This window comes from Netta rufina (genome assembly GCF_964035555.1).
Source record: "Netta rufina genome assembly, chromosome: 9".
Taxonomy (NCBI): Eukaryota; Metazoa; Chordata; class Aves; order Anseriformes; family Anatidae; genus Netta; species Netta rufina.
In genome coordinates this window covers 7,403,885-7,548,063 of record NC_140132.1, presented here as the reverse complement: position 1 = coordinate 7,548,063, position 144,179 = coordinate 7,403,885, and the positions used below count along the sequence as shown (strand labels likewise).

The 144,179-nt window shown below is 37.1% G+C and overlaps 1 protein-coding gene across 1 annotated transcript; it reads left to right on the top strand.

Moving 5' to 3' along the window:
* Positions 1-39,388: 39,388 nt before the first annotated feature.
* On the top strand, positions 39,389-118,556 carry CLSTN2 (calsyntenin 2; the record flags this gene model as incomplete). Its single annotated transcript, XM_084292331.1, has 15 exons — positions 39,389-39,564; positions 41,388-41,596; positions 47,745-47,894; positions 58,021-58,206; positions 62,230-62,478; positions 62,755-62,876; positions 93,394-93,556; positions 105,042-105,208; positions 108,694-108,842; positions 110,260-110,483; positions 113,266-113,436; positions 114,054-114,199; positions 115,664-115,787; positions 117,400-117,584; positions 118,347-118,556. The coding sequence occupies exons 1-15, from the start codon at positions 39,404-39,406 to the stop codon at positions 118,554-118,556; spliced, it is 2,616 nt and encodes an 871-aa protein (XP_084148457.1). The 5' UTR covers positions 39,389-39,403.
* Positions 118,557-144,179: the final 25,623 nt, after the last annotated feature.

The window sequence follows — 144,179 nt, the reverse complement described above, 5'->3', positions numbered from 1 at the left end:
CTCCTCAAGTCGCAGTGAAGAAAACACCAAAAGCTGCTCAAGAAAGCACTCCTCAGAGGCTGCAGTGGAGAACCACCAAAAGCTGAACGATGCAGAACTGCTCAGAGCTGCCGTGATAAGAACACCAAAAGCTGCACGACGACACCCTCCTGCAGGGTCACACAGTGAAGACAACACCGAGAGCTGCACACAGGAGCACTCCTCAGGGGCCACAAGCAGCCCAAAGGCTGCGCCTCGCCTGTGCGCCACCATCGCCGGAGTGCCGCAGCCCCAGCACACCCAGCACCATGTCACCCACCCTGCCCTGTGACACCTCTGCTCCATCATAGCCAGGCGCCGCCCCATTGGCCGCCTGCCTTAGCGCCTCTGGGCGCAGCCAATAGCGAGGCCGCTGGCGCTTGTTGCTAGGCAGCATGGAGCTGTGGCAGCCGATGGGCGCCAGGAGGCCGCAAGGCAGGGCTGGCCTCCCAGGGCTGAGGCCTGGCGCAGTGCCTGGCAGGAGCCATGAGGCTTTCCTGACACCACTTCCAGCTCTGCCTCGCCTTGCCTCCAGCCCTCCAAGAGGCTCGTTTTGGCGCTAGGAGCACGCAAACTGCTCCAGCAAGGTGCAGGCACTCAAACTGCTCCAGCATTGTGCAGGGCACACTGACATTGCCCATCAGTCAATCCCTCCTCTGTCCCCAGTGACACCGAGTACACTGCCCGCTTAGCCGTGCTGCCCACAGACATGAAATTGGGTCCTCGGTGTCCTGAAAGGGTACAAACCAAAGCCAGTTTTGTTGACACAGCCCACAGGACTAAACTCGGTTAAACCATGCACCGTGAGAATGCCAGTCTCTTTCTTCCTCACCCAAACTGCTCATTGCCATGTAGCTTTTGCATCAGCTTCTTGCAGAACTGGATCTTCAGTGTTCGTACAGCTCTGCAAAGCTTCCGCTCTGCAAATGTTTGAGTCTGTGGACTGTGGAAGGACCAAGGCCCCACTATGCAACTTGCCGTTCGATGTCGTCTTCAAAACCAGGGGTTCTTATTGATGCAAGCCAGGTCTAGAAAGACTGCATCTTCCTCTTTTCAATTGTTAGGGGTAATCCAAGTGTTAGAAGACTGTGGAAACATTGTATTAATGGAGCTGTTACTCCAATAGGTTAAACAGAAGATAGAGAAACGTAGGCGTTGCGGGGCTCGTTTCACAGAATTGTAGGGGTTGGAAGGGACCTCCAGAGATCATCGGGTCCAACTCCCCCGCCAAAGCAGGTTTCCTAGAGCAGGTTGCACAAGTAGGCGTCCAGACGGGGCTTGAATATCTGCAGAGAGTCCTCAGCCTCCCTGGGCAGCCTGTTCCAGTGCTCCGTCACCCTCACCGTGAAGAAGTTCTTTCGCGTAGTGGTGCGGAACTTCCTGTGCTCCATTTTGCAGCCATTGCCCCTTGTCCTGTCCCCACAGACCACAGAAAAGCGGTTGGCCATATCCCTGTGTCTCCCACACCTCAGGTATTTATAGACACTGATAAGATCCCCTCTCAGTCTTCTTTTCTCCAGGCTGAACAAAGCCAGGTCTCTCAGCCTTTCCTCCTAGGGGAGATGCTCCCGTATCCTGTCTGTGAGCCTCCGCTGGACTCTTTCCAGGAGATCCCTGTCTTTTTTGTACAGGGGAGCCCAGAACTGGACACAGTACTCCAGGTGAGGCCTGACCAGGGCAGAGTAGAGGGGCAGCATCACCTTCCTTGTCCTGCTGTCCACGCTCCTTTTAATGCACCCCAGGATCCCGTTGGCCTTCCTGGCCACCAGGGCACACTGCTGGCTCATGGCCAACCTGTCGTCCACCAGGATCCCCAGGTCCTCCTCTGCAGAGCTCCTCTCCAGCAGGTCGTCCCCCAGCCTGTACTGATACGTGCTGTTGTTCCTTCTGTTATAAATGGAGTCTCACCTCAAACTGAATTTAGTAATATTTATAAAAGGAATATTTATAAAAGGTATAAAAGGCAAGTAAACAGCGCTGGGTGTGCGGGGAGTCTACGCTCCACCAACACGCACACGCGAACATCAAGCATTCTAAATATATAGAACATTGCTTTTACAAACTAAACCCGAGTCTGCCTATACATACGTACAATCAGGAAAGGTAAAAAACAATCCTTTAAGTTCCACGACTTACTAAACTTGAGTACGCCTATACATAGGTACAATCAGAAAAGGTAACAAACAATCCTTTAAGTTCCATGACTTAACAGTCTCCGTTTTCCATTACTTTTCTTGATTACAAACACCGGAGAATTCCAGGGCTAGTCGTGGGAGCAATATGTCTCACTTTAAGTTGTTAAGCAACTCGGTCTTCGGGCCTTATGTATCCCGTTCTTCCTGCATCAAAGAAAAGCATATTCATCTCCTTTTCAAGTCCAATAGGGCCTGGGTCAAAAGGCACGTCCAGGTCACCAGGGGGCGGAACAGCAAAGGCCTTCGATGGCTGTAGCAGCAGAGGGGCCGATGGCGTAGCAGTCGGATCAGTAAAGGAGCCCGCAGCTCCCTCACTGTCTGGCAAACCACACGTGTTGGACTGTGGTCCCACACGGCTCTTTAAGGCCTCAGAGACTGCTCGCCAGGTGCCGAGCAATCCCACTGCAACGTTGTCATTTTTGGTTGCAGAGTCCCACACCTTGACCTCAATTTGGTCCCATATTTCAGGATCGTAAACTGTCCAACTGTTAAGAAGGAGAATAAGCCGTAAGGTTACCAGGACAGTCTTTGTTTCTAAGGACGTATGATTCCCCATAATGTGCAACTGCTTACCAGCGAGGGGCAGCTGTGTGTGAGGCTCTGCTTGTCTCAGCTTGAGCTTCTCTCCAGCTCCGGTGCACCTGTTTCCAGCGACTTTCAGTACGAGCTTCTCTGAGCCGTTTGCTGAGTTTGGCCGAACCGATCTTCATGAGGCAATCAATGTGCCTGTTCCTGTCCTGGTCTCCGTTCTGCCAGCCTGTTCCTCTTCACTCCTTTTTCCTGCTTCTTTATTGATGACATAACTTCATCACATCGTGTTGCTTTCCTTTTTTTTATCTTGAGGGCAGGCTCCCCTCTTATACCCTTCTCTCCACAGCAGTCCTTTTCAAAAACAACTTTTCATTGGTAACAACAACAGCAAACACCCAGAAACTTCCATGCCTTCACGGCTGTAGAAGAAGAGACCAGCTGGAGAACAAGAAACCGGAGACTGCATGGAGTCTCCTGAATCACCCTTCTTTGTTCCCTCTAAACTCTTTTATGCTCCTGATGGCCTCATCCTTAAGAGTCTAATGTTATCTCAACCACGGGGCTTTCCAACCCCAATGGCCACATTCCCGAATCTCCCCCTTCTTTATTAATATCAACCATTTTCTTGACAGGAATTACCACTCCATATATAACACTTGGTTTATTCAGCCCAGAGCAGAGCAGGCTGAGGGGAGGCCTCATGGCGGCCTGCAGCTCCCTCACAGGGAGCGGAGGGGCAGGCGCTGAGCTCTGCTCTCTGGGGACAGCGACAGGACCCAAGGGGACGACATGGAGCTGGGACAGGGGAGGGTCAGGCTGAGGGTTAGGGACAGGTTCTGCACCCAGAGGGTGGTTGGGCCCTGGGACAGACTCCCAGGGCAGTGTGCATGGCTCTGAGCTGCTAGAGTTCAAGGAGCATTTGGACAACAGTGCCAGACATAAGGTTTGGGTTTTGGGTGGTCCTGTATGGAGCCAGGAGTTAGACTGTTAGAGGGTCTTTATGGGTCCTGCCAACCTGAGATGTTCTGTGGTTCCCTGAACACTCAGGTACATTTCCATCTTCTTAAATATATTTTATAGGTTTTGCTGAGAATGTATTACTCTTGTAGGAGTACTTTGCCTATGTTTTTCTTAGATATTGAGGGGGAGGGATTCAGGAGTGATTGTAGGATGACTCCTATAGAAAAGGACTTTCATTCTGTATATGTATGAATAATGAAACTTCACTTTAAAATTTTGCTCAAAGGTTTAATGATCAGTACACAGTAATTATGCTATTAGAAATTTACAGAATGCAAGTTAGCATTTTAGTATTGACTAGGGAATGCAAATAAGAAAAAGCTTTATTCACTAGCAAAGTACCTTAATCAGTGTACTTTCCTGCTCTTTCTAGTCTTCTGCTTGTTTGAGGGGAAACAAACCACTGATTTTATGTATCTGATGGATTTCTCTGTAAGTCTATTTGATTCTTTTATTTAGTTTGGAAATTTGATTGTATAAGATCTAAGATTTCACACCTTAACGTTTCAATGGGGTTATCTGTTGTACCAAAAGGGTTTAATGTTTTGATTTGAAATACCACATGTAAAATAGCTGGAAATCATATTTATATATGCTGGGAAATTGTGTCAGGGTTTTAAGCAGAGTTGCAGAATGAGATTTTGCTTCATTTAAGAGTTGAAAATAATGTGTTTTCAAAGAAAGACAAATATATTACTATTTGTGTTCTCTTTGCAAAGTAGTATCAACTATGGGATAGCTCTCATATATGAGCTAAAGCTTGTATAAAATGCTTTGCCTGATAAGGGCCAAAAAATGTCGCTTTCAGGTAAGAAACTATGCCCTTGCAGGAAAAAATTTACAACATCGTAGCTGTTGAAGAATGTAAGTATGTTTCCTCAGCAATTGGTGTTTGCAATGTAACTGCTTTTTGGGTAATGTATTCATTTAAGTCTTTCTGTCCTTAAATACAGCTGGTACTGCCACGCTGGCATGCAAAAAATACTTTTATTATATTTTTAGCTGTAATTTATTGCCAGTGGAGTAACACTGAATACAATTCACATCTTCAGATTTAGAAATAAACACTGTGCAGAAATTGCTGTACAATTGTCTTTGAAATTCTTGGAATACAAAAAGATTTATTTATTATCCTAACAGTTTTTGATGTACTTTTTGTCTGTATAATTTTTCTTGTTCAGTCAGTACTTTATATATGATGTCTGTCTTTTGAGTTTTATCATTTGAAGTACTAATCTAAAAGCTTTCCACTCTGTTTTTAAACCAAAAACCTCAAATGCTTTCTCCTCTGCTCAACTGATCATGTCAATTACTGTAAAGGTGTGTTTGTCAGTCTGTCTGTTGCATTCATCTACAGGAATCTAAGCTATGGTGCTTAAAAATGCACACCATTGTGGTAAAGCTTGAGCTTGTCGTCACTCCTCTCTTGTATCTATTCTTACCTTTCTCTGCTGGCCTGATGCCGCTCCCTTTTGCTGCACTGGCAAGAGGCCTTTGTTCTAGCAGAACTGCCCACTTAAGGCTGTCAGCTAAAGACACCTGGAACAAAGCAAGCATGGAAAGATAGTGTGTCTTGATGAGTGTATCATTACCTCAGGGAGTACCCTTTGCTCTGGTTATACCTGTACCATCATTAGCAAATAAGGAGATGAAGGGTTTATGCCCAGTGAGGGCAAACTGCTGTGTATGTAGGAAAAACCTACACAAAGGGGAAATACATCTGAAATTGTGAATTATTCAGAGAGATGAAAATAATCTGTGTTTACAAACAGATTCTAATTTACATACCCCTGCTGTCACCAAAAAACAAAAACAAACAAAAAACACCTCTTTTTAATTCTGAGACCATGAAAAGCATTTATTTTTATTTTTATTTTCAGACAATAACCACAGCGATTTGGTGGCACCACAGCTGGATTCATTTTGGTTTATCCCTTCAATCCTCACTCTTTTGATAACAAAGTTTTTACTCAGTACCCTATTAAGATTATGTCATCCGAGCTCAGATATTAGTAGCTGCTCCTTTCAGAAAGGTACTTTATATGTTGCTTTTTGGATATGCTTTTAATTCCTATGTAAGATTCCTGCCGCCAACCCCCCCCCCCCCAAAAAAAAAAAAAAGTTAGCTCAAAAAAACAAATAAAAATTTAGTTAATAAAAAGAATTTAGTTAATAAAAAGATACAAAGGTGTTTTTGGAGAATGAATATTTGTAAGATAGATCAAAAAATGTGAAGGTGGTATTTTTCTAAATGTATAGATCAGTTCCTAGACTTGGGAGATGCAAAATATAGGTCTTGGGCAATGACAGGAGAAAGTTACTACTCCCTCTTTAATACTGCATAGGGCCTGTAAAGCTCACAACATTTTTCCTCCACACCATTATGGAGGAAGTGAAATGTCACCACATTAAATGTTATGGAGAAGAGACTTAACTTGAAACTCTATACTGCTGATAGGAATCCCAGGAGCAGGAGATTGCATCCTGCCTCAGCTCAGTGTTTCATATATAGAATTTATAGTTCCCTATGTTTTTTAGTAAATTAAATCAGGGAGCTGTTTGCTTTATTTACTCAATGGTAAACTGGCTTACTCCCTTCTCAGGTTTTTATTGCTGTCATTTATTGTGGATGGCTCTCCTGTGCTAAATGAAGTGAAAGCATAATAAGTCTTCACAAAATCTATTCTCCTGCATCTACCAAGCAAGCCTGTCTACAGCTGCTTTTGTCATTGCTGTTTTTTTTTTTTCTTTTTTTCTTTTTTCATTAAATAATTATTTATGTTCAAGCAGGCTTTTTTTTCTACTTCTTTTGATATAGTGTAATTTACTCCTTCTGCATAGAGAGGCTATTAAACAGGGAATTCAAATTAAATGATGGGTGCATGAACAGAATACAGTGCATTGACTGCAGGTGATAGCAAGCAGAGATGTACTCTTAAGATATTTATGTGGTAGAGCAAGATCCAAAACGTCATGTCCTTATGGAAGAACGCATTGGAACAGGGAAGAGGGGGAGAGATCCTGAGTTACAGCCTGTAATGAGCATTTACTTGTAAGTTTAGTCCTGTTGACTAGAGAACATTTTTCCTCTGTATGATTGTCCTGATCGTCTTCCTTGCAGTATTTGCTCAAGTTGACTCTTGTTGAATCAGCCTTGCTTCGTTGAAAACTGTCATATCTTATTAAGTGTCACTTGAATAACAGGATGGTGGCATATACAACACAACATGTTTTGCTGGCAGCAGATATTAGAAGACAAATCTTTCTGACTTAGTCTGAATAGCACTTGTCCCATGTTCCTGACAGGTCACCTGACTGGTGTTTGCAATACTGCTTAAAGCAAGCTAGAGAATTCTTTGTGCATGAGAGAGACAGATATACCTTCTATTCACACTGTTCTGAAAAGGAGACAAGATTTGGTAGGGCATAGTTTGGCCTACCACACTGCAAGGTTTCAAATCTGGAAAGCAAAGCAGAAGTGTTTTGTACCATGTATATATGCCGGTTGTCCATTAGCAAATAGCTAATCCAGTAGCAAAGCATTCAAACTCATGGCCTAATAAACATATTCATGTCTAAGTATAGACAGAAACAAGGAGCATTAACTAAATATCTGTGTGGAAACAAATATTTGCATTGCTCTGTAATTCAGAGATGGAGCTATTTATGCTAGGAAAAGTAACTTTATCGCAATTCTGACACTTTCTAAGGTCCATAACCTTACAATTCTTTGGCCTTTCCTTTCTGTATTAAGTAGAGATAAACTTATAGGAGAGATAGTGAAGGAATGTTTAAAATCACTAAAGAGAAGCTGACAAAGGAAAATCAGTTATACATATTCATCTCGTTGGTTGCCGAATTAACTTCTGAAAACACTGAGATAAGTACTCCACGTCTGATGATAGTACATAGGATAAAAGCAAGCCCATGTGTATACATTGGACAAAAATATTTTCAAGAAACAAGTATATTACAGTGACAATACATATAGGGAAGCAATGATATAGCTGGAGTAGAACTACATTTCAGCCTGTTTATTTCAAATTTAACATTAAGCATTTTTTAACAATCCTGTAACGTTAACATCATAGGCTGTACTGTTTAAATGCTACCCAGCAATCCCTTCAAAATACATTCTTGTAAAAAGTATTCTAAGAATATATTTGATAGAATAAAGGCAGGTCCGGTATGTTCTTTTTCCCAACACATGTTTGAAAAAATCTCTTTTTAGTCTTTCTGTAGAGATCCAGGACAGGCAATTGCAAAATTGATACAGACAATATCTTGTTCCATATACCTGATTGTTCACTGGTACCGAACCAAGCACTTTGAAATACATTGTTATACTGCTGCTTTTATTGTTTCTCAGCCTGATAGCTTGCCTGTTTTACACATGCTTTTTCAGTGTCATTCTGAATGACCTCTGACTCCCAAAAGGAGGATCTGTAATACCCCTCCTTCTAGTAAATGAATGTTCTTCTTCCTCAGAGAGCAGTAACAAAAAGACAATATATGCTTTCATCTGGATTTTTGATAACTCAATTCTGTAGTGCCTGGCTTCATTTTCTTTCATTATGGCATTCATCAGAGCTGTGTGAAACTGCTCAGAATGTTTCCTTGAAGTTTTTCCCCCCACTAAACTGTTTGCTATTTCATGCAATTTTGCCTCCCCTCGGATCCACTTTTCCATAAGATGTGACAAAATTGCCTTCTTATTTTTACATTGAAAATACAAAAATGTCAAAATGAAATTCTTTATCTTGATTTGGAATGAACAGATGGTGGTCTAATTGTACTGGAAAGGGATCATTCTGCTCATAATGGACCAATTTAAATATTAAAAATAATATTTGTTAATATGCTATGCTATCCGTTTTTCTTCTCAGACTTCCTTTAAAATAGCCATTTTTTCCTCTGTAAAATAGCCCCTTTTTTGCCTCTTTCAGGAAATGTCTTCATATTTTAAGGTATGTGGAATCATTAGTTTCCAAATATCTAGTACCATATTTTATATAAGATACTGAATTGTATTACAGTGTTTCAAGTCCAAGAAGGTATGTGGTTCATTTCCTACTTAAATGCCTTTCAGAGAAATCATGCTATTAAGTAATGAGCATGCACCCATCGCACATTGCTGAGGAGCTCTGCAATATTTATTTTTTGTCTTCTTTGCTTGACTTTGTTTGACTCTCTGGTTTGTGTTAATTGCTTTCTTTCTGTCCCAAAACTGAAACAAGTCTTCTCAACATACCTGAAAATTTGGTTCTTTTCTGCCTATTCTTAATGTCTTAATACTAGTTGATATTCCTGTTCTAGGGAATTCCTTAATTCCTTAATATTCCTCTTCTGAGGTATATATTTCCTCTGTGATGTAAAATGTTAGCCAGACAGTAGGATGAATCCCAGGCCTAGAGTGATCATTTCAAGTATTTTATTTCTCACATACTGAAACTAAATTTGAACAGGAAGAGATGGGAGATGGAATTAGGTACAAGGGTATTGATTTGTCAATTAAGCTAAGTAACTTGATTATAATGCTGAACAAACTCAGAGTTCAAACATTAAATAAAAAGTTGTCAACTTTCAGTGTTGAAGAAGTGCAGAGGAATCTAGAAGCTCGGGGCAGTCTTTAATCTGGCAGTCTAAATCAGAACTGCATATTACCAGTATTTCTTAGCAGGAGTCTGTCCTGTGGTGATCATTTTTGACACCGTGGTTTTGATGTTTTCTACTATGTATTGTTTTTTCAGGAATTTTCTTCTCTGTTAACTGTTTAATTAACATATCAACTCACCAAATATCAGAATATGTTTGTTTCCTTTCAAACTCTGTGTGTGTATGTAAATATATATTCTCTCTGCAGTAGTAAATAGCATCTGAGATCAAAGGTTTTGATTGAAATGTTGTAAATTCATGTGGTTTCGAAAACCACCACAGATGAGTAGGATGTGTTTTGAGTTTATTTATAGTAGTAGTCAAAGCAGTAGAAGCTTCTGAAGAGACAATGTTTACTGCAGATATTTGGTTAATTAACCAAATATTCTAAGCCTGGTTTCTTACTGAGATGGTTACAATTTTTTTTTTTTTTTTAAATCGACAGATCCTTTCATCAGAAGCTGAAAGATGATAAGGCTCATGGTGCCTTTTGTGTATACAAGGTTTCTGAAATTGTCTGCTTTTTAAGGGGAACCATTTAATAGGAATTTCATGAACCCACATTCTAAAACATATATATATATATGTTTTAGAACATATATATACGTTTAACCATATTAGAGTTTTCCAGCATCACCATATAGCTCCTGATTCACTTCACTTTCCAGTTCTGCAGAGGGATCATGAGCTGCTGGTAAGTCAGAGGAAGCAGCTTTAACAGCCAGCCTGCTTGTTACAGTTTGAGTAACAGTTGAAGAGATGTTCAATCCCTACTGCATGCTAACCAAAGTTATGCTCTTTCAAGAAAGGGTTTTGGAAGTGAACAGAGAGTTGTCTTGCAGTAGGTTGAGTAGATTTTTCTGGTGTAGTCACTGAATATCTGGTGCTGGAGGAGATTTAGAGAGCATGGTAGGGCATGCAGTAAAAATGGAGACTTTGAAATACTACTTTGATAAGAACAAGTATTAGACACAAAGTAACGAGGATAAGAAAAGATGAAGATTTATTTCACAATGCAGAAAACCAGTGGAAAGTTGCTAAATGAAGTGCAAGGCTGAAAGACAAGATCTACCCTGTGGTGACACTGAAAGAGAGGAGAGTTTTCTGTGCATGCCCTTTTCACATTCTTTTTTCTTTTAAAATATAAGCCTGAATACTGCAATCTGTAATGTTTGAGACCAACTCTTGCTTTATTACTGCTATTCTGACTCTGTGTCAAAGGTTTCATAGAATTGCAGACTGGCTAAGGTTGGAAATCTGGAAATCATCTAGTCCAAACCCTTGCTCAGAGAAGTGTCAGTTAGGTCAGGTTGCTTTGGGCCTTGTCCAGTTTGGTTTTGAGTATCTCCAAGAATGGAAACTCCACAACACTTCTGGTTAAGCTGTTCAAGGGCTTACCACCCTCACAGTGAAATGCATTTTTTTATTTTTCCCCTTCTCTCCTGGTGTTTAACTGCAATTCCCTGTATTTCAGTCTGTCTGCTCCTATTTTCTCTCATGCTTCCACTGGGTACCACTGATACAGGCTCCGTCTTCTCCTCCCCCTGTGCTGAACATTCTCTTCTCCCGGGTGAACAATCCCATTTCTCTCAAATTCCTTTGTATGTCAGGTGCTCCAATCCCATAATCATCTTCTTAGCTCATTGCTGGTCTTGCTTCATGTTTCTCTTGAACTATGGAGCCAAGAACAGAAACAGAGCTCCAGATTTGTTTCACTGGGGCTGAGTAGAGGGTAAGCATTACCTCCCTTAGTCTGTTGATAGTGCTTTGGCAGCCCAAGATGCCATCAGCCTTCTTTGTTGCAAAGGCACATTTCTGGCATACACTCAGCTTAGTGTTCACCAAGACCCAGAGGTCCTCTGCAAAACATCTTTCCAGACAGGCCAGCCCTCTGTCTGCTCTAGTGCCTTGGGTTATTCCTCCCCAAGGGCAAAACTTGGCTGAACCTCAGGAGATTTTTTGGCACATTTCTTCAGCCTGTCAAGGGACCTCTGAATGGCTGCACAACCCTCATATATCAGCCACTAATCAGTGTCGTATTATCTCCAAATTTGCGGAAGGTGCACTCTGTCCCATCATTCAGGTCATTAATGAAGATGTTGAACATCACTAGACCCAGTGTCTACCTCCAGGGTGCCCCAGTAGTGGCTAGCCTCCAGCTGGACTTCAAGCCATGTATCACAAGCCTTCGAGCTCAGCAGTTCAGCCAAATTTCAATACACCTCACTACTTATCTAGCCTATACGTCCTCAGTTTGTCAATGAGGATGTTATGGGAGACAGTGTTAAAAACCTTCCTGAAGTCAAAGATTAATAATGTCTACTGCTCTCCTCTTGTCTACACTTAGGAAATAGGCTGGGTGATAATGGTTGCCTTGCAGAGAAATCTCAAGTGCCTTCTGCGACCTAGGAAAATAGCTATCTCATATCTTGAGTATCTGATTGAAACTATTCATCAGCTGTAGTTTTCTTCCATGATCATCTTTCAACTGGCTAAAGATTAGCAATGTTTGTTTTTTTTTTTTTTTTTTTTTGTCTGTTTATTGAAGTTGGTTCATCATCCCCACACAAAGCTGCAGTGACTGACACTTTGAGGAGCCAGCCTTCAGTGTTTTAACAGTGTGATCAGAGTATGCACTGCAGTATCATACTGCAGTACCCAGAATTGCAGTGTAATCTGTGTGCAAATTTAAGGTATTTTCAATAAACAGTTAAAAGAGGGTTAAGAGAACTCCTTGCAGTTCATAACATTTTAACAGGAATTCTGTGTACTCAATGAAGATGAAACGCCAGATGAAACTTAAATAGCTGATTTCTATACTGTAAAAGCACACTTATTTGCCATAATTGTGTCTGCACTTCTCTTGGCTCTTGATTTTTTTCCACATCTGTATTTTTTTTTGTTGCACATGTTGGACAGTGAGATGTTAGCACTGGTTTTGTTTTCTTTTAACCCTGAACGCTTCCATGCTACATGATCAGTGAACAAGGTTTCTGCTCTGTAGTTACAGTTTATCCTAGTCTTAAATTTTATGTCTTGCTGGGGTTACCATTACTGTGTTTTCAGCTGTACAAATTGCAAATTAGTCAATTGGAAAAGGATGCCTAAAACTAAGACTGCGTTTTAAATACTGAACATACACACCAGCAGCAGCTTTCCTGCTGACACTGCTGTGCCACTGGCAGTGTCAGAAGCAGCAGTCGTGAAATCAGCAGGCACAGTGACAGCAGCAGGTGTGTGATTAACACAGTGCTGCATCTTTAAACAAGAGCAAGTGGTAAATTTACAGACTTAAAAAGTCATATTTGTTCACAGGCTGGCTCCAAAGTAGCCTTAACATTGAATTGTCTTTCTTTCACAAAAATGCTAGTTAAATTTGGAAGTTCAATGTTAGCAATGTATGTGGAAGAAACACAATGTATAGGCAGAAAAAAATTGCAGAAGGCGCTGGAATTCAGTTTGTGTCATAGAGCTGAAGAGCTGTCTTCAACTGTGTGGGATACATGACAAGCCCTTTTAATAAACAGCCAATTCAGTTGTATGACTAATGAGTGTCTCCATAACTTTCTGGGTAGTTGCTACAAAAGAGTTTCATTTTCAACTAGACCAAAATTTCTCTCTGCCTGTCAGTCTCCTAACAATGGCTTTTAAAAATATTGTCCTGTTGTAAACAGTTAGTAGGGGCTCAAAGTCTGTATCACAGGGAATTTCTTAAGTTTATGAAACCTGAATGTGTGTTGTAGTGTAGGTTCTGGAGAGGTCGTTACTGTCACAAGCTTGAAGAACCTCAAATGTTCACTGCGTGAGGACTCGCCGGCCAAATCCTTGCATGTTTGTAATGAGCACTGGTGCAGTGTCTTCTGCAGACCTCAGTGAATGCTGATAGTGGCTGGGCTGGAATGTTTAAAAGACCTTCAACATTAAGAAAGAGCACATTGAATCACCAGGGCCACCAAGTAGCTTGGGAAAGATACAGATAGGCCACAGTTGGGAAGGATGTGGATTTTATTTTACTTTGTTTTGGATGAGGTGAGGAAATGTAAGGTGCCCTTACATTGTAAGGAGTAGGGCTGATACGGGGAGCTGACAGGGAGAATGTCTTGGCTTTGTGATCTCTGAGGGAAGAGGTGAAAGACAGGAGGGTGAAGGGTCTGTGGGATTATGACAGCATGTGAGATGGAAGGAAAAACAATGTGAGGATTTGTGAGGATGTCGAAGGTAGTGGAATTGGGCCAGTTGGCACAGAATTAAGACAGTGTGAAAAATTAGAATGCTAGAATAGAATTTTTAAAATAGAGCAGTACATGCTTATTTTGCTTATTGAAATGAGAAGATTTACTGTTGATTCTCTCTATCATGTTAGACAACAAATATGTTAATGTTAAATTGTAAGAATTTAGGATTAGAAAGATAATAAAAAAACTAATAATTCTTTCATTAGAAAAGCATGGTAGGTAGAAGAATTTTATAAAGAATGTATCTTTTCTTCAAATTATAACAAATATGATGTCTCTGCTTCAAAATACTGTTGAAATGGTTTTTCTGTGGTTGTTGCTTTTTTTCATATATAAAATATCTGATGGTTTAACATTTAAAATTGAAGCTATGTTAACCTTTCAGACTACTTATGCTTGCCTTTAAGACCCTTGTTACTTATTTAATCTCAAAATTACCTGTGATTGACACCAATTTAACATCCCTCATTCTGTGGTTTAAAATTACAGATGCTTGAAATAGGGCTATTTACACAGAGGAAGTGAATTGCCCATAATTTTGTAATGTCCTGCTTGGATATTATGAGTTTTATCACAGATTGTGTCCCATATCTGGGCCTTGGCAGGTAGGAGTGTGAGGTTGGAATAACTCTGGTTGCTAGGAGCTGCTGTTATAAAAATGGATTAAAGGAACTTTTATGCCATCATCACAGCCCAATTAGGTTTCTTAATATTTCCAAGAAATCATCCTTGGTTTCCTTTTAAATCAAACTAGTGTATGGTCCTTAGGTAAGTGCTACTTTTGATTGCAGAATTGCTATGATTAAATGCTGCTTTTACCTATGAGAGACAGGTACACACGCACACATATATATTTTTTGCATTTACTTGCTATAGTTTTCCTGTGAGTCCACTAGTCCTTTATATACTATGCATTTCCATAACCTTTAAAAATAATTAAAAATAAAAAGGAAAATAACGGAGACTGGTTTGGGTTCATTTGAAGTTTACAGAGCTGGAGGGAATACTGGAGCACTGCACTGCTGACACAGGTAATGCTAAATTACACAGAACTTCACAAACCATGTAGCTGAGGATGAGCATGGACTTTATAACACTCACCTCTACCAGTGTGCACAGATTGCCCTGTAACATTATCATCCTTTTGCAGTTTACACATTCGTGTTTACTCTCATTCAGCTGAGGTAGTTCTTAAATTAGAATTTGTGGATGTTTTAAGTCCATGGAAGGTTAGAAATCTATAAAACAACAACAAGCAACTCAGAATGCAAAACATTTGTCTGGGCTGTTACTTTTTTTTTTTTTTTTTTTTTTTTTCTTCCCCATTTTTACTGAATTTGTATTTCTTAGTGTGTTTTTAATGTCCTGCACGTGAGTGACAGAACAGATTCTGGCCTAGCAGAACTTCTGTATTTTGAGGAGAAAGGGCATTAATGAGTATTCATTCTTAAGTGCTTTTTGGAAGCATTTTATTAGCATTCTGTTTTGCTCTCAAAACCAAACCAAGACTCCTAAGATCTGTGACTGTTGTGTATGTGCTCTTAAAATGCCTGTGCTGCCTTCTTGTGTACTTGACAACATTTTGCATAATACTTGAGTGCTTGGCTTTCTGCTTAGTTCATCTGCAAACAACCTTGTTAAAAGCTTTTAGAGGGTTCAGTTGAACGTACTTCTGCTTTGTTTCCACAATGATTATTTATTTAGTGCCACTGGAACTGATTTATAGGTATTTTCCTTCATAGATAGAGCTTTGGTTATTCCATGTCACACTCAGAGCTTTATGAGCAATTTCAGGAAAAAAAAATAAATATGTTAATAAAAATGAGCAAGGTTTATGACAATAGCAGTATTTCCTGAGTTAGATTTCACCTACTTTTGTGTAGGTGAACTATCCTACTATGATCATGATTAGTACTTTTTGTGGATTATATTTCAATATAGCCTTTTCCCACTTGACTCTACAGACTCTTGCTCTCCCCCTCACCTGTCTTCATTCCCTAAAGAATGTCTGTCTGATATTCCCACTTTGCTTTTTGACCACGATTGTAGAAGTGGGAAAAAATCTCATCACCCTTATAATGTGAGAGAGGGACAAGTTACATATCCTCACTTATAAAATGATGCAACCCTTCAGCTGAAGTTTTTGTCTTATGGGAAACAGTACTTAAGCATAATTTCTGCTCTAAAAGGGGCCATGTTTCATTTGCATCACCAGCAAATGTCCTCAGTTCATACAAAAAAAAAAAAAAAGAGCAAACTACGCCCTCCGAATAATATGTGTGTGTGTGTATCTATCTATCTATCTATCTATCTATAGGTATATGCCAACCAAACAAAACTTTTCTTTCTAAGCCTGGGAACTGAAAGTCAAGCTAAGTTAGTTCCTGAAACTTACCACTAATGATTTTCTGCCTTTACTTAGATGTAATCTGTCTTTAGTGAAAAACCTGAGCTACAGTTCTTCGTGAAACTGAAGTTAAGTTGAGCATAAGAATTAAAGTCAAATCCTATCTAGTATTTGCTTTTGCATGGGTGGGTTGGTTATGGATGTGAAAACAGCATTAGAAAGACTCTTCTAAGCCCCAGAGGGTTACATCAAAATGTGAAGACTTAGGGTTGTTTTTTGAGTTATTTTTAACCTGGTTCAGTTCACAATCTGTTTCACAACACATTCCCTTTAGTATTTTTCTCTGAAGAACTGCGGGAGAGGCATATTGTAGCACGGGGTGAGAATGGGTAGTGAGAAGAGGGGCCATGGCTGTGTGTTGGAGTTATTTGGAAAGCTCTGTAAGTGGGTGTCATCTAAGAAGGGCCTTTCTACATCACTAGGTCATTTAGGAGATAAATTCTTGGTGTTAAAAATTTATTTGTGGCAAATAAGATGGTAAAATGAGAGAGCTTCCTTCACTGACTTGATTGTGCTGTCAAATGTGGTCCCACATGCTGGAGCTGGAAATACGATCACATTAAAGAAATACCAAAAATACCAATATGTTTGCATATTGTTTTAAATGCAGGAGGAAGAAAGAAAATCTAAACAAGAGGGGGGGGAAAAAAAAAAGTAATCCGTCCTGAATACAGGGGACACATCTTATGAATAAATCATTTTAATGATTTTTTTTTCTGGTTTTTATTCATATAGTAAATTACTGGTTTGTTGGATCATTTTACAGGGTTTTTGTATTGGTTCAAAAGATTTCTCTCCTCAGTTAAGTAAAAGAAAGTCTGTTTTGGTTCTCTGTTGTAATAAAATCATAGAAAACCTTAGGGTCAAGTGAAGATTGCTATTAATGCCAGTTTTTGCTTAGAGATTTTAGTGTCTCCATAAAATGAAAGAAGAGAATGCTTATTCCTTACTTTGGAAAAGGTCTTAGCTGTCTTTTTTGGTCAATCGGGGAACGTGAACCAAAATACAAACTCCATCTCAGAATAAACTTTATGGTTTTCTAGTTTCTAAGCAAAAGCAAAAGATCATTATGCTTGCAATTTTCAGTCTGCATAGTGCTGTACGTTATTGAGTAATGAACAAATACTTCAGGAGATTATTGTGAAATCCATAAATCACAAGTTTTAAAGAATTATTTAAAGTTTTATTTCTGCTTTTTAAAAGAATTTGCAGACTTACAATGCCATGCCAAAATGATCAATTTACTGGCATTAAATAATTTTTCCCATGTACTTTTCATCTTCAGTTGCAGCTGGCAACCCAAAAGCCAATAAAAGTATTCCTGGTTTATTTCTGTGGATTTTCCTTTAAATACCTGAAGAGGCATGAATATTTTTACATCACTTGTTTTTCAGGAGCTAATGAATTTCAGATGAAATATTTTTCCCTGCTTTCTGGGGTTGTGTCTTGACATTTATTTTACAACAATTATACATTTTTTTAAATTTCTGGGCATTAGATACTCTGTTTTCATCTACTGATTTTAAGAGATCCTAGTGGTATTAAGATAAAAATTTCCCACCCAGTTTTATTCAAGACATATGACCTCTTAATGCTATATTTAATTATGGAACAGATATATCAGAATATATGGTTTAAAAAGAAATTATATCCAAATATGATTCACGGTGTAGATCTGCTGAAAATATGACAGGTTTTCCACTACTACCAGACAGATGCTTTGTATGCATTCAATTAGGTAGGGGACTCATTCTCCCGTTAAGGTTAATATACACATTGATACTTTTGTAGTATAAAAATATAGGGTTGAATTGTAAGCTCAGCTCCCATTGCCATCAATGACTAACTCGTTTTTTATGGCAGTTTTTTTTTTTTTTTTAAATGCACCTGTGTATTTCCAGTATTTCCACATTGAGGAGTTTTGGTGAAATATTTGTGGTTTTATCCATGTCTTAGTCAAGTCAAACATTTAACTGTGATCCTCTATCTGCTCATCTTCCAAATAAATATTTTAAAAATATTTAACATTTTTAATATTTTAAATATTTTAAAAATAAATATTCCTTTCATATTTTTTTTCAATATATTAAACTTGATGGGTGAGCAATTGGCTAACGGGCAGGGCCCAAAGGGTTATGGTAAATGGGGCTGCGTCAGGCTGGTGGGTGGTCACCAGTGGGGTCCCTCAAGGCTCCATTTTAGGGCCGGTACTTTTCAATATTTTTATAAATGATCTGGATGTAGGAATAGAAGGTATTTTGAGCAAGTTTGCTGATGACACCAAACTTGGAGGAGTTGTGGATTCGAATGAGGGTGTAAAGGCCTTGCAGAGGGATCTGGACAGGTTGGAGAGCTGGGCGATCACCAACCACATGAAGTTCAATAAGAGCAAGTGCCGGGTCCTGCACCTGGGACGGGGAAACCCTGGCTGCACGTACAGACTGGGCGATGAGACGCTGGAGAGCAGCCTAGAAGAGAGGGATCTGGGGGTCGTGGTAGACAGCAAGTTGAATATGAGCCAGCAGTGTGCCCTGGCAGCCAGGAGGGCCAACCGTGTCCTGGGGTGCATCAAGCACGGCATCACTAGTAGGTCAAGGGAGGTGATTGTCCCGCTCTACTCTGCGCTGGTGCGGCCTCACCTCGAGTACTGTGTGCAGTTCTGGGCACCACAGTATAAAAAGGACATGAAACTGTTGGAGAGTGTCCAGAGGAGGGCTACGAAGATGGTGAAAGGCCTGGAGGGGAAGACGTACGAAGAACGGCTGAGGTCACTGGGCCTGTTCAGCCTGGAGAAGAGGAGGCTGAGGGGAGACCTCATCACAGTCTACAACTTCCTCGTAAGGGGGTGTCGAGAGGCAGGAGACCTTTTCTCCATTAACACCAGTGACAGGACCCGCGGGAACGGGGTTAAGCTGAGGCAGGGGAAATTTAGGCTGGACGTCAGGAGGGGGTTCTTCACAGAGAGGGTGGTTGCACACTGGAACAGGCTCCCCAGGGAAGTGGTCACTGCACCGAGCCTGTCTGAATTTAAGAAGAGATTGGACTGTGCACTTAGGCACATGGTCTGAACTTTTGGGTAGACCTGTGCGGTGTCAAGGGTTGGACTTGATCCTTAAGGGTCCCTTCCAACTCAGGATATTCTATGATTCTATGATTCTATGAATCAAGCTGTCAAAACATCAAGAAATTTCCATTCTGCCAGCTGTAAAATGTAGGGAATAATTCCCAGGCACAGTCCACCAAGAAAGAATTGCAGTGAAACTGTGTAGTAGAGTTCTTAACAAAATCAGTAGCTGGCAAATCCTATTTGCAACATAATTTGGTTTCATATATCTGTATACAACTGCTGCTTAGCCTTTCCCTGGCAAATGGAAAACCACATATCAGAATCAGTCTCCATATACTAAAAAACAATTTGTCATGTAAATGAACAAATTAATGGCAACTGAAGCAGAGCCTGTCAATTACTAGGAACATTAATTATTCCATTAATCATTACTTAGTTTAAATCTAGTTTTAAAGGCATATTGGACATTGCAATTCATTAATTTCATTTGAGGTTTCGGCCATGTGTGCTAATTGAATCATATATATTTTGGCATAGCAGAATTTCCATTATATTTCCATTCCATCTACTCTCATCTGTTTTTCCAGAAAATCCTCAGACCTTGCCATTAAGGATACTCCTCTGAAGCTGAATATTGCAGCATATTAAAATATGTATTATTGTGCAGACTGAACTGCGAAGAGTTGGAAAAAATCTAATTTTTTCCAAACTGTAACTTTAAAACTGAGGACAGTTTTCCCCTAATGCACTGCATATTTCATCTCTCCTTTTTTTTTTTTTTTTTCCCCTCCATTTTCGAGGAGGTAATTAAGTAATAAATTAAAATCAAACCATGGTCATTTCAAAATGCACTTTTTTTTTACTTTCTCTCTTGCCTTTTCTCTGCATACTTTTATTTCTCACAACTTCTTTGGAAGTTTTTCTTCCTTATTTTTTTTTCTTTTGAACAGAACCCATAAGTGTGTAACACATAGTATATATAAAAATGTGCAACTAGCATATTATAGAATTTTTGTGTTAAGTACTAATCTTGTAAACTACCTTTTTTCCCTAACTTAATGAACTGGACAATTGAGAACAGAGTTTTACAATGCATTTTAAATTTCAGTAAGTAAAAATTACTCCTCATCTGAAAAAAATACTTCTTTTTGAACTCTTCTACTTTGATGGAGAGCTCTATCAATCTTTACTTCCCATTTTACGTAAATGTCTTAAACAACTAGAAATGTTTAAAAATTAAACCACTATGCAATTGTATGTCCCAGAAAATGCAGCCATCATTGGGAGAACAATAGATGTGCTAAGTTCAACTGAGTATATTTACTAGCATGGACTCAAATATTTCCTTATATTGACCAAATTGCATTCAAGCGTACTTTATCAAATCAAGGAGGTGCCATGCTCTAAAGTGCAAACTGGTAAGTGTCTCTAAGACATGAACTTCTTCTAGTTTAGAATTGCTTTAGGCTGGGAGTGAAAAATACTCAGTTCTCCTGAAGCCTAACTCTGAAGGCTGCACCTAACCTTCATTGCCATGTGCTTTTTTGAAGATGCAGTCTGTACCCTTGTCCTGGCAAGCCCATTTGCTTCAGACTTTGAGCCATGCTCTGAAGCTCACAATTCTTACAATTAGGCTACAGTTTCTTCATTTCTTTTAATCTTCAGTGATCTTTGATTTTTTTCCTGTCCTCACCAGTATGTTAGCATGGGAAGACCACATGTCAGTGTCTTTTATATGTCGTTCTTATCTATTCAGCCGTTCCTGTGATACTATGGCTGTTACCATGGTATTGATTTCATCTGTGCAGTCAGCACCCAGCATACACAGAAATTTCGTAGTTTGTACAACCATAACCACACAAGATTTCTCTGAGGTATAGAAACAATCAACATCGTTTCCATTTTTTCAAGGATCCCTATCTGTGAAACTGTTTGTGGTATGCTTGTTCCAGTTTTAATTGCTCCTAATCTGTATATGCAAACCGACCCCATGCTGTGAAATGGTTTCTGATATAACTTAACGCCCACTTTACGATTTTTATATTTTAGTTTTTCCTCTAGGTTCTTTGTTTGCTGTGTGATTTTGCTACTCATTCTGAATTGGGTTTGGGATTATTATTTTTTGTTTCATTTCATTTTTTTCAAACTTCCTTTCTGGGCTTCTTTTCTTTTTTAACTGTCTACTGTACAAAGTCTCAGAACTACGTGATCCATATTAATGGCTGCAGACTTCTTGGGTCAAGCATCTCTTTGTTATAATTGTACTGTTTCCTTCTTTCCAGTCAGCATCCCATAAGTATTCTAAGGAAGCTTTAGGTGTTTAGAAAGGACTTTATCTTCCTAGGCAGCTTTCTTTGACTTCACAGATTTCCATAGCACAGCAGGCGAGACCAAGATCTTGGGAGAAGCACAAGAAAAGATAAGCATCTGTTCTGAAATAGCAAATAACCAGCAGTTTAAAAAGGCAGTTGTTATGGAAGTGATTCAGATGAAATTCACTGTTTGACCAGTGGCTGCATTTAATTTTAAGTCATTGTTGCTATATTTCACTTCATTATCTGCAAAATATTGTTTACATTCTTTTATGGGGAATTGGTACGGAGAAATGGATCCAAATCTGAAAACTGTTCACTGGCAAAGTTAGTGGGGAATGAGGATATAAATATTATAAACAGAAATCTATTCTGAAGAATGAGTCCAGAGTAGCTGGAGTGACAAGATGTGTTAATGCTAGTTTGGTTATGTTTATAGCAATGTATTGAAACATTTTTTGGGAGAATATACATGTAATTGTATTCTACCTTAAGAAAAGCTCTCAATATATTTTGTTCTTCCTTAGGTAATATTGAAGAACACATTAAGTCCACACTAGTTTGCTAAAAGGTGGTTAAAAAAAAAAAAAAGAAAAAGAAAAGAAATCCTAAGAGGAATAATCTTTCCTAGGGACATAGATTTTTCCCTTGGAAGGTCTTCTTCATATCTATATAGACAAGTCTAAGCTTTCTATGTGTAATAAACATAATACTAATTTTTCAGTGATGTTCCAAATCTAGGACCTATTTTTAGGCTAAAAAGCTAGGCTGATAGAAGCTCCTATGAAGCAATTTTCTTAGTCCATAGAATGCATCATAGTAATAACTGTCTGAAAATCTAAGAGGGAATATTTCTGTATTCAACAGCTCTCTAGCCTCATAGTGCCCAGAGAGTGGAAGGTAGCTCAAAGAAGATGTATCAAGATCAAGTTCTTCCATCATATGAAGTTTAGCAGTGGGCAGTTGTATGTGAACAATTTTCATTCTTTTTCAAAATAAATTCAAAGCAAGTGTTTAAGAAAAAAAAAAAAAAGTGGAGAAAAAGAAACAGAAATGCGCTCTAAAAGAAAGCATGCCATTTTATTATGATTGGCAACTTCATATCCTGATAATATTTTTTGGCTATGAATGTTGTGCATGCTTTAATTTCCTTTTTCCTACTACATTCATATTTCCTTCCCCCCCCCCCCCCCCCCCCCCCCCTTTTTTAGGAGTTAAAAAACAGCTAGCTTTTTCATTTTCAACCATAAAGCACTTGACTTCATATTCTAAGCAGGAGAGACTTGTTGAAGAAGAAAATGAGTAGTCTGAGTCTCTCAGCTGTGACTGATTTATATCCCATGTGTTTTTCACCCACTTTTGCTTCTTTATTAACACCTTTAACTTTTGTTAGCTAGAGCAGATTGAAACCTAATGGTGAGGTCCAGCTACTAAGTTAATGCTGTCAGAGAATAATACCATTTTGGAGTAAGCAAGTGAATACCACTGTAATTTGATTCAGTAATTTTGGTAGGGGAGACTTTGTTTCTATTCAATTCAGCTAGAACACTGGATGGAATATGAAATACTGTGCGAAGTCATGCTCTCCGAAAGAGGCAACTAAATCCCCAGTTGAACTACATCACCCCATTATTTGTTTTTACTCTTTTCGAATTAGGTATCATAAAAACCGTTGTGGGAAGAAAGCAAGGTTGCAAATTGAAGAAGAACTTGACAATTTTATGCAAACTGCATGAAATAATTAGATGTAATGCACTGCGTATGATCAGCCACTCCAGTTCTTTTACTTGTTGTCAGTCTTTTGATCATTTGCCTAACATCAGACAAAGGAATGGAAGATGCAGAAAACTGAGTAGCTGGAGCAGAGAGGAATGAACTGGCAAATCAAAAAACATATCAAAAGAACTACAAAAAATAATAAAATTGAGGTGAGATTCAGTAATCTATCATACAAAAAATCTGAGACTGAATAGGTGTAGTGGGAATGTTTAGTTTCTCACTACCCTGTGTTTTTAACATATTTTTCTAATCCCATTTTATTTTAAGAGCACTTTCTTTTTTTTTTCTTTTTTAGATGGGTGGTGGTGGTGATTGTCCTTTTGTGAAACCTTTTATGAAATAATGGGAATACCTTATTAACATTTCACTTGCTAATGGGGAATGAAGTTGACAGGCCACTGAGATTGTCCTATTACCCAAATGAGAGAATAATATGCCTGTATGATTGGTATCTTTCTTCTCCACTGGAAGAAAGAATGGTCTTTCACGTGCTCCCAGACTACCCATTTGACAACATATGCTTCTATGAGAGTCCTAAAAAAGGTAACGATGTGTACAGACTTGGTGATTAGTTCAGGCTTCCTGCTTTTACATGTTAGAGAATGCTCTTTCTGCAGACGTTTTACAATAAAATGCTGTAACATAGCATGTTCTGTAATAACCGTGGGAGTGGGGACAGGGAGTGCAGGTCTGCTGTTAACAGAGTTTGTGTGCCAGTGTGACTTCGATCCAATTGTGATGATGTTTTTGGAAAAGAGATCACAGTAGAGGTCACAATGGAAACTCAGGGACCAAACAATAAAGTTGTGAACGAAGCAAAAGAGTGTCTAGAAAATCTCTTTTACAGAGATTTCAAATAATGGGAACTTGTCTGAATTGACATGGGCAACAAAATCTGTTTCATTTTTAATCATCCTGTTGACATCGCAAGTTTAAACATTAAAGGGAATTACTGTTTAAGAAATACTGTGGCTGTAACACGTAGATTTTTATGACCAGCCTAGGTGCCTCTTTAAAAGTATTTTAAAAGAAAGCCATTGCATGAATAATCACATTGTAAAACTGGAGATGTGGCTCTGGTGTTTATTGCAGCTCAGCAATTTCCGTTTTAAATATGCTTAATTAAGCATGTAAAAAGTAAAGTTTTGTGTTCTGAAGTTTAAAATGTGGATTACTAATCTGTGAGCAGAGTTGCTCTCCTTAAATATTTTTTCAGGCTACTTGCTGATGTCTGTAATTTTTGCACAATACTTTGCCTTCAATATTTTTGAATGGTGTTCTGAGCATCTCATAGCAAGAGGTTCTTTGTGATGCCCATGAGGTAGGAGAGTGCATATCCACAGAGTTTGAGGGAGTGCAGATTCCCCAGCCTGAATAGGCCCCACAGCATACCTGGATCTCATTTCTCTTGCAATGCCTCAGGTAATCCTTTCATGGGATTGGTCATACATGGCCGTATTGTATTCAAAATGAATAAATCTTCTCCCCACACCTTTGGGGTTTTATAACGCTATTAAAATGTGTGTAAGTATAGATATAAAATTATGGAACTTTTAGTTCCAAAAACATCTCTCTGAATTGAAAAAATCATGACATGTACAGAATTATTTTCTTGTTATATATATATATTTTTTTTATTAAGAATGGTATGATGCTCAGGGGTAAGTTGCGTGTGTATTTGTTCCCTAATTTCTTCACTAAAGATGCTTCCCAAGTCTCTTTACCAGCACTACATTCTGGTATTTACCCTATGTGAGGTAGGATCAATACGATAAACTATTGGTTTCTTTATTTCCAGAAGGGTTTTGCAAACGGAATCAATCACTGTTTGCTGCCAGCCCCTCACAGTCGTTTGCCTGAGTTGAACCTGACTGTGCCTAACTGTTGAACCTGTCTTGGGGAATAATAATCCTTCTGATCACTATTCATAGTAGGTCTGTCTTTTGACACTATGCTGCATTTTCTGGTGCTTCCTGTCCTTTCCTCTGTTCTTAGGGCAGGGATTTTTTAACAATTCACTGTCATCTTGGTTTTAGATCTCAGCCTGGGAGTTACAATTTCACTAACCCTGGCTGGAAGCAGGAATCTCACTGATAACCTATTCAGTGTTCATTCAAAGACCCCTCAGGTATTTCTTTGGAAGGTTTTCTTTCATCATTATTTTGTTTCTTGTTCTGTCTTGTGCAGAACTATTCTTTCTGATGCAATTCCACGTAGACAGAATGCTTTTAAAACAGATTGAGGAAGGAACTCATTCTAATAATTTAAAATGTCTGTTTCTTCAGCACTAGTAGCATTTTTAGTAGAGAACCCAGAAAACCACTCTGAATTTTTGATTTTTTTTTAAGTCACCATGAAACCAGGCTGAGTTGAAATTACATGGAGTATCTTCAGAATAGTTGTTGCCAGCACTGATGTCTCTGCTGTAAGCCTTGTTTGTTTTTCTACCAACAGTGCCACTCAGTAGCAGAAACCAACCATGAGGATGATTGCAAATAAATGTTTGCAGTCTTGTAGTAAAACGTAGGCTGACTTTCATTGACTTCATGGAGCTCACAAACTTTACCATCATCTCTGGAAAATTAAGAATTTATGTAATAATGAATGGTGGTTTTCTTCACTTCTCCTGGGCGTGGGGGCAGTCAGGGGAGCTGTATTTTACGTCATCAACCAAAAGTAAAAAGCAAATGTGATGTCTTGTTCCTTCACAAATAGCCCCGTCTGTCAAAGATCTTTTCCAAGCCCATATCAATGTAATGCTGTGGTTCTATATTAATATTGTATTTTCTATGAAGGCATTTTACTTTTATTTTCAAGCTAAGAGGATAGCCTCTCCTCCTCTTCAGGAAGAGAAAGCGTGATTACTGTGTAAAAATATCTGTATATGCCTCTGTTATGGCCAACAGGATGGTTTTATTCATGTGAGTTTGTCTTTGACTTACAGGTCAACATACTACTGATTGATTAGTGGTAAAAAGTAACTTTAATCATCTTTGATTTTAGGTCTCCAGTGAATTTACACAGCAAGATTCTTGCAGAGTTTTGTTATCTTACTATGAATATGTACTATTAAGGTATTAATACTCTGAGATTTTCACTCAAAATGCATCACTTGCACCTGTTACTGGGGTTTATTGTGCTTATTTCTTCCTTTTACAGCTATAAAAATAGAGAACAGCTTTCTGAGGTTGGGGGGCAAAATATGAATAAACCAATTTAAGTGAGATATTTATCATCAAAACCAAAAAAGCAATTTTTAGTTCTGTTACCAGATTGCCCTGTACCTGGATGTGAAGCTGAGAGTTGTACAAGCAACAACATATTTTGATTTAAATAAAATTCTGAAGTTGAGTTTTCAAGGAAAAAACTCTTATCCCTTCACCATGTGCCCCCATAAAAAAAGGAGGGTGGTATAGGGGGTAACTACATGTTTATTCCACTATGAGAAGTACACCATAAGAAATTCTTTCAAAAGACCTACTAAACCTGGAACGTATTTAATTACTATTTTAGTTATTCCTCTGTGTCAGTGACCTACCTGATGTTGATGAGCAGCTACTACTGGTTCATCTGGTTTTGAGCTAGGATTTTTTTTAATGGTAGTGGGTTTTTTTAATTACTGGTAGTTTCCCCATCCTCTCTGCCATGCACACACACACACACTCTTTTGAGACTTCCCCACAATTCTAGTGAAGAGGAGATGGAGCTGCTGCATTACCTGAGATGTGTCAAAAATGGATTGCTTTGAGATACTGTCATACAACCTTGTACCAGTGCCACAGCTGGGAAGCTTTTTGCACAATTTACAGAATATGGTTTATGGATGGAAAAGTTGACATACTTGATAATTTGAAAATCACAGCTTGTCAAAAATGATGAGTGCTTCAATAACTTTCCTTTAATTATCATCTCATTTATCAGTCCTACAATATTCCAACTTCTGCAAGGTTACTTGACTACATATCTCCTTACAAATGACTGCTTAAGTCGTCATGATCTGCTAAGTGAGCTATCATAGTATCTGGGTAATAAGTAATTTGGACAGTCAATGTTCTATTTATGTAAGGACACTGAGAGGATGATGAAGGTTGTAGTTGGTTCTTTTGCCAGTTGAGGCTGGTTACTTTTCCTTTACCACAACATTACTGTTACTGCATTTTGGAATACGTAAAGAGCTTCACTGAGATGAAATTTACCTGCTTGAGAGAGAGAGACACCCTTCTCTGGGCTCCTTGTCCGCAGGACAGGGCCATGCCCAGAACCCCATAAAACAGCGTGGGTGTGCAAGTGGGCAATTTTTGGTCCTGAATCCAAGTTGTTCCCAGGTGTTTGCTAGGCTTTGTGCAGGTGGCCCCTGTGTATGCATCTCTGTCCTCTAGACAGAAGCCTTGGCACTAGTATGGCTGTTTCCTTGTATTACTTAATTTCTAGGTTTCTTTCTTTGCTGTAAGGTATCTGACCATGTTGTAATTTTTTATCTTGATTTCTTGGTCTCTTCATGTTGGTAGAAGGACTTTGGAGAGGCTCTTGAGGGACAGAGGTCACTGGGGGAGTGAGACCAGGTACAGATGTCTTACAGGAATAGCAGTTTAACCTGTGAGAGAACTGCCTTAGTCCCTATTTTGCTAAAAATGCTTAATTGCAAACAGAACTTTGTCCTAAGGGAACAACAACTTTAAGAAGTCCTTTAAGAAGTGCATGGTTTGTCTTTTTCTGTTCTGTTACTTTCTTAAGTACTCAGTTTGCAAACAAATTGTATTCTTTTATATCTATTAACTCAGCCCAGTGTTACAGAGGCAAAATGCTTTATAACACTTGCATTCCTAGATTTACTGGGAGTAAATGTTCCTAAGGCTCTTGCTGACAATTGTTTGATCCCACTACTTTCAGACTGTGCCCTTATACTTTTAAGGGCAGTCATATTATTTTGCACAAGTACAGCTATGACAAATGGTTTGGTCTTTAGGCTCTGCAGCCAGCTGCAGTTCCCATGAAGTCCGGAGTATCAGCATTTACTCAGTGTATCCAGAAAATCAGGCTTCTGGTAAGCGAGTCAGTTAATTATGTGCAAGGACTATGATCCAGTTCACTCAATTTTGGTTATGTGCTGTGGGGTTGATAGGAGAAGGAACTGTAAACATCTATTTGTGTTGGGAGAGCAAGCAGATAGGACTTTTGAGTAAACAAAACAGTCCAGTACAGATACCACTGCCATCATTAATCCTTTCTAGAAGACAACTTTGCACATATTCATAAAGTGAAAATACCATTTTTTAAGTGACATCAGAAATTTCAAATACAGAGGTATTTTCGTGGCTCAGAAAAAGAACCCAACTGTCAGATCAGACTAGTTACATGTTAGAGAATTACTGGGTATACATATGAGGGAGGGTTCACTTAATCTAACATTTAACTAAATTCAAAATTTCCATAAAAAATGGTATTTGAAGAGTATTTCAAGTTATTGTACAGGGCACTTTTTGCAATATACTATAACTAAGACTGTAGCCTGTGTAATTCAAGATATATAGCTTTATTTAAAACATGATTTTAATAGGTATAGTTATTGCTGAGTGATACTTCCTGATCTTGTATACTGTTTTTGTGGGGTGGCAGGGCAGGGAAGAGTAATACTTAGTATACAATATTGAGGTCCTCATTTAGCTGTCTGATCTATTCAGTTTCTTAATGTTTCTTTTACCTTGATTCAGAAGTATCTGTTCATGAACATTAAATATACTAAGTAATCTCATAAGCCATTGCCCTGTAGTCTGTGTTTTCCCACACAGAAAGACAAGGAAAAATCTTCTCTCCAGCTTCATCTTACTTAAAAGCCGATTGTGATGGCTGTCCCTTTTTTTGAACTCTGAGAAGCTGAAAACACAGTGATGCTTGCTGATCCTTAAGGACAAAGGACTGAGGTGGCCTAGGGAGCATTGGCTTGCCTTCAGCTGATGAAATACAAGTACAGCCACTCTTGTCCTCCTCAGGGAGCCCGCTTCAGCAGCACATAGAAACGGTGCTCTACTCCAGAAAGCTTTGGTGTGCAACTTCCTCTGCAGCTGTTTGGTAAATAACAGAGGTAACAGAGCAGCTGCTTTCAGCAGATGCCTGACAAACAGTTAGTCAACCCCCTCCTTCCAGAAAACCTTCTGTCACCCCAAAATCCAAGTCTCTAAATGCTATTCCAAAAGCTGTGTCAACACAGCATATGCTACCCAGGGCTAGAGCAAGCAGTTGGCTAAGCTTTCACAATGTAGTACTGCATCAGCCATGCAGATTCTGTTTGTCCAATTGTGGTGGTTTAAGTGCAAATACCACTAGTGTCATCTGAACCATAAAAATGGCTTTGAATCAACTTCACATCTTGATAAAATATTTTGTTTGAATTTCCTGTCAGAAGTACTCAAATTTAAATTATAATTTACTTCAAAAACTGCAAATACAATTTGTTTCTTTACTTATTGAGCAGCAGTTAGATAGAGACTATCTAACTATTTAAATTGCTGAAATGATTTATTCTTGTGCAATGTTCATGGCATTACATCTTTATTGCTTTATATTGCACATGTTGGGTTTTAATAGTTGCATCCTTCATTCCATTAATTTGAAATTAAACATTAAATTGCAATGAAAGTTCAGTCGTAGATCCTAAAGCATAAAAAATAAGCTTTGGTCTTTACTTTCCAAAATGAAACTGGGGATGGAATACAGATTTAGTAGAAAGATGATCTATTCTCTCAGCAAGACTTTTCTTTTTTTTTATGTTAAAGATTTTTCAAAAAATCACCTGTAACTGTGAGAACTGTGTTAATTTCTAGTGCCACAAAATGTATTCTACCTTGTATCAAAAAACAGGTACAGAAACATTGGGGCTTCCCATTGTAAAATATTTAAAGAGTTGTCTCTCCAAAGTTACTTCTATACTTGAATTTGTACTTCTCAAAACTTCCAGAAAAGTCTTAACTCTTAGAGATGCAAATTATGCCAAAGAAACAAAGATTGTAAGTGATTTGAAGAAACCAATAATAAATCAAAGAATGTTTTGATGTAGAGATGAAACTGATGTGTATCTGCAGCATGAATTGTTCCATTAGGATCCTTCAGTTGAATTCAATCCGTTTTCAGTCATTCCTGAGTGTGTGCATGGGAGCTTCAGTTCGCTGTGAACAGCTTATTTGGACACTGATTTGAGGCAGAGGGTGAAGAAATGACTCCTATTTTGTTCCCAGATAATGAGGTGTTTACAAGGTCATGTATACTTTGAGTGCAAGAAATCTAGTGATAGTCATTACTGTTTTTGTCTGCATATTTGGAATTATGGTGTTGAATTTTTTGCAGGAGTGCCCTGGCTCCTCATACCTGCCTCTCCACTGACTGGCATGGTTGAGTCCACTGCTTATGTTATGTCCCAGTCTGTTCAATGCTCCTGGTACAAAATCTCAGATTAAAGCTGAGTGATGTCTCTGAGTACAAATAAGCAGAAAAATGAACTGGTCACCCACTATGTGCTTTGAATTAGCCAACTGTACCCCCAAATAATACATTTTAAATTATATGTAATAATAATTTTAATTGATACAACATTTCCCAAGCTTCTTTATCTCAGAAATTGTCTGCCTTGATATAGGGCCCCAGGGAAAATGCTTTAATTAAAAAATAAGCTTTTCTATCAGTCCACTGAGTCCTCAATAGACTAAACAGCTGATTTTCTAATCCAAGTATAACATGTTGCTGTTAGTTTTCGTATTTGTCTCTGTATATCTCACAAGGGAGCTGAAGCTAGCAGGTCATGTTGGTGCATATATCCTGCTGAGGAAATATTTTTGTTGTGTTTTCCTATCATGCTGTAGGAATTCTGTAAGCAGTACAAATTTAATAGCCAACATTGCTAATTCTAGGTCTTTATTTAATTTTGAATTCTAGTTGCATTATACATGTACATCATTTGCTACTTTGCTAGTATTGTAATAACCTTTTTAATCTCATGTGTGAAGTCTTCTACATCCCTGTTATAAAAATAGGTCCATCCTTTTCAAAGGATGCATACAGTGAAATGGGTCAGTGCCTCACTGTGCCAGTTGTCTCCTGTTTTTCTCAATGTAGACCTCAGTAATCTAGAGGTGAAATAGTTTCGTGATCCATCTTTCAGACACAGATGTGGAATTAGGGCAGAGGTAGCATTGGGGCTTCTGTGCTTACTGAAAGATGACAGTCTGAAGCAAAGTGATGTTTCCACTGTGGCAGACTTCTGGTATGGAAACAGGAAATCTGCAATCACAGTTGCAAACACTGCAGCTGAAAGTGAACACAAATCAAATAATTCAGGTAGCTTGTGTGAAGACGAAAATGACCAGCACACGTATATATGATTGTCATTGACACACATGAAAAAATAGTTCAGAAAATGACCCAATTGGGAACTGAGAATTACACTTCCATTCACTCCTGTATGATAGAGTTCCTTTTATTTAATGTGCTTTGTACAGGTTTAACTGTATGGTTGCAGGATTATTTTTCATATAATACATTTTAATGTGGTATTTTAAAAGGTGGAAAGGCAAATATTTTTCAGTAATGATTGTGTAACTGTTAAAGAGACCATGCTCTGCCTTACAGCATTCTAACTAAACTGGACAGCTGTTTGTGTGTTGAATGTCTGTGTGATACTTGAATGCACTGCTGAATCCACGGGATACTTGCAAGCATAAAACATCTGCTTAACAAAAAGCTTTTCATTTACAGGTGGGAATGGAACTCCATATATTGCCAGCAGTAGTACACTTTTTGGCATTGCTTTGGTATTGTTTTCTTCCACTGTTCAAGCAGATTTCAAAAAGAAAAGAAATATTTGATGTTGCTTGTAATAGAATGCTAATTTTATATGTGTTGAATGGTGGCAGGAATGAATAACAATGTGTTATGCTTCTATGCTTTGGAGTAGAAGATGTTGGAGAACTGTATAATCATAAGTTAATTAAGCACATCTTTATTTGTACGAACCTTTATCTCTTTGTTATGTTTTCTGACCCAGCTGACTGTTTATTGCAGGCTTCACATAGGCATTTATCAATTCTCCATCACTTAAGCTGGAGATCAAGGATGTCTTGTGCAGATTTCAGTGTACAACTTGACATGTTGTGCCTCTATGCAATGGTGGTCTGATTTCCTGCAGAGCGTTATGGTTGGTTGTCTCGATATAATCAGAGCAGGTCCATAAAAATTACACTTTTTAAACGAGCGTCTTTGAACAAACTTGTATAGTAGGTTTTCCAGGTGCTTTGTTGCTGAGTGCCTTCCTGGCTCGAGCGAGTTCCCAGGGAAGATTATCATGGAGGCAGAAAGAAACTCAGATATGGCTGTGATTATATGCTACCTGCAGAACTGTCTTTTTATCTTGAGGGATTGGTCCGTGCATCAGCAAAATGAGACTGGTTCGTTAGGAGTGGGCTTATGGCAACGATGAATCACCTGAAGTACAAGTGCAGTTTCCTCCATTTTCCAATCTGAAATCCATAGGAATAGAATAGGAAGAGTAGCAGTGGATTTATGTTCTTGCCTTGTGGAGCTTGCTGCCTGTAAAACTAGATAGGAAGAAGTAATATTTTTTGTATTTTATTAGGATATCATCATCTCCTTCTGCTTATGATTTCAGTATAGCTTCTTGGATTTTAGTATTTCAGTATTCATTTAATAGGATTGACTTCAGTGAGCTGGAAAAGCATTTTACAGTAGTTACTGCCTTAATAATGCATTTTTCTATTCTTAAAGATACTTTACATCTCTATTATTTTGCACTATTTCCCTATTCTTTCCTCAGAATCCAACCTTTTGTGTTCCATAATTATTTAAACAGTAGCTACAGCTTATCATAGAAAAACTTGTCAAAGCAGTAAACCCTGCCAGTGGCACTGAGACACTCAGAAGGTCAGCAGCTGTGCACTGCAGGAGGTATTCACAGGATTCCAGCAGAGAAACTTGTATATCGTTGTTATCCTGGGAGGCTGGGTTAAAAACAAAAACAACAACAAAAAGGAAACAGCAACCCCTAACCAAACTTTGGAAAAACAAAACAACACAACAACAACAAAACATCAACTGCATCTACTGTATCCATGTTGCATTTCTGAGAAAACAGACATTGAATTGAAAAGTGGTCCCAAGTGCATCGCTTATTTGCAGATCTCCTTCCAACTGGCAACACAGATCTGTGATGCTCAGTGCTCAAAGAACATTAGATGTGCATCTCTATGTGGAGAGAGCACATGTAAAAGGTTAAAAATTCAAATTTGATTCAGATTAATAGTACTTTGATTTTATTGAGAAAAGTTAAAATACCATAGAACAGAACAGTTTGGTTGGAAGGGGCCCTCCAGCCACCTTCCTGACCACCGCAGGGCTCCCCAGAAGCTGACGCCTGTCAGTGCGGCACCGTCCCAGTGCCTCTCCAACACTGACAGGCCGGGGGCACCAAGCACCTCTCTGGGAAGCCTGTCCTGTCCCGGTGTCTGGTCACCCTCATGGTGAAGGGATTTCCCCCAGGGTCCAGCCCAGCCTCCCCGGGGCAGTTCTGGGCCATCCTCTGGGCCTGCCTCTGCCTCCCCTCCTCAGGGAGCTGAGGGAGCAGCGAGGCCGCCCCTCGGCCTCCTCACCTACAGCCGGGAGCCTGGGGGCCTCAGCCTCTCCTCACAGGACATGTCCTCCTGCCCTCCTGCCAGCTCTGCTGCCCTCCTCTGGATGCTCTCGAGAGCCTTGACATCCTTTTGATGTCGTGGAGCCCAGAACTGCCCATGAGGTTCATGGTGAGGCCTCACTGACCCTAAATATAGCAGGAAAATCACCTCTGCTGCCCAGCCAGCTGTGCTGTGTTTAGTACCCACCAAAAAGCACTCTGGCATATTGGCTACCAGGGCACGCTGCTGGCTCATGTTATGCCTACGGTAAGCAGCACCTCCAAATCCCTTTCTGCAGAGCTGCTGTCCGCTAGCTGCACATCTCCCACTCTGTATCTGTGTCTGCCATTACTCCGTCCCACTTGCAGAACCAGGCATTTCCCTTTGTTGAACTTCATGCTGTTGATGATTGTCCAATGAAGTCATTTTAAATCTTTAGTTATAGCAAGAGAAGACTCATATCCATAAGCAAATTTATACACGTTATAAAATTTTTGGGGGCTTAGTTGTACACGAAAAGGATATATTACTGGTGGTTTTCAAATACCTCTATTACAATATGTTGGTGCCATGTAGCTAAATAAAATTCTTGAAGGTCACACGTGTGGAAAAGGCAGTTACCGTTGTTTGTACGCAAGTCTTCAGAGCTTGCAGTGATGTTTTGGTCATGGATACCAACTGTCTATTCCTGTCTCTGGTCTTTGAAACTCGAGGTACGTGTCTTCTAACAGTATTCGCCTCTTCTAAATTGCGAGAGGATTTGTGTGTGATATATGGGTTTGAGTCTTAGGCACTTTGGGATTTTTCAGGGAGACCATGCTTAATTTAAGATGTATAAAACCACATCCCTAATTCTAAATAAATGATCAGCTATACTGATTTGTGCATCTGAGGAAATTACACGTAGAAATATAATAAAAGTCTAGAGAGTAATAACATCAGAACAGGATATGAATATTAATGAGTCATTTTGTCAGCAGTGAACTAATGGAGCCTGGTTTCCTTCAGCTTTGTGCCTCATTTTTGATTTATTGCTATCAAAAAGGTACAAAATAGAACTGAAGCTTTTTTGTTGTTGTTGGCCTTTTATAAGGTCTTGCTGTGGGCTGTTTGCTGTCTACTGAGATGTGACCTCTTTGTCACCCTTACACTACTTCTGTATTATCTCTGTATTGTGCAGCTGCATAATTTTATAGTGGTTATGGGAAACTTATCTTGTGGGAAACTCATCTTTTTAAAATTTAGTTGAAATTAGCAAATGGTTTGGAAGTTAATGGGGGGAACAAATATGCGTGTGTACACTCACATACAGACATACCCTGAACACAGTTATGTACAGTCTACTCCATAAGCAATCAAAAGGCCACTAGAGAGGGTAGAACATGCAAAGAACTCTGGTTGGAGTTAATGAAACATAAACATTTTGTAATTATGATTCACATACAACTGTTGCTTTTTAAAGATTAATGGTCAAAATGATCAAATATCAGGGATCCCAGCTTTTGATGGCAAGTCTTTTGCATTCTTGGTGTAATGAAAGTTGAAGAAAAAGCAAAGAATGCTGTGAAAGGCAAAGTAATTTGCAATTTTTTTCCTAACTTCTGAAATTGAGCTCAAATCAATAATTTTGTGTAGTTGTTAAAGGAGTAACATCTTTCCTTTTTTCTTTTTTTTTTATTTGAAAGCATAAGGAGTCTTGTTTTTCATATAAAAGGCAGTAATTCATAATACAATTTTTGATTAAGGCTTATAATTATTAAATCTGTTACGTGAATGTTGCTGAATAGGAAACATTATCATTAAGAATTTCTAAATGCTGCAAGAATTTGTTGGTTATATTTCAGTAATGATAAACTGCCAATAGCTTTTTCAGCCTAGTATAATTGTTACAGAAGAAATGATTATATGATTAATATTTCTTTGGTAATAACCTATGAATCTCTAGCAGAGCTCTCAAAATCATATAGGCTTCAAAATTTATAGTGATTGGCTATTAATAGTCCAAATGATATGAAGAGAAAAATACTATGTCCAGAATTGAATTAAAATGTTCATTGAAATAAAGCAACTCCTAGTAAAGTTAAACCCTGCAACCAGGAGATTTTATAGGAAACTAACAGAAAACGCTCAGGACGTAACTCTTGGCACTGGGAGAAGAAATGCTTTCCCTTTACCCTGGAGTCAACTGCTATAGGATTTCATGAATGTGGTATCATCAACTTATACCTATTTATCAACTCACTGCCACCACTGCTTGGATCAACAAATCCAATATGCACCTATTCCCAAACCTATTCAAATGAAATTAATATTAATATTTTTCCTGCATTGTCTATTGTGAGGAAGATACTTTATCTATGTGCACTCTAATTCACAACAAAGAAGGCAGGTGGGGAAGGCAGCTTAAATAATGAGCTTGAATAAGACAGATCATGTGTCCTTATCCTTGAACGAGATACTTAACAGTAGGTATCTAAGAACCCAGTAAATAACACAAGCTTGGTACATTTCTTACAGGCATCAAGGTAGGAATGAGGTTAGCTCAGCTGGATTTAAAAATAAAACCCTGTGGCTCCATTTTATAATAAAAAATAGTATTTGTTTTATTTTAAAGAGAATATTTATAATGCCTAGCAGTGGTTCCATATATCTGTGTGCATTAGTCTCATAGGGTAAAGATAGACTTCATTCATTTTCTTTGTTACAGCTGATACAATTCTGTCGTTTCCATTTTCAATAGTCATTTCATTAGCCCACCTTTTTAGAATCATTGCTATTACTATACATTTTCAGTCTTCACCAACATTAACTCATTTATTTAGAAATGGTAGTAGAACCCTTGTTCTGAAAATTCTTACCTCACTTTTAAAATCATGTGCTATTATTTTCACATCAGTAGGTTGCTGTAACCAAAATCTTCAAGTATAAGATTTTTTTTTCGTAGTGTGCTTACAAATATTTCTGTGTATCCATGCAGCTGTCATTATTTTGTCTTTGGCAAATGTGAGCATAAAAGACAAAATTAGAGTTATATATAAAGTTGGAGTATCTAGCATAGGAATGGAATACAGAGACTTCCAAAATATTTGCTGAGAGCTAATTAGGGTCCTGGTCCTCTGATTGCTTTGTATCAGCCCTCTATGCTTGGAAAGGAAAAAAATGATAAACATTTAGACTAAGGGTGAGATCACTTTTTTTTTATTATTATTATTTGTTTTTGGTCTGCCTGGAGCTATTTCTGGTTTAAGAACAGTAGGCTTGGATGTCTGCAAATGCTGTATTGTTTACAATCAAGCAGTGGATCAATAAAATAATAAACACAAAACACTGAAGTGAGGACTTCTGTTGATGGATTGTGCGTCTGTGGAAAACTGTTATTAAGAAATTATAAAAGCTGCTATTACAGAACAGAACAAATAAAATTTTTCTGTTAAACTTCACATACACTGTTATTTTTGTATTAAAATAAAACTGAAATCTTACAGTATCATTTTAGATGAATGTTACAGTTTGAAATTGCATGGAAATTAGTTTTTTTTAGTTTTTTTTTAGAGATGTGTGACAATGTGACCAGTGCCCATGATAAAAACTATACAAACTGCTCCACTTCAGCCTTCTCTTAGTGCTTTGTTTCCTATGAAACAGTTCATAACTATCATGAAGCTTCCTTTTATGGAGATGCAAACTCAGTCTTTTTCAGAGTCTGATTCTCAGGATAAAATTCATTCTTTTCTCTATAGCTCAAATATTTGGGCTCATTGAGGATGAGCTAAAAAGAGCTTGGAACAGAGCACATCCTTCATCTACCTTGACGTACCGCACAGCCCTTTCATGCCATTTGAGTGAGGGGCTGGAGCAAGCAAATGTTCAAGTAAATATTTGATGTGTTTTCCCAATGCCTTGTAATTAGTAAAACAACTGCGTGCTGATCCTGTAAAGACAGTCAAAGGATTGATTACAAGTATTAAGTGGGGGATTCATTTGCCTAAATGTCAGTGTATAGAGCTGAGCACAGCTTCAGCTCCCATCATAATCAAGGGAAACCTGTGCGGTAGTATTGAGGGAATATACTTAAGGCCTGTATTCATACTTCAGATATGCCTAATTCCCACCCCCAACCTCTGTGCCCCAAAAAACACAAGCTCACACATATCTGTCCCATTTTTTTCTTTCTCAGGTGTAATGGGAATTATGAACTCCAGCAATTTTATAACGTAACTGGACAGCCTCTTCTCCAAAACCAAAAAAAAATGTTCTAATACAAAAAGAGAGAAAGGAGTTAGGCTTGCATTAGAGGGCACAGACTCAGGGTTTATTCAGAATTTGGCAGTTGACTCAGATATGATTGGCAATGAGATTTCCAAAAGGCTGCAACTGTAAATTGGAAATAAATGGAAAAGAATTACATGAGTGGGAGACAGCTTTGAATCTGTAATGCATGTCCCGAGACTGACTTGCTCATAAAAAAGCATGTGTTTAATGTGTCATAAAAATATTTTAGCCACATTGGTCTTTGTAGAAATGCTTCATTTTTAAAGTTGGATTTTGAGTGGCTAAAAATGAATACAGCATGTATACCCTTGTCATCAGTATGAAGGGTGAAAAAATAAAAGCATCACCAGAAATTGTTGTATATTTTTTTTCCTTTGAGATATTTTATCATTTTTTAATGTTGTCTTTTGTGTCCAGATCAATTTTTTAGTCCTTGCTATATCATCTGTTTTGTTACATAGTATTCCTCTGAGAGAAGCTATGGATCTATTATGTTAGGAGGCAGTTTGGAGGCAGAGTGAGTTGCTGACAAAAAGGCATTCATGTATGGGTATGTGAATGTGGGTGGGTGACTGCAGTGTCCAAAAGGGACACATGTCTGTGTTCTTTTTACTACTTCTGTTTCAAAGATGATATATGTGTGTAAATAAAGCAAGATGTATTTTGAACGTGCCTGTGTTCTGCATCATTAATTTTTTCACTGTTGGGAGCTAAACTGCAAGAATCTGAACATCTGCTACCACCTGCCAGTTCAAGTGTGTCAAGGAAGGAGTGACAGCAGTTAGAAAATACCACCTCTAAAATACTCTCTATTTTTCTTTCTGCTATTTTTTTTTTTTTTTAAGTAAATACAGTCTTCTTAACATAGCTAAAAATTTAGCTTTGTGCCGTATCTAGGGAATGGTCTGTAGGGCTTTAAGAAACGATTTTGTAATGACAGGAGAAGAGGAAAGGACATGACCAGAGCTGCACTCATCACGTAACAGTCCACAAGTATGTGGCCACCATCCCTTTTAGATACATTATAAACTGATACCTGAGTCTATACTACCCCATCAGTGCATGAAATACAAACGAATGCTGATATCTCCACTGTCACTCTAATGCATAAGATTATCATTGTTGTGATTGTTTTATATTATTTTTATACGTATATTACAATACTTTAATATATCTGTTATCTTATTTATCTTACTTCTCACAGGTGAGATCTGTGCTTTTAAAATCCATGGACAAGAAATGCCCTTTGAGGCTGTTGTGCTAAACAAGACATCTGGAGAAGGTCGTCTTCGAGCAAAAAGTCCTATTGACTGTGAACTGCAGAAGGAATATACATTCATCATACAGGCCTATGACTGTGGATCAGGACCAAGTGGAACAAACTGGAAGAAATCTCACAAGTGGGTGAAAATGACTTGTTTTTTGTTTGTTTGTTATGCGTTCGCTCTGCAGTACAGATCAGATTAAAGGGCCCTTTCAATTTGTATTGTAGTCAGGTAGAAAGAAAGCAAACCAAAATAATTCATCATTGCAATAGTTAATACACTTATTTTTTCCTATTTCCTGTTAGAAAATATTTTTCTTTTTTGCCTCTTGCAGTTTGACCCATTCTGCATTGGCTCCAGCTGAACTTTTTAATAGGATCACTGTTCAAGTGGAGTTTTTGTATATTTTTCCATTCTTGCTTTCACATTAAATACGTTGACCAAACAGATCATACAGGACATGGAAGCTAGGTTTTAATTGATATTTATAAATTTTAAATAGGTTTTCTCTCAGTTTATCTCATTTCAAATGGTAGGAAAAGGGAAAATTGCCCATTGTTTAGTATGTGTATTATCTACAGCAGTGTTGCCTTTGCACAGTGTGTTTCTAACCTCGGCTTTTGAACAGCAAGTCCCAGAGGAATTCAAATCCCCTGGAAGAGAGGGTATTAAAGGTTAATAGGTGGCACTTTTTACTGTGGAGCCAATTTGTTTCATAACCTTAAGTAAGACAGTACCCTTTTCCCCTTTCAATTCATGAAACCAAGCTCTAGGCCATTTGTCATTGAAGATTAAAATAAATCACGTATAGATGCATAACTGTTATACAGATTGTTCATTTTGCTAAGAGCCACTTAAATAAATGATTAGTAGTAATAGTTCTTCCTTTTGTTCATCCAGGATACATGACAATTAAAAAAACTAATCAGTTTTATTATGCATTCCAAACTCTTTTATGGTATTTTAAAAGAGTACACATCTAGAAGGAAGTCTGCAAAATCAAATAAACATCAAGTCTCAGAAACAGTTTCTGTTTCATGTTTTTAAATGTTATTGTGTTTTTCCCTCATGTCAGTAACAAGCTAGAAAGTGTTAGACTTGGAATATTTTAGTCTAATGGTGGCCAGAATGAAATCTGTCCCACTGGGACCAGCCATTTTTATATTTTCTCTGGTTTGTGTAGTAAACCACACGTTAAGCTATGCTGTTTGAGTCCCAGTATTTATTCCTGGCTTTGCCATTGATCTAGAATGTCCCTTCATTTCTCTGTCCCTCTTCTATTCTTCCTATCCAACCAGGCATTAGTCTCATTCAATAGAAAGCCTTTAGAGTTTGTACATTAATGCAGAAGATCTCTTATTTTTGACCCTCAAAAGTTTACCACAATGCACATATTGATAATGTGGCATGGTTATTATCTTAATGAGAGATGCCAACAGCAAGGATCCAATCCTTAGATTTGTACGTAAATGAGGGTCTTGGGATTTACCAGAGAAGCTCAGGCCTACATCAGTGCATGGGTCATAGTGCATAATTTGCCTCTTTAAAAGCCATGAAACATTTCAGTTATGAATACTGTCACTACTCTTTCCTTTAGAAGGCAAATTGCAAATATTGTAGCTAATTAAGGCATTAGGTAATTATAAGTAGCAGAAGGTGAAAGGCTTATTTAATAATGAAGTGTTCACAAACTGATCATTTTTAATGAATTTTTAATAGTACTGTAATCCACTTCTTTTTCCACTTTCTAGCACATTTTATCTAGTGCCAGTTAAGATATTAAATTGGGTAAATTAAACAGAAATTCAAGAATATTTCATTTTAGCAAATGTTGACATGGGTTTCTAGATATTTCTTGTTAGTCTTATCAATTGTTATGAAAACAAAGTGTTAATAATATGTTCTTACTTAAAGTCATGCTAATCTGATTTTTCTCTTTGATTATTTACCTATTCTAGGGCAGTGGTCCATATCCAGGTGAAGGATGTCAATGAGTTTTCACCAGCTTTCAAGGAGAGTGTGTATAAGGCCACTGTGACGGAGGGAAAGATCTATGATAGCATACTGCAGGTAGAAGCTATGGACGAGGACTGTTCTCCACAGTATAGCCAGATCTGCAATTATGAAATTGTCACGACAGATGTTCCTTTTGCCATTGACAGAAATGGTGAGTATGGAGAAATATCCAATTGTAAGTTATGGGACAGGTAACAGTAATTTCTGTAAATAGTATAATCAGCATTTGATACCAGTTGATAATCTGGCTCTTTGAATTCTAACTCAAGAAAATAGACCTGTTCTCATCTTTGAGAATGAAGGAACTGTAATACTGGAAAATTGTATTTCTTTTATATATGATGTGGTTAGAAAGTGCCACAGTAATTTATCATGACAATTAAAAAAAAAAAAAAAAAAAAAAAAAAAAAAGGTTTTGGACAATATCTTTCTCTGCCACTCAGGCTGTTCTCTTAATCGTCTCAGATCTGGTTTCCCATCCAAGAGATGGTATTTCACTTTGTAGATATGAGTGCTGCTTTCTCTATACCTGGAGCAGAGACCCATGATTTACCTTGGACAGTTGTGCTACGTGTGCAGCACACATTGTTTTTCAAAGGAAAAAGGTATCAAAAGAAAAGTTCATGTCACTGTCCTTTGTTAATGATATTCATATGTGCACTTGTGCAGAAATTCAAAATGTATATTCCTATGCATACAGAACTTGTTTCCCCCAAACAAGCACCCTGTGTGTATACCCAGCAATTCTCTTATTTATCTTTCCTAACAGAATCATTTAATCCATGTTGTATCTAGGAGGAGAATACTTTTTGGAAATTAAATCTGATTTTTGTCCAATTTGGAAATTGAAAACATGCATGTAGCTACATTTTATCTAAGAAGTCATTTTCATGTTGGGATGTTTTATAAAAAGCCTTTTATAAAAAATGATTCAACCTACTCAAAAATGATTCAACTTTATTTGCACAGCTCTTGCATGATGTACAGTTGAGCTTCAAAAGATAATAACCTGTTAGCATCAATAAAATATAAATGACATTGGGAAAAAAAAAGCTTCTTATAATTCTGTCACTGGGAGGCAAGCATTCTTTATACTATATATGGGGTGTGATCATAACGAATACATCTCTGCTTAAGTAAATGAGTTCAGCTGGCACAATAATATTTTGTCGGAGCAATAGCACAAATGATTTTATCCAGGAAGTGAGGCATCTGGAAGCAGATGTTTGTGTGCCATTCCCTTGCAACTTTTCCTATTTGTGGATTTTTTATTTTATTTTATTTTTTTTGCTAATGGTGAGATTTCCTGGGTTGTCATAAAAGGAAGTCCTCCACGTTTGTTTGAAACCCTTCTCTTTCCAAAGGTCCAAGGTACTCTGCAGTATGGGGCTGGTTACTTACCGGAATTGCAGGCAGTTTCATAAATAGGGTTGTGACTTATCATAGTTAAGTAAAAGAGATGAGTATGATATGGAACGGACATTCCAATTGTTTATACCTTTTCAGCTGTTATCACACAGTGCAGGTGGTTCATGTGTGATTATGGCTTCCTTTCAGTTGGAGGTATGATCAAAAGCATGTGAAGTGTCAGGAGTTTTTGGTTACATATTTGTCCCTACGTGCTTGTGACCTGCTTTCCAGCAAAGGCAAAGAGAAATTGACTTAAAGATGACTTTAAAGCCTGCAGTGAATAAAAGTGAATAATTGGAATGAGGTTGTAAAACCTTGCAGTTTTATGGTCTTGAATTCAATTAATAACTTTTTGATCTATTTATTCACTAAAAGAACACTGCTGCCACAATCAACACTAATTGCAGTCTAATTTGCAATTTTTTTAGATAATGGTAATTGCTTAAGACCACTGGGACTAGAGACAGAGAATAGATGGTTGCACTTTTATTTTGCGACAGAAATATGTTGTCTAGTTCCAACACATCACTGCTCAGATATCTCTCTGTGCCAGCAGATACGAACTTTCTCTGATTTTTTTCTTTGGCATTGTTCCCATTTTTGTTACCTATGGGATGTATTAAAATAGATGTATGAGATGCTTGGGACTGTGGCTGTTAATGCTGTGCTAATTAGGATTTTGTTTATAGTTTTTCAACCATCATGAAAAAAAGTAAATCTAGGGTCTTTCTTCTAGTGAAAGTCATGTCATTGTGTCATTTGGAATTGATTGTTTTTCTCACTTTCCAGTAACATAGATGTAGAATTTCATTTCCCAGAATGAGTATTTGATCAGATGCTTCAAATCAAATCTAAATATTGCAGAGAGCCCCAGAAGTAGGGGGTGGGGGGCAATGAAAATATGCCATTATCAGTTCCAGATGGTGGGATTTTTTTTTCACCGCCAACCCAAAAAAACAATCATTAACACAGACGTTGAAAAAGATGAACATGCTATTCATCAGCTTTTGCCTTTTGGCACATTTTTCCCTTTTTAGGCAAAAATTAATTCTTGTTTCTAGTTCAATCCGGTGAACATTTTTGTTGTCTTGAAAAATTGCACTGTGCATTGGGCAGCATTTGCAGAAACAGAGAACCCTTTGGACTGCAGCAGTACACAGTCTACTTCACATCACCAAACTGTTCAAGGTGTGAATTAATAGGCACAGAAAGCAGCATTCAGCTCCAGTGTAGATTTTGTAGACCTTAGCAGCTTACGCATTTCAAGCTAGGTAACATAACGTTTCCCATTTATATTTGGCAACTTTGCTGCTTTGCATGTGAATAAAATTGCTTTAAAAAAGCACAGTACTCACACAACCGACCCTTTTGTATATGGTGCGCATAACATGCAAGATAATAAACTCTTGGTTGTAGAATACATTCATGCAATAGCAAAGGACAAGTCTATGCTTTGCTATGCAGAGAACTAGGTCTAAGGGTATAAGATACAATATGCTTTAAAGAGACTTTTACATACAGTTCCGTCTAGTTGTCTTAGCAGTTGTCATCAGTTCTGTTACCATCCTATCCATATTGCCTAGGCTTTTTTTTCAAGTAACAGATTAATTAAGCCACATTTCCTGGACTTATTTGTAATGTCAACAGAACAACATTTTTATATATTTTCTGTCTTGTCAAGGGACATGGTCAAATGGTTAGAGAATTCAGATGTATACACAAATACCCTTATGGCTCTGACCTGCTCTCTGATCTTGGAGAATATGTTTAATATCTGTTTATGACTTAGCTTCCTCATCTTTAAAATGGGTATTACAATGCTTGTCTATCACATTTAGAAATACATATTCAGATTGCTCTATATGAAGATGAATTACTGAATTATCTGTCCAGTCAGTACAGGTTCTGTCAAATCATGTATCTTTTGAAAGATATTTTTTTAAAGCAGACCTGGGCAGTCTCTCAAGATCACCTTTCCAATGCTGAGATCTGTGTCAGGAGCCTTGCAAATCTGGTATTACCAGAAACCTGAAAATTTATAGTTAAGCATTTACATGTGGCTCTTGTTTGTTTATTAAGCCAGTTTCTTTCTATTATCTATCTATTATTAAAAGTGCACGCTTCTGAGAAGTCATTCTAATCCTCCAGTTGATGAATGCTCCAATACAGTTCTTGCTGGCTCTTGGCATCTGGGGCTGTTGAACTGTTGCTCCTGTGAGCAGGCTGAAGCAAGAAGCCATTCATGCACCAGCACTAGTCCTAGTCTCTGGTATGGGTTAGGGGGTTGTCTTATCATTCCTATACTTACAGGGAGTAAGAAGGAAATTCAAAAGGGAATTGCATTCGTAAACTAGTCAAGTCTTTCCCCCGTTCTTGTAACTGCTCCGAAATAAGATGAAAGACACCCATAAAATAGGAACGTCTGCATCAAACTATCCCCCAGACTGACCATGAAGAAATAGAAGTGTAGCTGTGTGTGCCCTCATATGGAAATATTGATATTTCTGTTGTTGCTTACCTGATTTTGTTTTGTTTTTAAATCTGTTATACCTCTGGCTATTTCCAGGAAAAGGCAGAGATTTAGAAGGACTGAAGAAAATTGAATTTACAGGGTAATTGTGAACTGTGTAGAGAAGTACTTACTTCCCCCATTAAAATTTCCTTTTTTATTGATTACCCTTTAATTTGTGGATGAGATGAAAATAGGAATTTTCAGTCTGTCATCTCTAAAACATTAATTAGTCTGTATTTATAGTACTCATTGTCCATCTACTTTTTAATCATATTGATTAAATTGTAAAATAAAGTAGCATAAAGTATCAGAGTTAACAGAAAAATTGAATAATTAGGAAATCAATAAACTATTTAGTAGCATATACAAGACATCCAAATGACCTTCCAGAATAACACCTAATAGTCAGAATTTTTGTAGACCAAATCATAAAAGACCATAATGAAGTACAAACTTTGGAAGATAGATTTAATGAAATGTAAATACGTTGTATGATTTTTAAATCTTAGCGGACAGCTAATGGGCCAAACAAATTCTAGCAGTCTGCTAATGTCAGCTTAGCCAGCTTTGGTTTCTTGAGTTCTCTCTGAGGATTGTGGACTAAAATAATGCCAAGGAGAACTAAATAGGAAATTATAAAAGATTCATGTAAAATAAAATGCAGAAAAGAAAGAACAACTGAGCAGATACTAAGTGAATAGTTAAGTATGTAGTGCCAGTTCGGCACCAAATCCTCTTAAGTAGGTACTAATGAAGCAACTCAAGACAGTAAAATGGGTAGATTAGGTTTCTGTTGTTTTGCTAATTACTAACTCAAAAATAACTAAGTAGTTGGTACCGTTTGTGCAGTTGGATTTGTGTTGGGAAGATGCATGGCAGACTTAAGAATGCCTGGCAAGGTGCCTGTGAAAGAGAATTAAGGAAGCTGTAGGATACAGCTGTAGTACTGTTTCCATACTGTCCTTCATCAGGACTTTCTGCTTCTCCATTTGAGATACAGAAATGAAGATAGGGCTTTTCCCACACTGTTCCCTGTCCAGGTGTGGCCTCAACAGTGCTGAGCAAGGGGGAGGATCACCTCTCGACCTGCTCTCCACACTCCTCCTGATGCAGGCTAGGATCCATTGGCCTTCTTGGCCACAAGGGCATACTGCTGGCTCAAGTTTAACTTGCTGTCTGCCATGACCACCAGGTCCCTCTCCACAGAGCTGCTCTCCAGCAGGTCAGCTGCCAACTCACACTAGTGTCTGGGATTATTCCTTCCCCTGTGCATGAGCCTGCACTTGCCCTTGTTGAACCTCATGAGGTTCCTCTCCACCCAAGTGTCCAGCCTGTATTCATTTAGATGAGAAAGAAAGCAGTGTCGATGACATACTTTGACCAGCATCTGTTGGAAATCAGACCACTGTATTTTACTAAATTTGAAGATCTGGGTGCTCCTCACTCCAAATTTGGCCCAACTGATTTTGCACATCTGTACTTAAAGGCAGTTTAGTGGAGCATTTGTTCAGAGTAAGCATCCAGAGAGGTGGTATAGCAGCCCAGCGCAAGCATGCAACATATTCTAAACAGTCTCAGATTTTGGTTTGAACAATAACTGCATTTCAGTGGAAAAGAACATAATTAAAATGCTGAACTTGTTAATTACATGAACATACAGGTGCACAGTAATCTTCCAAGCCTGGAGAAATACTCCGAGAAAGACATTTCCTTGTGAAAGTTATTTCTTTGATCATAAAACAGGTGATTTACCACCTTCACACATGTGTCAGGATCAGCAGATAATTTGTTGTTTCTGAGTTCTGTTTTCCATGTGATAGCTCAGTGCTGTCATATCAAATACAACTGAGCATTATTTGGAAGGTGATTCTGCACCTTATTTTTAGAACCCAGGGAAAGGGGTTAAAGGACTAAAAATCTCTCTGACTTAAAGGGTAACAACTTTAGGGAGGAAATATACTTAGGCTGGAGATACATTCACCAATGCAGCTCAAGAGTGCAAATGCAGCTGCCACATTAAGGCAGTGTATTCTGGGAAGATGTGAAAAATACGGTTGCATCTACTCATGCTTTAGATGCAAAGATGAAACTACTAAATAGTCTAGTCTTCAGAAAATGTTGTTGTGCAGATGTGTTCTAATTCAAATATGCCCATGTAAATCCTTAGCATTAGTAAAGAATGTTATAGTTTGCCTAATAACTTCTTCATTTGTCTGCTGGATAGAAAGAAAGTACTACCCACTCCTTGTAATTGTCCTGCCTGTGAATGTGCTCCAAAGAGCTTTCAGATTACACAACATTCATGGTTAATCAGCTATTATAATCTGTATATGCTTAGCCAAGAATTGTTGAATGTTGTCTTGTATTGATTCTATAGGTAACATCAGAAACACTGAGAAGCTGAACTATGATAAGCAGCATCAGTACGAGATAATGGTAACAGCGTTTGACTGTGGGCAAAAACATGCAAGAGATGATGTCTTAGTACGAGTTAATGTAAAACCAGTGTGCAAACCAGGCTGGCAAGGTAAGGTTTTATAGTTTATATATTTTAAAGTTATTTTTATTTTTTAAGTATTTTTCTTTGCCATTTTTTTTCCCCTCACATACACAGTAAGGAGAAACTATGGTCTTTATTGCAATGGTATAGAAAACTGTTGTTATTTCTTTTGTTTACTTTATTCTGAGCCTGTTAAAAATGTGCATAACAATCCCATAGTTGGTTAGATTTGCAGTATTTCTTTAGTCAGAACCAAAAATCAAACACAAAAAAGGCTGAATATACAGAAAGGTTAAAAAATGTTTCTGGTTTGCTTTTCTCCTACTGCTCCTTTAAATAAACGTTTTGGAGCCACCATGACAAGGTACTTTTCCTGTCTGGACCAGAGGATTTCAGATTATATTATTCCAATATGGAAATGTCTTCTGTATGCATGCACAAATGCATGAGTCAAGGCATGCTCAACCAGTAGTAGGTATGAAAGGCATGTTTTATCCAGATTACTGTCTTCGTATTGAGAAATTTCAGTAGGTGTATATATATATATATATATATATATATATTTATATTTTTTATTATTATTTTTTAAAGGGGTTTTAAGGAGCTGCAATCTACTGTCTAAAATGGTGAAAACCCAACTAGTGATATGTTGAGAAGACAGATACACCACAAATTATAAGGAATTAAGATGAAAACAAAGGCTGGATTAGAAAAAAAAAGTAACTTGATATAACCCTTATGATGGGTTTATGATGCAGATGTTATCTGGGACTAACCTGAGCTTCAAAATTGTAATTTTTAAAGAGAACAAATGAGAAGGAAAAAATTCAGTTCGGTTGTTACACATGAAGACAAATTTGTTGAACAAACACCAAAAAAATAAAAAGCATTTTCTTTGTAAAGTAAGGCACCCCCCTGTATAAAGGATTTCACACTGGCATAAATCTATAATATAATTTAATATTCAGAGTCTTCATTTAAAATATTTTAATTTCTCAGGAATGTATTAGCTGCCTCCACCCCCCAAGTATTTTGAAGAGCATTTTTATTAAAAAAAATATATATATATATATATATACACAACTTATTTGCATATCTTAAACAGATCTTATTGTTCTAAAACTCATGACTTATGCTATAAAACCAATACAGTATCTTTACACTATGGAAATGTTCTGTTCCTACTTTATGGAGCCATTGCAAATGAATGAAATATACATTCTAGGTTGGAATTTGTATTAGAATCAGTGCAATTGTTGATTAGTAGTTTCCACATAATTTCCACTTTAATATTTTATTAACTGGATAATTTCTGCAAAGAGACCTCATTAATGATACGTTTATACTACCCACTATTGTCATACTTACTTCATAGTTCCAGCATCAAATATAGTATAGATGGTTATTGATGGTCCCATCAGGTACATATAGATAACAGGTTGCCAATGAAAGTAATACAAACAAACTCACATCAGGTTTTTTGTTTTCATTATGCTTTGTTTATTTTCAATTGTCTGAAGTCTTTGCAAGCCATTTAAGGCTTTAATGCAAAAGCTGGAATTGAACTATTATTTTATGCATACAAAAATTATACTTTCTTAGAAGTCAGCTGTATGTTGGTTGTTTGTTAGACAAACTTTCAGGTATTTAATATAAAGGGCTGCCAGGTTGTAATTTTTAATATGTGATAGTAGAAAAATAGACTGTTCATCTTGTTTGGGTTAAAAAAAGTAAAAAATGGAAGGAAACAAAAAAAAAAACATCAAACAGGGAGCAACATCTCTTAAAAAAAAAAAAAATGTAATCCATGATAAAGTTTCAAGCAGCTTGTCTAAAGTTGCTTGAATTTGGGCTTTCATTGTGCTTGAATTTGGATTTTTTACTTCTGTGGCAATTTGGCACGGTCTTTCTTCCTACTGGTCTGGCAAAGTTTTATGATGTCTTAAAGTTTATCGTAGGCAGGGCGTAAATATCAAATAGGTTCTGCTCTGGCTTATTCCATGCTTGTTGAATTGTACTTTTCTATCTGTCAGAAAGATGCCTGCTTCATTTCACTGGCATGTTTCCATGTTGAATTACACACAGTACAAGTGGACAATACTTGCCTACTCAGGGTATAAGGTCCTTAACTAAACTATTGGGTATATGGCATTAGTTCTTAATCATCACATCATTAATTATAATTTGAAAGATGCAATGAAATACTTGTATACAGAAATGTGTACATTGCTTTTAGAGATTTTTTTATGCCTACTTATTTTTAAAGGTAAAGATAGTTGCACAGCTTGTGGTGTTTTTCACTTTGAACCAACATCTGTAAAAATTAACTGTCACTAGAAAAATAAATAAATAAATAAATAAACAAAACCTTTAGTATTTCCAGTACTTAGAGAGTACTTACACTTACAGTGTTCTTACTTCCCTGCGTCTGTCACTCTGTGACCTCTCCCCAGAGAGACAGCTAGCAGGTATGCTCCATCATCTTTGCAATAATGATATATTTGAAGACTAGATGACTAAGAAAGCTACAATAGCGTTTTGCTTGACAGAAGAGAAATATTCTGAGCCTTTGGCTATAATATAAAACTTGACAAAATATGATTTTTTCTTGTTCTTCAGTGTTAGCTTGAGCAAATAAATACTTGGAAATTCACTTTTATAACAATGGCTGTTCTTAAAAGTTATTAGCTTTAGTAATCTGAAACACTGTGCAGTTCTTCACATGAATATCATGAATAGAGATGGTCTAATAAATTAAATGTTAGAAGTTTCAGTGCCATCACAGACACTCTTCTGATAACCTCTACTGCAGAAGGGTGAGACAGCAAAGACTTGGTGTACGCAGAACAACATACAAAATTATTCCTGTTTCTAGAGGACAAGGCCATATGACAAGAATGTATAGCAGAGCAAATAAGACTCAATAGGCCTGGGTGCCATCCTTTAAATGATTTTCGCTTTGACAGAGAACAATTCTAATAGCATTCAAGGTGTCATGCTGAACAACTAGTGTGGAGGGGGCTGGCCGGGGTGCAAAGACTGGCTGCTTGGGAATAGGTAGGGCATTGGTCAGCAGGTGGTGAGCAATTGCATTGTGTATCACTTGTTTTGTACACACTATTATTAGTAGTACTATTATCATTATTATTTTCCTTTCTTTTCTGTCCTAATAAACTGTCTTTATCTCAACCCACAGGCTTTCATTTTTTTCGGATTCTCTCCCCCATTCTGGAGAGGGAAGGAGGGAGGAGGGTGAGCAAAGGGCTGTGTGGTGCTTAGCTGCCAGCCAGATTAAACCACAGCATTCTAGCATCTACTTCCTTAGTCTTGATGAAGATGAGCATTAATCTACCATCAACAACCATTCTCACACAGGCATTGTCAGTAAATTACAAGCTCTTTCAGAAATAAACCTGACCCGAACTCACATTGGACATTCTGAGCAGACTATTCCAAAATGGTGTTGGTGTCCTAAGGAAGCTGAAAATTTGTATTTATCTACCTAATAAATTGACGCATTAACTACTCTTGTTAGATGTTTTTATAATGATATTGCCCATTCCTTTTTAAGGCATGTAGGACTCATTAAGGGGATGTAGGGCTTTGCCACCACCAAAAGGCACATTCCTACCACCTCTTTCATGTTGACTAGTCATTCAGAGACCATGAAAAGTTCACAGCTTGCTTATCCTTCTGAAGTATAGTCTCCTTCTTTGTTCAGAGAAGGGCTGCTTCTCTTTTAGTAGTGGAGTGATCTTAGATCACTTGTGAATCCACATACTTCATAGATAGTATTTTCAGAAGGCACTGTGAGTGATTTTTAAAACGGTATTCATGTGGGCTTTCTAGTAAAACCCAATCACAGAGAAAAAGCAAAACCATCTCTGCTTTTGCTCTTAACAAGGAGAAATATGATTACTAAAGCAATTGGTTATTGTGAGGGAAAGAGAGGGGTTTGGTCAAGTACAGAAACCATACATGAGAATAATATTCCTAGTCCTTAGGAACAATTTCAAAGACACAAATATTTTCTGTAGTAAATGTAAATTTACTTCTGTTCTTGTTGTGCACATACCTAGCAGTTTAAAATGCAATGCTTTTGTCATCTTAATATTTATTAGATATTTGCCCTTTTTTTTGAATAAAAGCTACTGCTTGATGCCACTCAAGTCTTGGAGCTGCTGTGCATGCATTAGCCATATGTCCTTAAACCTGGGTAATCATAACGAAATGCACATATTGAGCTGTTAACTTAAATCACGCTATTTAGTGGAATACTCAGTCTTATCTGTTTCAGGCATTTGAAAATTAACTGAATTAGTGAGTATCTCTAGTTCGGGGGCTCAAAATTTACGTAGGTTTATACTCATTTGCAGTACTTCTATCATATTGTTCTTCTTGCTCTATTTGCTTACCAGACATACACAGAGAAAGCCATCATATCTATTTCAATCTCACTTTGAAGATGGAAACATCTTTTCTCAGCTAATTCTATATACAGATTACAGCTAAATACATCTTCCATGAACATTCCAGATAGGGGTTTTCATGTTTATTTTACCATGGCCTTTTCCTAGAAAAACATTGTGATATATAATCAGATTTTATTTATTTTTTTTCCTGGCTATATCAGACTGGTGTTTTATGGGCATGCTGTTAACTTAGTGGAATCAGCTCTTTTCCCATGTCTCATTCTTTAGTGGTGACACCAGTTCACTGAAGAAGTTCCTGAGAATGAACTGGCACTTTGTGTCAGCTCCTGTGCCCATGGGTGTTAGTGGAAACCCCAGGTGAGTCTTAATGTAGGCTCATCAGGGCTTATTAATAGACTTTAGACCCCGATACCTGGGTTGTTGCAGCAGATACTTATTATTATTCAAATGCAATCTCACACCAAATAATTGTTTAACCTTTGCTGTTTTTTCCTGTATTTACTTTCTCATATGATTATTTGGCTATGCCAAGTCCCCACCATTAGGACTTTTTGTTTTATCATTCAACGGTGTATTCAGTATCATGTATCTCCAGTTCAGACACAACAGTTATTTCACTGTGGTTTACTATCTCCTGCAAGAGAAAAATTTACCACTGTCCTGCACTAGTTCAAATTTCTGTCTTTCTCGCTTTGTTTAAAAATAAAAAATAAAAATAAGCATGTTGCAGAAACATAAGGTGTATTTAGTTGTTAATTACACTTATGAGTTCTGTACTCAAATGTCTTAGCAAACCATGGTTCCTTAGCACCATGGAAGTTAGTTTGTCTTCCTTTAGCTATGGAGAGGCTTTAACTAGGTCAGGCTTTCTGATTATCATTTCTGTAACAGGTCACTTGTATTTAACATCCATAAATTTGTATGTGCCATCAGATTTAGTGGTCTGGTCATTTATATGTTGCTAGCTTGTATATTAACTGTAAAAACGAGATTTGTTTATTATTTTTTTTATTATTCTGTCATAGAGTAACAGAACTTTAAATATTATTTTGCAGTGTTGGTTAAAATTGTACATATTTTATGTGTTCATACATATGTATGCTAGTGTATGTATATATTTACTCATATATTTATTCTTATATATGTACATATATATATTATATAAACATGTTTGCTAAAACAGAGGAAAATACCATTAATAAAAAATTCAGTTCCTTCTAAACACATCTTTTTCTACCAGATTATCTTGAAGAAGCTCTTGGAAAGTTTTGTCATTTTTCTAGCACGAGAAGCATGGTCCTAGCTGATAATTAAATCTTGCTTTGGTTTGGCATAATTTCTTCCAAACTTTCCTAGCACAATATATGTGTGGAAGCAGTTATAGGAGCTGTGGCAGCCTTTGCAAAGCTGCCTACTTTATCCCCAAGAGAGAAAGCAGTTCTTTCTATCTGTCTGACTGTCTGACCCTTTAAAACTTAGCAAATGGTTTTCAGGGAATGAAAACAGTGACATTGATGGATCCTGGAAATAGTATTCTGCTGATGCTTACTAGCTGATTTCTGGCCAAGTAACTAGATGACAACCTACCAAATTCACTCATATGTATAATGATTGATTTCATGAATGGGAAACTGCTTAGCCTGAACAGACCTGGTTAGTTTAGTAGTTCAGGATCTTCACAGAAATGAAGTTATTTAAGAAAGGGGCAGGCATGCATTCACAATTGGTCTTTTTTCTAACTTTTCTTCTGAGATGACAAAGCATAGCAGATGATCTGTTTTAATGCTAATGATATGTTTAAAATTAAAATAACTTCAACACAATTTTGTTCACCCGTAATCTTTGTCAGGAAACAGCATTCAGAATTTCTTGAAAAATCTTTTGCAAGGCTGACATTTCCTGTTTTTACAAGTAAAAATTTTCCTCTTTCAGAAGTTTTGAGGAGGGTTAATCAGGAAGTAGGACAGATAAGATGATTGCTTTGTGTGTCTTTGCATTTTTTTCCAAATACGAAAATAAAATCCTTGGATTTTTTTTTTTATTATTTTTTAAATTGGAACATTTTATATATGTATATATATATTTCTATGCATGTATATGTGTATATATAAATACAGAGAAAATGCAGTCCAAGAGAAACTGCACAGGAGCTTTTAGCCATGTTTGTTTTGCTAAAAAGGAAGAAAAAAAAAAACTTTGAAGTGGAAATTCAGGTACAAAGCATTGCCTAGCAGTTTGAAACTGGAAAAGAAAAAACAATACATTGTGCTTCTGAGTTATGACCCCACACAAACTATACATTTACATTATTTCTTATGGAAGTCTGCAATACATCAGTTGAAATGTGCATAGCAGAACAATAGCTGATCCGGTACCACAGGCTCAGATGTGAGGGAGGAGTGCTATTGGTTAGCTGATGTGTGCTGTGTATTTGATGCAATTATTTAAAAGAAACACATTTCATATGTTGATATCTTGACTAGGTGGTGATAATTTTTTTTAGAAAAATCTGTGCCAGATGTCAAGAGTTTGAGAAACAGCCCTGTGTTTCATGCCAGTAGATCAAGTCCATGAATGTATAAACTGTTATTAATGGTAAACCAAAGTTTAAGTTAAACTTCAATGAGTCCTTTCTCTTCTTCATAGTAGGTACCTGACTATGCAATGTTTTGAGAATCCACTAATGTTACGACAAATAAAATCCAAGTCAGCATATTTAGATTGCAGTAAAAACCAAAGCCTAAATAAACTAAAATAAAATAAAAAAGTAAAGCCTTAAAGTGCTTATATGGTCTTAACAAGGCTCTAAGAGCTTCCGCAGCATTGTGGTGTTAGCTTCTGTGAATTACCTAAGGGAGAAGTGCTGGCACTATGTAGTCAAAAAAAAAAAAAAATATCCTGAAGAATACGTTTATTTTCAGAATCTCTGCACAAAGATACCATGAGTAGCACATCTTTAGATCACATATTATTGTCTCACAACAAATGTTTGCAGATAAAAATATTAGGTGGACTGTCAACATTCCCTGAATGGGAAGTTCTTTAAGAGCCCATCAGATTTGGGTTGACGTGTTGGGAGAGATGTGGTGCAGTCTCTGCAAGTTTCCCTCCAACATAAAACCAATATTGCTCCTCACATCAGCCTTTACCCACCTCCAAATACGCATTTGTCAGCTTCTTACTGACTTCACTAGTGGTGAGATATAGAGAGTGCTGGCCTCAGCTTCAACACTATGGAAGGCTGAAATGCTATGGGCACACATTCTGTATAAATAAGGCACTTTTTTTGTAGCACAGCTATAACTACTTTATGGACTGTCCAGCTTATTGCAAATATTATATTCTACTGTAACTCTGTGCCTGCCTGGGAATGCCTTCTGCATGGAGGAGGAATCCTTGGCTGACTTCCTAAATCCACACTGAAGGCCCATTTCCTCCAGTAAAAGGAGTGCAAGTGGAATTTAGGATGAGGATTAGTCTGTAATGCTGCAAGGGACCAATATACAATGATATTAGTTCAAGTGTAACTGGTATTTTACAATTTAAAGCTGAGAAAAACGCAAGTGGTTTAGAATATTCAGGATTTATGATCTCTGGGTACAAATTATCACTTTTGCCCAGTAGAAAGGTAATACTGTGAAATGAAACGCCTCTTCTAGTCCAAGAATTCATGCAGCAGAAACAGAGGTCTACCGTTATTCTTCCCTATCAGCAGTGGCATTTTATATAGCACATTTTATGTAAGACATTCTTCATATAACTGCAGTTGTGTGCGTTTTCAAATAGATATGTTACAGTTAATAATTCGGTTATATCTCACATACAATAATGAATATTTTGCTTGAGTGTCAGTTAATTTGTGAGAAGCAAGAAAGTGGCTGAAAACCTGAAAGCTGCTGAGGTAGTCAGAAATGTTTCAGGTACATATAAGACACTGTTTTTCTCTCTGGGTAGAGCATTATAATGCTTTAACACAGTGAATGAGAGACTAAGAGCAATAACTCATATATCATTAGCATTTGTTCAAAATGGAAAATTATTTTTATCTTATGTATTTGAAAAAAAATCTGCTCTTGTTTGATTGGAAAAATGTTAACCTCAAGTTTATGGAATAGATAGGAAAAAGAAATTTGTTATTGTAATGATGTACCTTATGTGATACTTGAAATTTTATGGGAACCATTTAATTTGACAATTACAGACAAATGTATACAATACTGCACATCAAATCTAATTTTATATGGAATATTATTATCTGAAAATTGCTACTAATGTAGTAACTCAGTTGATGTATGCACAGGCAGCGAAGTAGTCATACCTGTCTTTTAGTCAATGATGTACATGCCCTAAAGATTTTAATAAAATTACATGTAATACTCCGTGAAGTCTCAGCTTCCACATGGGAACAAAATGCGATGTCATTACCATTTGAATTACAAATCACAAAGAAAATCTGAGAGTCCAAGTTCTGAGATTCAGACTATCAGCATCCCATCCTCTTTGTCTGGACTCTGGACTTAAGAATGGTCTTCATTTCAAAACATTTGCCTGGACTGTTAGATGTTTTTGTAAATTTTTAATCCAGTTTAAGATGATGGGGTATTTAGAGAGCACTCTTTCTGAAAAAAATTTTTGAATTTTGAATACAAACTTTCTGAAAATGAAGTCAGTTAACTCTTTCACCTACTAAATATATCTATATGATTAGTTTTCCTTCCAGTGGTATTTAGAAAGAATGTTTCTGTACATTTGCTTTAAGAGATTTCATCGACTGCCACAACCTAGAACATTTCCATTTATGGAGTCCTCATTTACCTAGGACTAAAAAAAAAAAAAGAAACTTTAACACAGATGTACACATTAGGTAGCAGAGCTGAATATAGTTTTGTGACTTCAAAATAATTAACTATTTATATCGCTGTTTTGATGCAGCATTCTTATTTATATTTCATAGCAAGCTAGCTACAGTTAGCTAAAACATGAACAGGAAAGATACCTGAAATTCATGGTTTTAACTGATGATATTTGTTTGGGTTTTCTCTGAAGCTGGTTGTAATTAGTTGGATTTAAAAATTAAATGCTTCTGTTGAGAAACATAGCGTCATACATGCCATGTCCAGGCAGCTGCCTAGGGCAAGTGGTTGTTTGAATGTTGTGGGCTGTAAGACATCTGAAAAAACACAGATTAGCCAGACCTGGCTGAAAGCCTGGTAGTCTTTTCATCTGTAGCTTTCAGTCACATGTAGTTTACAAAATTAAGAAGATATCTGAAGACAAGAGGTGGCATCACAGATGTGTTATATTAGCTTTTGGACACAGTCGAATAGGACTTATACATATAGCCAGGTCACTGGAGATATTTCTTCTTTATCAAAAAACTATGAAATTTTAGCAAACTAGTGGAGCCAACAGCTTTCTCTCAGTAGACCTAGCTTTTAGGCTGTCATGGGGACATGGATGTTGGAGACCCAGACTGACACCTATTAGCAGTTATGTCAGGATATGTAGCCTGTGTTGGCATGACTTAGTGATAGTACTTAATTGAGCTTTATGTTCTTCTAGAAAGGAGCAAAAGCAATTTTTTAGAACAGTAACTCACCGACGCCAAGTTCAAAAAAATTAACTTTTATCTTAGCCAGGGACTTTGAGAGCATTATGTAATTTAAAATTGTATTCTTTTCACCTTTTTAATCACTCTTGGATCTCTTGTGTTTTTCCAGACTGGAACAAACGTATTGAATACAAGCCTGGTTCTGGCAGCATACCTTTGTTTCCCAGCATTCATCTAGAAACATGTGATGGACCAGTTTCCTCAATACATGCAACCATCGAATTGCAGACCAATTACATTGGGAAGGGCTGTGATCGTGAAACATACTCAGAAAAATCTCTGCAGAAACTATGTGGTATGTACACGGCTTTCAGTCAATATAACAATAATATTTTTCCACATAAAGAACCAATTATGAGCTAGAAGCATGCAATACACAGATTTATCTCAGCTGGTTCATTTTTGATTGTAGCAATGAAAATCAAAGGATAGTTGATATTTAACTGGTGCTCTATTCTTGTGTATTCTGTCTTGTGTTGTAGTCTTCCTCACTCTGCTTTCTGCTCTGCCGCTAAGTACTGTGCCAGAACAAAAGCAAACAAAAATAAAGGCACATTACAGGCTATCATGCAAGGAAAAATATTTAAGAAACATAAGTTTCAGAAAAGAGGCATCCTCATGAAGAAAGGCTTCCTAATTATTTTATTGCCTTTTCCTGCTTTTGGTAACTTGGTCTAAAAGATACAAATTCATATTGAATGGTAGATTAAATGCTTGAAGATACTGCTGTATTTTTATGACTTTAAGGGTTATGCATGTACATATGCAACATACATATATTAAGTCAAATACTTTTGCTTTTTGAAATCTACTCTGTCTCCTCTTCTCCAAAATACATCTTTCATGGCTTCTTTCTGTTCTGCAATAGCAAATGTGCATTATTTTTTTCCCGCCATTTACTTGTGTGGCTTTTGGTTTGGGATGCTCAACTGTCTGGCTTACATGTATGTTTGCTTTGATAACCACTAGACAGTGTTTCAAACATAATGAGATCAATACACTAATCTTTAAGAAATAAATTTGCAAATGAAAGTTTTCAGCCAGTGTTCCCAAATTGTTAAAATGGAGAGCCGATCCCAGGGGAAAGGAGTTTGCACTTATGATTAGCAACTACCTGTGGAGATTGGGAAAGTGAGGTAAAGATGAATTAGAGTAGTAGAATTCTCATAAAATATTTTCAACCTGCATGTGAGCTGGTGGGCTGATGTAGTGTCTGACAGTACTGCTGAACTTATGATTTGAACTTAGCATATCTGTGAAGGAATAGAATATTAAGCACTTGAGAAAACAGGATGTAGAAAGCATGTATAAATGGGGGAGGGGTGAGTTCTCATTGATGAAAGAATATTTTTTTTCTCCAAGGTTACCATATCTTCACAGAGAAGTATAGGTAGAAACTGTTAATAGGAGTTCGACAAAAAGGTTATAAATGAAAGTGAACTTTACAATAGAATTGCATCAGGACAAGTTTATGTTTTGGTATTTGGTATTTATTGCCTTCCTTACTGTAGAGAGAAGAGGTTATCTTATGAAAGCAGGTTAAATGGAAATAAGTTTTCTTCCAGAAATGACCTTATTGTATCTAATGGTTGGCTAAATAAATTCTTTGTGAAGGAAGAAAACCCTGCACTTTTTTTTTTTTTTTTTTTTTTCTATCAGTGAATCATCTTATGATTGCAGAGAGTGCAGAATTGAATGGTCAGACACACATTCATCAGTTACATATAAAATGCAAGATTCTCTCTATAATCAAGGATCCAGTTTATAAATCCCATGCCCATTTCTTAATTTATCAGTTGGAAATAAAGAGAATTCAGATGCTAAGCAACAGGCATTAAAATTCATATTTTTATATGACTGATGGTTTAATTCTGCTTTTCAATAACCCAGTGATTTGTAGTCACTTTGACAGTAAAGATGGGCAGTTTTAATGATTAAATTACACTTGAATCATTTTAAAGTCAAGGAGCTATTAGTATTTTGCCTCAGAGCATTTTAGGAAGCGTTTTTTCACCTTGTCATCCAACAATAATAAAAAATAAAGAATGTATGAAAGACTCAATTTGGACTGCAAAACATATTCAGAATAAATCTCACTAAATATATATATATATTTTAAAAATGAATGCAAAAGGAATTCCTTGAGAGAATTATGCTTTTACTTGTAAAACCACCACACCCGTGCAAGTAATTTTATTTTTACTTTTTTTTTTTAATATTATTATTTTTTAAAATAAGTTTATCTAAGTTTTGCTGTTTGGATAAAATCAAGTTCAGTGTTTTCCCATTGATAAGATCTGTGTATTAAGCAATGCACTGTGGTGTGTTATTCAAAATTAAAATTTGTCTTTGTGTTCAATTCTAAATGTGGAGGGTTTAGGTTTGATATTACTATCACTTCAAAATAACCTAATTTTAAAGGAACACATTTTGAACTATTGTCTAAGAAATGCAGTTACTGAATATGATTGTTTTTACATCATCACTATAATATATTTTTAAAAATATATAGGATACATTTCCAAAACATTTTTGGCATAACATTCTACACTCCTGCAGAGAGTTGGGATCTTCCCTTGGACACTGGAGGGAGGTTAAGATTTCATACTAGTATGGGATTTTTTAATTCAGTTTGTGTTTTTTCATCATATTTTTACCTGTCAAAGCATCAACAAGAATACACAGATTGTTTTTACTCTGGAAAGCATACTTTCTGCTAAATACTATCTTTCACAGGCTAAGTAAAGGCTCTGGATACCTGATTACATGTTTATAAAAAGTGCCTGACAGTTGTTAAGCTGTAAAAAAAAAAAAAATAAATAAAAAAATACAGAGCTCTAAAGTACTGTGCTGTTCTATTAGATCTTGGCACCACAGTGTTTTCCATTTCTGGTTTGTTTGGCTTCCTCCCCTGCCTGCCCCCCAACTGCCCCACAATTTAATTTTCACAGAATCACAGAATTTCTAGGTTGGAAGAGACCTCAAGATCATCGAGTCCAACCTCTGACCTAACACTAACAGTCCCCACTAAACCATATCCCTAAGCTCTACATCTAAATGTCTTTTAAAGACTTCCAGGGATGGTGACTCCACCACTTCCCTGGGCAGCCCATCCCAATGCCTCACAACCCTTTCGGTAAAGAAGTTCTTCCTAACATCTAACCTAAAACTCCCCTGGCTCAACTTAAGCCCATTCCCCCTCGTCCTGTCACCAGACACGTGGGAGAACAGACCAACCCCCACCTCTCTACAGCCTCCTTTAAGGTACCCATAGAGAGCGATAAGGTCGCCCCTGAGCCTCCTCTTCTCCAGGCTGAACAAGCCCAGCTCCCTCAGCCGCTCCTCGTAGGACTTGTTCTCCAGGCCCCTCACCAGCTTCGTCGCCCTTCTCTGCACCCGCTCAAGCACCTCGATGTCCTTCTTGTAGCGAGGGGCCCAAAACTGAACACAGTACTCGAGGTGCGGCCTCACCAGAGCCGAGTACAGGGGGACGATCACCTCCCTAGCCCTGCTGGTCACACTGTTCCTGATACAAGCCAGGATGCTGTTGGCCTTCTTGGCCACCTGAGCACACTGCTGGCTCATATTCAGCCGACTATCAACTATCACTCCCAGGTCCTTAACAAATAAATGAGTGTAGCTGTGGACCACTTGTTCATACATGTAATTTACTTTCCGTAGGGGAGCTAATCTGAGTTGTGAGGAGCGCATGTCTTATATCTATCATTAGGCAAGAACACATGGAGTTACAACCATCATGTACCTGACAGAAGCCAGAATTAGAGTGATATTTTCAGTTTTAGGGTGAATACTCTGTATGCACTAATATTCATACCAACATTATATATGGCTGACTACTAGACATTAGGATATATATTTTACATTCATCCCCACTCTACTGAATTTGGCAACACATCATCTCCATATACTATATATCTCCATGCTGTCAGAGAGAGAAGATATGAACTCTCCTTATCCGGATGTAGAGATCTTGGTTTTAGTCTTAGCACTTCTCAGAATAACTGAAGATATGACATTAATGGATTTTATAAAATAATGAGAAATTTCTAAGGAAGTAACTTTAAAATATTTTTACAGTTTCTGTGTAATACATATAGTCTACCAAGCTCTTATGGAATTGTTTTATTGGCTACTAGATAGCATGTATGTGATTTGAGAGTGAAAGTAGTAGGACTGTTTGGGAAGTGAAAATAATCTAAAGAGGAATGCATTAATCAGGCCCTGTGCCTATACTAAATTCATTTGAACAGCTCTTTTATTAGTTTCTCATTGTGTTCTCATTATGTATCATTTGCAGGAGCATCCTCAGGTGCCATTGACCTGTTACCATCTCCCAGTGCAACAACTAATTGGACAGCTGGGCTTCTCATGGATAACAATGACATAATTTTTAAATTTGATGGAAAGCAAGGAGCCAAAATTCCAGATGGAATAGTCCCAAAGAATTTAACTGATCAATTCACCATAACTCTGTGGATGAAACATGGACCTAGCCCAGGATTAAGAGCTGAGAAAGAGACTATTCTCTGCAACTCAGACAAGACAGGTGAGTGTCTATTGACAAAATGTTTGACAAAGGGCATAACAAAGTTGGTAGAATATTACCATTTCTTCTCAGTTAAAGAATGTTTGAAAAACAAATAATGAGCTGGATTTGGTGCCATCCTGAGAATTGGTTGGTGATTTGACAGCTTATTGAGAGGACTGTTGATGGGGACTGGTTGTTTTTTTGTCCTTTGGGTGTATATTGCTTTGAAGCATATTCACCTAAACAAAAGTGTTGATGATAGTTCAGAGTGCTGATCTTGTTCCCTCCTTTCAGAGATGAACCGACATCACTATGCCTTGTATGTGCACAACTGCCGATTAGTGTTTCTGTTGCGTAAAGACTTTGATCAGGCTGACACGTTTCGCCCTGCGGAGTTCCATTGGAAACTGGATCAGGTAATTGTTCTTATCTATAACACACCCATACCTAATCTTTCCCTTCATCTGCTTTAGAAATCATAGAGATCAACCCAAATACTGGCATAATTATTTTGAGGAATCAGAAGTCTATTTCAGTTAAGTTGCAAATTCTGACTGTTGTGATTCTTTATTGGGATCCACAGAAAGAGATAAATTAGTTAACTTAGTTGAGTTGTTTAATATAGTAGGTTTTTCATCTGAGTCATTTTAACAGTACGTAGAGGTTTATATCCATTGGCAATGGAGAACCTAGAATCATGACATTGCATACAGTTCCCTAAAAGCTTTCCATTTATCATTAAAAAAAATGGCTGTATCAGCACAAAGGAAATGATAGGAGCCTTTACAATAAGGAGTATGCTGACATACAGGAAGCCATTTGTAATATATTTTAAGTCTAATCTGTAGATTTTTACTTTCATCTACTGTGCTGTATGTAATTTCTCCTTATTATTAAGAGTATGTTGCAAGGAAATTATTATTAAAGAGATAAGAGTTGTCTTTCAAAGATTTATTAATTTTAAACAGGATAAGGATCATTTGATGAAATATTTCCTCTTTCATCCAAAGTAGTTATTTTCTCAAAGCGAGTTTCTTTGTGTCTTTGGGCCCAAACTGTAATATCAAAGATGTAGATATAGGAATGGTAACTTTCCTAATTTAACTTCAAAATGCATATAAATTACCACCTTTGTCCTGATTATCAGATGAATGCAATGATAAAACCATATAATGATTGTAGTGCTTGCTTTTCATTTCCATTAACTAATTTGGAACCGCTTTCTGCTGTACATGATATGAAATCTTAAAGTGTCTAGAAAGGGTTAAATTTAAATTAGAACATATTTCAGATTACCAGTCTTGAGCCTCAATGTAACCTCAGAAAATACCATTCTAAGTGCTGTAGATAGATTTATATTTCAATTGGCTGTGTACTAAACATCTAAAATATTCAATGGTACTACAAAATTTATGTAAAGTGTTTTGACTTTGGAAAGCTAAATGCAATCAGCTTCTCTTCTATAGCCTCAGAATGGGCAAGTAACAGTGTCCTCTCAGTAATTGGAATTTGTATATAACACTTGTAACTTAGCCATGACAAAACACTGGAAAATGTACTGTCAAGGGCAATTTTCCATTGACAGGGGATGTATTTGACTGTGTGAAAGAACTTTTTCATCTCTATTACCATCTACAATTACTTTATTCACACTCTACTTTCTCCGTATGATTTCCATACTTTTTTTAAATGGCATAAATCGGAAATTACAGAAATCTTATCTTATATCTTTCCAATTATTATCTTACTTTCCAATTATTAGCTTAATCTTATATCTTTCCAATTATTTTTTTCTTTATCACATAAAGAAAATATATCCTGAACTGTTTTTTCATATAGAGATTTTTCTGTGTGCTTGGAATTTGAGTAACATTGATGTTATTGATGAGCAATACATGCTTTTTATATTTATATTTTGACAGCCTTATTTTCTTTCAGACAGTGATGCTTACCAAAAGTATCTCCTTCTTTATGTGTTTTTTTTGTTTGTTTTTGTTTTGTTTTGTTTTGATTTGGGAAATCTGTATGAGTTTGAAGGTACATTGTTTCAAAACAACATGTTAAGTAAGAGTGTGTGTAGTTAAGTAGAAGTGCTATTTTTTCTCCAACAAGGAAAAAAGAATGCCTTGGGCAATTCTACAGATTTTGATTTAAATCAATAAACCTAAGACAGTTTCACTAGGATCTTGGATCTTCAGCTGAAGTTAAGTAGAGTCCCAAATATCTGCTGATAGAACACATTGTTTGTGATATAAATCCTAGAGGAATCTAAAGATTCTAACTAAGGATGACTGAATAACTCCTTGGAGATAGTTTCACAGTCATACTCTTGAGGTACATTTCTAGAGGGAAGTTATTATGCTGAAGATATCTCAGCAAGAGCGTATACTAAAGTAGTCCCAAGTAGCACTTGACACATTACCTTTTTTCATTTCTACTGTGTGATTCCAAACTGTGTATTTCATTGTCTGTCATTTGTGTACACTAAAATAAGCTTTCAAACTGTAGCACTACAGAAAAGTTGAGTTGCAGTTGGGCACTGAAGGGAGAAATCTTCTTATTATTGAAAGCTCCTAGATGACAGAAGCTAGAGATAGATACAAAAGATTTATTAGGTCACGTTATTCATTTCATTTCATTTCATCTTATTTCATTCGGATACTGCCAATTGATTTCCACAGTATATTTTCAACTACTCTTTCCAGCTGAGAAAAAAATGTAAGATTAAAGTATGAATAAAGTTTGTTATGGGTTGGGTGACCAGACTTTCATAATGATTAATTTGTATGGTCATGGTGGTACTGCTGTGAATTTTGTCATAATTAATGGACTTGGTAAAGACTGCTCCTTTATCTCCTCTTAGTGCTTCTCTATCTGGCCTTATATGGTAATTTAACAGGAATTGTAAAATATATGAATAACGGACTATTAAGGAACTTGTATGGTTTTGAAAACAAGCTAGTCTGAACTTCACTTCAGAGTAGTAAAATTATTTATGTCAACTTCTGTCTGTCTAGGTACAGTGGTCTTCCCCTGAAAGCACTGGGTAATTTACAATGTGTATCAAAAAGGAATTAACTTTCCAGTACAAACTTCTTGATCTCAATAAGAAAAGAAGCCAGGGCAAGTAGATGAAGTGCTCTATACACTTCTGAAAATCCTAGCAATTGATTTTTTGCATATTTAGATTCTGCAATACCTCTGGAAATCTCACCTTTAGAAGTGTTTATTCTGTAGTGGCAAATCTTCAGGTTCCTTGTTTTTTGAAGAAAAGTATGGGAATTAAGCTGTATTTAACCATTGCTCAGTTTCTCACCATCTGCAATGCACTGTGATATGCAATGCTATAGACCAAGTTGAATATATAACTGTGATTGTTCAATGGCTGGTACAAAGCATAGCCACAGTACTATGAAATGTGGCAGAGTAACTTATTTCTGAGCTCACTTTATGATTGTGACAACAATCCATAGCTTGCTTATGCTGAGAGGAATCTGGTGACCTTGGATCTGGTGAAGCATAAACTAGTGAAATCATTTATCATTGTTACAGCAGAGTAGTAAAATTTATAATACGAGCTGCATTGGCTCTACCTCGCCCCCAAGACTACTTATTATTTCAAGGCACTGACCAAGAATGTGACTTTATTAGCATTCCAAATTTAATTTAATTCTTTAGATCGCAGTATTGTGGTGGGTAAGCGTAGCACACAGCTTAGTTGCAGACTCAATTCTTGGCCAAACACAAAGTGTCATGTAACATTTTATAGCTACACCTGAGCAGTGCCTCATGATACAGCGGTAAGTGTGATGTATACAAGTATCTCAAACCTTCACAAAGTAGTGTCTGCGGAGTTAGCTCTGGAAAAATCATGTCTTTAAATCAGTTCATAGATCGAAAGATTTATTTTCAGTATGGCTTTCAGGGTATTTAGCCCTACTTGTTACATTAAACTGAATGGACTTTACTTTACTTAACTGGTTCTTTGCTTATTGTGCTAAGCATGCATGACCTGAAAGTGCCATAACCCTGTGCATATGTCCCTTTAGGATTGAACTGCTAAGATATAAGTATACCTGCAAAAATTTCTAATAAGCAGAGTTAACAGACTTTAAACTGAAAGTGTCCTTGTAATTTATAAGAAATGGGAGAGGAGTTGGGGATATCAAAAATAAATTGATTTTTTTCCCACTTTCATCCTTTTGGAAACTAATCATATCTGTCTTTTTAGTTGTGAGAGTGCATTAGTTATAATTTGGAAAGAAAGGTGTGGAAAAAAAAAGCCATGCAAAAACTCAGTGTTAAGTAAAAATGCATGCTGGATGGTAAGAAAAAAAAAAACAACTGCATGGTTTTCCCAAGCAACTGCTATAGATGCTCAGTTAGAGGTGGTTCACTTTTACTCACTCCCATGTCCTTGGAAGTGCATATAATCCTATTTTTCAGTAATCAGAATCATGACCTTTTTTCTAAATTTACCATGCGTATGTTTAAATGGAGTATCATGAGGTGTTTGTCAACATTTTTATCATTTCTTTTCTCATGCTTAATTATAATAAGACTGTTCAAACCTGAGTACCTATTACAAAAAGTTGTCAACAAAGTCAGTAAAAGACACCTAAATCATCACCTAATTTTCTCAGATCAGTAGGAATATATGTATATTTTTAAGTGAATTATTTAAGTAGGTGTAAGTTAGGGCCATCTAAGAATAACACATGAAATATAAAAAGTGTCCTTGGTGATATATTTTTTTCTTTGTAGAAAGTTGTGATGAGTGATTTTAGGGATCTCTGCTATTGGGTTTCTTTTTGATAAAATGGACATATTGTACAGCTATCTCTTGCACACAGGAAATAACTGCATATGGTATAGTTCTGGTTAGGGACAGAGGTTTCAGAGTTCTTGACAACACAAAAGTACCCTTGGATACCAGGGAGTTGATCAGCTTCTTAACTCACATCGCTAATCACATTTCCTTTCAGCCACTGGTGCTCTGTCTGGCCTCGGTTAAATTATTTTATGCAAGTATACCAGAACTGCAAAAGAGATCAGTTCATAATGGATTACATATATTAGAAATTGAGTTCTGTTGAAATTAGTGAAGGAATAATTTTAACAATGGCAGAATTTCTCCCTAGAGATGTAAAAAACAAACAAAACAAATGAAGTCTTCTCACTTCTCTTCCTGTCAATGCAAAAATATTTCTGAAAGCACTTCAGGGAACTCTGTTAACAGCTCTATCACGAAAGTTTGAATTAGTGCTCCTTCCCCTCATCGTCATCCTCAGCAAAAACTCTTCTGGTCATCAAACTTCTGCAATAAATGACAGTTTTCATGTGTTCTGTATTTGTGGTCAACAGAGTGAGAACTTTGTCCCTCAATTTCTATCTGTTTAAACAGTTTTCTCTAACCCTCACGGGACTAAAATCAAATAATAGTTTGAATAATGAACCATGGAATTCAAGCCTTTGGTGACAGTGGAAAACATAACATTACATAGGCCAATGTGCAGTGTATTTCACACTCTGTTCGCCTTGGATATTACATTTCTCGTGCTGATACTGAGGACAGTCAAGTCAAGAGATTTTTTTTCCTTTCCTGAAATCAGCAGAATGGGAACATTTCTTTGAGCATGGGAAAGCCTCTTAGCCAGAAATGCATGTTTTTATGCATTTATTCTTATTCACAATGGGGAATTCTGTTTTATACCCATGTTACCACCCTGAAGATAGTCTTCCAGCCCACAGGCAAAATTGGTATCGATCCCCTTAAAAATAGGGACTGAACTTCATGGTCTGGAGTCACTCTAAATCAGCAAAAAGTACAGATACAGAAAGTTACTGTTTCTTTTTTAAGATGAGATAAATTGCTTTGAATAATCCAAAATTGCCTGCAGTGGAAAAGCCTCATACAATTGCTTCCATAATAGAACTAGAGAAAGCAAGTTATTTAGGTAAATCTGAATATGATGCATTCTATCTCTGTATGCACATAGATGCTGAAGGAGCAAGGCAAGGTTCCATTTGCATTTAACCAGTTGACTGACTACACATAATGGGGTCTTCTACCTGTAGAAAGCACTGTTGTGCAGTCAAGCACTTCATTTCCATTTACTTTTTAAAATAAGCTACAGTACGATAGAGCAGTAGCTGATTTTTGAGGAAATGTAAATTCTATGTTTAGAGGGCAAAATGAAAAGAATTTGGTACCTGTAGCTTGTCTTAGTAAAATTAGCTGTTCCCATTAAGTTACAGCAGTTATGAGTGAAAGCTGTTCTTAAGTGTTGGATTTTTCAAAATTGGTTAGCTGCATGCATCTAGTTCTGCAATGATTGTTCACATTATGAGAGCCCTAAGTGTACTCTTTACTGATGGGCTCAGAGAGAAAGAAAATAAGTGAATATTTATGGAAAGTACATAGTCTTCTCAAGCCCAGAGGGTTAAGGGTACACTGCGGAGATAGGAAGACACAAACATTTCCATCACTATGCACTGTTCTTCACCTATATGTAAAGGACCGCAGGCTTGTCAGTGTGATACTTTTCAACATGGTGCCCCATTGAAAATTAACTTTTTTATTGCAGAATTTAGTTCTCCATTTTTATTTGGTGTTCAGAAGAATTCCACATGCTTTTAACCACTTCTTTACAAATTGATATGCAGAGCTGCACTAATCTATGCATACATCCTTGATAAGACTACAGAAGGAAAATTACAAAACACCAAACTTACATCCTACAAAGCCAGTAAGAGATAAATGATACTTGAATCATGCTAATCCTGTAACTGTGATGAAATCGTTCCGGGACTCAAAATGCTGCTGCAGCATTCAGAGCACCCCACGTGTTTTACATTTTAGCCCTGTCTTATCTGATACAGCTTATTTACCATTTTCCATCTTTAAATGCTACTTTGATATTTTTTTAATTCAGCATCTTATTTGAAAACAGCCTTTACTAGCACAAGGATGAGTCAGCAGTACTGATAAATGCTGAAATATTCTTTGAGATTCCAATTTAAAGAAGCTTTTTTAAGATATATTTTTAATGCAACTGAAATATCATTTCTAACAACAAAATCTTGAAAAACAAAACACGGTGACTGGCAAAAACTTGCTTTATGACGCACAAATATTCCTTTGACCAAGCTTTGAAATATTCCCTGTAAATTGACCTAGTTTAGTGAACTTCTGATTTCTGTAGTTCAGCCTAGTGTGAAATGCAGTGTGCCTCTGCAAATCTTCTATGACCGTTAAGAAGAAACTGAACTGCTTGCAGAAAATACTCTATAATCTAACTATTTGCATTTACTTTAGATTATTGGGATGTGTTTCTACATATTTGTATTCTACGTTTTGTGATTTTTCTAATTTTTATGTACCATAATAGTTTTATTACCATGGAATATGATTTTCAAGCCTATTCATACTGGACTACTCTTTCCAGAGACTTAAGATGAGATAGGCCAGCTCTTCTGAAAGAGATACCTATTATGTGTTGCCTTTCAGCCCTTATTACATGAGAAACTACATATTCACATACATAGTTATGCTTATTTCCTAGGGAAGGCAGAAGAACTGTTGCAAACAGAAAGCCACTTAGACAGTGAAACACACATTTTTTGATCAAATAAAAAAGAGGGAAAAAAAAAAAAGGAAGAAATTTGGTATGTAATTAAAAAGAATTTAAAATTGTCTGTAGCACCATGAAATAATGCAAAATATTAGTCTCTTAAAGCTCACCATGGCAAGGCCCCCAAATAAACTTAATTTCTTGTGTAACAAAAATATCAATACAGACTTTTTAATACACCTAAACAAGATGGATTAAAGACTCAGTTAAATTGCCTGGTATTCTACAGTTGTCCAGTAACTCCTGAAAAGGAAATCTAGAACAAAAATTCCTAAGTTACATATTGAATGGCATGTGAAGGTGAATTGTCACATTTGTTTTCTTATTTCAGGGTTATTTTTAATATTTGTATTTCACTCTGTCTGAGATTTATCAGTTATACCAACAGAGTTTGTAGAAAACATGCACAACTTTTTTGAAAAAATTGCTTATGAGCAAGATTTGTTACATGGGTAATTTGCTAGGACTGCTGAGTGGTTTATCTTTCAAGTAAAGCAGGTGGACTTTTGATCACTCAGGGGAAGCTGAAGCATTTCACAAAGTTGGGACCAAAATCTTTATCCTTAGAAATGCAGCTTAGGAGATAAATAGTGTGTGTTATCAATGAAGTCGTTTATCTATGTGCATGAGCTGTTCATTCAAACGTTGGTGACATGGTTTCTGGATGTCCCCAGTTCAGCAAGAATAGTATTGATTTTCCATTGATTTACTTTCCACATCTGGATAGACTTTTGGCAATATCAAAGCCTAGAAATGCATATTATTAATCACTTGATGAGCAACTGCATTAAAAAAAAAAAAAAAAGGTAACTGAGCAGCTTTCTAGTTGCACAGTTAAGAAAATAAACACAGCACGCTAACTAGTCATCAAGTGTTACCAAACTGACGTGCTTGCTTGATGCAATTTAGCAACAAGATAGATTATAATAGAATTATTTCATTGGGAACAAACTATGGATCTGACTTACTAAGACACGTTGAAGTTGCAACATGACAACAAAAAGACATGCTGCAGTTAGAGGAATAAACAGGATTTTTAGGTGCTTTTATTGTCAATATGATAAAACAATTTCATTATTTAAAGCTGTAATTAAGCCATCCATATTTTTGAACCTATTGTGAATGTAAGTACTACACATTACATGTTTTAAGGCTAGAAAAGCGGCTCACAGCTTGCATGATTATTATGTTTGCAAACTCATACTTCACTGCAGTGTTGTCACAATGTAACAGTGAATGTATATTATATAGCAGTGTTCTTATTTGGAAATGAAATACCTTATTTTCTAATGCAGTTATTTTCTTGCACCCAATGAGGAAAAAAAAAAAAATCTAGTTCTAGGAATATTTCGTTGTGCTATGAGAATGCTAGATGTAGCACATGAGTATCAGGAAATTCATTACTGATCTTTGAAATACATTAGACCTTGGAACATGCAGCTATTTACTCTGGCAGGTTGGTGACTATATTCAAGAGAGACCCCAGGACGTGTTTCTGTGAGGTTAATGGAGTCTCTTTGGAGCAGAGGTTGGTAGACAGTAAGAAATAGCATAGTCTTACAGTGAAACCTTTTCTGGCCAATATCCAAAACAGTGCTAATGACAAGGGGGAATCTTTCGCAGAGTCCAAGAACAAGTGCTAGTTTTGAGAAGAGGATGTTAATAATGTGACATTTTGGCAAATGAAATCTAATGGATCACATTATGGTCAGACACAAATGCCAGTGAACTTAGTCTATCATGCCTAACAAACTGAATGGAAATCTTCCCACTGTATTGTTTTCCATAAATCAAACTTTTTATTCAACTAGGAAACCAAAAGCAATTAAAGTATTTGCTTTAAAAACATTAAAAGGGAAGTAGAACTTGATCTAATAATCTCCCCTTTTTATGCTTCACCCATTCAATTTTATTTTCTTCTCATATTTATTATTCAGATTATTAGATGTACTTGGTGCAACATTGACATAGAGATATGAACTTTAAACATGTTCCTTCCAGCTTTGTCATGTCTGACTCTCCAGTTAATGACTAATGTTTAAAAAATACTACTACTATGGTTGCTAATGGTTTAATGAAACTTAAATTGGTCATTTTTTATGGAGAGTGACCATAATAATAACTCCACAGCTAAAACAGTAGGAGACATTTTGCTTTACTATGGATTTGTCAGTTCTCACTATACTACCTCCCTATATCATCAAAAACAATTTTCTTATATACAGAACTCTTGGGATGTATTAGGAATGACTGAGGTAGGTAAAGCAAATGCTTACAATTCACAAGATTTTGAAAAAAAGATTAACATCACTTTTCACAAGGAGCTCTACTTTTTTAAGATACAGACTGTCTTAAGGCATAGATGAAAACAAACAAACAAAAAACTTCCTGTATTCACCAGGCTTTCAGGAGATACTGATCTATTTCCATATTAAACCATTACGATAATAGTGGGCTTATGTGCAGCAGAAAAGTAAACAAAAAACAAACAAACAAAAAACTCCTGAGAGCTACATGAAACATTTTTAAGGTTTATAATCCAGTACCTCTGCTCAAGTAAACCTGCCATGTGCTTCTCAGTGTGACTACTGCTGAGAATCTATACCTTGGCTTTCCTGCAGAACCATGTGGTCTGTAAGGGTAAATGGGATGCCAGCAGCTTTTAAATAAGATCAGAATAACTGTGCAGAATAACTGTGCAGTTTGTCAGTTCAATGCCACCGATTAGAAATGAAGTCTTCAAAATGTGCTTGGATCTGTGAGCATTGCCAGAGCATGACAGAGCCAGGATTACTGCAAAAGTTAACATTAAACAGAATCTCAGCTCTAATTATGTTACACATAATTGTGAATCCATTTATATTTTAGTAGTAGTAGAAAATGGAAACCTTTCTCATGAATAATTTCATGTCTTAAAAACATTTTTTACTTTAGATACGCATATTCATTATAAGCAGGAAATGAAGCCTACAGAAGCTTTTTAGGCATTCAAAAGCAATAGCCTCACTTGGATTTTGGAATCATAAAATCATTGAATGGCTTTGGTTGGAAGTGGCCTCAAAGACCCCCTGGCTTCAGCCCCCTGCCCTGGCCAGGGCCCCCTCCCACCAGCCCCATCCAGCCTGGCCTTGGGCACTGCCAGGGATGGGGCAGCCACAGCTGCTCTGGGCAGCCTGGGCCAGGCCTCACCACCCACATAGTAAAGAATTTCTTCCTAACATCTAATCTAAATCTGTCCTTTTTTCAGTTCAACACCATTCCCCCTTGCCTCACTCCCTGACAGGAGTCCCTCCCCAGCCTTTCTGTAGTCACCCTTTAGCCTCCCTGGAGCCTTCTCTTCTCCAGGCTGAAGCCTGTCTCCATGGGAGAGGTGCCCCAGCCCTCTGATCATCCTCGTGGCCTCCTCTGGACCCGCTCCAACAGGTCCATGTCCTCCTTATGCTGGGGGCCCCAGAGCTGAGCGTAGCCCTGCAGCTGGGGTCTCAAGAGAGCAGAGAGAAGTTCCATTATCAGAAGTTGTTTTCCAATTAAACTGAAAGTTTCTAGGGCAACTTTAAAATAGAAAATTGCAACTTTTTTGAATTATAATTGCAGGGAAATTACAGGCATGGTTTAGTATTACTATTATTGGTAGCTTTAATATTTTTTTGTGTGTCTTTACATATTAGCCATAAAATCCTACATTAGCAAGGACCAAAAATGCCATCACTATGACATATCTGTTGCACAAAGATTCATTATCATATTATTGCATACTGTATGGTTTTTAAAGTATCCTCACAGCAGCCGGTTAAGATCTTATCAACCCCAATTTATTCACTCATTATTAAAAATACACAAAAAGCTGGAGGCTGATAGTGCACAGTTCTTTCCAGCCCTAAGCTAATATCCTTCCCAATGGACAGTTAATGGTATGCAAGACACTGAAAAATTTTACTGCATATTTTCAAGCATTTCGACATCATCCTGGATCTTGCTTACTTATTTTCCAATCTTACGACAATTGTTTTATTGCAAATACAGCCTTTTCCCTTTCATTTTCTTTACACCAATTAACCTGTGGACTCAGATTTGTTCCAGAGCAATTTATTGTTGTTGTTATAATTGGATTTATATCCTGCATGACATTTTTTTTTATTCTTTGTGTAAGTGGCCTCACACTCTCACTGCAGTATCTCTGTTTAGATATTGGATTTGGATGCACTCATGAGTGAGGGCACGCTGTAATGCTTCATGGCTGTCACAGAGACCCAAATTTCAATTTCACTCTTCTGAGCATGCTGAATATTTAACTGAACACAGCTGATTTAATGCATATTCTTGCAGTAACTTAGCTCCCAGTGCTCAGCTAAAGTAAATAGAAGAGTTGGGATCACAGTTAAAAGTGTATTGCAATTGAAACAAAATGATTTCATTAATCTAACTCCAGTGTGTATGCAATAGAAGACCATACAACTTGGTATGTAGAGATAACAGAAAATGTCCAGTTTCCCTCAGATAACTGCTGTTAGAGATCTTTCTGAATTTCATGCTTGGATTCTTTACGTTAGTGTTCTTCCTTGACTGTCACCTTCTAGCTCAAGAGGACCAATCATTTTAATTTCAGAAATACTTGGCCCTAAGCTGACATACCATTTACCTATAGATATTTAAGCAGTTACAGTGCTTTTCATTGTCAACGCACTTATGTATTACAACCATTCTAATTTGAAGTTTTAGGTGTTGTTTCCATCCATGTAATGCAGTTTGTTTTGTTTAGGAATTTAGGCATCCAGGGTCAGCCCAGAAAATAAATCTGCACATACATTAATCACTGGCTAATTAAACTATAACCATGCCTTTCTCACATATCTTTCAGTTGTGTGTCACACATAACAGTTGTTTAGTTTTATGGAAACATGCTTAGGTAGAGTTTTACTGTAGAGTAAAAAAAGCCAATGTTTCTTTTCTGTATTTTTTTTTTATTATGCTTTACTCTAATTAAAATTACATTATTAATTTGTACTGCCAGTGATGCTGTCCTCTTAACCTAACCAGTAGTTGCAATGCTACCTAAAAAAGAGCAACCCCTGTGCTCCAAAAGATGGGTATATGCATGTTGTACACTTGAGGGGAGCACACAGTCCCACCCTGTTGACCTCTCATAGGTTCATTTTGATAGTTGTCTGCCCCAGATAAATTGCTTTTTCTATGATAATAAATTAGCTATACATAGCTATGATTTTGTCATGACAGTTACAGAGTAAAATGATTTATTGCACTAAGTGCATCCTGTCTTCACACCATTCAGAAACATATAGCCATCACTGGGAAACACTGGATATACAAACTTTACAAGGGCTTCATAATCTTTTCCTGTAGAGCTAAAATGTGAGAGGATAAAAAGTGTTAAATAAAAAAAAAAAATAGTACTTAAAGGTTATGATTCAGGAGAGGTTTTGTCATTCTTAAAAAGTAAGATTAAATACAGGAGAAATATCAGTAGGAGATACATATCTTCTATATAGATCTCCAGGTACAGATAAAGAAGATGCATAGTTACATATCAAAATATGTATTTGGAATATATTCTTGCAATTTTTCAATATATATATATTTTTTTATAAAAGACGTGAAAATATTCCCCCTCAAAACAACTTTTATAGCAATGTTTTATCTTATCTCCCATTAATATCCATAAATCTATTCTATTATCAAAGTTAGAGGGAAAGGGAGGCATTTTGACATGAACTTCATTTACATGAAGTTTTCTGTGCAGAGTAAAAACAACAACTAATCTATCTTACATTATTTTTGATCACAGCATAAAAGCTGGAGTTGAGCAAAGAACACAAGCCCATTTTTTTTCCCTTTACAATGGTGTAAAGTATCTCAGTGGTGTAAGGTTCTACAGTGGACATCAATAACAAACCAAACAAAACAATCACTTATTTGGGGAAATAAAGCAAATCCTGAGATACTGCTATGATAACACACAGGTATCATTAATTAATATTTCAAATATTCTTCATTTGTTGAGTGTAGTCTACCTATACGTCATGCTATATATACATAAACACACTTCTTATCTCATTGTTCAGAAGGAGGAGAAAAAGGTCATACAACTGAAAATGTATGTGTCATGTGCACAGTTCATGGAGTATATAGGGTATGCATAAAAATTCTGTATCTGTGTCAGCCTATGTATGTTAGCACTTATCTTTTAAAGTTATCCACGTTTATAACGTTACATTGGACTTACAGCCTTGATAGTAATTGATACAATCAGAATATATGTTCACTTTATGGTACACAGAAACAAATACTGGCCAGAGTTAATTTTACTATTTATTTGATTTAACTATGTTTGGTCATAATTACTTTTTAATATCTAATCTGAAAAATGCTTTCTGGTGCATGATCGCTTCATAGCCTCTTTTTTTTTTTTTCCTTATCCCTGTGCATGCTTAATCTGTTTTATAAATTAATTTTTATTTAGCACACTGTATTTGAATAGGTCACAAGTGATTTCCAGTCCCTGAATGGAATGTAGCAGCAAACACTAAAATGGTGTTGTTGAGCCTGAATTGATGAGTACTTCACAAAAGAACCCACTACAAATTCAATCTAATCCCCTCCTGGAGGAGCAGTATCTTTCAAAAAGCCTGAAGCTGACTCCTGGGTCTAACTGAGACTGTTGGAAGGGAGTAAAGTAGCAGAGCAACAACAGATATGTTAAATATGAGGATCTTGTGTAAGAGATAAAACTCATACAAGAGATAAATATAGAGAGCTTTAGTTCTTGCTGTGAAAACTTGAAAATAATGAAAGAACTAATGGAAGGTAACAGGGGGATGATGGTGAAGAGATGAGAGGAAAAAGGAGAAAAAGAGTGCAGAAAGCAGAGAAGAGAGAGGCAGTAGCTGCCATACAAAGTCTGTGTTTTGTTTCGAGAACACATTTTTGCAGAAGAATCACATGATATCATTTAGGGAAGGCAAACTGTACTGCTGAGACACCTAAGGAAAACTGAATCACTTAGTATCCACCATTGCTTCTCTTAATTGCCATCATCAGAATCACAGCAAAGTGTGAAACAACAAAACTGCAGATAAATAAACCCAGGTTTCTTACTGGTGTTGAAGAAATTAAAAAAGAAATTCTGGGTGGGTAGTTTTAAACTAAAAAACAGTAGATTTAAATTTCACATTGGGAACAGATTCTTCACTCCGAGAGTGGTGAGGCCCTGGCCCAGGCTGCCCCATCCCTGGTAGTGCCCAAGGCCAGGCTGGATGGGGCTGGTGGCAGCCTGGGCTGGTGGGAGAGATCCCTGCCCATGGCACAGGGCTAGATCCTGGGGGTCTTTGAGGTCCCATCCAACCCAAGTCATTCAATTATTTTATGAAAAGTAAAAAGGAACACTTCTCACTGTTCTACTGATTTTGTTTGTTTGTCTGTTTTTGTTTGTTTGTATTTTATTTATTTATTTATTTTCATGAAGAACCAATTCTCCCATTTCCTGCAAGAGTAATTTTATTTCAGGAATATGTCTTTAATCCAACAGCCATCTTTCCATCAGTAAAACAGTGTTTCAAAGGGAAAACTTCAGCCAGCTCAACTGTGAATAAATGTTCAAACTTTTGGATAATTACTTTAATGATATCCATAAAATTTTTAGGGCTTGTGCAACACTGATATTGAAAATTCATTCTCACAGTATATTTGTTTCATGTCCCTAATGTCAACCCAGAAGTATTCTGGAATGCTGACCCTCAGTGCTAACTTGCTCCCTCCCATAAAAGCACTACGACCATGATTGTTATTAGTACTAAACGAAAACTGTCTACTGACTAAATAATATTCCCTGGCAAAGCCACAAATTTAGCTGATACCTAATTACCTCTGTATGGTATATACCATATAATCAGTCTTGCTACAAAATGTCAGCTATGTAATTAAAGGCCCAGTGGTTACCATTTAAGTAAAGATACTATACATAATATTTTGGTTGTATAATTTCCTCACTCAGCTTTGAGTATAAATAGAGAAACAACCATTCTTCACTTTATAGAAATTATGAAGGTAGCAAAGTACATCTCATTGCCACCGTTCATCTGCAATAAAAACAGAATAGCATCTGCTTTTCTTTGCATTATGTCCTAATTATCTGCTGGAACTGAAGAAAATACAACACTAATCTGTATGGGGAAGGACTGTGTATTTCTTACATGTCTTTCTGCAGTTATAGCTGCCTCCATCTCAGACTGCATCAATATTCAAAATTATAGCAGTGGGCTCCCATATGAATACCCCTAAGTGATTCTCTGAAGATTTCCTATCAATGTAATGTAAGAGTTGTGTTAGAGCAGGAATTCCTTTATCTCTGAATCACACTGCGCACCTTCAATAGAGTAACTATCTTTCAAGTAAATCACCTTTCCCAAAACTTGGAAACTGTAAAAGAGTGTTCAGTACCTGTGTCAGCTCTATCTTCCTTTGGTGAGCACCTTTAAAGCAACCCTTGCAAGATTGCAAGTAGTGTCAATACTTCCTTCAGAGATAGCAAGCCTTTGAAGAGGGATTTGCCAGATGATGGAAAATCTTCAGAGAGCCAGCAACACCATTTCCAGCAAAAGAGAGGTCAGTAGCCTGGGGGAGTATTCTGGTGGGCCTTCTTTCGTGAGCAGACAACCCAACCTGTGAGTCCTAGTATTTTACACTTGGTGGCTGAGAACTGAGATATCAAGGCATTCATTACGTAAATTAAAAATAACACGTAGTACTTCGTGTTGGGTCTGAATAGATATGGGCAGTCAGTGCGTTGGTCTACAAGAGTGAGTGATGCATGTACATGGGAATGTGTGATAGGGAGGAGGGGGGAGAGAAAAGAGGTCTCTTCAGAACAGTTTTTGGAGCTGAACCATGGTGTTTCCCCTCAAAAGAAAACAAGCCATGACTCGCCTGTTTGCTTTGTCTCTAGAGTGCAGTTTGCATTAATCACACTCTGCACCTTCAAAATGTCTCTGCATAACTGACTGAAACAAGCATTGTATTTGTTCACATACCAACAGCAAGGGAAGAATATATCATCCTATTCTGAAACGTGACAGCCTAACTCCTTTTACTCAGTGCAGCCTCCTCCTGCTCAGTGAGAAAGAAATACTAAGTTATTGAATACCCTTCAGGAGTAAGGCCAGAATTCTCAGCTGCCTGAAATCTCAGGCCTTGAAGCAGCAGGCAGTCAAGATGCCTGACTTAACCTTTAGCATTTGAGTATCAGTATTTCAGTCAGGTTTTTAGAAAACAAACAGTGTTTAAAAAAAAAAAAAAAAAAAAAAAAAAAGCAAAAGCCAGTATATTAATATCTGAATGGTAATTGCAAAGAGTAGGGGGACTTGTTTTATGTATCTTTAAAGATGTATTATTATATTTATTATCTTTTTTTTTTTTTAATTACTTTAGTATTTAATTATTATTAACAAATAGAGAAGTATTTCCTTGGTTCTGCAATGCACCTTTTAGGAGTAAATTATGTATTTAATTTAGATTATGAGCAAAATCCCTTTTGTGGACCATACATATTACTGAACCCCCAAAAAAGATTAAAAAAATAAAAAAAAAGTTCACTATAAATCTATTAATAGAAATATCTAGCAGGCAGAATCCCTGCATGTATCAGCTGAGAGGAAGGCAGATCCCAGGGATCATGGAAGGTTTACATTCCAGGCAGATTCGAAGATAGGGCCTCACAAGTGAAACAGCAGAATTGACATCTGCTGCCTTCAGGTTGGAATAAACTCAAAGAGCAAAGGCTTGTTTCAACTATCTTGAAAGACAGTTTGCTCAAAAGTCCCAAGCTTGTGTTTGATTTTGCTTATACATCAGGTTTTAAAAGAACACATTAATAATGCAAGAATGCAAGTCTAGCACATTTTGGGCCTCCATGTACACAAATAAGTTATCCCAAATCTATTTGGTCACTTCTCATTGATGTATTCATGACCACAATGTGTGCCTTTTGGAAACAAAACAGCTTCATGCTTTGTAAAGGAATTAGAATTAAAAAAATAATTTGAAAGCTTCAATCAAATAACTTCAGTCAGAGTCCAGATTTCAGACTAGGAAACAAATGAGAGATTTGGGCTTTTTCAGTTAAGTAGGAGGTCAAAGGATCTACTGGTTTTCATTTTTTTTCCTTAACATTACTCTTATGTGTTAAGTTGTAATATGTGAAATTTGTGAATAATTCTCAAATACATTATTTCCCTAAATCTTTGCATTTCTTCTATCTCTGATCATATATATAGACACACATAAATGTATGTAGAATGTGTAACATTTATAGTATTTTCTATAATTTGAATTTAAGAGATGTTTAACAGAAAATTCATTCCGACAAATCATAATGTTATATCTGGGATATAAATAAATTAAAATACTATAAAAGCCCTTAAAAGTTAGAGAAAGAAAATTAAGCTTGCAATATTTATTCTGGCTAGGCTCTTCTTTTTTTTTGTTCTGTTTGCTTGCTTTTTTGTTATTGTTGTGTTTGTTTTGTCAGGGTGGTGATGGTGATTGTTATCATCATTCCTCATATTCAGTTAAATAAGGTTTTGATTCAACTTGATCTTTAAAAAACAAAATGTTGCCATGTTTCATTATTAGGTAGGAAGTGCATTCATCTCAGAATATTGATTGCTCTTTCCATTTGGAAAGAAACAGTTTCCAACCGTGATAGGACCAAAGAAGTATTTAATTGAGCCCGACAATCTGCAGCATTTCATGGGGGGGGGTATAATGCCTCTTTCTTCCCATTCTTTTCCTGCTCTCTGCAGCAGTAGATTTCAAAGGACAAATCCATGCTGATGGTGACCATGTTGCATTTCAGAAGCAAAGTTCTTTGCATCATACCTGAAAGTTTTATTTATTGTTTTATATGTGAAAGTATCTTGTGTAGAATGTTGGTATGGTCTGGAAGTAAATATCAGTAAACATCTTATTCACTGCTATATCTCGGAGCACCTTAAAAAGTTTGTCAGTGTAACTGTCTCCCTTTAAATTAGAAAATGTTTTGGAAGCAGATAGCTGTTTTATGAAGTGAAGACAGTTAAAATTCACACCCAAATTTAACACCTAGATTAGGTAAATTAAATCATTGTCATTTCCTCTAGCCCCAAGTAGCTTGTAGCTTGTGTACTTATTTTTATGATCCATAAAAACTGGAGAGAACGAATTATAAAGTATCTAGGTCAAAAATACCATCCTGATAAAAAAAAAATAAAAACATAACTGGTCATAATCAGTCATGGCATCGTTTAGCATATAAAGCTCAACTATAGTTGAGTATGTAAAGAAATTACCTACTTTAGGTGTGGACAACAGTTTATCTACTTCCAGTATACACCAGTAGAGACATACAGTGTACTCACCTTTTAGTTTCCCGCTTTGTTGATGAATGAATATACAATTCAAAAATATTCACGAGTATTCCTAAAAAAAAAATGAAAAAAAAAAATGGTTTATTAAGGACACGGGATTGTAAGAGGTACGGAATCATTCAGCTAGTGATTTATTGACAAATTTTGAGTAGTTCTTTTGAGATTTACAGTTTTGTGATAATAGGAGCATCAGACATAAAACCTCAACTATATTCTAAATCTCAAATATATGCTGTATAATATTTGGAAAACTATTTTGAAGGAAAAGCCAGCATGCATAAATCAGCTACAAAGTTGACTTTGAACTCAGAGCTTGTTGTGATACTGATGTGCAAAGTGAATTTGGGGTATTTACCGTAGATTCTTTTGTTTTAATTTCCTACCATTTTATGTTTTATTTTGATGTGGAAACTTTTTCCATGTAGAATGAACACAGAAATGCACAAATGTCTGGCAGAGACAAACAGCTGGACTGCTGAGTGCTGTTTGACCTCACAGCCCACTTACATCCAGGTACTCTTCTGCCTTTTGTTCATTGATTATTAAAAAATTAGATTATTAGAAAAAATGGAAATAAAATAAAAAGGAAAGAAGGAAAATAACTCTACCAGTCTGAGTTAGTATTCAGTGAAGCTATCAAAAGTAATGGGTATTAGAAGAACAAAGACCAACCAACATGAAATCCTTTTTAAAATTTATTTAAACACCAGAGAAGTTGCTAAATCCTTATTTAATTGATCTACTCACATTGTGGCTTAATAACTTCTGTTGAAATCAGTCTTGCCTCCTTCACCGGGAAATGATTTCTGACAGCCCAACAAGTAGGGAGTATCGCTTCTGAAACAGGGTGCCACTTCAGCTGCACTCACTACGTCCTCTCATTCAAAGACCCCACCAGCCTAGACTGACCGGAACGAGGGGTGGCCTGATTCAAAACACTAGGTTTCAATACAATTCCCAATGTTTACTTTCTTGAGGGCAGGGGGCTTAGAGAGACGATGTTTAATGACCAGGAAAAGTTAGTTATCAGTGAGAAATAATAAGTTATTTCATAATCCTGTGATTATTTCTTATGGGATCTACTTACACAAATTACTTTATGTTAACTACCAAGACTTTGTTATTATGTAACTGAAAAAATATCAATAATAATTATATTTAATATTATAGTTGACAATTGAGAGTTCTGTTAGTTATGTTTCACTGCAATAATTTTCAATTTCAGTGTAACTCAGTTGTTAATAATATTATTTTGAGAAAGCTTTTTGTGTATCTTCAGATGCACAGTGGATCACTTCTTTTTTTGTATATCCTTGGATTATTTTTATTTTTTTATTTATTTATTATTTTTTAAATTATTTTAACAGTTTTGAAATTGATCTGTTCTGATACATGCTGTGAAAGTACCCTGAAGTCTTTATAACTAGAATGATACTGATTACTGGTAGGATGCTGCAAAGGGGTCTAAGGAAATATTCTCATTGATTTTATGAGCTGTTCAGGGTTTATTCATCTCAGTGATTATACCATGTTGACATTACAGCAATAATATTATCTTCTTATTTGAAAATACTGGAAATCCATAACTGTTCTGCAAGCTTGTTTTTAAATTTATTTGACTCTTGGTTGTAATAATAGTAATAATAAAAAGTCTGTGTGTATGTATACCTTAGCATATTTATATATATATTACACATACATACGTATTTATAATTTTCCTATATTATTATTGGAAGTATGGAACTACTGAACAGTTTTTAACTTATCCTTTCCAACCATTCACCTCTCAGCTTACATTAATGTAGAAGTCTTTAGGTATGGTACAGAGTACTCTAGTCTCTTTTGAGAGTAAGACAGGAGAAGGACCTATCCAAGTAAATAATCAGATCTATTTCAAAATGGAATGCTTTCTCATGGGACAGGGCCAGCAATGATATCATATGAGATTCTATCAGCAGACTGTAAAATGAGAAGCTGTGAGATGCCTTTTATTTTCTTATTCTTCAGTAAATTAAGTCTTACCATTCAATCTTTTAATTCCATTTTAATTCCTCAGTTTTTATACCCTGAAGGTTTGTTTCCAGATGACTCAAGTGTCATATATAGTTGGAATAAGTTGGCTTCATTAAACAGTGCAGTAACAGTGGATATTTTGATTACTGAAGAGGGCACAGAATACAGTGATGAAAGACAGTGATCTACTTAGCCTGGCAGAACACCAGCAGCACAATAGAGACTCCGAGAATCTATCTAGCAAAGAGGTCAATGTTACAACTAACATCCCCTCTTTAGCACACAGGGCAGGTAGTTTAGACAAGACCAAATAATAAATGTTGGGAAACTCGGAGTCAGATCTACATGCTTGGCTCTTTTAAATTGAGGATGATACACAATTCAGATTAAAACTTAATCACAGTAATAAAACACTTGCCTCAGTTGCCACAGAGTGTCTGCAGTGTTTTTATTCATCCCCTTCTTTGAGATGAAAGATATTTGCTGTTTCAGTCAACCTCAAAATAAACTACACTTCGAAGTTCTGCTAGATTCAGCTTTTTATCTCAGGAAAATCAAAGATCAAAACACGTCTTACAGCTGTAAGTCTGGTACTAAATACAGACTCACCTTTTAAGTGCATGCTCTTCCTTCTCCATTCATTCGAACGTACATGGAGGGAAAAGAGCCAAGAAAAAGGTCTTACTTTTATTTGTCACTACAGGCATTTCAGATAATATGCAACAAGGCATTTCCGATGTGAACAACAGTAACTATAAAGAGGAATACTTGACAAGCATGTTACATAACTGTATTTTCGAGAATTGGCTTTCACACAGAATCACAGAATGTTAGGGATTGGAAGGGACCTTGAAAGATCATCTAGTCCAATCCCCCTGCCAGAGCAGGAACACCTAGATCAGGTCACACAGGAATGTGTCCAGGTGGGTTTTGAGTGTCTCCAGAGAAGGAAACTCTACAACCCCCCTGGGCAGCCTGTTCCAGTGCTCTGTCACCCTCACCATGAAAAAGTTTCATCTCAAATTGCTTTGGAATTTAGTTTTGAGTTAGCAATTCCTGAGGTAGTTCTCAAGAAGAAAAAAATGTTAAAAGATGGTACCATATTTTCTAAATGATATAATGGGCATCCAGCCTTTACTGTTTGGCATGTCAAATCACACTGCATAATAAATACCAGAACTCAAGGTATTCTAATAACATGATCTACTAATATTTTCTTAAGGATAGCAGACAAAACTTAGGGTTGTTTCCTACACCATCTGTGAAAACTTGTTTTAAGAGAAAGTAAATGTCTACATTTTATAAACATTAAGCAGAAGAAAAAGCATGTGCCAGACAGTGAGTAAACAGTTTAAAATACCAGTCTGGAAAGTGAGTGATTAGATAGGTACTTATGTGCATATAGCATTTACTTGAACTAGGTACATCAGAAAGTCCATTAGTTTTATACTCAGTACTTTGCACTGAATAGTTTATATTGAAATAATTGTTTCATAAGCTATGCAAAATTTCATTTTTTACAATCAACATTAAACCACATTATCTTTCCAATTAGCGAGATGATAAGGGCAAAGTGCTTCCCCTTCACCTTTAGTTCCTCTTTTTTCAAAATATGCGATCATGGAAGATGTTTTCTGCTTTGCTTAGCTTTCTAAATAAGATGTCAATTAGTAGTGACATATGAGAGAATTTTAGGGCCATTGTGGTCAGGGTTTCAGGTTGTCTCTCTATGGGCATGTGGCTTTGGTGACATTTAGGAGCTCAGACTTGCTCTGCTGTCAACAGAGCCTTTAGAATTCCTGTGGCTCATGCTCACCTTAATATAACTTCAGGAGGTTTCTCTTCCTTTTACACATGCAACCAAGGTAGGGAATACAAGCTGAATTCCCATTTCCTCACTGAAAGTCCTGTGATGAAGCAATAACTTGCTTAAGAGTTATTAGGAGCAGAGTAGTCTCTCTTTGGTTGCTTTCTGTCACTAGTATTCCTCTTACACTTAGTTGAGGTTCCAGAAAGAAGGGATTAAATTGTACAATGTTCAGTCCTTATTCTAGGACTGGTTGTATGTATTACTTTACAATTTCAGAATTACATGGCACTAAAATACAAATATCAGGAGATATGTTGTATTAAGGTCTCTGAAAGATAGTTTTAAGCCATACATTTAAAACACATATAGAAGAAAGTTTATTTCATTTTCCAAGTTCGCTCATATTTGAAGCTTACATAAGATCAGTTTATGTATTAGAGAAATCCAACTTCCAATACAGATAATAGCTATAGAAAAGCTTCCTCACAGAGTACAAATTACTCCATGTACCAACCAGCACTGCTAACAACTGGTAGAGATGCTCTAGTCTCATAGGCATAAAAGCACTGGTCCAGAGCAAAGCAACCTGTTTTGTTGTTGTTGTTGTTGATTTTCCTTCACTGCCTGCCACCAGCTGTCAGAGTCTCGCAACTTATTCAGTGATACTGTGATCAAAGTGGAGCAGTGCTATACAAGCCAGGATTCAAACTGCAAGTTTTATGTGGAGGATAAGTCTACAACAGTATTCTTATGGAAAATAATAATAATAATAATTATTGTTTATTAAAAAAACACACACACAAAAAAAAAAAAAAAACAAAAAAACAAACACTGACTTCGTCAATTGGGATGCTGCTTTGCAATCTATCACCCGTTAATTTAACTCATGGGAGTATATTGATTCCTTCTTTTCCCACATACAGTGTACTTTACTTCTATTGTGCCTTAACTACTGTAGCTATTGCCAGCTCAGAGGCAGGGCATATTGATTTGGCAGACTGAAAGAAGTGTAATGTGAAAGACCTGCTAAAAAATTAATGTAGAATGGGAAACCCAAAGAGATGATCAAAATAAATAAGTAAAATAATAATAATAAAAAAAATCCAGCCCATAATAATATTGTAGAGTTTTATATAAAAATTCCTGAAGAAGTTGTGGATTTATTAGGGACAGATTTGCAATCTGAACAGCTCCACTTAGTGGTCAAGAATATGCTGACCCATTTCCTCAAATGCATAAATCCTTTTCAGTTCAGCAGTTCTTAGATTAAATAAAGCCAACACGTGGCAAATATCTGGATATTAAAATGTAAAGGCAGAGGGAGAACAGGCAGATAAGTGCTAATGCAAAGAGCCTATTACTGGGATAGAATAAATAATACTACAAGACATAACAATTTATATTACTGGATGAATTTGATTAATCTGTGTTTGCACTTAGCTTTTGTTCATTTTCAATAGCTCTTCCCCAAAATGAATAAACTGGCAGATTATACTGTAGGACAAAGCCAACTTGAAGTGCGTATCTGTTGATTCTCACAAAAGTAAATTTTGACTATAAAGCCTGCATATTCACAGCAGAAATATATTTTGCTCATTATATTACAAAGCAAAAATGCACTGTGTAACCCAGGTATTCAGTGAAGTAAGCACATCCTGAATACTGAATATCTGCATACTGAACTGCATACTTACAATCTGCAACAGGATGTTTTTAGCAGTATATCCTTTGGTGGTGGTGGTGGAATAATAGAACAAACAAACAGTAACAACAACAACAAGCACACAAAGAAATCATAAGGTTCTTATAGGCAATAGAAAAGAGATAAGTTGACTGTGTAACTTATTTCCCCATATTACTTAATCAGCTTTTGCAGGTAGCTCTGCTATTGAATTTAAGGCAAAGACGTATCAAGACAGCAGCAGAATAATAGAAAAGCAATGCCCCAAAATATATGTATTATATAACAAGCATGCCTTAATAGTAGAAATTTCTGGATGAGAACTCATAATAGCAAACCATTTAAGATTCTAGATGAATTTCTAAAGTAACAGTTAAAAGCACATTCAACAACGTCTTTTAAATTCCCATTCATCAGAGACAAAGCTATAAACCCCAGAGTGAGACAGGAGAAAGCTCGCCTTTGGCCTGCCTTCATGCAAAACTCACTAACCTTGTGCATAACTGCTTATAGTTCTTACAAAATTTTATTTTCATTGGCAAATGTTAATGATGTTAATGTACAACGGTGTGTTTTTTGTTTGTTTTGTTGTTGTTGTTGTTGTGTTTTTTTTGTGTTGTTTTTTTTTTTTGGGGGGGGGGAGGAGGGAACAACATTAAAATGCATGTAACATTTTAGCTTTTACTGGAATTCCACTGCAACATTTCCAAATTAATAGCTTATTTTTCGCTTTCAGGCTTTCTTTCTTATAACAGCAGTACTCCGTAAATCCTTGCGAGAGGTGCTTCGAGCTCCCTGTTTGTATTCAGTACAGTGCTTTCTGCTCAGTACTATAAAAATGTGATCTTGTTTCTATCTAAATAGATTGGAACCGTTTAAATGTCTATTTTGTGTCACCAACAAAAAAGATGAAAGGCAAAATTTGTAATTTTAAAAAGCAGTCTTAGGATTATTTTGGAGATTGAAAGAAAAGTGTGGTATTTCTTTTTAAACACAAAATAATAACCATATATCCCCACTCAGATATCATCTGTGTTCTGTATTCTGAACCATTGTAAGGGGTGCCCTGCTTTGAAGCAGATTCACAAAGCATGGGGCTGCTTTCAGAACAGGGCAGAGGGTTTGATCTGGGTGCTGTAACTGAGTGGATATTGCTAAAGCCTTTAAGCATGAGATCAAAGGGAGGTTCCCTGCATTTGTTGTCTCTTCAAGTGAAATGAGATAAAAATGCAGAGCCTCAGTTGTCTCTGCATGTTTACAAATTTTCACAATGATGACCTCCAATGAATCTATAGTGACATGCTTGCAAATAAGGAAACAATTCCAGTGTTAAGGTTTTTGCTATAAATGAATATAATATATATTCTCCACTATATTCTTGATTATAGAGTGGCCTAAATAAAATGTTTTACTAACTGAAATCTACTACAGAAAATAGTTTTATTGAAAGGACACAGAATTTATCTGTGATGAAGAACAGTCTGCTAGTGAAGTCTTCCATGGTCTTAGAGACATTTACAGTCCTAAAAGGCCAGTAACTCCTGGAGTGACACTCCAGCAGATGTGCATTGATTCAGGCAGGATAATTTATATTATATAAAGATAGGTTGAAGAAACAACAATGCACATTCTTCTTTCAATATAAGTCATCTCTGTTGATAAAAATACAGTTGTAGAAGTGAATTAATGCATCCAAAATTTAATGGAAATCATCTATAGAATTTATCCATAATAAGGAAAAGTGAGGAGGAGAATTTAGCACCTTTTCAATTTCTGTGTGTATCTTTTATTCACTTTTGAGAAGTTAGGCTCTGTGCTGCACATTTAAAACATCTCCAGTTTTTGATGGAAATAAAAGCAGATCTCAAACTGATCTCACCAGCCCAGCTGTTTGCAATGACTACTACACTGTTCTTAACTAACCACCTTATTTTCAAGTTTTTAGCACAGAAATACTGTCAGCGGTCAGTCTCTTCTTCATCCCAGCTGTACAGCTGAGTGCTCCTCTGAGGAGATGCACTAGCGCCATTACCATTTCCATTGGCATTCCACCCTTGGGCATGGGCACCATCACAACACTGCCAATAGTTCGACCTAGTTTAGGATTTGCTTTTGCAGAATATACTAGATAGGTTCTTCTGGTGTGCAACTATTTACATTTGAATTGGTTATTAAGACTGGAATTAAGCACAATTTGCATGAGAGTAGGTGAAAGAGCCTGAACCAGTTAGCTGACCGGTTTTTAGCAACATATTTTAGCAAAAACAAAACAAAGGGGGAATATACGGCAAAATCAAAAAACTCCAAAGGTATTGATTTTGTTTTGTTTTGATATCAATATTTAAGGCACTATATAATAGACTCAAGGCAGTAGGTGAAAAGATAAAATACTGAAAGTAAGAGTAAGGGGAAAGAAAAATAATTGAAAGCCAGATGGGAGGACAGTGTCACAGACACCTAAGAATGAGGAAGTTACCTAGAGGTTAAATTCCTCCATTGCTGTTTGCAAATACTTGAAAGGGAAAATTCTTTCAGAGAACACAAATTAGTTAAACTTAGTCAAACTCAAAGAGTTTACAACTATGCTGATCACAATGAAAGAAAAGATGGGATAGTGCTCCTGCTAGGTTCAAAGTATTTCTGCATTTTTAAATGAAAGTGTTAGTTAGTCCCTTCACCTTTTGTGTGTGTGCGTGTGTTTGTTTTACATTTCTCATTTAAGTCTAAAGCACGTTTACAGTGAAATAATCATAATTGATGTAAACAAGTAATTTAGGATTTTTCTCCACAGAGAATTTATGATTTTGGATGGTTTATTTCTAGTAAAGATTTTTAAAAATCTGTTTTGCAAAACAGTTCTGTTTCCCTCCCAGCTCACGTTAGTATTTAGCAATAAACAGAAAAGTATTTGGAAGCTGGCACTAGGTAAGTGAGAGTGGAATAAAGGAAATAACACTGTGCGGTAGGGGATAGCAAGTTTTCCAAGAGGCCTTGCTTATCCAAAGTTTGTTCTGCCTCTACCTCCATCTAGCTTCTCCAAAAACATAAAGCTAGTTTGGAAGAGTATTTGCAATAATGTTGTATAGTTACAATTACCTCCGTACTAGAAATTCCATTTTGTGAAGTCTGTGGGAGTAGCCAGTCTGAAATAAATGCACAAATTCCTGTATTCTCCTTATCAAAGCTGGTATAAATATAAAACATATTTTTGTTAAAAAAGGATTGAAAGTAGTATAAACTTGAAAAAGACGTATGCATTTGATGGAAGTAATGGAATTAATAACTGCTTTCTCAGCTCTGAAGGGATAGACCCAAAATATGCACTGAGTAGCACTGACAAGACGTGCAGAGCTGTTTGTGAGGCCAACTCAGTTGTCTGCTGAACGTAACTGGCTAAAATGTAAGGATCATTTAGGAAGTTAATCAGAGGTTTGCAAATATGAATGGCTGTTTGCTGCTGAACTGAAGCACTGGGACACCTCTTGAAGTGTGGGTTGTCTGTGTATCTAGCCAAACAGGTCAATGAGGACAGCCCAGGACCGCAAGCTGTACAGGACATGTTCTCATGTGTGCATGTCTGGCCCTTATGTACAAAGCCATAAAAGATGTTTTGCAGATCAAGGAAGCCTCTTTCTAATTCCTGTATGCTTCTCAAACCAAAACACTGATTTCAATCAATTCCTAACCATTCCAATCTAAACCAGAAAATTCTTCTTCAGAAGATAAGAGCTTTCATGTCTAGAGAAACTTACTTCATAGACTATATTGCATCTATTTCCTGAAAACATATTCCCATGTAATGACTTGTAGTGATCACTGAGACTTCAAACTGGTTAATTCACTGTGATTTGATTAATATATTTCAGAGGTAGACTGACATGATAAAGTGATTATACCAGCTTAGTGATCCAGCAATCTTTGAAAGCTAAGCTTGCTCATCAGCAATTTTATCCCATTAAGATAGCTTTATAAATTAGATTTTTTAATAAAGTTCTTACTTTACATGATTACAACTTATGTATTTGCCAAACTAGTATATTTTATCTTTTTATTTTCATGGTTTCACCACAATAATTACATTCTGTTGCCAGTGTGGAATGCATGTAGGCAAGGGACAAATTGGCTTCCTATGTTAACAAGGTGAAGAAGGTGTCTGAAATGACAGCTAAACAAATTCCACTCTGCAATTATTTATTTCATTATTTTGTTGCCTGTGAAATGGCCAGGCATGAAATACTCCTACTGAGTGGCTGGGAAGTATTCCAGAGTTTTTAAATAATTCTATTGCCACCTTGTAGAATATTTGATTTTACACCAGGACTCTGTACAGATTCTTAAAGGCAGTCTGTTGGTATGTACTTGTGTCAGAGTACCTAAGCTGTCTCAAGAGACAGCTTAATTCTTGATAGAATTAAGAACCTAAAGGGTTTGTGTGCTTTTGAAATCTCAGTAAGCTGAGATCTTACCAAGCTGAGACCAGTTGCAGAACTCTTGAATTGTGGTGATTATGTAATCTTGTGTTTCCAGACAGCATTTTCTTCAGAAAAATGTTACTGCCGTATTGGTCAGTCACTAGAGCAATCAAACTAGCTACATGTTACCACGCGTCCATGTATATGATGCCCCAGAATGTTTGTTGATGCCACAGTAGTGCTCTTGCTTTGGTTAAATGTGAGGATTGCTCACTGTCATGTAACAGTTGGGACATTCCAACTGATGCAGTTAAGGGTTGCAAAAAGAAATGCTCTGAGACAGTTGTCTGAAAAATGTGAAATATCAACCCCTGTAGTTTTTATCACACAAACTCAGGCACATCATTCATTTTGTTTTATATAAAATGTCTGACACATGGGGCTATGACGCATCACAGTCTAATGATCAGGTCAGGAAACTTGGCAAGCTGTTTTTCCTTGGAAGGGAGGACTGCATAATAGTATTCGTGATTGCTGTTTGTTCAATAAAGTTTTCAGTCTTCCAATTTATTTACTTTCAATTTTGGTTTCAGTTCATTTAACCTTCAGAAAACATTTGTGCTGTCTACTGCTTACAACAGGAAGACTCTAGCAGCCCCTTTACTGCATTTATCTCTTGCTGTGGAGCTGTGATGTCTGCAGTAATAAATGTATCCGTTTGAAATAAAAGTGATTAAGTTCTTGTTGAAATGTCTTCTGGAACAAAACATTAGCTTTTGATTTCAAAGGGCAGATATTGCAGCAGATAGCACTTAACCTGGCCAAGGACAGTGTTATGCTTAAACGTCACTTTTCTGCTTGCCTTTATGAAACAGCAAGGATATCTGCATTCAAGCACTTCAGTTTCTTAATACATCAAAACAAGTATCTCTGCAGAATCGAAAGTAGGATGACTGTATGTATCTATTGCCTTATTTTTAAAAACATTCCCCATCCTACCAATTTGCTGTGATTTATTTCTTTGAACTTTTAAATCTGAAAGATACAAGAAAGGAAAAAAAGAATTGGGCAGGAAGTGGTATTTACACACTAGACTTCTGTCTTCAGAGACACTGATTCAGCTAGCTACATTTTTGAACTAAAACAGAATTTGACAATCTCACAGTAATCTCTGGTTATCTAGCTCAGAAAATCATGTGAATTTGACACTGATACTCTCACCTTGAAAATACAGTGTAACTGTGAATGTTGCTTTTCAATACTGATGTAGATAAGCGTAACCATATAGGTCCTCATTTTGCAGAATACCTGGGGAAAAGCTTCAGACTAAATAAAACAGGAACCATGGAGAAGATTTGGGTTGTCTGCCCAAATCAAGAAGACAGACTACTTGAACTGAGTTCATGTGTATGTGTGTACAGAGCACAACAGAAATCCTGCTAGTACAGTGAAGGTCCTGATGCACTGAACAGGACTTTCTAAATACTAATACTTAATAATGGCAATTGAATTAAACCATTGATAATACAATATAATGTCTAAGTTCTATATATTTCCTTAATTTGAAGCTAACAAGGATCCCCAGTAACTGCTAAAACATCCCAAGTACCTGCAATTTTGTGTTCTTAAATGTCAATAAAGACACTGGGAAACTAATTTTATGTATTAATAAATGTGAAAATACAGAACAAGTACTGAATTGTCTGATTTTTCTGTTTCATCCATGCCTTGTTCTTGAGAAATGTGTGTTAAAATGCCTCTATTTATCAAATATATTGTTCATGTATAACGTAAGTATCACCATTGTTTCACACTTTCATTAATTTTAATGATATATAAATTGCAATAGCTTTTTTTTCCCATGAGTGAAATTTGGAAACAATGCAATTTTAAGAGTATGAGATATGACATTAGTCACCAGACAGTAAGTGCTAAGTAATCTTTTCTCTTGCATTCTGTCTTTCAGATTTGTGATAAAGAATGGCATTACTATGTTGTCAATGTTGAGTTTCCCGTTGTTACGTTATATATGGATGGAACAACATATGAGCCTTATCTTGTGACCAACGATTGGCCCATCCACCCTTCACACATAGCTATGCAGCTGACAATTGGTGCTTGTTGGCAAGGTAACGTGTCAGCAGATAGTAGATAGTATAATTTTGAATTAAGAACAATGAGCTTAGTTTGTCTCACTGCTTGTATAGTAAATCAGTTACTAAAAGGTTTGTGGTATGAAAACAGAAGTAAATTCAGAGTTAATAACTAATCAAGTCCAAGGATAAAATGGATAGGACATTAGCAGGCTTTGCATTTCCATCTTCTAAAGAAGTATTGAATCCATTTTGTATATTTAATGTGAAAGACTATTTTCTTTATCTTTCTCTTCACTATTTTTAATTACTTCCCTTGGTCTTCAACTTTAAGCAAACTATCTAAATATTACTCTAAAGAACTTAATCTCCTCCTACAACTCCACCTATCTCCTCCTTTCAAGTAAAGCCAGAAGTCACATCCCCAAAGCCATACTTGTATGGGCCTTAACTTAAGTATTAATTTTCCCTGTTTTCTGCGTTTGTAATACCTCTCTTCTCATTCTTTTGTCTTGTCTTTATCTGACTGGCAGCTGTTTTTTTTGTTTGTTTGTTTGTTTGTTTGTTTTGTGTTCTCTGCTTTATACATGAAGCAGTCCTCTTTCTGCTCATCTGCTCACATGGAGTTCTCTTCCTTACCCTTCCATGTTGATCTCTGTTTATACTGTCTTGTTTTCACTTAAGACAACAGCAAATTATGAAGTGAAGCAAGCTACAATTAGGAAAAAATGCTTTCGTATAGATTTCTTCCCCACTCTTTAATGTTGGTTCTCGTTCTCTCATCTTGTTACCTTGATTGCTAGTTTGATCTCTGCTCACTTACAGTGTTTTATTAGCAAAATTTGGAGATTTTATCTATGACAGAGCTATTCAGTGTAAATAATATTAGAAGCAAGTTCAGCTGTTGGATTATGAAAACCCTGGGGGTAAAGATCCAGTCTTTACTTCAATGACAATGTGCAGAATAAAGCTACAATAGTCCTAAAACCAAGATTTGATAAATATTGGTCGCTCAGATAAGTATTATGATAGCTAGCTAATCAGCATGACACCAATCCTATACATTTGTACAAATATACACTGATCCACTGATCTTGCCTAACTCGTATTTGCAGGCTTCCATCTCTGAAGGATGAACTTTGTCTATTGGAATGTTCCATTAATGTTGAATATGTAACAGAATACATTTTATTCCGAGGTGCTAAGGCAGTTTTACTCCATTTTTTAGCTAGAAATACGGGGTGAAACACCTACCAAACAGTTCACAAAACAGAACTTGGTTTTAGACAACAGTTAACTGGGACAAATAGTTGACAGACACCAACACAATTTACATGAAGTTTCTTTTTGGCTGAAAAATCTGAGAACAGGACTTTAAAGAAGATAGAATAGAACTTTCCTGGGATCTGTCAGGAACTGGCTAAAGTCTAATGCAACCCAGAAAGTCACTGACTTAACTAAAAGCAGCCCTGGTGGCTAGATTCCAGCTTTAATGACACAGCGGGCAAGAGGAAAGCGGTACAAAAATCTTTTTGCATTTTGTTTTGACATTATCAATATGAATTTTTCTCTCCTTAAAATTAGGTATTCTAAATGTTATTCTCACCGAATCTTCCTTTTTCATAATTTAAAAGACTTTTCTTTTTTTTTCTTTTTTTTTTTTTTCTTTTTTTTTGAGTTAATTTACAGGGGAAGATCTAGGCAGAGCTACCACACTAATTTAGGGTTCTGTTACAATGTCTAGCAAAAATCTCCCTGTTTTTAATTTTGTGTAGTTCATGCTTGATACTGTTCTACATTTGTGGGGGTAGTTAATTTGGGGGTGGGAGTTAAAGGGTTATCTTTAGGCTAAATGGTGTGGCTTCTGTCCATTTAATACATAGTATGTGTGACCCAAGCTGGAGACTTCTGAGCTGTAATTTCAGTGATACTAGGATGGGAAAAAAAATAATACTGCTACAGAGCTAAGCAAACTGGGCTCTTAGTGAACTGAGTGTGGGGACGAGGGCTGTGGACTTCTGGTACACCTGTTACTTAGGTTAGGTCTTTTTGTATCCTGATAGATCTTAACAGCTTCTGCTGCAGATACCAAAGGCTGAGGATTTGACTTAATTTTATCTTCTTTAAAAGGACTTTCTTGTTCAGATCAGTGGCCTCACAGATGATTGTCAAGGGTGCAACTTTGAAGTAGATGGGGTTATTTAGGTCCAAAGTGCTGTTCTGTTTCTAATGGTAAAATAAAACTTGAGGTAAAATTACTCTCTTCTCAAGGGTATTTAAAGGACAAAATTGACTTCTTTTAAGTGTGCTTCCAAGAACAAAAGAGACACGGAAGGGAACATGAGGGAAGTGTGTGACCCTGGCAGTGACTCTGAACCCAGCCCTGCTTCTCATAACTACCTCCCTGAAGGGATATTGAAGCAGACATGGTCAATCTGGATCACAGAAACCTCCTCAAGGCTCACCTTCTGCTCTTGTTTCAGGGCGCCTCAGAAGGGCAGAGTATGGCACTTCAGCAAATGCACTCAAAGAGAGCTTTCAAAATAAACAGTTGGCACCTGTATTTCTTCACTTAGCCATATTTAAATAACAATGAATTAAGAGAATCCTTAAACAGACAGACAAATAAACCACTGAAATGTCAAAACATACCAAGGCCAACATAAAAATTAGTATCCAATTTTAACAGCTTAAAAAATCATACAACCAAACTTGATGCATGTGAAATTGCTGGCCTTTCTGAACAGATTCTATATGCATTATATGCTGTGGTGTCTGGAGGAAGACAAAAAATATGTTAGCAGTTGTAGCAATAGTACAGCAGTTACTATTATACAATGTTGTATGAAAAGTATAGCAAAATACATGAGATTTTTTTTTTTTTTTTTTTTTTTTTTAATGTAATTAGAGTTGTGTGAGGCTTTGGGCGGGTGTTGTTGTTACGTTAAAATAGGAATTTAGTTCTGCTGCCCATACTATGCTACTGCACCAAGGTCTGTGGCTGATGAGTCCTTCTGGGCTGCTGAGAATAGGGTGTCATGTATGGCCTGTGATGACTGGGACAACTGTGACATTGTGACACACGTATTGGACGTACATATTAGAGACAATACGTTTGATTAATTAATTGTTAATCTGGCCATCAGAATGTACTTTCCATGACAGAGAAGCCCTGTCCACATAAAACTCTTCTACTGTAGCAATAAAAAATAATGCTTTGCCCATAAATCAGGTCTTCTAGCTCTAGATTCTTGACAACTTTCCAAACAGTGAAGAGGTAACAGTTCTGGAGCAAGGAATTATAGTTATTCTTACTATACAAGAATGAAATGCTGCATCAATTGGGTAGGAGAATTTTCCTCAGATCACCCAAAACAAATCCACATCAGAGCAAGAACAGAATCAGACTTGGTCACTGACCACCAAATTGTTCTTATTCACCCTTTTAGCATTTGCAATTCTGTCTCATTCTTCTAAGCAATGCGAACAAACAGATTAAGGTTAGCTTTTCCTCAAACTGCACTTTCCAGGATCTTACTCTAGGAACTTCGCCTCTAAGTTCATTATTTTTGATTCAGTTTATCTGAGAACATAGTAAATGAACCCTTTTAGAGAGTACGAAAACTCCTCCTTTAAACCAAGGTTTATATGGTCTCACTCTGATCCTTTTGTTACTAATCATTCAGTGGCAAAGGCAGTCAGAAAAAGGCAGCAAATTACATGATTTGGTAGTCTAATCTTTTTTTGTACCACCTACTGCAAACAGATTTCTTCTAAGATTCTTTGAAAAGATAAGGTCTTAAGTTCATACCTTTTCCCTCCCACAGTGTGTTTTTTTTTTGTTTTGTTTTGTTTTGTTTGTTTGTTTGTTTGTTTTTAAATGTAGCATTCCCAAAATCCTGTCAGGAAAGCTGTGGCATAAGTTAATGACTTGTCAGAAGGTTATACTGTAGCTTACCGTGACTGTAAGTCATGTTAAGTCATTATTTCTAATAATGCCAGCCATTGTGGAGTGCTGGAGGGCTTCACACTGCAATTAATTTATGCCAGCCACAATGTGCAGGGGAAGATCTTTAGAAGAAGCCTGTTAACAGGCAAACTCTGTTATCGTGAATGTAGCAGAAAGCTATTGCATCTTCTGGTTTCTAAGCAATTTCTGGTTTGTTTTTTGTTTGTTTGTTTTTGTTTTGTATTCTCACTTTCCTCTTTCCTTAATCTATGCTGGAAACCAAATTTTTATTAAATACTCCTGTGGAATAACCTTATCTTCTAAACACTCTGTTGACATACCAATCACGAAGTTGCAGTCAGAGAACCTACTTACTATTAAAGACGAGAGGTGTGGTAAGAATTCGAAGTTGGAGAGGGATCAGAACACTGAGGGCCACGCTGTGGGCACTGCAGCAGCAGCCTGTGTCACTCAGTGTTGCACGTCCCCCAGAATTAAGATGTTCTGCAGATAGAGATTACTCCCTACTGCATAGCATAATCCCGGTGGATGCTGCCTTGGGGGTTGGCGTAGGCTGCACCAAACCAGGGCATCACTGGAATGAGACAAGCAGACAAATTAATGCAAGACCATCTAGGTAGATTTCAACATAATGTGACTGAATGTCTGTATACTACTGCTTGTTAGTACAGCAATATTCTTTCTCTCTATTGCTCTTCTTCTCATCAAAAACTTCACTGGGACTTTGGCTATTGCAGAACTACAAACATATGTGAAAGGTTATTTTAGAAGGGTGGATTGCTTTTCTTATCTTCAGAGAAATTATCTTAAATAGCACAAGTTAAACAAAGCTTTTGATCTATAGACATATTGGATATAGAAAATTAGCATATGCATACTTAAGAGCAGGTAGCCTTTAGCATTCTCTGTACTTGTCCTATTTCACATAATGCTTTAAAGCCTAAAGCTGTCTGTTTAAGGTCATCAGGTTATGATGTCTACCAAGAGCAGAGGCAGACAAATAGGGCCAGGTTTGATCAATAATCTTCTGGGTAATTTCTAGCTGAATTTTATTAAAAAGCAAAAGAAACAAACCAAAAAACCTACAATATGTGTGTGTGTGTGTTTGTACTAAGAAGCTCAGGGAGTATAAAAACTTGAGTCTGTAACTATGTCTTGCCTGAAATCTATGTTAGGTTTCTCCTGTTTAACAGCAAATCTGCTTGACAGAGAGTTAAATCCAGCTCCCTAAACTGTTGTTAATAAGGAGATGGGATAAATTCTGGGACTTGGACCTGAGGCATTCAGAGCCAGACTGTCTTGCAGCAGCTCCCTGATTCACTTCAGTCTTTCTGTTGGGACCCTGAATAATCAATCATTCCTTAATTATCTGGCTCAGTATAACCAGAGTCTATAATATCTTAGAAGAATCACATTGCAGTTGGAAATTCTCTTGATTCATCGTTTCCAGTGAAAACCTCATGTGCTTAGACTGCCTTGGTAATTACTTGCTCATTATTAAGGTAGGGCAGAAAGGCCTAAAAGAAGATCTGTGAGCTTAATAAAGTGACTCATTTTTGATTGAAAGGCATGACTGTGTATTGGAGATTGTTATGTGAATGAAAACAGCCCTTTTCATCTCCAATGGCAAAGCAACATCACTGTGAAATTCAATGGTAATCAAATTCAGTCCCACTTTTTATCAACACAAAATTAAATTAAAAAAAAAAAAAAAAGATTAATGAAAATAACCTTTACTTCATTAATGATTGTACCTTAATGCTGAAATCTGAAGCCTGGAACCCTGGGAGTTCTTCAAGTTCTTCAGTTTCTCCTGAACTCTCCAGTGTCGTATATAATAGAACATTCTTGTGGCTGGGATCAGAAAGTGTTTGCTAGATGACAGGAACCCCCAGAATTATGACTTACTGAGAGATTTTAAGGACAAGGTGAAGTGTATGTTGGAAGCATTTGTTTTGCTCCATGTGTAAGGGCATCATCCCAACTGATCAGCACACAGGTAGGACAGGCATCTACAACATATTCATCTGAAATTTAGTGGGTTATTTCTACATTTGGTCTATTTATGTTTGAAATTTCAAGCACCAGTTGTACCTGTGCTTGTGACTGTTAAGGAATATGCAAAATACAGTAACACTGTGAAGTCTTGCTTTCATTGGCAGCTTGATCACTCCCCACTGAGGGCTACCGTGTAGGCGCAGCCTTTTCTGCTGCATGTGTCCTCCTCTGACTTGTATGTCCTGTTCCAGCCTGTTCTAAGCCCAGTGCCTGGTTTATGTCTAAGCTGTCTCTTTCTTGGAACCATAACCCAATCGGCTTCTATAATGGTTTTGTCTAGTGGGGAGACCAGAAGACCCTTCTCTACTTCTCTGACCTTCTTCTACTGTGTGTCCTGGTGTCATTGTGTGCTCTCCCTGGTCACCCCCACAGTCACACTTAGCAGAAAAGGAAACTAACTCAGACTCTGTCAGGGTGACCCCAAGCAAAGTTCTGGTGGGATGGATTCCTCTGCCCCAGTGCCAGAGCTGCCCTGCTTTCCCTGCATTAATTTAATTAAAGGCGGAAGAGATTTCATCCAGCACAGAACAAGAAGAATCCCATTCTAGAAGATAGCTATTATTTTAGCAACTGAGAAATGTGATGCAAACCACTTTGACAGTGACTAAGCAGTGAGCAGCATTATAGTGAATAATTATATACATTGACAGTTCCTCTGGATGCCTCCCACAGTCTGTTGACACCATCTTCCCATTATGAGGACTGAATTAGCGCCAAAAAGCCAACATTCATCCATCTGGATCTGCCAAACTTTGGGAGTGCTGGGTCAGGTGAAAAAGTAATGCACAGTTTTATCACTCAGATTTGAATAACACTGTGGCCTGTGTTTCATCACAGCTGTAATGGTGATTGAAGGAAGGGGAAAAAACAGGAGCTGAGATTTGTAATTCAGTGGCTATAATGAGAATAAGTAATGTTGCTCTAAAAGGTTATTTTAGCCTTTCATGTGTTGCAGACATCAACCTAACCCCCAGCTGACTGTAAGGAAGGTTACGTTTTCCTTTATCTTTCGCATTATTCACTTAAGTAAGTCTTAACTTACTTAAGTTATCCCCCCAAGAATTAATACTCACAGCATATTAATCCATAATAATCAATAAACATAGAGCTGAGTGAAACACAACATGTAATGGAGTTGAGGAGTAAAGTTTTATATTCTCTTATGATGAAGGTCTTGATACTACTGTAACATCTTTATGGTGTTTTTGTTTGATTGAGCTGTATGGGACTGATAAGAAATGACAAAAAGACTCTGAGAGCAAAAAAATCCCATAAAACTTGCTGAGACAATCTAGGTTAACAGGATGGGCTGACCTCTGGGTAGAAACTTGTAGATGCTGTGTTGCAAAACACTGTAGCTTTTACTGCACCAGAACATTAGGAAAGAGAAACAAATTTAGGACACTTGGATTACCTCAGGATCACCATTACCAGAGCACCACTTTGTTCTCTGAGCGCAGCTCAGCCTTCCTCCTGCCCAGTGAGGGCAGTGCATCTGCGCTGCCTGTCAGCTGCCTGTGGAGCCGCATAGGCATGAAGTGTATCATGCTCAGGATCAAGGGATGATACTTGAAAACATCAGTATTTAGAAGGATTTGGATAATATTCTGTAAAAAAAGTTGCTACTTCTAGCACTAGCTGTAAGTACGCTGTCCTTTAATGTGCTACAGAATTATCATTCTCATACCAGATTAAACATCCTTACACACTTGTAATTTTGGGAAGTAAGAATTTTAGAGGGGCTAGGACTTGGAGATTTGCCATCCTGGGCTAAATTTGAACATACTGAGAAGCTGAGGCCACATACATGAAGAATATTAGGCTGCTGAAGCAGAATGAAAAATGGCATGCAAACTTGGTAATGTAGGAGAACCAAGCATGAATAAAACACTGATACAGACAGAAGTAAAACAGTCAGTTGCTGAGGATTTTCAATTTATTCTAACATTTTTTTTGTTCCTCAATCTTTTTTGAGAATGGAGAACTATTGTCCCCATAATCCCTTTTATCAAAGCTGGTGTACAGGAATGAAGCAGATTGGCTTTAGGCTATCTCTTCAGTTTTACTGACAGTTTCGTTTTTTTGCTTCCCACTTTTATGGCGTCAGACTTTGTCCATTTACAATCCAGTAATTACTGGCTATTGAAATACATCAACAAGCTAACATACCCATTGATCTGAGAAGATTCTGAAATGCTGAGGCAGAAGTATATGCAATTGTCTACACGCTACAATTGCAAGCACTGTGATAAGAATCAGATATGACTTCTGTTCACCTTAGAGGATAAAATTGGCAGGTATATCATTTTGTCTTTAACTCTGGCAAAAGGTGCTTATGGAACACTTATTTGGCAGTCTATTCTTTCTAATAAAGTGTCAGATAGTAAGTGTGCATATAAAATTGCTCTTGTTTATTCATGTGGAGAAAGCTAGTATTCATGCTGTCCTGAATTAGCAGGGATGTCCTATGTAAGACACACATAACATTCAGAAGACCTCTAGGGCTGTAATTTGTACTTCAGATAATATCAGGAGTTCCAGGGACAGCAATAAGGATGATCAGAGTCTACAGTCTTAGGTAGAAAGACATAAAGGTTTTGGTTAGCCCGGCAAAGGAAAAGGGTAATATTTTGACAGCTCACATTCCTTATTAGGAATAAACTTTCAACTCTATAAAGAGCTGTGATCAATGGAGAGGATTGCTTGAGGAGCCTCTGTCTTCAGAAGAGGTTAGAATATCTACGGCAACTTTCAAAAATGGGTAACTACAGCTGCTCTTGTCTTGGGTCTAGGGGACAGCCTGTATCATCATCCCCCAGTGTGCCTTCAGACCCTGCTATCAGTTGTTACGGTGCAGTTGTTCCATCCTGAATCACCCTGCTGTAACTGTGGGCATAGTTTTGTAGATTTTCTTGACTGACACAAGACAGTAGCTACTCTCAGCTATTTTTCTACTGAAGATAGTCACTTACAGAGCTGCTGTGTTTGTGCATCCACATCAGTGTGTCAGCTTGGACCAGGACTGCACTTCTAACAATCTCCTGGTCATCCCCACTCTGCTGCTGTTGTCCACACTGCGGACCAGTGTCAGAGCACATGAACTGAATTCCTTCTAGATGAAGCTAAACTGGCTTTGTGCTCCAGCCATGCATCTATTACGTTTGAATGGCAAGTAAATGTTTTGTTGATGGCACCTGAGAAGAGTTAGTCTACAGTAAAGAAACAACTTCCAAAAATTCCAAACCTGAACTTTTGGGTAGACCTGTGCAGTGCCAGGAGTTGGACTTGATGATCCTTATGGGTCCCTTCCAATTTGGGCTATTCTATGACTCTATGAAATTTCTATACATGGCTGTAAGTACCAATCATGCTGCTCTATAGGCTCACTTCAGCTGTTTTACACTGCTTGCTACTGTCAAGCGTAGCCACAGCACCTAATTCTTTGTTCTAGCTTCTTGTATATACCTTCATACATTTTAATGAGCTAGTTTCATGTTTAAATACATTAGCTTATCTGAGACTGATTCTCATTTTGTGTCTCGTCAGAACTATTAAGATCTGCTGGCAGACTTACTGCAGGTTTCTGAATTTCAAAGCTCCAGGATTAGTGTTGGTGTTTTAGCCTTCGAATTTTCTGTCTTCAGAATTCTGTTAGGGAGATGAGAATACGAAGCTTCAAAGCACAATGTGATTCCCTTCTTCTGTAAGGTCTCATCTGTTTTTGTCTCCTTCTCAGGGAGAGGGTGGCTTTTTTTTTTCTTCCTTTTTTAAAAAACAAAACAAACAAACAAACAAACAAACAAAAAAACAAAAAAAAAAAAACAAGAAACAAAAAACAAAAACAAACAAACAAACAAAAACGATTTGTCTTACCTTTTTCAGTTCAGAAAAATTGCTGTTGTATTAGTAGCAATATGTACTTTTAAAGTCAATGCAAATACATAAATATAACAACATCTAATGTCCCTGTAGTACACTACCTATTTACCAAATAATTGTCTTGGGTAAGTATCAGAAAGGCCTAAATTACAGTATGAACATATCCTGCACTTCAGCTGTTGCAGACATGAACGCTTCTATGAAAGTTCTACAAAATTCTGCCCCGAGAAAGTTTTTTTTGTATAATTAATGGACGAATGAAAAAGTAGAAAAGAATAATCTCTCTTTGAGGATCTTTCTTTGGGGTAAAAAGAGAGGCAGTTTGTGCTGCAATGTTAACGTAAAAGGACAGAAGCCTAGACATCTACTTTTCTCTCAGTACATCAGTGCAGATTTTCCTTACTCTATAACATAACTTGAGCCTTCGTCGTTGTGCTTATAATATACAGACTAAAAGAGATGGTTTTCAGGCTTTTAGGTAGCAACATCAACCTAAAGTGAACTTGACATTTTATCCCCTACTCCTAACCCCATTCCACACACATTCCCAAGTTAAAGTTCAAGGTTGAGCTGTTTTGCATGGTATCCACATGCATAGGTTATTTGACACTAAAGCTACAAACACTGAAGCGATGCGTTATCTACCAATTATAGCATCTTATCAGATACTAATCCCATTAGTCTGCCTGGCTTCACTGTTGCGTGGCTTTCTTGGTCCTCTCACGCAAGGCAGGCAGTAATTCACACGTACTGATTCAGCTAGCACTTGCAGGAAAGACAAGCTCTAAAAAATTCTCCTAGAGGAGGATGAGTAAATCACTAAATATCCCAAGAGTAATTTAGATGTTATGATCACTGGTGCAGGCAGTATATAATCACATTTTATTGACAACTCCTAAAGATCGATCTTCCTTTGAATCTGCATAGGGTGAGGCTGAATAGAATACAGCTATAGGGACTAATGCAACATACACTGATGGGACCTGATCTAGCACCAAGTAAGCTGGTTTGGGTAAGGTACTATACGCCTTTTAGCATCGAGGTATGTCTTGGTGTGGAGTCACTGCTATGAATTTATACCATATCCTTAGAGACAATAGTTTGCAGAGAGTCTGGCAGTTTGCTTACATGACTCTTAGCACATCTAAGTGTCAGGTAGTATGTTTTTGGAGGAGAAATTAAAAAGCTGTGTAAGAAATTTTGCAGTAGAAAACATGGAAGTGCAGTTTCTGCATAAACATTAGACCTTAAACTTTTTTTTTTTTTTAAATCATGTTTGATCACTCCAATAATCTCATCAATTCATTTTTGTAAATGCTTCCTTGGACACAGATTTGGGAATTCATCTTTCATCTCAGAGTATTTTATCACAACTTTGTAAATACATGAATACAATACTGGGAAAACACTGACAATCATCTTAAAGGCAGGCTGCTACTAGGTACTATCCAACAACCCACAAAGTGATTCTACTTACTACAATAAATGGAATTTCAAAAGTACTTGGCTAAAATGGGTTTCAACTCTTTAAACATACATTAAAACAAAGTGAATTATTAGGTGCATGTTTTGTGTATTGGTATCAATAATCATTTTATATTCTCTTTCTTGCAGGAGGGGAAGTCACCAAGCCCAGGTTTGCTCAGTATTTCCACGGCAGCCTAGCCAGTCTAACTATCCGCCCAGGCAAAATTGAGAGCCAGAAAGTGATTTCCTGTTTGCAGGCCTGCAAGGAAGGTCTGGATATTAATTCACTTGAGAGTCTTGGCCAAGGAATAAAGGTAAGGGATGAACTGACATCATCTTTGATAAAAATGTAGAGCTGATTTATGAAGTGGAGAGCCCAAGGTAGAGTACACACAGTACAAATGTGCTCCCAAAAGCAATGTAATTTCCCATAAAGTCATGCAAAGAAAAAGGGGAATGGTAGAAGAGCTGTGACATTGCAAAGAAAAATGTTTCTGATATTGCAAAGGTAGACGCACAGAACGTAGGCTGCTGCTGATATTTCACAGTCTGTAAGAATTGCCAGATCATGTTCTCATGCTCATTTTGGTAGTTTTACAGAAACAGACATTGTTTCAAAGAATTACTGAATTTTGAATTGCTTTAAAGCAATGGAAAATGTGAGTAGAGTATCTTTCATCTAGAGGCAGCTCAGAAAGAAGTCCCAATGCAGAAGGACTGAAAAATTCTGAGTGTATTCCAAGAGGAAAACAATGTTATGAGACATGAAAACTGGACAACAAAAAGTCAAGAACTTCAAATTTTACATTTGCTTACAAATATTATCCATCCACGTTATGTATGTGACTATCTTTATTGTAACACTTTTTCTAAGACTGGAGAACAACATGTAGAGGGAAATGCCGTTTCAGTAGACACAGTGGGTGACCAGATTGCTTTGCATTCATAAAGACAACTTCTGTTCTTTTGGATACACTTGTAGAATCTTCAGTATAACTTCTAGAATGCTTACATGAAGTGCATTTTAACTTGTTCTGCACTGATACTTTTATTAGATGACAGGTATTCTTCTGCCCTAAGTGTAAACACACAGTTAAGCTATTTCCTAGTACACAAATGACAATACCATCTTCCAAATGAGTTGATCTTCAGATTCAAATAAGTGGGAAGATACTTTGTATGCAGACTATGTAGTCTGCGAAACAACACAGGATATTTGGTGTTACGTTTTTCAGGGGAGAGGAGGTTGGTGCTACAGCACTTGAGCTAGATTATGCAGTGGAAGGGCCACGTACTACATTTTATTAGCTGAACTTTTTCATTGTACCATTTAGGAGACTGACCTAACACACACTCGATACCTGTCTAGGTGATAAATTACTGTGGTATAGTATAACTGGTGTTTCTGAAAACAAGGGTAAAAATGTAAACTGAAAGTGAAAAGTTATGGGGCTTTATTAGCTCCAGCCTTTACATATACCCCTGAATTATTTCTTTATCTTTATCGTACCTAGGACGTTATTACGAACTTCACATGGTTGCCACTCCTAGAAAAATGACACACTTATGAGTAAAAGCTGTTTTAAAAGGATGATGCATACAATGAGTGGCTAGGGTTTTTAGGAATTTGTATATTAATACCAGTAAGTTCTTTGCTGGGTCTTACTTGAATTAAAGAAGTGCATAATTGGTGCTTGGTATTTAAAAACATCATAATACCTCTCCTATTGTCACATGATGAAATTTGACAGTATTTGAGTAATCTGTTTTTTTCATGGGCTTGGAAAAACCCTTTATACCTCCCCCACTGCTGCTCTAGCACAGGTGATCAGTTTTCTTACTGTACTAGCAATGGGGTGGCAAAAACTAAGATGAGGGATTGTTCCCCTCCCCCCCCCCCCCCCTTTCTGTTTTCCACCAAACTTCAAAACATTTTCATTTTCTTAATATTTCTTTAAAATTACACCATTCTTTAAAGTTGCTTTCATTTCTACCTTCTCAGACAGATCAACAGTCTGTGTAACAGCAGGAGGCAAAAACAAAAGGAGCAGTCAGAGATGGATAATGGTAGGGTTTCTTATTGGGGCTTACAAAAAGAAGCTCAGATGAAAGTGGAACAGTTAGCACCTGACCTTCAACTGAAAATTAATAAAGAGTTTCTCATGACAAAAATAAAATAACTGATCTCACACAGACATGTGTCACAGTTGCACAGCTGATAGTTTCTGTGTGACCATTTACATGGCACTTACCTGATTAAATGTTGGCAAACTGATGCTGGGAGACATTTCTGCTGGACACTTCGGACACATGAAGCTTCACCTTTCAGCCACCTAGGAAAGAGCAATGTAGCTGTAATACAGTTCCTGACACAGCAGTGTTGGGCCTTTTCTGTCTGCAGGCTAACTTTTAGAGATCTGTAACAGCTCTCAGAGACACTGTCTAAACCGTCACTATTTTTAGCCTTTTTTAATGAGAAAGACAAAAATGGCTCAGACTAGGGTTTTCTCCAGTCCCTTTGGCAGCATTCCAGCTGTTCTGGCAGCTGAGCTATTAAGTTAACTAGCTAGCTAGAGTCCCCTTCTGCTAATTTTATTTTGTACTATTGCTAGCTTACAGATGGAAAAGAGAAGTGTATGCAGGCTGTGACTCATGTTAGTCCTCTTTGTTAAAAAATACCCTTCAGTGCATCAGACCTTTCTGCACAAGCTTTCAATCCAGTCCCCAGTGTTCTCAGCAGAGAACCCCATGTTTCATTTTGTTCTTCACAGTTTATTTATTTGCTCTTTTGCTTTTTAACCTCTCATTTTAAGGAAACGTAGAGAGACATTGTCTGTATATTAGAGAATATGCTCATATAATCAATATCCAGCTTTTCAGTGTGAGAGAAGGGTGGATTTATTTGTGTTCTGTGCATTTCTTTATGTTCTGTGCTATCAGTAGTATGGTACAAAATCAAGGGGGCTAATCTGCTTTTCTCTGCAATGCAGATACTTTGCTGAACCAATTAAAAGACAAAAAAAAAAAAAGAAATCAAGATGAATTATGGTGAAGATAAAATCAAACATTTGCTATGCAGATATAGTAGCAAACTTTCTTCATCAGCAAGACTGTTTTATGTTCAGTGCAATGGACAGGGGACAGTCAGGGCTACAAGAACAGCCACCGTCTTTGCAAGGGTTGTTGGCTTAGAGGAGCAGCTGGCTTTGTGCAAGCAGCAGTTACGTCTTATATCATGACACTCTTATTGATCATGAGAAAAAGACAGGAGAATCCCCTTTATTCTGTCTGACATTAATGAAGACCAAAGAGGATAATGTCATAATTGTTTTGTTCATTTGTGTGGAAATATATCTCAGAAAGATAGTCCAGAGTAAAAACAAACAGAAAGCAGGAAAAACATGTTTCTGCATACTACTCTTGTTGAAGTGAATATTTTTATATGAGGAATGTGAACAAAAAAATAACCAGTAATAATAATGATGGCAGTAAAAGTTTTGAACTTTACATTTGCAGAAATAGTATCACCAAAGTTGATAAGACTGGGAAAAATTACAATATCTGGATTAATTTACTATAAAAGTAATTATAACAGTAATTATTAAGATATGAAATAGATGACTGACATGAGACATTTTGGAAGGAACAACATATGGATTCAGCCAACAATAGCCACTAAGATTTTTTTTTCTTAAATCATTAGATTTTAAACTTATGTCTGTGCAACATTACTTTAAAATGTCTTATTTTGTACTCTGTACCTGGTACCTTAAATACTAATTGTATGCATTTCCCCCAGTATCACTTCAACCCTTCCCAGTCAGTCCTCGTCATGGAAGGAGATGACATTGAGAATATAAATCAAGCTCTCCGAAAGGTCTCATACATCAACTCTAGACAGTTTCCTACTGCAGGCGTACGACGTCTCAAAGTCTCATCTACAGTCCAGTAAGTTGTACTTCAGCTAAACTGATTAGATTAGGAATATTTTTAATTATTTTTTTTCTTTGGGGAAGTAAAAAGAATAATTTTGATTAAATTATACTGCCAAATCATTCTTTTATGTTATTGAACAAAAAGTATGAATTTCATTATTTTTAGGTTTATTTGTTTTGTAGTTTCGCATTGCTATTCTTCTTTCAAGAAACTTCTCTTGTGACTGCAGTTTACTTGCATTCTGTTTATAGTCTGGAACACACAGTCTGGACTTGACTGGACAGCATATGCATTTATTGCATTCTTATTTTAATGTTCATTTAAAAAGTTATAGTGTCTTCTGATACACTTACAGCCATGGCTTTTTAAATGAGGCTTATTACTTCTAACAGACTATATGGCTGCAAGAACAGTTACATTCTGAAGTATGCTTGAAATCGTCTTTGTTTATATTCTTATATGGCTGTCATTACCAAGGTACTGGCGTTAAATAGAAATCTGTTTCCTTCCATTGTCGTGCAATAATATTGAAAGATTCTACACTATAATGTTTACAGTTCTGTATAAAGAAAGAACCATCTGCCACTCCTGAGCATCCTAAGGGGTACCTCTCTGTTACAGCAAGTTGTGCAGAGCAGTGAGAGCAGATTTTGAGAGTAAAACGGTTAGTGCTAGGATCCCTCATCCACCCTGTGTACAGTACTAGGTTTAGTTTAGTGTTGTGGGTTGACCACACTTGGAGAGCATCTTCCAATTTAGTCTCACTGGAAGGAGATCAGTTTGCACACTCCAAGGCTGTTCCATGGTATGTGCCAAGATGCTTGCTGTAAGGTAGAGTGTCAGGAGGTCGACTTCAAAAGCACAGTGCTGATTCAAATAGAAATGTTAATGTAGGCCCCTCTAAATACTAGGGAATGCCAGAAATAATTCATGATGGGTCCGATTTAAATGGATAGTTAGGCCCTTTTACTCACTTGTGACAAGATAACCCCATCACGTTCATTAGATATGACTGTAAGAATTGAATATTAGGTTTACTACACTTAGTTGTCATCCTCTAACTATTATTATTTTATCCATGCACTACTTTGTAAAATGTCAGTTAAATATCAAAATACTATTCTCATAGTGACCTTACTAAAGATCAAGTTTGTCATGATGCTAATTGTTATGCTATCCCTACATAAATTCAGTAGTTGTGAATGTGGGAGGGGATGAGAGGAATAGAGCTGTTACTGTCACTGCTAGCCTGTGTGTGTGGTCATACAGATGCATGTCCTTATGTGTGGCATTGTCAAAATATGGAACAAACTGAAGTGAGAAAATAAAAAAGAATCAGATGCATCAAGTGGGCTTTGGACAGTGGAAGTGTCACACACCTTTGATATGTAATGTGTTACATGCAGTTAATGAATAATGTATTTTTCAGATGTTTTGGTGAAGATATCTGCATTAGTATCCCAGATATCGATGCGTATGTAATGGTGTTTCAGGCCAATGAGCCCAAGATTACAATAAGTGGGATGGACCACTTTGCTAGACCAGCTGCACAATTTGAAAGTGAAAGAGGTGTTACTCTGTTACCTGACATAAGGATTGTCAGCACAGTCACTAAAATGGAGCATCCAGTGGACTTAAAAGAAAATGATGGAGGTTTGTGGATTCATTTTAAATGTTATTATTTACTGTGTAATATAACCCCTCCTTTTTTGAAAAAGTAGTGCAAAAAAGTACCACAAAGTCTTTTCAGACAAATTAAGTTATTCCATGTTAGGCAACATTAACACTGTACTGAAGACATTCACTTAGATTTAAAAGTGAATAAATCCCTATTTGCTTGATAGATCAAGGTGTGCTTCAAAAAGGTCAGCTTTCCCATTTAGTGTCACGTACTTTGGACTACTTTGTTTCTGCTCTTCTGTACATACTCTGCTTAATAATGTGTTTTTATTAGATTTTGTGATAGAATTTTATTAATTGTACTAATACAGAGCAAAGCAGCAATTGACTATGGTTGTTGTTTTAGTCTGTTCTTACGTTTCCAGACCTTCTGCTGACTTTTGGGTGATACTTAAGTAATGTAGTCATCTTGTGCCTCAGTTTCCCACCTATATAATGGAAATGTAATTACTTGCAAAGATGTTGTGATGACAATTTATTCTAATAGTTGAAGATTGTGTGTAGTATTATTTGACACTAGGTGAATACTCAAATATATAAATAAGGTTTATCTGTCTAAAGGAATTGTTCTTTTGGATGTTTCTGTGCAAAGTAAATGAAAAGCTTAGTAATCTGAGGCATCATTCTAAACAGTATTTCTTGGACTAGTATAAGGAGCTACTAGATATACATCTCTTGAAAAGATAAAATCATTAATGATGTGCAAGTGAAGGGGCATGGATTCCCTGAAGGTATTCTCTGTAATAATGCTGCTTATCGCTTGCCTTAAAATACATCTGTCCTCTGAAGGCTGGAAAGTGCATTATATCACAATATCAACTGCATACAATTAAGGTATATAAAATTAGTTCTTTTGTAGAAAAGAGCGATCATTGTCCTTCACTTTAGAGGCACTGCATTTATGATGCTCTATGTCCTTAAATATTATGACAGCTCCAAAACTGCTCAGTGAATTAGGAGCTACTGCCCTTCAGTATAGTTTTTAAATCTTGTATATCACAATTTTTCCTAATAAATTTTTTGCTATAATTACTGTTGCAATTACCTTGCAATCTAAAAAGCCCGAGTCTCACATTCAGATGGAACATAGCAGCATTTCTTAAACTACTGTTTAATTGCCTAGAAGTCAGGTACCTCCTAATGTGCCACCTCTTGTTTATATCCACTACGAGTAGTTAAAATGGACAGATAATAATTGGTTAGGGGAGTAATTGTGTTTTGCAAAAGATTATTGAATTCTGCTTCTCCATTCCTGCATTATACAGCTTGACCTATTTTTCTCAGCCCCGATATTATCTGACAGACCAAAGTACAAAACAAAGACAGCCATAAATCTTCACCTGTATCTAGCTGTGCCTATTTTTCCACTTACTGGGAAGTTACATAACTTGATCATTATAACCGTAGGAGAGATGCACATGACATGGCAAGGCTGAGGAGGCTGATTTAGTCACCATGTATTCCCCAGTCGCAGGACAAGTTAGGTTTGTTGCTCATCAAAAGCAGAGCAGGCAGTTGCCACAGGCAGCAGCATGACTATGGCTCTGAGGCCTTCTTTACCTGCAGGGGACCCCTGCAATGCCAAAGTGTTGCTGCTTGTCCTGCCTCAGCAGAGAAATCAGTATGACCTGCCAGCAGCCAGAAGTGCCATCCCTTCCTTTCCTGTTTGCCCAGTGGTAGCAGGAGCAGCAAAGCTGCTCTGCAACCCAGCTCTTGCCTGTCATAACGTCTCAAGAAATAGTCCAACTCATCAGGCTTAGCAATATTCAGATTTGCCTATCCTGCAAATTTGAGATGGCTCTGCATTTTTGGCATAAGTTAAAGCTGTTTTCAGCTGTACCTAGATTTCAGATATCCAAATTCATTGTACCAGGAGTTGGGAATCCAGGGCCTAAGACTTCTCTGGCTATGCGTTGCTTCCCCATACCCTCCCCCAAAATGAAAGTCACAAAATGGGTGTTAATTTCCAAGACTGCAGTCTCTGTGCCTATGGTATCCTCAGAGAGCTTGGTTAAACAGTCTTGTCAGACCCTTTGGGCTACATTTACCACAGAATAAAAATAATAAATTGATATTGTACTTTTCTTTTGGGCAGACTTTTTTTTTTTTTTTTTAAAGTCATACTTACTGAAGTAGTCATTGCAGAACTCAAGTTCACTAAGTCACACCACACAGGCTCTTGCAATTTATGATAATACCATGTTCTTGGATTGATGGCATAGTGTTCTTGCTACAGTGCAAATTCTTTATGGGTCATAGAATAACTGAGCAAGTCGTCAAAACATTGATGTATTTGTGACATATTTTTTCAGTCCAACTTTCCTTGAAAAAAAAAAAAAAAAAGAAGAAGGAATGTATAGTACCAATCTGGGATCAATACTGTACCGAAAAATCAGAATTGTTAACATGAATTTATTTCCAGGGTCAAATACCAGTTTTCTGCTTACGGTACGGTTCTTGAATGCCTTTTATTATGAGAGCAATTTATCTTTTATCTCAGTATTTATTTGTAGGCCTTCATCATGACAGCATTTCAACAGTCACAACACTTCTCTTTTGATTTGCTTCAAGTACACTGTTTTTAATTTGAGTAAAGAAAATTCAGCCATCTTTGCAAAAACTGAAAGCCCCAATGCAAAGCACATAAAATGAATGAGCTGTTCTGGGATTCTGTGAGCATTTCTCTTAGTTTCTTCGTTTCCTTTTTTTTTTTCTTTTTTTTTTTTTTTTCTTGGTATATGCTATGTGTTCACAGCCAAGAAGCCAGTGGAATTAGAGGAAGTGCTCCACAACTTGGATTTCTGTGATATTTTGGTCAGTGGTGCAGAACTAGATCCTGAACAAGAGTGTTTAGAACTAGATCATGTGGCGCTTCAAGGAAAACATCTAGATGCTACAAATTCCACAGCAGGATATTCGATCTATGGTATGTTCATGGACTTTGCCTTCCCTTATTTCTTCCCACCACAGGTAAATCTTTGGAATGAGAGGACTAATCTGAAAGAAAGCTGAGGTGTGCTACCTTTAAAATACTCCAGGAAAGATTGTGTCTCAAAAAGCATAGTTACTTCTTGCTCTCTGGGTCTGGTGTGTTTATCCATTGTCCTCCATGAATACAGCACAGCTTTGCCTAATCTCTTCACTCCTCCTGTTACTCCCCTAAAAAGAAAAACAGAAGAAAAAAAAAAAAAAAAAAGAAAAAAAAAAAAGTATGAGGGTTCTGGCGTACCATAACAGTGGAATGTATGGATAAGGGAATTCCTCAGTGCTCCTCCACTCAGTGCTGGTAACTCACTGGACTTTTATTTATTTATTTATTTCAGGTATTTAGTAATTTATTCTAATTCTTTATGGATACATTTGTTCTTCTCCATTATGGACCTACATTCTTTTCCAAAAGCAGTTTCGCTGTTAGGGAATATTTGATTCACTGCCATTTTCAGACCATTTTGTATTTTTTGTGGCTTTTTGATTTCTCCTGTACTGCACAGAGCATTTGTTGCACAGCATTTTGTGAATATTTCTTCACTGCCACCATTTCAGGTGTGGACTCCATGCACAACTATGAGCTGGTTCTTCGGCAGATTCGATATCGTAACTGGTACACTTCTGCCACCTTTGACAGAAAGTTCAGAGTCAAGTGCTCTGAGCTAAATGGGCGTTATACCAGCAATGAATTCAACTTGGAGGTAAGCAATAACTGAGTTAAGCCTTTCTTTTCTATCTCTGTGGCTGAGCACTAGCCTCATCGTCAATGACACTGACGTTTCTCTAAAATCTGTAGAATGAGTGACATGTTCTGTTATCAATAATCACATAGAGGAAACATTTTAAGTTCTGTACAAAGAGGACGTTGACATTTGTCAGCACTCCTCAGTGTGGGTTTGTCTAGTTAGCTGCATATTTGAGAAGAAGATGATGCGTCTCTTGAAATCCACTAAGAGAGAATTACTTGTTCTCAATTGGAATGGAGGATAAGGTCATCATCATTGGTTCTCCATAACCTAACTGTCACATGAAATCTCCTACAGGTGTTTTTTTGTTTGGGGTGGGGGTGTTTGTTTTGAAGATATGTACACCTGCTTGGAAGTAAATCATCACAGCCTCATAATTTTTCTTACATTAGTTATTTTTTAACTTAACCCATTACACTTGTCTTTCCTGAAGTATTCACCCTTTTCATTTTTGCCAAGCACTACCTCCTTATAATTAGCTTTATAATTTGTTCTTCATTAGATGGAGATTATTCCTGGTAACTTACATGATTTCAGGTTCCTTTGAGAAGGAAAGTCAATATACAGGTAATGAATGCTTAGGATAGACTTCGTCGTTCGTACTACCTAGACATGGTCAGTTGCCAAAGGAAAATTTGACTAGCACTTTTGAGCTTATTTTTTGCTGATACTAAGTCCAGTGCGTCACAATGGCTCCAGTGACAGAGAGTTGCTGCTGATGCATCTTAGCAGGAATCATGTACCTAGCCTGAATAAATCTGTTACCTAGCCTGTAACCCAGGTACCAAGCAACCTAAAATTTAACAATTGGTTTTGAAGGTCTGTGCATACTTAAGTCCTATTGAAATCTCTTCTTACTTTAGCATTCTGCAGCCCTGACGATGACTTCAGGGTTTGTGCTTATAATGTAACAATGAGTAGGACAGAGGAGAATGGACGGTACCTTCAAAGAAGGTTACTCTCTGAAAGTAGGGACGCAGGAATAGCTGAAACCTCTTTTAGTTCTGTCTTTGGTTTTAATCTCAACAGGTTTGATATATTGTCTGTCAGTATCCTTAGTGACAAATCTCCCACTAACTTTCAGGGAACATCTAAAAGGTGATCAACACAGACAAAAACAAACAAACAAAAAAAAAACCAACTACTTATCCATACAGGAAAATCAAAAAAGAGATTCCTTTTCCGCGCCACTTCAAAGTCTCCAACTGAAGGACCACTAATGCTAGAAATCAGAAATATGCTAACCTGAGTATTTTTCTCTGGTTTAAAAGAATAAATTTGACCTTTAAGGGATATATAATAATGTTCCTATCTGCTGATGAATCTCTTAGTACAATATAATTTATTATGGAGCCAGCTGTCTTGGAATACAGAGCTCTTCCTTTTAGTATCTGATCACTTATTCTTCACTTGTGCCAGGTTAATATTCTACACAGCTCAAACTCCAACTTTATGGATCATGTAAACCATATGATAGTACAGCCGCAGTTTCTCCAGTCTGTCCACCATCCAGAGGGAAGCATAAGTACTGTTCACAACTCAGGTATGTGATGCCTTTTCAGTCTGCTCATAATGATGCTGGTACATCAGTATTTCCCTTGTGATTCAAACTAGTCAACAAATTAAGCTCTGAAGTCCATAGTTACACTTTGTGAAACCTCACCCTGATTATTGCACAGCTATGACAGATGGCAACATTGAAGTCTCTCCTCCTAAGGAGGTGCTTTGGAATTAAAAACTGTTTTCCATTTTTAAGTCTACGTTAAAGGTTATGTAGTCTGACCCACCTAGTTAACAAAGTGTCTTGTTTCTAGTATTGAATGGTATGACAGGTAACATTTATGCTTATATTGTCCTTATACATCTGTATTTCTATGGCATATTAATTTTTGTCCATCTGTTCCTAGGCAAATAGAAGTAATTTATATATAAATATAAGTATAAATATAACTAAATATACATATATATAAGCAATAACTGGTGCAGTGCTTCTGCTAGCTGCTGTCCAGGCCTTGGTCTGGAGCTCTATGCAGAATTGCTCCTAGGCATGCACAGGGAGCATTAGTATACACTAAATACAGAATTTGAACTGAATTTTTGGGCTGTCTAAGTTAAAATATCTGCCCTACCTTTTCAGTGAAGTTAAACCCAGGCCAAAGCTATCTGTTTCAATGCTGGATTCTGACATACTTTTAGCTTAATGATACATGTGTAAGGAAGTAAAGCTGATGTAAAGGGCAGGTAATCATAAGTACTTACAGATAGTTATGGTTAGAAAATTACTGATTTTTTCTGTAAACTTGTATGGATATTCTGCTATTGCAAAATGAATTTTGCAAACTAGTTCTTTTTTTACTTGTTTTGATTTCAGCATTCCTACAGGCAAGGCACCAAAATGGGGTACAGAATTACTGTAGCTCCTGGAACTTCAGTGCCTAGGTAGCAAAGGTACATAAAAGTGGCAGCACTTCTCCACTAACACATACAGTTATGAAGCTGATAACATAAGAATAGTTCAGAGAGATGCCTTCCTGTGTCTAGCTGAAGACACAGGCTTCTCAGAATGCAACAGAACAGTGAGGAAAAATATCTTGAATCCTCAAGAGTCTCCCAGCAAGGCTGTAATGCATGGAAACAGAGTGGCAATGCTTTATTTTAGTTTGGGGGGATTGAAGTGTCTTGAAGTGATTGAAGTGATTGAAACCTTCTAAAATAAAAACTTGGAGATACACTTTTTCTCACAAGTGATGTTAATGCTTCAGTTACCTATAATCAGAAGGAGACAACGTAGAGTTAATTGACCCCAACTGCAAAGACACTTGTTCTGAAACTAACTGATACTGAACTGATTGACTGCTTGTCATCTATAATGAAGTGGCTCAAAAAGTAAACATTAGGCATGATCACTTTTTAGTAAAGGTTTGTAATACTCATTAGTAGGTGTCTGCAAATGCTGTTCATGTATGCTATCCCCTAGGAGGTGGGCATATGTCACTACTTTCTGTAGTCCTAAGCAGATGTCAGAAAGATGGACAGAGTCTCAAGCCAAAGGAACAGGTGCTGAGAAGGAAAAAAAAATAGACAATGTGTTTAGTGTTTTGCAGGCAATTTGGTCCATAGATATAAGCCTATTGCTTTTCCACTTTTTGTTCCAGTTGTTCCAAGTGTGGCTACTGTTGTTATTGTGATCTGTGTGAGCATACTTATTGTCATCATAGCCTTGGGGATCTATAGAATTCGGACAGCTCATCAGCACAGCTCTACAGACAATGAAGGAAGTAAAGAAAATGAAATGGATTGGGATGATTCTGCTCTGACTATTACTGTCAACCCCATGGAGGTACATCACTGAAGCATATTATTATATTATGATAATACCAGGAGATACTGTCTGGACCGGTAGCTTGCTTAGCAGTAAGTTTAAAGCCTACTTCAGAGGACATTTATTTAGGCTTGGCAGAATAGTTGTGTGTACACACACTGAGGATCCCAGCTTAGTTTTGAACTCTGCACACCATGGTAATATTTGTTTTCATAAGTAATTGCTAAATAGGATTGTGCAGAATTCCTGGGTACACCACCACTTCGCCATCCACCTTTGCACACCAGGCACCCAAGATGATGGAGTTAAATTGTTTTTAACCTTTTTAACTGTAAACACTAATACACTTAAAGAAGGAGAAATGATCATCAAGTCAAAGAAACTGACACTGACGGGTTAAATTTTGGCAGCTTGACTGCCAAAGGTATCCCTTTTGATTATTAAGTGATTATTATTATTGTAAGTGATTATTATTATATTATTATTATTATTATAAGTGATTGTTAAGTGATTATTATTATTATTAAGTGATTATTATCACTTGACTGCCAAAGGTATCACTTATTAATATTCCATTCCTGTTACAATAGGTTTTGAGTATTTGCTACTGAATGGTATTCATTTGATGTCTAATACCCACAAATGGTGGAAAACAGATTTTCCCAGCATGCAAACATTTCTAAATGATATGGAGTAAGGGTTCACATTCTTGTAGCCACTGGCTAGCAAGAATAGCTCTTTTCTTCTACTGTCTCTTCCATTTCTTTGAATATGTTATAGAAATATGAAAAGCCTCACCAGGCAGAAGAGGAGAGTGAGGAGGAAGAAGACATAGAAGATGAAGAGGAAGACACGACCAGTGCTGAATCCGATGAAAGTGAAGAGGAGGAGGAGGAGGAAGAGGAAGAAGTGATTGTTCAAAAGGGAGACAAACAGAATGCCACCAGGCAAGAGCAGTTGGAGTGGGATGATTCAACACTGCCATACTAACGTACATACTCTGGCCACATTGCTCCTTTTGTAACCACCAATACAATGCTTTTCAGAGTCTATGAATTCATTGACAGGATTTGAACTTCTGCTTGCCTATAACTGTTGTTTTGCCTAAAATGATGTTGTAGTAATTGGTGATAGAACTGACCCTTTTCCTACAAAGCTTGGAGAACGCATGGTGCAAAAATACTGGCATCACCAGTAATAGAGTAATCTAGAGTCTGATCTGTTAGCAAGTATAGGCTTCAATTTCTTGTTTCTGTATCACAGGCCTCTGACAAAAGTCCTGTCACTCAATCCATAGCGGTTTTTGCCTTTGCTATTTTTTTCATACAGGAGAGATTTCAGCTTGTTATGAAGATTTATCTATATGGGTCCAAATAACACAGCAGCCATTTGGCTTCACACTTTTACAGGTGTAAAAATATAATTCTATTTCAAATTAGGACAGTTTTAGTGCTACAGGTGACAGAGACTGTATTCCATTTGTCGTCTCTTCCTGCCGTCTTGGATATTAACTGTCTTCTACAAGGGAATATTTAGGACTTGACCTGGGATGCATGTGCGCCTATGTAAAAATGGACAGTGTATTTTTCAGGAATGCTGTCAGAACCCTGAAGACAGGGACTTTATCCAATTTGCCCATAGAGGCTTAAGAAAGTTTAAAAAAAAAAAAAAAAAATCAACAAACCAGCAACAAGGGGATGCTGAAGGTTACAAAAAATAAAATAAACCATTGTATATCCACAAATTAATATGATCTTACAGAAACTGTAAATTCTAATGGAATTGATATACTGAAAACCTGTAGAGTTGCTCATTAGTTATGGATTGAACAATTTGCAGCAAATCAATACTTTAACTGTCTGTCTTGTAAAATCATTAGCTTGCTGCAGTATCTTACTGAAGTAGAGGAAAATAAGTGACCCCATTATTCCACAGGTATGTACAGTTGGGATTTAAACAATGATTTTTACATGAAGAAAAAGTTCCCTTTTGCTTTATTGAATGCCAGCTGGAATTCCTGTATGGCTTCATTCTGTAAAACATTATGCCCTGTTTCTTCTGTACACTTACCACCCATGAGTGGCACAAGAGAAACATACATCTGTCAGCCCTCTTGTGCTCATAATTCGCCTGCATTTCTTCTTCCTGAAGCCATTTTTGTTGACAAAAGGTTTTATAGAGTAGAACAAGAACAAATAAAACCTACCTGGAACCAAAAGAAGAGAAGAGAAAAAAAAAATCCTAAGAGGTTGAGAGAGTATTTTAGTTTGTTATGGTAACACAGCATATTTTTCTTATACACTGTTTAAAGGAAAAAAAAAAGGCTACGTAAAATGTGTTGGTAAGTCTGTGTGGTGTGTTTTCTGTCCCCTTTCCTTAATAGTCTTTGTATCTTCAAATGCTCTGCATACCAAATGATGCAGCACTAGCTAGGATAACTGTTCTAATGCATATAAAAAAAAAAAAAAAACAACAAATGGCATGGAAGTGAATGCTGCCTAGTGGCTTTTCTGCTCCTTTCCCAAGTAGTTCCTTTTCTTTATTACTTCATCGCTGACTTTCGCATTTGTAATTTGCTACTTCAAATGAGTTACGTACTCTTTTCTTCTCTCCCAAAGAAACAAGCAATCAGTTGTGTCACAATAGGATGTTCTTGAGCACTGATGAATGGTAGCTGATCCCACAAAGAATAACCTAAGCGATTTTGAGGGTATCTACCTCCCTCAATAGTTTCTGTTTATTAGAAACTGGTCTTAGAATATAGAAAATGTATTGTTTTTTTTGTTTTGTTTTGTTTTGTTTTGTTTTTAATTTATCATCAGTATTTTGTTTTGGTTTGGTTTTGTTTGTTTGTTTTTTAATTACAGCTTCTGCATCTGATAGCTGTAAGGAAAGATGGACCTCAACTGGTCACTGTTGTTTAATAACTGGAAAGTAAATGAAAAAACCCTAAATATATTTTAAAATTTGAGATCCTTATGCTCTTTATTGTTGTTGTTAAGACTGGCAATACACAAGTTTTCTTATATGTGTAGTCCTATTTGATTTTTGTACTGGTCTCTTACATGAATTAAAAGAATATTTGCAGAATTGAGCCCAGATACATAAAAATTTATCTGCAGGAATAAAGATCATATAAAATGAACTAAAATTTCTGTTTATGTACCATCTAACCAGAACAGAAAGATTTATGTTAGATCATTTCCTAACATCCTAGTACCCTACATCATTTCCTGGTGTTAATTTTTTTGTTAGTGACAAGAAGCAGGCCCTTCATGATGCTTGCTATCAGCACATTTGTTAGCAAATCTTTCTGTTCAGAAAAAAAAAAAAAAAAAAAAAAGAGATCTAAAATTAAAAGTAGATATGTAAATGTCAATTTCAGTTTTAAAACTGGACTTAAATTATTTTTAAAGTCTCTGTTCCTAGTTATTATTATTGTTGTTATCACAGCAAACATTAGGGCAACTTAAAAACAGCAATTTAGAATCTGACATCTGCCTTTAATTCTTTTATAAATTTGTTTCTATATAGGTGTATTTGTTCATCTAGTGTGTTGTTGGTTTTTTTTTTGTCTTTTTATTACTGAAAGCAAATCTTTGCAGGTCATGCTGGTACATTACAAAAGACGCAAACATGAAGTATTTTCTCTACTGTAAATAAACCTACCTTTTTAGACCTAAGCATGGTAATACAAGAATGTGTGTTATCACTAGAATTTGGTTTGCAACAAAATATTCAGAACGTATCACTGTACATATCTTAGATTGCTAGTTGGGGTGGCTTATACAGCATTTTTCATTCAGGTGAACAGAAAAATCCTTTTCCCAAAATGTTGGTGAGAATAAGCTATTTCTTCATGAAATGGACCTTAGCATATTTGTGTAGAATTTGACAAGAATAGCTTTATTAGCAAAAGCCTACTAGTAGAATAACATATAAATATGGAACTTGGAACTAATTTTAACAATGTTGTCTCCTCTCCATTAATTTTTTGGACATAAACTAGGTGCTTAGAAACCAAGCAAGAACGCATACATCTATATAGGCATGCATGGACATGCACAGATCTCCCTTAAAAGCCAAAAATACTCTACTTTCATTAAAAGAAAAAAAAGTGTTTACGCTGCAAACTCTGAAAGGGCAACTGCAGTGTCTGACGCGTCAAGTTGTAATGTTCATCCTTACCCCAGCTGCAAGGTTGTACTATCAACACACACACACACACACACACACACACACACACAGAAAGGTGGCTCTTTTTTTTTACAGTAGCAATAAACAAGTGCATCCAAAAAGCATCCCTGAAAAGGTACCTGTAATAAATGGCATCTGTGACTCCAGAGATTTAAAATGACATCAGACGAAGGAACGCTTTTAAATTACAGGATTAAAATTACAAAATTATACAAAATTAACTCAAGGCTGGGAGAAAAAAGAAAAACAAACAAAAAACAAACCTACAAACGTTAAGATGGTGATACACTGTTATCTGCATTAATGTAACAGTCTAAATTGCTTTTTTGTGATGACTAGCTCATATTTCTTCTTCACTTCCTTCCCCTCCATGGGTATTCTATCTCTGCAAACAGAAGCAGACCTAAAGATGCACAGTTGTTGAGGTCAGTCTCAATCTGTACTGCATTGGCTGACACCAGTTCAAATTAGAAATAGACATAGGGTTTGTGACATCTTTAATGCTAATTAAAATAAAACGTTGTTTGTGCTGAAATATTTGGTCATTCAAAAAAGCAGTAGTGTCCTGCATTGGTGGCTCAGCTGCTTTCAAACTGCTGAGAACCTCCCCTTCCAAGGGCTACTGTACAGGTGCAATCTGGTTCCCTTCCTGGTGTGTTGTGCTGGGCTTGCTCTGAACGTGCACCATCTGTGCTTCATTCAGGAGGAAAGTAAGACTCAGAAAGGGTCAGAGGGTGATAAAGGTTATGTGGTAGGAATGGAATCCACTGTTCCCATCACACAAGCTGCCCCTTCTGCAAAGGTGAACATGATGCCATAGGACATTAGCAGCCCCAGGATAAGGACTGGCCAGAAGATAATTCAAGTAGCAGCCCTAACTTTACTTCAGCAAACTTTCTGAATCCTGTGCGTACTGATTGTGTCTCTTTCCCTAACCCAAGAGGCAACTCTAATGCTTTTACCTGGTGGGGATCCCATCAGGCTGTGAGATAATGCTGCCTCTAATGGAAGTTTTGGTGCCAGCATGTGCACCACCCCCATCATCTCCACTGCCATCCACGCTTAGCAGATGAGGAAACTGTCATGCTTTACGGAGGTGACAGCAGGTAAAAGTCCAATGAGGTGGCCCCAACAAGCTGCTGCTGGTGTTCTGGAATATACACTATACCAAAATTAAGGAGGTTTGTAGGAGCATGTGAGTAGTTATTTAGTATTCACTTATTTAGGGAGAAGAAATTAAACTGTGAGGACATCTCCAGGGCTTGAAAACATCTCTTCTTTCCTTAATACCCAATGCTGACTAGATTAAGTATACCCATACCAGTATAGCACTACCAGGTTTTGTATGCGTGGTGAAAACGACAATAAACACCTCTTAGCATAATACAACGTCCATGTGAAATATTTCCAGGAATATAGCTGGTAGCAAAGGAGCCAGATACTATCATGATTAACACCCTAGCATGATTAACACCTTAATTTTATTTATTTATCAGTAAATTTGTTTCACCTTTGTAGTTGTTTCCTGGATGTATACTATTTCTGCACTACTCCTAAAAAAGTCCCCACAGATTCAACAGCAACAGTAACAGAACACCTCATTTGACAAAAAACGAAGGTATCATAATTTATACAAAGGTATTTTCAATATAGTTAGCTATTTGTCTTTTGTTTCTTGATAAAATCCCAGTGTTGAAAAAAAAAATCATGAAGTAATTTTTTTGACAAATACTGACAGTTTTTCAGAGCAAGAAACCATAGCGATACAAGTAGAAGTTTGAAAAACACACACAAACTGATACTATATTGCATGCATATATATGTGACTTAAAATATTTAACCTATTTGTATAGAAATATAATACCTAGATTGGAAATACACATCTTGTTTTCTCCAGGGTTTTCTGTGAAGCTGTATAGATTCAAGCAGCACATCTAGAGATGAAGAATAGCTGAAAATGCTGGAATCAAAGTACATAGAGTCTGTGCCCTTACAATATGCCAGTTTGGTATTTTTGAGGATTCCAGTCTCATACTAGTCAACTTCTGGAAAGTTGAAAATCAGAGACAAATAACCAATGAGCTCTGTTTCTGCCCTGGTAAAATTACTAACAAAAAAGTGGAAATACTGGCTACAGGAGGGTGGGGGGAGGGCTGAATGTGTAGTAAAGCAGCCTCAGCTTGATGTGTCACTCGCTTTTGATGGTAAGCTTTGGGACTGTGCACCCCTGCATGATCTCTGTCACTGCTAACCTTTCCTTAGTATCTGATTCAGGAGGTTTGCAGACACCAGTCACACAAAGCTAAGGCAAACAGAGAAATAATTTAAAAAAAAAAAAAAAAAGAGCGAGACAGTTAAATAGATCAAAAGTAAAAACGCCTCTGAAAATACTAATTGTATGTAATGCTTGTTACATAAATATGATTTTCCTCATGGTTCAGCCAGTATCAACAACCATATAATAATACTGGGTTTCTGCCTCCTCATGCTAACCTAAACAAGACGGCAGGCTTTGTTCAGGCCACATCATCAAAGCCCAGATTCTTTAGACCTCATAGGGTCAAAAGTGATGCAGGTGTTGCCAACAAAACACCTCAGTCCTTTTGGCTAAGCTATACTTCATAAAATATCACACTTTTTACAGCACCCAAAAGCAAACAGTGATCCTGCACAATCTTTGAGAACTAGAAAAACATAAGAAAACAGAAGAAAAAGGAGAAGAGACGAAAGGAGAACATAACAACCAGTGCTAGGTGTGTTTTAAGCTGAAAAACTTCAGGTCACTGAATGTGTTCGGCTTCCTGGTAAAAGAGATGATGAGAGTCTCAGATGAATCAACAGATGAATTCAAGCGTATCCTGTGATCAGATCAGACTGTTTGCTTTAGCACTAGGGTCTTTTTTGTTGCAGTTTGGCATATTTTTTTAGATTAGTTTCTCCTGGGAGCCAGATTCTTTTTTATTAGAGAATAAAGACACATTTGAAGGATGAGCACTAATGCTACAGCAGGGTAAACCAAGTAGTCTGTTAATGTACCCAAAACCACAAAATATTTCTGCAAAATATATCAGGAAGATTACTCCACAGATGTCTCAGCAGGTAACTAAACTTCATTGCCTTTTGTATGTAACAGGGTACAAGCCTGGTATGTTTTAGGGACTTCTTTTATTTTATTTATTTTTTTTCCCCTAAAGAAGAGATTCATAAAACAGAAATTTGGAATGCTCAAACTAAGCAAAAGGGAAAGGGGTGCATGGACATGGACTTTTTCTACACAAACTTATGTCTAATATAGGATTTATATATACATATATATATATATTCTTACACCCACACAACTGAAAGTTGACACAGGACAATGAAGCCAGGAGGTGATATATGTTCATAACTAACTTCATTCCTGATGATGAATGTCTCTAGATCAGGTTTCTTGTTTCCCAAGGGTTATTTTGCTGCCTTCTGAGTAGTTATTGACAGTGATTCAATAGTTAGAGTTACAGTTTCCATTCTCTCCTTGTAAATAGGAATAATGATAGCAAAATACTTTGCAAAGCGCTGAGAGCCCCATAGTTGAAAAGCACTGCCAAAGAGCTTGCTGGCATTACAATCCAATAATTTTGTTGCAGCACTACTTACAGACCTCCATTGCAGAGCACCCTAGACGCACAAAATGAATGGGGATGGTTACAGTCAAAAATTTGAGACACCTGTTTCCTTGGTTATTGCTTAGGAGGAAACAGCCACAATAGTTTGAAACATTACCAGCATTTAAAAGAGCGTTCAGAAAAAGCTCTCATTCCTATTTTCAGTTCTCTAACTCGTGGAAATTCTGCATTCATCAGCTGTAGAAGCTACAGGGCCACGTACTGTCAGTATTTATGCCTCTGCTGAGAGCAAAGAAGCAAAAGAAATTTTTTCAGAGCTAAGTACATTGTTTGATAAAAGAGAGCAGCTTTCACTAGGCAAGGTGCATAAAGCCTGCCAAAGGCAAAGAAAAATTGCTTCCAAATGTAGGACAAAAGTTTTACAATAGTACTATAACACTACATCCGTATACTACCGAAACCCAGAAAATTTGTGGGAGTAAAGGCTTTCTGCTGCCCTACTTTCTATAACTCTGGATACAGTTTTGCATTTTCAGCGTTTAACTTCTTTGCTAGACATAAAGTTCTTTCAGGTTCCTTTAGGTTTATTAACAAATAAACTATTTTCTAGCTTAATTTTTCAGTATATATGAAGAAAAGAAAAAAAACTATACAAATTGCTAAAATTACATCTTCTTTTCTTTCTATTTCTTTCTCCCTTAAATGTATAAATGACTGTAAAAGATTAGACCAGATAACCCTGACCAAGTCTGCTACTATATGCTATTTCAAATCAGTATTGAAACTGGCAGCAGATTTTTGCCTACGGTCTGTTAACGTGCACATACTGACATGAGGAGGTGGATGGTTTTTAACTGGGCATGTTCTTTGGAATGTGGATTGGATTAATTGCAGTCAGTTCCTTTTAAAAACTGAATTATATTTGGACAAGAGTGAACAAAAGAGGGAAGAAAGAATAATCCATGAATAATGAACAGAAAGAGTTAAGGTTTGAAGTTGATGTAAAACAAACAAACAAACCAACCCTGGAATTTACTAGAGGGACTAAAAGCTTGAGTGTCAAACAGTAATAAAATGGAAACATGCCATCTGCATGTCCAGAACTGACAGTTATCAGCAGTCAACAAGAAGAACTGAATACAAGATGTTGACAGGTTCCTGAGATGAAGGGGTGTGTGTATGTGTATATATATATATTTAAAAAATGCCTAATACTACTTCATCATTCCCAGCATGGAGGTAGTTGTTGTGGTAATGAACTAGAACCCAAAGTATTCTGAAATGGTTGTTGCAGCCCATAGCTGGTTCATTAGTTACAGCACCTCCAGCAGAGCTGGGAAGGGAGCAAGACCATGACAAATATTACTGCACCATGCCTGCATTAAGTAGGAAATGCTGTATGGCTAAGGCTGACCAATGGTGATTTGAGCCAAAGCATTTGGTCTGCAGTGACTCAAATATAATAGTAGTTATCACACGTTCTAATTTGAAGTGTGAAATGGAACTTTTGCACAACAACTGTGTTGCTAAGTTTTAGAGAGTTTGTGCAACCAACATACTCCATAGATAATTTGGAGGATCTGGGAACACCCAACAAAGACTGTACTCCACGTTGTAAAGGTCCTTAGGTAAATGTATTGTCACAATCCAATTTCTTAACTGTACATATAGTTAGGAACCTTGATTTTGAAGAGACACGAAATGAAAAAAAATAAAAAAATCAAGGATAACAGTAATCCCTGTCCAATTCTGAGAGCTGAAGCTGTTATCTCCGTTCTCAGAATCAAACACTGGCATGTTTATTGTTAGATTCTCCACAAGGTAATCCAAAACATGAGGAGGATATCTCAAAATATTTTTTTTATATCATTGTAAATACTGCACCGGTAGAATCTCAAATAAATGCTTGATTATGGTCAACAGGCAGTTCTGTTCGAACAGTCCTCACAGCAGGGATAAATGTACCAGGCTGGGTTATTGCTTGCAGGTTAGTAAACACTGGGGTTCACGTTCCCACTGATAATTGTTTCATTTAAATTTCAGTGTGTGTGCAAGCTGCTGCTAGACTCACTAAATCTTAGAAATAAAGATTAGATGTAAAGAAAAAGTAGTACAGGTAGCATATTAGGCTAAGAGTGCAGAATTGTTCCCTACAATATATTTTCTAGTGTTAGGGGTGGGGAGAGGGGTGTTTCAGCTTCTTATAGGTTTCTAAGCCTGGGGCTTCTACTGCTTCTCATGGGAGAGTATTCTAGAGTCTACTAAAAATCAGCATAGAAAGCTTTTCTTGATAATTAATTTAAATAACCCTTTTTCTAATTTTTATCTCATTAGTCCCAGTTACACCCTTTTGCACCACCCAAAATAATTCTTCTAACTATGATGTATATCCTTTCAATACTTTTAAATAGTGATCAAGTTAATTGCCTTTGCTCATTTGTTACAGAGGCTATGAATCACCTCACCAACACCCCCAATTCATTTCTTCAGTCTCATCTTCTGTTCACTTTTCAGGGAATTCCATCTATTACAAAATAAATAAATAAATATCCTATTTCCTAAAATTTATGTCGAGGCCTGATTTTAAACACATTTTTCTGTAATGTGTGGAAGAGTTCAGATGCAGCATGACTGTGGCAGTGTCTTTTATGTCAGTATGATTTAACGAAGCCAACCAAAAAGCACTAGAGCCAAACAAACAGTACCTACTTAACAAAGTAGCAATTTGTTAAAATTTAAATGGTTGTTACTAGTATGAAAACAGAAATTTTCACGTGCCCATCCTTTTCAGTGCATTAAATGGTAATCATTACCAATACGTTTCTTTATGACAGACCGGTGTATGTTGTTTCTCCTCAGATCTGACTGGTGGAATGCTCCTACTTTCTAAAACGATTTCTAGCCTCACGTTAACTGCTGCAGTGAAACAGAGTCGTGCCAACTTTTCTCAGCACTGCTGTGCCTAACATTATGTTTCAGATTTGCAATGCACATATGGTCTCTGACTGTCACGATGACTATATGGTTAGTTTTCAAGCATGCCCCAAGCAAATCTCTGTTCTCTGGCTCAGAAGCCTGATTACCCAGGCAGCCACCTAGGATGTATACACAGTCAGCTTGGCTCTTTTATTTGGTATTTTTCCTTCTTCTACTCCACCTGACTGTACCTGAAAGCCAAAACAACTGAGGTCCTCGTGCTCAAAGGCTGTGGGGATTCTTGCATCACCATCTCACTATGACCTGAGTGAAGTTAAACTATCTTCCTCATTTGCTCTGTTTAAAAGAAGTAGCGCAAACAGGCGAGCAGGCACACTTCGCTTCCAGGGTTGACTTCCCTCGGCACATCTCTGTGCCTCATCATCTAGCACTATACAGACGATATTATATGGAATGTTAATTGCCATCACCTAATCAAACAGATGACTTCCTTGGAGTTGGCTAATACAAGGCATGAGAAAAGTTAGCAGAAATGTCTTTCCATTCTCTAAAAAACCTGTGTCACTACAGATGCCCATCAATCCTCAGACCACGTTTCCAAAAATGAGCCATGGAATGAATAATTCAATAAATTAAGTCTAATAGATTACATGGGGAGACAATTAAGTCTTGCAAGTTGAGGTTGCAACACAGAGGGAGACAAAAGACTTCCTGAGCAAGGAACTATGAAACGTGGCTTATCATGTGATGAGCAGCAGAGCAGGAATCAGAAATTCACCCCAATGTTGTTGGAGCTTGGTAAAAGGGGTTGTTTCTGGTTAGAATTGTCCAGATAGCTATGAAATAGCTTACATGTTATTCAAGCTGCAGAATTTGAAGAGCTGAAAAATAATCTCATACAGAGTGTAACAGCTCTGGGCTCTAATTGGCTGGGGCAATTCAGCCTCTCATTTAATTGTAGCTTGACAGTAAAAGTGTTACTTCATCTAATTGCAAAAATGTAGAACTTTTCACATGTAGTTCATCATTTCCCAGATTTGCTTCTGTATCGGTGCATTAGTTCTTGTTGAGAAGCAGTAACTGCATTTGGTAGTGTCTCTTTTGTAGCTTGGGATCGTTTCCTAGCAGACAGTCTGATCTTTGTGTAATTGTGGCCACTTCTATTGACAATAAAAAATATGCCAGATGGGATTCAAATGAACACATACTCTATGGTTATGACCGTAGAGGATGACCAGCTCTATGGTTGTGACTGTGTCTCAAACCAACAATCTCTTCAGTCCAGGAGAGATACTCATTATATAAAATACCTTAATGTGTATGTGAAACAATCATAAAACACATCTTGAAATGTCTTGTTGCAGATGCTAAATACATTTATGAAAGTGTGAATATATACAATTTATGCAGGATGATGAGTTAAATGACTATATGCAATGAAAAATAAGAATATGAACTTAAAATGATTTTTGAACACAGAAAAAAAAATCTGCTTTTTTAAAAAGAAAATTTTTCTTTATGAAGATGTACAGTAAATGTTGACACGTAGTAACGTACATGAAAGTTACCTTTACATATAGTGGGAATAAGTTGTGCGCAACCCTCCTCCGATCTGTCCCCCCATGGCATAGTGGTGTATTTCATTAAAAAAACAAACATGTCACTTTGCAGTTTTTTATGCATTTGAGATTGTTAATATCCTGATGTTTTCCACATGATTTACAAAATGCATAATGGAAATAGATCTGTTATTTTAAAAGTTGGCCTGTACATCTGTACGTGTATAAAAACAGATTCATTTTTGTGGTCACTATGGCACTTTCTGTGAATTGGCCAATAAATATAATTTTAGAATTTCACATAAAAGATAATGTTCTGTAATCTTTATTTCACCAACTATTGAGATTTTCCCATTTCCTGAACAAGATCTCTTAAACACTAACACCTCTGGTGGCAGAGGTTAAATACCTGGTAACTGTCCACAAATTTTCTGATTCCTGGGGGGTAATAAGTCATGTGCCAAAAGACTCAATGCAGTTTTAAAACATTTAAATAACTTTTCATCCTTCTTCTGAGAATATGGGAAGGGAACCTTTTGAAAATTTGTTAGTATCTACATTTAAAGTCATCTATTTTCATACTGCATTTAAGTCTGACAAAATATGATAAAATATTAAAGAAAAAACTGGTTATACAATATTTTACACAATATGTCAAATAGTAAAATGTGAAAAATATAACTTGGAGTCATCTGAGTAAAAATTACATTCACACAGGTGATACATGTGTGCTGATCAGGAGTGCAGGAATATGCCTGACTCCTTTTTGCCTTGTGCTCTGCCTGGAGCTTTCCTCACCACTGGTTCATCAGACCGAATCTCATTCTTTAATGAGATGATATACTAATTGCATCACAATACAATAGAAACTCAACATATGTATTTAATTAGCAGCTCTCAGTTAAGTACCCAACATCTGAAAACTAAGACGCAATTCATCTCGGTTGAATTTTCAGAAGAGTCTAAGTCCCACCTCTGAAGCCTCAGCGAAGGTAAAAGCCTAACCTGAACCACTAATCACTCTCCCCAGTCTTAGCTGGGTCATGCTGGGCATGAGAAGTCATCAACATAAAATCACAGAACGGCTTGGGGTGGAAGGGATCTTGAAGATCATCCAACTCTAGCCCCCCTGCCACGGGCAGGGATGCTACCCACTAGATCAGGTTGGCCAAAGCCCCGTCCAGCCTGCCCTTGAACACTTCCAGGGATGGAGCATCCCCAGCTTGGAACCTCAAGTCAGACTGAAAGATGTTGCACTTTTGGTTTCAGTGGAACAGCATCCCTCAGCTTTGGAAAAATCTCTCAGGGAAAATCTTGCCTATATACCACGAACAAGAGGCAGTGAGCCTAACCCTGTTTGTCATGGCTGCAGAGCAGCATTACAGATGTACAGATTTCAAGCAGCAGGTAGTCCCTGCTTTCTGCATCTCACATCCAGACAATGGAGCCTGTCACCGTAGCCTTAGAAATCCATTCACACTGTTTAGCCAGATCTGGTATACCTAAGCAGCAATACTGAGAAGGCTAAACATCAGACAATTTAGACATATAGAACTAGAACAAAACAAAAAACTAGTAAGTAAATAATTTTCTATGAATGCTATTTAATATAGTATATAGAATGGATACAGTATTTACTGTGAAAATGGCTTTGCTTATACAATTAAGATGTATATCAATGATGCCTGCATTTATGAGGTCAATGTCATATAATACCATAAAACATTATCATATTTATCTGTAAATAAGTGCAATAGCCTGCAGGACCTAATAAATGTGGCCTTTTTCTGAGTTAAAATATGTAATGTTTGTTCAGAGCAACTGCGTATTAACAGTTGATAGATATTCATTTTTAGCATTTATTGATCTATTCTTATTTAGGCTGCATAATCAAATTCATCTTACACATAAGAGGAGACACATATAGTAACTTAGACTTAGTCCTCTTTTGCTTCCTCACAATTTCTGAGTTTACAAAAAAGCATAGCTGTGTTTTTGCAAAAGTTGAGCTAAATGCAGTCACCAGTCATGTTAGCTTAAGGGGTTTGCCAGCCAGTGTTTTCTGACTTAAGGAAAAACTAAAACCTAACCTGCCAAATCTCATTAACATCCCATCCTGTCCTAATTGTGTCTTCCTTTGTCACATAGAAGGAACCTTGCAAGCAGGTGTATGTGGTCAGTCTGCCTCACTCTGCAGGGACATCGTACAGGAGTGACAGCAAAGCGATGGGGCAAGCAGCTGAGGACTAAGCTACCATTCTGAGGGACGTCACCATGCTGCAGAAACAGCCTGACAAAACTTTAGAAATGGCAAACATGAAGACACCTGGGACAGAATAAGACCCTGCGACAGTACAGGTTGGAGGCTGAAGAGGTAGAAAGCAGCTTTTTGGCATACGACTTGTGGGGAGGGAGGGGCGAGGTGGTCAAGGTGGGCAGGAGTAAGCAGTGCACTCTTTTGTTGGTGAACACAACCACTTACTGGCCACATTAGTAAGAACATACTAGCAGGCTAAGAGAAGTGATTATTCCCTGTATCTGGCATTACTGAGGTTGTATCTGAAACTCTGTGTCCAGTTTTGGGTTCCTCAGTACAAGACATTGACAAACTAGGTAATCTAGTGGAGGCCCACCAGGATTGTAAGGGATCTGGAGTACCAAATGTATCAAGAAAAGCTGAGAGCTGTATTTGCTCAGTCTGGAGGAAACTGAGGAAGGTTCTAATTGGTGTCTTCAGCAGTTTTTTCTTAGAGATACTACCAAAATGACAAGAGGCAACAGATGGATGTTGCAACAAGTGTAATTGCAATTAGAAATTCACAATGAGGCCAGCCAAACACTGGGAGAGGGACACAAAGAGGCTAGGGAATTTCCATCCACAGAGATATTCAAAACTCAAAAAAAGTTGAGGCCCTGAGGAGCCCAACCTAACTTTTAAGTTGGGTCTAACTTTGAAGCTTGGCCTGCTTAGAAGCAGGGAGATGACAAGGGTGGGACCACACAACCTGCAGGGGTCAGTCCCAACCTAACTTTCTCTGATTCTGTGCTGGTAATAGTTTACAAGGCTTACTGCAGTTATTCTGGTTGATGTAATGCCTCATTCCTTTACTTTAAGCAGTATTCACACCTACTTTTTAAAGTCTACTGGTCCACAATTAAATCCTCACTGTTACCAGTCTACAGGAGGAGCAAGTTTTACAGTAGCCAGGGCTTCGTAAATCCCTCACACACTAATTCACATCCACTTGGCTTTGGTATAAAGTTCCATTTGGGATAAAGTTCCATTTCGCTCTTTACCTAAAGAGAGCCAACAAGATATATTTAAATAATCCTTCCTGCACTCCTGAAAGATTATTCCCTCTAGCACAACATGCAATTAAATATGATCATTTCCACTTTTTAATAATAAAGCTTCCTGAGGGTCTGAGATATTACTTAGGAGTTGCTGTGCTGACTGCACCACCCAGGGAAGGCCAGGCCTTCATCAGTTTGCAAAGCTCCAAGGCCTGTTTTCTTAATAGAAAAAAATAATAATAGTTTTTAAAAACTAATTATCCTTCCCTCCTTAGAGAGAAATTCCTGCCCGTCTTTCTCTTCCCCTCATCCTTGAAAGCAATCTGCTTTTAAACTTTTTTCTATCATTATTTTTTTAAAGAAAAAACACAAAAACTTATATCACACACCAGTTCCAATCAAAGTAACCACTAACTGCTGGCATTCTCTCTTAATTTATGATATAGGTCTACTATGCAATGAGCTAAAAAGATATGCAAATAACTGATGATTTTGACCACACGTTTTCTTTCTAGCAATTTAAAGGGTTGTAACACCTACCAATAATTCAGGATGGGCCTTTCCAAAGTTCTGAGTCTAGACCTAATCAACCACAATGAAATTGCAGTGATTTAGAGAAAGAAAACAAAATTAGTTATGGGCACTCCAGAAAAAAAACTGTAACTTCTCACCATATGTGAGTATTCCAAAATAAATATTAGAAAACATTGTCTCCTAACAAATAAATTATGATGTTGTTGTGTTTCATTGAGAGATTTCTTGAAGAGCTTCTGAAAAATCAATGTGAATATCTGCTAGTGTAGCTTTATGGTTTCTGTAACTCTATGAAAAGAAACTCTTTTATCGTATGATATAATAGGCAATATTTTCTATTTTATTCTATACATAATTCAAAATCTTTGTTGTCTCTGTGGAAACTCTTATGGCATCTGTGACCTTCCTTCTAGAAAGGCTTTGAATAACCTTCAGTAGAGCTTACGGGTTTAGTCAGTCCAAAAAGACATCGCAAGTAGTCAAATAATGCAAATGAAGCTTTCCCAATCCAGGAAGTTGAAAATCTCTTAAGACAGGCACAAAAAAAAACCAGCATTTTATTTCTTAGCTCTATGATCAAGATACACCAGCATGAAAAATTTGAAATTAAAAGTTAGCTAAAACAGAATAGCAACAGAGGTTAATGGTTAGCTCTTATGTGGCACATATTGATGGCTCATGTATAGTTAAGAACTCATATTTCAATGCATTTTAAAAGACGTAGTTGGTCAAATGATCTGCTGTTGCACAGAGAATTATGAGACAAAAAAGTAAGCAGAACAGATTTAGGACCAGCAGATTTGTATTTCCATTCATGTCATGATGAAGTTTACTCTGCAGAATACAGGAGCCAACAAAAGCCTTAGTAGTCTAGTGATTTACTGTTATTCAGGTTCAACTGCAACAAGCTCACTGAACTTTGACCAGCAGCAGAATCCAGAGTCTTCCTGGTTTGCTGCCTTCTACAACATGCACTCACTGTGGCAGCCATACTACAGCAATGGCCAAATATTTTCTCCTAGCTCCAGCAGTGTTATGTGACCAGACCTGCGGTACTCACAGTCTTCCTGCCTATTCTCCCACTTTCTCCAAGTAAGAAGTTACAGCCCAATGTTTTTCGTCCAAGTGGGACAGATTGGGACAGAAGACATAGGGAAGAAAGATAATCTTATCTTCAAAGATAAACACATCTTAAAACAAACAAACAAACACCATTTAGGTGTGTGTGCACAAAGCACACATTTATCTCTATCTACGCCTTCAAGTCTGACATTAAGAAAATGACAGGTATTTTCTCACCATACCTGTCCATCTACTTTACAGACCCCTCCATGAAAATGCACAGGTTATATGGCCATGTGGATACAATATCCTTCCCACTAAAGTGTGGTGGTGAGGTCTTTACTTGATCACATACAGTCATTGGAGTGGGGAGGAAGAAAAACGTGTCTTCAGGTTTCCAGGAAGTACTCAAGACATCAAAAAGCCAATAACCATGGGTGACTTGGATTTTATTTTTATTGCAATTTATTTTGCAATGCCTTTCTATATAGATCTTAAACAAAATTTTGCTCTTAATCTGCAGTCTCAGAAGTCTGAGCCACACTGTGGAATGTTCCTGCCCTGACTCTTCCAGGATCACAGAATCACAGAATCACAGAATTTCTAGGTTGGAAGAGACCTCAAGATCATAGAGTCCAACCTCTGACCTAACACTAACAGTCCCCACTAAACCATATCCCTAATGGTTTAGTGGATTAGGATACAGATAACCATTTCAGAGCATATGCTCTTTACAGAAATACTGTGTGTTCCACAGTTTCACAGAAATTGCAGAAGGTTAATTAGATAATTTCTGCTTTAGGATAGTTCCTTATCTTTGTCTCACCCTCCATTGTCTGTCTGGTGCGCAGATGCCTGTTGTCCCCTGTTTAATACTTTGCTTGCAAGACTTTTTTTACTGTATGTTTTGTACCCTGTAGCATGGATGATTCTTGGGTGTAATCTCAGGAATGGTACAACATGGGATGGGTAACAATAATTATTATTTTAAATTCTACTTGGAATGTGACATGGTAGACTAGATAAAGGGACAGGCCTAAAGTCTAGTTAGTGAGCCTAGACTATTTTCCTACCCTTTTTGCTCACCATCTTCAAAATACACATTAACTTCCTTTCTACTTCACTTTCCCCACCTGTAAAATGGAGATAACATAACTTTTCTAGTTATCTTTTCTAATGTATGGTAAACCCTGCTGGTGTTAAGTCCCACATAAAAGCTTACATAGAAAAGTGACTATCCTAATATGATTACCACCAATCATAAATACTGCTGTTTTAAGTGAATCTTGTTCTACCAGTGCTTGTTTGCAAGCTGAATCTGACTGTGACATCCAGCTGCCTAAGGGAAAGACAATAATTGTAGTAGTGACAGTCAAATCTTAATGAAATTCATTACTTATACTGATTATTTTTTTTCTGTTAAGCAGATGACAAATAAGAATATGGCAATCCCTACATTTTAAAGCTTAATATGAAAAAACATTGATTCTGCAAGGCTATAGAAATCTCTGATCTCATAAACTTTATGCCCAGGTCTACAGCGGTGTAAGACAGCAGTAGAAATTAGATAGAATACACTGCTCTACATTTGCCAAATATTGACCAGCATATTAATAAAGCATTTCAGCTGATGATAGGTCCACTTTTCTATAAAGTGTCACAACAAACTTCCCCCAGAATATTTAACAAACTAGAAATTATTTCTACCACACTACTTATATTAATTAACTTTATGGTTCTAAATTCCATTATAAATAGCAGAGGTTCCAGTTCTACACAAACAAGAATTCAAAATAATATAATATTAGTGGAGAGGTACCTCCTAGGGTGACAAAATCAAGCGGTGTAACAAGCAGTGAGATCCATGCAGAAAAACAATCAGTTTTGAAGCGCACAATTCTCATAGCTTCTTCTTGTATCACATTATGTTTTTAAAAGTCTAAATCCTAACTAAAGCTTTCACTCTGACAAGGTGATTCTCTTTACAAACAAGACCTCATTATTCCAGTGAATGAGATTTTTTTTTTTTCAATTAGACCTACAGTAGTACCAGAGACAGTTAAAACACAAGAACCAGAGCTTCCATCTAAGAATAAAACTGTCAGCCATCAGCATTACATTCCTATCATACATGTGTTCAGGAGACAACAATAACCACATAGCTGGTGAGAGACTGGGAAGTAGGAAAGCAGCGTAGAAGTTCCTGACATTACCATGAGCTGAGTTCAAGGGATGTATCCTATATGTTTCTCCAGTTTAATGGCAGCATTGTCATTTTTAGGTTTCTTTTCACAATAAATAAATGCTATCTGTCCTGAATGGCTGGTTTCAGTTCCATTTAGAACAATAATTAAGAGGTCTAGAATAATAGGATGCAAAGTATTAGTTCTCTATTGCTTAGGTAAATACCAAGGAAAAGCTGAGGAATTAGCCAAAATAAATGTTAAGATAAAGTCTATTAAAGATGCAAGCATCAATATTATTTATGCTATCAAAGTCTAGAGTACACAGAATTTATTTTGTTTGCTAGCTTTTAGTGAAGTCAAGACATGTTTGTTGTAGTATCTCATGAATACCTCCCTTTTGAGTGGAATAACTACCAAGGGGAGAATTCACCCAAAATACCATTCACATTTAAGGATGACAGCAAGAAGTAGTTAGGATTTCAAAATACATCTGCTTAGCCATGCTGGAAGGGGTTGCATTTTAGTGCACTTCCATGTGGTTTGGCTTTCAAAAGATATTGAACGACCACTCTCCAAAAAATAGGTTCATTTTCCTGTCTCCTCCAGAAACGTCAGCCTTTGTTCAATAGCTGCTTCAGAAAACCTGTCTGATGGAAACCAGTACCTACTACCCAGGCACACACACACAGACTTTCTCAGAAAACCTGATAACTCTGGAGGAAAACATACAGAATAAACACTGAGACAGCCCCAACACTGCTATCTCACCGCTTGCAGCACTATGAACTTTGGAGGAAGACTCAGGACCAGTGACCAGATTTTACAAACCCTTCATCCAGACTGTCAGAGAGAACACTGCTGAATACATGGCTGTATTGTGGAGATGGATGAGGGGGCATTAAGGAAAGAAACAAAAAAATAAGTTACTGAGAGTCTTTAGGGCAAAAGGGAAGGAATGACTCACTGGAGAGCTAAGGAACAAGAGTTAGACTTGCTTTTGATGCTGGGCATGATGATTAATACAAGTGTTAATAACAATAACAGGTTAAAAATAAGCTTTGCTAGTTGGGCTCCGCTTTCTCAGGACCTTCTGGAATCACAGAGAAAAAAAAAGTGTCTTAAATATGAAGACTGCTGTCTTCTTTTGTACTTATTTTTGGTGATATGAAGTTACATTAACTGAAAGTTTTCTACAATTGAAAATGCAATTATTCAGCACCAAGTCACAGCCACTTGCAATGTTCAAGTAATCAGGCTTTACTCCTATGCACAGTCACAGAAAGCAATTGTTCACCTTGGGATTATTTGCACTTGGCGTATATTAGTCTATACATAGAGCAAGAGAGGTGGCTGGTACACATTAGTACAGGGGTGACTGGCAACACTATAAATTATGTGTGACAACTGAGACCACTTTGCATTTATGTGACATCTATACACAGGTACAGAAAAGCATTATGTTCATTACAGAATTTTATTTTTCTCTACTGGATTTCTGGACTTAAAAAAAAAAAAAATGAAAAAACAAACTAAGTGTATCAGCTGGACGGAGCAGATGCTGCTTACCTACATCAGTAGCATTTTGGTCTATCTGTATAGTACTCCTTCCTTCTCCCATAGTTATTAAATATCTAAAGTTAAACACAGGCTCTCATTTGGTCAACAAGCAAAGATCAATAACCAGATGAAACTACACATGTTGCTTGTGTAATGTACTTTATATATTGATTAGTTAATTCCATAAAGTATTTTGGATCTTCTGGTACAGAGAATGAGATGGGACTGTAAAACACCCATTAGCCTTTCTGACTTGGCAAGTACATTCAACACAGATTATCTATTAGCAGTTTATCTGTGAATAAACAGTGCCATAGGTGAAGAAGCTCCCATGATGGCTTGAGGCAAAGGCAGTTGGACTGCACAGGGCTTAAAAACACAGGCACAATGCCAAACAAATGTAACTCCCTGGTCTGCAAAGAAGTAGAGCGGATGTGTCTGCAGAATGCAGAATTCAGGCTACTCAAGGCTGCTGTGCCTGAGCTGGTTTAGGTATAAAGCCAGGCTGGGTATCTCCACACAGCATTCCCCACGCTACCTTGTGTTTCACATAGCATATTAGCTCAGGCTCAGTGCTGTCTGCAGTCAGAGAGGATTGGCTCTTCTCAGAGTCCTTTTCATTACCCCTCTCTGTATGCTTTTGCATTGCTCTCCCCGGCAATGCAAGCCCCTGGAGTACTGACATTCTCAGGCTATTAAAAATATTCTCCTAGCTGGCAGGCTGGCCTCTAACACTAGCCGGAAATTTTTCTTCCACGATCTGTACCATGCTTCTCTGAAAGCATTGTGCCTCCCTGATACTGTTGTTGAAACCTCCTTTGTCTCTTGTAAAGGGGTTTTCTTATCCAGAAACAGGCTTCTGCTTATGTGGGCAGTGATTCATGGACAGTATCATTAGGAACTGAATTGAAAACCCTGGAGCGCATCACAAGCTCAGCGTTGCCAGTCTTTGCTACTTGAGCCACTGTCAGATCCTCTGTATTGAGTTGAAATATCTATTACACTATCTAGATTTAATAGCTGCTATTAATACAACTTATGCTTCATTAAGCATGAATTCGAAGTGAACCAGGCTCTGAAGTCCTGGTTCAATAAAGTGCTGAAGGACAAACAGAACAACTATTTTTATTCCTAGAAGTGTCAGCAGGATGGAAAAGAGCATTTGTCCACCTCAGAATGAGGTGGCTCTTTTAGAATGATAATATCCTCACAGATTGATTTTTCTTTTTCTTTAAATAAACTTATCTTGTTCCAGTCTTAGGTAAGAGGACAATGAATACTGTCCTGAAATACACACCTATTCTCAGGCTCATGATTTTTTTCTTATAAGTCCATAGCATATAAATGGCTAGTTAAAGACAGTCCTTCTAACTTGCCTTGCACTTCCAGGTGCAACTTCCATATGACTGGGTCTGCGTATGAACTCATCTGAACTGGCTGCACCAGCATGGGAACCAGTGCTGTGCGGTGTAAGACTCTGATCCATGCTGCCTGATGGGGGATGGCAGGCACCAGACACTTGTTTAAATGCACTCGTTTTGTGCAACTCTGGCATGCAGGAATTGTAACTTATTTTAGGGACTTACATAAAGAGGCTATCCAAATGCCAAGACATTTTGCAAATGTGTGTAAAACAATGAGACTCCTATGAGATACGTCTTTTTTTTTTTTTTTTTTCTCCAAGCCAGGGAAAGAAAGATTTCTTCTAACTTTACTTAACTGAAAGCACTCTTACTTCGTTTTCTTGACCCTTAGTGGCTAAAAGACCAGTATCATCTGATCTACTCTGTAGATACATAGACTCCAAATAGCTTCATTATCGTGTACCAAATTGTAACAAAATTATTTTTGTCTTCCTTGTGTCATGCATTTGTTCTGATTGTGCCTGTTTGACTTAGTCCTCTCTCATGTTAGGCAAATGTCACCTGTACCTCCAGTCATGCTCCTCAGCTATGTAAATGCTCTAAGACACAGCTGTCTTCATCCCTCACTGTACAGGAATGAGGCAGATAGTCCAGGAATATTTCAATTCTCTATGATCTTTGTGATGGTCTTGTGATGATAGTATGCTACTCATTCCACAAGCCCCTCATGTTACTAAGTCTTCCATTCAGCTTGTTCTCAACCTCCAATGTTAACTCTACAGCTACCTAAATTTTCCAAAGAAGTACTCTGATTCAAAACGTGATTGTATATGATGTGCAAAACCCCAGTTGCCCTGCAGCAAAGCTAGACAGGAGTCCCTTCATAGTGCATTTTATCCACATCAGGCTGTATAAAGAACAAGTTTTATTAGAGACATTAAAATTATCCTTAACTCAGCAGAGAGAAGTAATAAGCTACAAATATTGAAAGTTCTGTGCAACTTTCAAGGAGCAGAACAGAACCAGTTGGGAAAAACATGCAGGAAATGATGTCAGGAGAAAAAAATTAGCCCTTCAGGATAGACCACCTCCTCTCTTGCACAAGGAGCTACTGCTTCTTAAATATTTCCTTCCTCCTACTGAATTTCCAAATAAGAGCTATTAACCGTAAGAGAAACGTCTAACCCTTTTGCCCCATGAAACTTCTGTATGATGAAGCACATAGATTTTGAAATGTTTAGGCACAGCACAGGGACATCTTTCTGTATGCTATAAAACACAAGTATCACTCTACACATTCAACTGTTTCAGAACAAGGTGCTGCTACTAATGACCTTTCAAGTTCTGCTGTGCTGGTCAAAACTGCTTTGCTGCCCACAAGTGACAGCCCATGGAAGTCAATCCACGACTCAGCTCTTTAGCTATGTTTACATGACACAATGGAGTGCTGTGGGGAGCTACTTGAACCATCCTGAACAAATTAGCTTGCCTACACAAAACCTCCATCACAGGGCTAATTAACAAATCTCTATGTTATGCATAGATCTGAACTGTTCTGTGCAAAATTCTAATAAGAGAACAGACACAGCACACAAGGTATATGAAATATCTAAGAGGGATGAATACAAACAATTTTTCAGATATACTAGAAATTTCTAGACAATTAAAAACAATGTTAGCCCATCATCTTCTTAGATTTAATCTAGGCAATTTTTTTGGTGTGCAATATAGTAGAGGGGACTTTTTCAATTATAGGCATGAAGAAACCAAATTTTGAAAGCATGTGGCTCTGTTACATCAAAGTTTGGCTAGCCCATGTGAAAATACTCAATTCTTGAATGTATCACACAGAAATGAGTAAACTGCCCTAAACAATACATTCATAATGAACAAATGGACAGCAATTAATTCCTCTCAGGAACTTTTGTGCAGATTTTTAAAACTAGCCTCTGAGATTTTCTAGCTGAGATATAATTATGCATGGTCTTATGAAGAATGATATAAAAAAAAATCTGAAAAAAAAAAAGCAATTGTGCTTTATTACATACAGTAGCTGTTTGGAACAAATTGAATGGAATCCTCTGGTTTTTATTTTTAATTGGTTTCATAGGATATTCCCATAAGGGAAATTTTTTTTTTGAGCAAAATTCCACTGAGATCTTTTCATCATGTTTGCATAAGTCTGATCACCCATCATTACTGAAAACCTGTGACATTTCTAGCTCTAAGTCTAATGTAAAGCATTTTTTTTTTTGACATTTCTTATGCTAAGCCTCAGATGGAGAAAAGACCACAAGAAGCTCATAAGTATCTTATACATGGTATCTGATAAGCTCCTTGTGCTTGAAGTGAGGGAATATGTAACAAGCATCCTAAGATTTGTAAGTGAAAGAAAAAGAAATTTACAGGCAAATAGTCTCCTTATTAATTCAACAGTGATCTCATCATTTCCATAGCTCACACTCATTTTTATCATGCTTGCTCGGAACTACTTATTTTGAGAGGGAAAATTGCATCTTGCAGACACCTCCCCCTTTTATACTAAGTACCAAGATCACTTTTTTTCCTTCCTACTTCCCTCAATTTGGTCTGAAAATTAAATAACTATCATTTTTCCTATTTTCTCATGACAACCAAACACCAAGTTTGTCCAGTGGCTACCTGCAGAAACTGCAACCAGTCCACAGTTTAACTCACATGGCAGACACCCTCCCTGTTAGCAGATCCCTGAAACTTAGTCTGATCTATACTTCCATTTGTAACGTTTGAGTCCATAAAAGGCCAGACTTGCCTGAAAGGACTCTGAAGTTCTGGATCCAAATAAAATATCCAGGAAGACCAGATGTCAGCTTTGTTATTCCTTTGTTAAGTCCTGGCATAAAGACATACCAAAAGGAAGTAAGAGGTATAAATTTGCATTTCATAGGATAATAATGCCGCCTGTCGAGGAAGATCTTGACAGAACTGCAAATATTAATTTCCAAGATACCTGATTCCTGCTTCTTTCTTTAGGCATTAAGTCACACGATCCAAAGTGACAGAACAACCATCAAATTGCCAGCCGTCAGCTGCAGAGTAAAATAACCAGAATGCTAAATGCTAAAAACATGCATATGGATATATGTTCATGTGCCTTAGCCAGCTTTTTAAGCTACAGTAATTGAATTGCCTATCCAGTCCACAGACTGATCAATAATGGAAGTGCCCTGTGAAACAACTGAAACCAACTGACAGACTGACTTGACCAGGAATAGCATTTCAATGCATATGACACTACTTGACATGATGATGTCATCAGCAAAGAAACTTAAATAGAAACAAAAGTAAAAGTTCCTCATCAATAATGGGAGGTTAACACGGGGTCAAGAATGTTTACTTGGAAGCTTGCCAGCAGTGTGGCAGCATCACTTTGTTATTGCCAGTATAAAATTAGAACAAAGAGGCAGAGAGTCGGGACCAGTATGTTCAAACCATATCTGAATGTGATCACCTCTAGTGGGAAAAACAGCTTAACCAAAGTAAAGGTAGCAGACTTTATTACACGGACAAAACTGGCTGCATTTCTCTGATATTCCTCTTGTATATGTGCTTCAGAGCAGTAAGCACCACTGTATATGTGTAATGAGAAGTCAGTTATATTAGCACTAGTTTGAAATTTGATTTACAGGAAAGAGGGACAGACATTTTTATGTGAACACAGAACACTAAAACTGTATGCCTGATATTTTCTTTGGCCCTTTCAATGACAGGTCACAGACCAGCATACACCACTTTTCCCACAAGAAAAAAGAGTTAAGGCAGCAAACTATCACACAGTAAAGTTTCAATAAACCACTGCAGAGGAACGGATGACTATCTTTATTCAGTATTTGAACTTGATTTTTCTAATCTCTAGGGGCCTACTAAAAGATTTTCTAATAGGAAAAGTTTGTCCTCTTGGGTACCAATTTTCAATTGCTATGATTTTTCTCTCACTACTGCAAGGATAATTATCTTCTCTAACCACTGATACAGTGTCTGCTTCAAGTCTTCCATTTCTCTGACCAAGGAATTTAATTTAATAGAAAAAGTTTAATCTCACCTTCCAGGGAGGTTCAATAAAGTTTTAATTTCATTTGTCTAGGAGGTGATCAAGTCCAGCACTACTTCTATAGAATATCTCTTTTTAGTAGCAGTCAAAAAGATCAGGCTGCTGGAGATTATATCCTGACCTGTCTCTCTGACTCTACTGTGGTACAGAGGGATGTGCAGTGTGCATCCAAGTAAAAGAAAACTGTAGGCAGTAGAAGTCTGTGGCAAAGAGTGCTGCTGTGAGATT